General features: G+C 41.8%; 3 protein-coding genes across 12 annotated transcripts; 1 reads left to right on the forward strand and 2 right to left on the reverse strand.

Moving 5' to 3' along the window:
* Positions 1-596: 596 nt before the first annotated feature.
* Positions 597-24,276, reverse strand: SNAP29 (synaptosome associated protein 29). 4 transcript variants are annotated; one of them, XR_013348039.1, is made up of 8 exons: positions 24,111-24,276; positions 22,536-22,920; positions 17,938-18,134; positions 15,867-15,952; positions 11,939-12,043; positions 9,793-9,978; positions 3,406-3,683; positions 597-842 (listed from the first exon to the last, which is right to left on the reverse strand). XR_013348039.1 is itself a non-coding variant. In XM_077834766.1 (7 exons), the coding sequence occupies exons 2-6, from the start codon at positions 22,779-22,781 to the stop codon at positions 9,821-9,823; spliced, it is 792 nt and encodes a 263-aa protein (XP_077690892.1). In that variant the 5' UTR covers positions 22,782-22,920; positions 24,111-24,276; the 3' UTR covers positions 597-842; positions 9,793-9,820. The 4 variants fall into 4 exon arrangements, 3 of the variants coding, with proteins under 3 accessions (XP_077690892.1, XP_077690891.1, XP_077690889.1); XM_077834766.1 differs by lacking the exon at positions 3,406-3,683; XM_077834765.1 differs by lacking the exons at positions 597-842; positions 3,406-3,683 and adding an exon at positions 5,606-8,800 and having other exon boundaries at positions 24,111-24,275.
* A 217-nt stretch (positions 24,277-24,493) lies between these two features.
* On the forward strand, positions 24,494-120,811 carry PI4KA (phosphatidylinositol 4-kinase alpha). 7 transcript variants are annotated; one of them, XM_077835221.1, is made up of 55 exons: positions 24,498-24,701; positions 33,331-33,447; positions 35,502-35,595; positions 37,259-37,347; positions 37,891-37,963; positions 38,357-38,616; positions 39,343-39,409; positions 41,491-41,639; positions 42,554-42,619; positions 44,819-44,915; positions 45,321-45,512; positions 46,730-46,830; positions 47,902-48,031; positions 50,071-50,203; positions 51,836-51,931; positions 52,734-52,917; positions 53,462-53,565; positions 56,364-56,532; positions 61,912-61,962; positions 77,531-77,639; positions 78,332-78,468; positions 79,373-79,506; positions 81,664-81,746; positions 83,492-83,562; positions 83,684-83,808; positions 84,585-84,666; positions 85,517-85,600; positions 85,967-86,056; positions 87,308-87,427; positions 89,472-89,564; positions 90,026-90,182; positions 90,476-90,603; positions 91,678-91,836; positions 92,094-92,245; positions 94,168-94,275; positions 95,008-95,135; positions 95,221-95,340; positions 95,992-96,071; positions 96,232-96,425; positions 97,157-97,247; positions 97,916-98,083; positions 98,659-98,712; positions 99,642-99,762; positions 100,051-100,180; positions 108,665-108,735; positions 109,532-109,604; positions 109,982-110,052; positions 110,692-110,801; positions 111,482-111,586; positions 112,015-112,140; positions 112,440-112,560; positions 113,718-113,877; positions 116,433-116,522; positions 117,895-117,978; positions 120,136-120,811. In XM_077835221.1, exons 1-55 carry the CDS (start codon positions 24,561-24,563, stop codon positions 120,185-120,187), a joined length of 6,294 nt encoding a protein of 2,097 aa, XP_077691347.1. In that variant the 5' UTR covers positions 24,498-24,560; the 3' UTR covers positions 120,188-120,811. The 7 variants fall into 7 exon arrangements, 5 of the variants coding, with proteins under 5 accessions (XP_077691350.1, XP_077691347.1, XP_077691348.1 ...); XM_077835222.1 differs by having other exon boundaries at positions 50,074-50,203; XM_077835225.1 differs by lacking the exon at positions 24,498-24,701 and adding an exon at positions 24,849-24,868.
* On the reverse strand, positions 66,182-73,536 carry SERPIND1 (serpin family D member 1). The gene is made up of 4 exons (XM_077835226.1): positions 72,684-73,536; positions 69,361-69,634; positions 67,301-67,445; positions 66,182-66,453 (listed from the first exon to the last, which is right to left on the reverse strand). The coding sequence occupies exons 1-4, from the start codon at positions 73,534-73,536 to the stop codon at positions 66,262-66,264; spliced, it is 1,464 nt and encodes a 487-aa protein (XP_077691352.1). The 3' UTR covers positions 66,182-66,261.
* Positions 120,812-144,179: the final 23,368 nt, after the last annotated feature.

A 144,179-nucleotide genomic window follows, 5' to 3' on the forward strand; every position in this document is an offset into this window, starting at 1 on the left:
CCTGGGAATTGGGGAGGGGAAGTTTAGTGCGCTTTTAAACCCATTCTACCCTTGGATTAAAACAGGGAGGGCAAAATACAGCTCACAGACTTAAAACAGAGCCTGAATTTATCCTTGTATTACAAATGAGGACAGTCAGTCAAGGCTACAGATCCCAGAATGCTCTGTTCCATCCTGACCAACATCATAATCTGAAAAATGAGGCAGATGCAATATGATCCATTTTGTACAACTTGCTGGGCCCTTGTGAATCTGGCAAATTGCCAATGTGGCCCTCATTGACTAGCGTGGGCTACTTGGTTAGTCTCATGGGAATGTTATCCTTTCACTTACTGTTAGGAAGAAATAAGCTAGTATGTACTAAAGTGCTTGTCTCAGCTGGCACCGGCTGCTCATATCTACTCACGATCACATATTACAAGCAAAATTGTTTTCAGTTATATTTGACCTACATTGAGGCTAACTTTCCTGCTCTGTATTATAAAAATATGAGAGTGCATAGATGCTTTTAATCTCCTTATTTTAGGGAAAAGATATTTTGATCATCACTATGGACACGTTCCTGAAGATCAGACTCCAATTTGTCAGTCTGCTCACACATTTCACAGTCCATCTGTTTTATTTTGATGATAGCTGTGCAAAGCACCAGAGAAATTCACTTCAGAGACATGACGGTAGCTGATATTTATTTGGATACTTCTGGCGAGTTTCAACATTTTCCATCTTTCACTATATCCTAACATTGCCTTTAATTGCTTCTTGTCAGCAAATTTTCAAGTTATCCCTCTTGGCTGTTCTCTCCCAGCTCCTTCATTATTTGACAATACTCCAGTCATGATATACTGCAGAAAGAGATATCAAAATGGGAAAGCAGTTGATGAAATTCAGAATAAAACAAAGTCAGGTAGGGCTATGATAATACATGGCCAATGGCTAACTGAATAGTTTAAAAATCATCACAGAAAGAGGGTAAGAATATATCTCAAGAATGAATCTGTTTTCTCTGCTAAGACATCTCATTTTATATACAGCCCCAACAAAAGTACTCAACAATTTCACAAAGCTTCTCAAGTTTCAGTTCAAATCTTTGAACTGTTCAAATTCTATTATATGAAAGAGAACCACAAAAGGTCAAAAAACAACAAAAATATGTTCTCACAAGAACTGTCTCCACAGTATTGACACCCACCAAGCCTGGGGGAGAAAAAAGTTTCCTTAGAAATTATTGAAGATGCTTCAAGATACCAACACACACAGGTCCTGAGTGACTCAGCAAGTATGTAACCATGTGTCTGACTAAGGATGTGAATAACCCCATTGACTTGTATTGTACTATCCACATGGTGAAAGTTAGGCACATGCCTTGCTGAATTAGGGTGACAGGTTGCCGCCTCCTTCATCTTTGTTAAAAGGGCATAGTCCAGAACAGAGCATTATTCCATCTTAACCAGAGTGGGCTTTGTTATTGCCTGGTAGAAGCCTAAGGTTTCAGCTGAAACCATGTGCTACATATGGGGAGGGGTTATGCTCACCTCCCTCGGACACACGGGAAACCTTCAGGCTCCTGAGAGCTTGCCAACGTAAACCCAGCACTAGAGCACACTAGCTGGAGTGGGAAATGTACAGTCTAGATGCAGATCAGTAAAACAAACATTTTTTTTAAATAGTTTATTTAGCTTATGGAGATTGTTGAAAGGAAATGCCTCTCCAGAAATTCTAACCTAGAAATGCTAGGAAAGCCAGTGTAGCCAGAGTTTCTAAGCATCTGTGAATCATCTTCATCTCCTTTGCTTTCAGCTTGTGATGAAAGCACCACTACAGTATTGGTCTGCCTCAAAAGAACAGCTTGGCAGCGATTGTGGCTGAAGAACTCCCCCCCCCCAAGACACCACAACCCAACCACCAACTGTTCAATGAGCTAAAACAGCACAGGGCTCATTGAGAAGGGATCAATCCAACCAATAACAGATCAGCATCTAGCATGGACAGCTTTCTAGCTAGCTAACTATGGCCCCCATCACAATAGCATCCAAGCACCTCCTGATCATAGGTTAATTGAACCTGACACTACCCCTGTGAAATAGGGGAATATTACAATCCCCATTTTACAGAAAGTGAATTAAACCACAGGATTTGTCCAAGGTTACACAAAGAAACTGACAGAACCAGGATCTGAACCCCATGTCTCCTGAATTCCAGCCCACTACCTGGGCTGAGAAGAATTTGGACTCAAGGGAGGGGCAAAGGGAAGAGAGGTCTACTTATCAACAATCAGCAGAACCCCTTTCTTTTCCACTGGGGTAAGGTGGTTAGGTCCAATGAAGGGAAGGAGATAAATACTGGGATGGAGGAATAGGGAAGAAGCTGGGGGGAAAGTTAAGGGTCCCAGTGCAGAGACAAGGGGAAGGGAAAGTGGGGTATAGGGACAGGGTTAAGTTAGAGGAGAAGAATACAGAATTAAAATGACCATAGGAAGGGATTAAAACCAATGAGTAAATAGATTGGTATTGGTGAAACAAAAACAAAATACATAAACATTAATCCTTCTCTGTTTTACCTAAACACATCTGATAACAAGTCTGGGTACAGCTTTATATAAATAAAGGCAAATGATAAACATTTTTAAATGAGAGTTTCAAAACATCTCATGCAACATCCTCTCTTTCACCCACTGCTGCGTGTATGCATGTTGTTTATTTAGATTATAAACTCTTAAGGGCAATGTCCAGCACACTCTAGGGACAATGGACATTTTGGTTACGTTATTTATAAATTCCAACCCCTCTCCAAATCCCTTCCTTGCCACAATGAAGGAAAAAGAAACCCAAAGTATCTCTGTCAAGGTTCCTTCCCCACTCTGAACTCTAGGGTACAGATGTGGGGACCTGCATGAAAACCTCCTAAGCTTACTTTTACCAGCTTAGGTTAAAACTTCCCCAAGGTACAAACTATTTTACCCTTTGCCCTTGGACTTCCACTGTCACCACCAAACATTTATCTGGGTTTATTTTTATTAGGAAAGCGTCGTTTAGAAACGTCTTTCCCCCCAAAATCCTCCCAACCCTTGCACCCCACTTCCTGGGGAAGGTTTGGTAAAAATCCTCACCAATTTGCATAGGTGACCACAGACCCAAACCCTTGGATCTTAGAACAATGTAAAAAGCATTCAATTCTTGAAAAGAAACATTTTAATAGAAGAAACAGTAAAAAGCATCACCTCTGTAAAATCAGGACGGTAAATACCTTACCGGGTAATTAGATTCAAAACATAGAGAATCCCTCTAGGCAAAACCTTAAGTTACAAAAAAGACACACAGACAGGAATAGTCATTCTATTCAGCACAGCTATTTTCTCAGCCATTTAAAGAAATCATAATCTAACGCATATCTAGCTAGATTACTTACTAAATTCTAAGACTCCATTCCTGTTCTGTCCCCGGCAAAAGCATCACACCGACAGACACAGACCCTTTGTTTTTCTTCCTCCTCCCAGCTTTTGAAAGTATCTTGTCTCCTCATTGGTCATTTTGGTCAGGCGCCAGCAAGGTTACCTTTAGCTTCTTAACCCTTTACAGATGAAAGGATTTTTCCTCTGGCCAGGAGGGATTTTAAGGGTGATTACCCTTCCCTTTATATTTATGACAGTCTCAGTAGCACATATCACATCTCTGTTGCCCCAATTGCTGTGAAAAACAGAAGGATGGTCAGGCGCACTGACAAGACCAACCAAACACTGTTGGAGGCAGAATGTAACCTGCTTATATAGAGTGCTGGGCTCATCTTTGGATAGAACTGATTTTCCATAAACAGAAAAATCATATTTACAAATAAACTAAATTAAAAAAGCTATACAAACCAAGAAAAACAGAATTAGGATGTCAATGAGGTCAGTTCTCCCACAAGGCATCAATGCACAGCAATGGGAATCTGTTTGCTAGGGACGTCCACTCGGTCTATGGTGTAGTCACAGCCTGATTGTTTTCCAGCTAGGCTCTTTATAGCTGGTGCAGAGCTACCAAGTTATTGTATTTAGACAACCCCTGCCCCTAGCGAGACATCTAGACAGCTTCCTAGTAATAGTTTGGGAGCCATCTTATTTTGGGGTCAACTGTACCTTTCTTTCAGCCCCAGGATTCTATAAATCTTTTGTTCCCCTGGGGAAAAGGCACACTGCAGGAAATGAAAAATGGGAGAATTCCCTCCTTCCTGGAGGTTTGTGTGGTGGAAGGGGGGAGAAAGGGGTTGTAGAGGATGATGAGAAAGAAGAAGGAACGGCGGGGAGGAAAAGAGACAGACAGCAGAGGTTAGGGTATCTGTTTCTTCCAAAAGGACAATCATTCCATTTTTTTGCCTACATAACTGCATGAGCATCTCTCCTTTACCTCCCTTTCCCTTTCTCACTTCCAAGAAAGCCAAGGATTCAGTTGTGGTCAAGGAAACCCTTTAAGAGAGCATAAAAGGGAGAAAATACCTGGCTAGCCATAAAGAAAATACCCTTGTATCTTCACATGAAGCCAGATAGATTTCTTCCACAATTGCTAGAATTAAGTTTGCACATAAGTACAGTGAGCTGAGACCCAGAAGAGACTAGAGTACACAGTGTTTCTAACTTCTCTCCAACATCCCTGCTGTACTCCTGAGGATTTGTCTGCCCCATTTACTAAGTGGGAGGAGAGGGGCTCTCACCTCCTACTTGTAGGAGATCCATGCTGAGGGATACAAGTGGCAGCTAGAATTGTAGTAGATACTTCAATTCTAAGCACCATTCTGATTCCTCTAAGAACTAGCTCCTCATTTCTACTGAGAATTTCTTGCAATAAGACCTTCAAAGGCTCTTTCCTGTGGCACTAACTGGCACTGAGGTATTTAAATCCTTATCATACAGAGATTTCCAAACACCACATTACTCTCCCCAAACACAAGTACTATCACCACCATGGTTACAGGCACCTTGGAAAATACTGGTATGACCAGACTGGGGACCATGCCCTAAACTACATTCCTGATGGTTTAAAGCTTGCAGCACACCGCATAATTTGATTGCCTTATTCCCTAAGCGTTGTCCCTCACACAGAATGTAGCCAACCTGTGATATTCACTGCTAGAGTCAAATACTGTGGCAGGATTTTGATGTTTTGAAATAAAGTCTACATTTTATTATCAACAATTAAAGCTATGCTTGTCAATTGAGGGCATGCCAAACCCCAAGATTCAGGGTCTAAAGTGACCAAAACAGGATCAGGCAGAAATTCAACTCTTTCACCCCATTCTCAAAAACATCTGCTACCAGTCACAGCAATCGCAATAGGCCCATGCATTGGAAATCCTAGTTTTCCTATGTAGTATTAAGGGTGGTTGTTCAGCAGCAAATGACTGGTGAAGTTACATGATTTGCTAAAGCATCTCCTTCCAGAGTTGTAGCTCCTAAGAATGACACCACACTATAGCAACTTCTGGGAGTGGACAGGATGTTATTTATAATGGAAATATCCTCAGTTAAAGAATATCCTTTTACTGGAAAAAATCCAATTATTATACTTTGATGGTTTCCAGCATCTGGTAACGATACTTTCACCCTGGAAATAAAATGCAACAAGTCTTCATGTACAATAAGCACCTTTATTGAGCATCTCACCATTCAATATAGATTCCATTTGACATCTTAAATTGCTGAATTATAATCCAGTTTAATCCTTCATTAAGACAAACTTCAGTTTTGCTTGTATAAAAAAAAGTATTAAATCTGTGTGGTGTATGTTACTATTTAAAAAAAGCCAGTTCTGTAGTCAAATCATCACTACCTATAATGCTGATGTCACACAAATTTCAAAGCCAAAACCATTCTCTTTCCTATGGATGTATCCATGTAAAAGGAACGACAAAAGTCAGTTTGTTCTGAAGGCTGAACGGCTGGAAAAAGTATTTTCTATTTCTTAGTTTTACATAAGGTGAACATTCACAAAAGCTATTAAACAGCAAAATATTTTACATTTCAATCATGTAAAAAACTGAAATTTTAGACAAACAAGCTAAATTTTCAGAGTACTGTTTGCATACAATCTAAATACAGGAGCCTCAATACAGTCAAAAGAGTTTCTTCTAGACGTTCTGTATGCACACACAAAGTCGTAGGCCATGATCCTGCATGGAGTACCATGCAGAGCCCTGTGCCCGGGCAGAGCCCCAGTGATTTCAGTCAGACTCAGCCCGTGCAGTTCCCAGTGCAAGAACTGGGCCTTAGAGCCTACATCTTGGCTGCCCTAGGTTATTTAGTGCAGTTTTGGTTCAATGCTCAAGAACAGTTTTATAGGTACAATTTATTACAAACCAATAGCCAGATTTAATTTTTTAAAAGAGGGTTGTTTATTGTCAAATCTGTGCTCAGGAAGAAAAAAATTCTGAATTGTAATACCCCTAATCTCATTTAAAGAAATAAATCTTCCTATGAGGGAGCCTGTCTTACTTTATAAAGATGCCTGCATAGAAGTTTTTGCAACCTTATTTAGATATTTAACACTAACTGCCACTCAAGCCAATAAACGTTGCCTAGTCTACAGTATCACCAGTGATGTTCTGCTGTAAAGAAAGGGAGCTATCCTGCTAACAGGCACACTTAAGCAGAATAGTTGGTTGAGCTGGCACTCAAGGGTAAGCTTGCAGAATCATTTTTAAAAAGCTTAAGCCAACACGAGAGGATAAGTTTCTCAATGGTACCCGACAGAAAGATGAAATGGTATTTTAGACAGGATCTAAAAGACTAGTTACAAAAATTAAGCCTTCAGCAGCATGGGAAGGCAGAAATTTCTAGGAAAGAAAAAAAAGTCAGCTTTTCAGTTATTTCCTCTTTTTGCAAAATAGCTTTGAGTCAGCAAGAGTTTCATCACTGTATTACAAAACACAGCATTGCTCTCTTCCCATTGTGAACATTTTATGTTTTTTAGCAGCAGACAGAGTAAAGCATTTTCTATGAAAGCTAGGAAAGGAGTTCGGCTTGCAGCAGATTTTAGTTTATGCTTAAACACAATGGTCATCCCCACGAAAGAGCCCGAATGTGGAAAGCAATCCTTTAAAACAGGACCACAGAAGTTAGTAGAGCAGGAAGCCCGTAAACAATGAGGAAATAGCAGATGTCACCGACTGGCAAGGGTGAACGGGGTTGAGTAAAGAGATGAGAAATTAGGCCTTTGTAGAACTCCCACGTAATTCTGAGTTCTGATTTGAAATGTGTAATGATCAAAATGTTTTAAAAGCCAAAGTAGATTTCTTATAGCAAAGATCTCCCCTAAGGACACAAGCAGCTTTTAGTAAGGCTGATAAAACTACATTATTAAAAAAAGTCTGGTCTGTTTTGTGAAATAAATTCTTCTATTTCTTCTTAAACTAAATTATGTCAGAAAGGCATCCCTGTTAAACTAACAAATCTATTGCCATCACTGTTCATATCCAAGCCCCATCTTCCTCTCGTTTTTCAATATACATGAACACATAGCTGGATCTTCTAGCTACATTTCTTCTCCATTAGCTACAACTCAATGGAGAAAACTATTCAGCCTGCACACTGATTACCAAGGTCTTACTTTAGGAAAAGTCTAGTTGTGGGGTAAGCATATACACGTGAAGGCAGATTTCAAATAAGTTAATCGTGTTACTAACTGGTAGTGGAATTTTCCACAATTTTTAAACTTGGGATAGGATACAGACACACAGCTTGGACCCAGAAAAGAAAGATACCTCTGTCAATCAGCACTGTGTTCTGGAAGTTCCTATAGCAAGAAAAGAAAGCACTTCCCCCCTCCAACCACTATTTTTTCTGACGAGTACTTAAATAAGCCATCAAAGGTAGGTAGGACAAACGTTTCAATCTTCCTTCCCCTCACATGCTTTCAGCTTTTTACAAGTTCAAGATATGTTACTTTCTAAATAAATGCCTTAACATTAAAATGAGACAGCTAATCACTCATGAATACCCTGGCAATGGGGAAAAAGCGCTAGTAATGGTATGTATACACAAGGGCACAAGATGTGTAGGTAGTAACAGGCTTTTTCAAACTTTCAGGTGGGAGACAACAAGAAAATTAAAAGGTAATGAAGATCTATAGCAGAATACTCTCATAATTGGCACCTGTGTGTTTCCTGCTGGTGGCAGCCACTTTCTTTGCAAAGTGACATTTGTGACACCAGCAGGGCAGCATGCAACATACACTAGTTTTCAAATGGTTTCACATCAGAGAAATGTAATTGCCAGGAGCACTAGAGGAGTTATTTTCCAGTAACATTGCCCCCAACAGCAAGGAAGTTCAGATGGTTTAATGCTTTACTTTCCTACACAGACTGTACAGAACAAGAGGGTTGAAAATTCTTTATGCGCCAGGGGGAGTATGTTCACACCAAGTCAGAAGATGGGATTTTTAAGTGTTTGAACAAGTCTTTTTTTAAAAAAGGGAAAAATGTGTGAATTTAGCGATTATGAAAGGTGCTGAATCAACAGACCTAGACACCAAAGTTTTCCATTTATCAGCACACCACGCAGCATAGGCAGCTGTATGCAATGCAAGCTTCTCCACAGTGCTCATCGATGTGCCAGGACAATCTGGAGGGACCAGCTGCAGTGACCAGGGTTTTAATTTGCTGGCCTCTCTGCTGGAACTGCCAACTAGGTTCTTACTGTCAAACGTGGTGGTAAATTTTGCGATATGGATACTTGTCCAGTAAGATCTGAATCGTTATTAATCGGCTCGTTTTAGAGACGTCACCAATCAGGCAGATAGGTGGTGATCGTTTGGTTGTTACCTTCCCACAGCTGTAGAATTAAAATAAGTTTTGTTTAACAGTGTTATTTACAAAGACATAAGGGGGAAAAAAAACAAAACAAAAAACTAGTAGGTGGATTCCAGTTTGGATTTGGAAAACTGGAAATAATTAAAACATTTGTCATCTGTACAAACTAAAAATTGCAAAGCCAGAAAGCTGGAGAGCATGTAGGTATAGGTGCAAGTTTAATTTCTCAACAGTGGTGTTGTGGGAGGAAGAAATAGTCATCACATAAGACTATGCCATGAACTCCCCCACTCCACCTTTCCTATTTGAAAAAATTAAAATTTTTAAAATTGAAATACTAGTCCAAATCTCCATTTTTAGGAGAGATGCTGCTGTTCAAATAGCCACCTACTCAGTCGGCTGGCAAAAAGCAGCACATAAAAGGACAACCACTACCATCAGTGGAGGATTTTTGAGCGTGCAGCATCTCTTCCCCCCTAGGCAGAAGGGGACCAACACAGTTTTAGTACCAGCATCATTGCATGTCACATTTGACAGCTATTCCAGTTGTTTGGAAACCTCTGAGATTCCCTAGGAGCGAACACAGAAATGCTAGGGGATAGCATTCAGAATTATTTTTACAGCTGGTAATCTGTATGTTTACATATAGCTATTTTTAAATTCTTAAACAATTCCTTGCAAAACAGGTGCAAAATTTAGTTATTTTCTTTGCCACAGTTCTAAGGATAAGGGCATTGAAACATGTAGACTGAAAATTCCTATATGCACATGGCACATAATATAAATGAGCAGGAATCCAGAGTGAAGGATTGCAACCACATGCAGAAAGATGTGCTATCCAATGTACACATATGTATATATTAAGAAGTGTTTTAAGATCCTATGTTGCACTCAAGATTCTGCAATTTTAATGAAGCTAAGCCACTGACAAAGTAAGAAATGGATATTGTCCAAGATTTACAACAAAAAAACAAAGGAAACCCCCAGCAAGATAAACATCCAGGAAGATCTTACACTGAAGGAAAGAATTTCTGAGAAGACTTTACAGTTGTCGGACTTTTCTTTCAGTGCTTGTAATATTGACATCCAGTTTGTCTACTTTTCCGGTTAGCCGGTCAAGAATGTCATCCTGCTCATCAATTTCTGTCTGCAGACCCAGAGCCAGGTTTTTCAGACGGCCAAGCCCAGAAGACATGTCATCTGCCAATGGAGAGAGAGGGAGTATGAAGGTTCAAAACAGCAGGAATTACAAGATATAGGTGCCATTTAAATGGGTGCTGTCAAAATTCCTCCCATTTCCCCCAAAACCTTAAATTAAACCAAGTGTCAGTGAAAGCTGCTTAACGATCCCCCTACAATATTTGCAATACAAATGTTATAACACTGGCAGTGCATTAGTACCAGAAAAGTGACTAATCAGTTTTCGTTGCTCAAAGTGAGTACATTGCAAACAAAGAGACACAATAAATGGTGAAAACTAAATTTGATCTTGATAAACTAAGGTATTTGTCGGGTCTAAAATACATTTAGACATGTTAACTTTCTCCCTTTACTTTAAGGATGGATATATATTTTTTCTTGCCTCTGTACATTTGACACCCTAACATGAGCAGTCTCTCACAGTTTGTTCTTTAAACTGATATTTATTATCAAGAAAGATCAAAATACACAGGTGTAAAAATGGTTAATTCTATAAAGCTCCAATCCTTGCAATACACCCCATTTCTGTACACGGATTTTTAGAGCATTTCCTTCCATAAGGTACAAGTTGGTTTAATGTGGATGAACAGGTTTACTTGTTCCTATATCCTAGAATGTGTTCTTTGAAGTAGTTAGCTGCAGAAAAGAAGTTTACTGCACAATTGGCTGGCATCAATGTTTTGGAAACTAACAAGTTCAGAATGGAGTGGGAGTAGAACAGTTGTTATATCTATCGTAACACTTATGGCTCAGCATCCTGATTCTTCACGTATTTGTTTTCTTCCATATCACTCTTTCCAGGTCAGACAGAGCAGACAAGAGGCATACAGAGGCATTTTATATAGAATAAAACAGATTATGATTGTACTTTCTTCAGAAGTACTAACATATGCAGAAAGAGGAAAAAATCCACACCTTAAGGATTTAATTCCTTCCAATTTTTTCCATTTTCTTCAGAACTTTAAGCTCATTAAAATAAAGTTTTAAGCATTTGTTTACGAAGGCTTCAGAATCCAAACTGATGCACTACTGACATTCACATAAACCAAACATACTATGCAAAATAAATGGTACATTCTACATTACAGGAGACTATGCTATTCATATTTTTGATATTTAAATGCTAAAATGGGTATTTCCTTACTGGTATTATCATCAGTAATACCCAGCTAATGTGCTTTTTCAGCATAGCTGGATGATCCTGCTTGACCCTGTTCCATCCATTTGAAGAGATGTTGCATAGGAATGTCTGCACAGCGACTGGTTAAACATGCAGCAGATATTATTTTGATGTAGTCAAAGGCAAGATATTTAAATTACACAAAGTGGCAATCGGTATCAGGTTAAAAAGTTTTGGGATAACTGTGGTGTGGTTTTCTTTAAAAAATAAATTGTTCAGCAGTTCAGTAACCAAAACATCTTTGAATAATTGTTTTTGTCTCAGTGGAGTCCAATATTGAAACAAAAGCCATAGGAGCACAGAGAAAAGAAAATACTGAGACCCAGCAGGGATACCCCATTGCAGATGTTAGTTTCCATACAGATTTATATTATTGCAATAATCTTAGCCAGTTTCAATCTATAGCTGGTTTTACATTAAAAGCATTTTTAACTCAAATCTATTACTAAACTGTGTCTTCTGTCCTACAACAGTCCGCCATCTGGTTAAAATCCATTTTGGACAAGAAGTGGACTACTAAATTCATAGTATGTGTGAAACATGATGGGACTTAATCATGAAGACTGGCCTAAAGCATGTAGCAGATCTACCAGGCGGAAGCTTTTGAAACAGAAACTGCATACACAGAGGAGCTTTTATAATCAAAGATCTGTGTATGAACTAAACGCAAAGTTTTAAGGACACAGCTAGTTGGGAACAGACTGCTCTGAATTCTCTCAGGCTATAAATAGCAAGATATGGAAATCATGTTAAGTCACATAGCTTCAATTTCTAACTCACCTAAGTTGCTGTCAATTTTCTGGTGGTAAGCTCGGAGATGTTGATTCTTTGGATAAACATCGGGTTGGACAGAAGATTCTGAATTGGTTCCACTGAAATCATAGTCTGTTAACAACGTAAGACATTTTTAGTCCTCATAAACAAACGAATGATTCAGAACTATTAAGAATTGCTCTAGCTGACTGACAGCTGACTTTCTGTCATCTGACTCTTGTCAGTGAGACCGAATACATTCAATCCAACATCATTATCAATAGGTCTGGCTTTACGATATGCAGAAATCCATGTTTGCAAGTGGATTTCCTGGTTGTAAATTAAAGCAGTAACTAAAGTCATGTGTCAGGTTTCAGAGTAGCAGCCACCTTAGTCTGTACCTGCAAAAAGAAAAGGAGTACTTGTGGCACCTTAGAGAATAACAAATATATTTGAGCATAAGCTTTTGTGAGCTACAGCTCCCTTCATCAGATGCATGCAATAGAAAACACAGTGGGGAGATTTTATATACACAGAGAACATGAAACAATGGGTGTTCATACACACTGTAAGAGTGATCAGGTAAAGTGAGCTATTACCAGCGGGGGGAGGGGAGGGCAAAACAAACAAAAAACACCCTTTGTAGTGATAATCAAGGTGGGCCATTTCCAGCAGTTGACAAGAACGTGTGAGGAACAGTGGGGCGGGGGGAAATAAACATGGGGAAATAGTTTTACTTTGTGTAATGACACATCCACTCCCAGTCTTTATTCAAGCCGAAGTTAATTGTGTCCAGTTTGCAAATTAATTCCAATTCAGCAGTCTCTCGTTGGAGACTGTTTTTGAAGTTTTTTTGTTGAAGAATAGCGAGTTTTAGGTCTGTAATTGAGTGACCAAAGAGATTGAAGTGTTCTCCGACTGGTTTTTGAATGTTATAATTCTTGAAGTCTGATTTGTGTCTATTTATTCTTTTACATAGAGACTGTCCAGTTTGACCAATGTACATGGCAGAGGGGCATTGCTGGCACATGGTGGCATATATCACATTGGTAGATGTGCAGGTGAACGAGCCTCTGATAGTGTGGCTGATGTGATTAGGCCCTATGATGGTGTCCTCTGAATAGACATGTGGACACAGTTGGCAACGGGCTTTGTTGCAAGGACAGGTTCCTGGGTTAGTGTTTTTGTTGTGTGGTGTGTGGTTGTTGGTGAGTATTTGCTTCAGGTTGGGGGGCTGTCTGTAAGCAAGGACTGGCCTGTCTCCCAAGATCAGGGAGAGTGATGGGTCGTCCTTCAGGATAGGTTGTAGATCTATGATGATGCGATGGAGAAGTTTTAGTTGGAGGCTGACGGTGACGGCTAGTGGCGTTCTGTTATTTTCTTTGTTGGGCCTGTCCTGTAGTAGGTAACTTCTGGGTACTCTTCTGGCTCTGTCTGTCTGTTTCTTCACTTCAGCAGGTAGGCATTGTAGTTGTAAAAACGCTTGATAGAGATCTTGTAGGTGTTTGTCTCTGTCTGAGGGGTTGGAGCAAATGTATCGTAGAGCTTGGCTGCAGACAATGGATCGTGTGGAGTGGTCTGGATGAAAGCTGAAGGCATGTAGGTAGGAATAGCGGTCAGTAGGTTTCCAGTATAGGGTGGTGTTTATATGACCATCGCTTATTAGCACCGTAGTGTCCAGGAAGTGGATCTCTTGTGTGGACTGGTCCAGGCTGAGGTTGATGGTGGGACGGAAATTGTTGAAATCCTGGTGGAATTCCTCAAGGGCTTCCTTTCCATGGGTCCAGATGATGAAGATGTCATCAATGTAGCGCGAGTAGAGTAGGGGCATTAGGGGACGAGAGCTGAGGAAGCGCTGTTCTAAGTCACCATAAAAATGTTGGCATACTGTGGGGTCATGCGGGTACCCACAGCAGTGCTGCTGATTTGAAGGTATACATTGTCCCCAAATGTGAAATAGTTATGAGTGAGGACAAAGTGACAAAGTTCAGCCGCCAGGTTTACCGTGACATTATCGGAGATACTGTTCCTGACGGCTTGTAGTCCATCTTTGTGTGGAATGTTGGTGTAGAGGGCTTCTACATCCACAGTGGCTAAGATGGTGTTTTCAGGAAGATCACTGGTGGATTGTAGTCCACATATCTATTCAGGGGACACCATCATAGGGTCTAATCACATCAGCCACACTATCAGAGACTCGTTCACCTGCACATCTACCAATGTGATATATGCCATCATGTGCCAGTAATGCCCCTCTGCCATGTACATTGGTCAAACTGGACAGTCTCTACGTAAAAGAATAAATGGACACAAATCAGATGTCAAGAATTATAACATTCAAAAACCAGTCGGAGAACACTTCAATCTCTTTGGTCGCTCGATTACAGACCTAAAAATGGCAATTCTTCAACAAAAGAACTTCAAAAACAGACGCCAATGAGAGACTGCTGAATTGGAATTAATTTGCAAACTGGACACAATTAACTTAGGCTTGAATAAAGACTGGAAGTGGATGTGTCATTACACAAAGTAAAACTATTTCCCCATGTTTATTCCCCTTCCCCCCCGCCCCTCACACGTTCTTGTCAATTGCTGGAAATGGCCCAGCTTGATTATCACTACAAAAGGCCGCTTCCCCCCCGCAGCCGGTAATAGCTCACCTTACCTGGTTTCAGAGTAGCAGCCGTGTTAGTCTGTATTCGCAAAAAGAAAAGGAGTACTTGTGGCACCTTAGAGACTAACAAATTTATCTGAGTATAAGCTTTTGTGAGCTACAGCTCACTTCATCGGATGCCTTACCTGATCACTCTCGTTACAGTGTGTATGGTAACACCCATTGTTTCATGTTCTCTGTGTATTTATAATTTCCCCACTCTTTTCTACTGCATGCATCCGATGAAGTGAACTGTTGCTCACGAAAGCTTATGCTCAAATAAATTTGTTAGTCTCTAAGGTGCCACAAGTCCTCCTTTTTTAAAGTCATGTGTGTTGCTTTCTGTAGTTCTGCTACTTAGCTGGGAAAAAACTGGGCCAAAGCCACAAAAGCCAAACAGTGCCCCTTATGGGCAAGTCATAAGGAAGCTCTTGTGCCTTCTAGTGGTCAGCTTCCATATGTTGCCTGTGGAGATCTATTTAGACCTTTTAACACAAGAAATTTCAAATTTTGTGTTTCTTTTTAATTAATTGAAAAGCTTCTAGCCTTCTTGTTGTAAATTAATGGTTTGCTATCTTCAGAGTGAAGCTCTCTAATCTGTTGGCAGACAAACAATACAGAGCCACAAGTATCATTTTTGCACCCTATGTGACAGGGTAAATGCGAAGTGGTGAAATTAACCATTTAAGTGCCAAACACCAAGCTCACACAATTATACTCAATTGTTACATTTTCAGCATGCATTAGATCAGTAAGGTACAGTGCTGCTTTATTTATAGATCTATTTCAAAGACAACAGTATTTTCTAACCCTCACAAATATAAATGAAGACTCGTTATAAAATGGGCCCTTATTTAAAGCAGGCTATGGCCATTCAGCACCAACCAACATTAGCTGAAGTTTGCTTAATACAAAAGCTAGGGAAAGAACAAAAGCCTACATGCTATTTTGTATGAATAAGACACGTGTCTCCTGGATCAGGGTTAGCTACATCTATATTGATAAGGGAGTCAGCCATGTTTGAAAGCAGTAGAAACACATGGTTCAAATGTGCTCCTTCTGAATCATTTTTAGTCATTTGACATACACAGGATATGGCTATACTTGAAAACATTAGGTAGGTTCTTGTACACTGCTTAGGTTGCATCTGCATGAGGAAGGAAAGGTGCTGAATCTTGCAAGCCTCTTTATTGTTAGTGTCTATATGTGATGATACTCTTTCCAGGAAGGCTAAACAGACACAGCTCTAAGCTATGTAAAGTACACCCAAAGTGACGGGCAACATCAAATAAATTAACAAACCAGAATTACGCAGCTTCCTTAAATTTGGATGACTCTCCTGGTACCTTGATTCCTGTTCTTTACTAAAGACCATGGCTTCTTTTAATCTGGTGAGAGAGAAAAAAAATAGAGGAAATATTCTTCGTGCCCATTGGTTGAATTCTGTAACGACTGAATAGGATTAGGCCCCAAATTCCTTTAAGGATAGCGAATTGCTTCTTACTTAGAACCAGTTCCCCTTCTCTTGACATTCATTTTTAATCTTACAGGGCTCAATCACGCTCCCACTGAAGTCAACAGCAAAATTCTTATAAACTTCTGTGGGAACAGAATCAAGCCCCCAGTCTTTACCAGTAAAGGCACTCGCCAAGACATATAGCCAAATATCGTACAGTAACCTGCCCTCTCCCCTGAAACAATACACATACAATGTTGCTGTGTTATTCACACATTGCTGCACTGAAGGTGAATGTCACATGGTTCTGCTCTAAGAAGTCAGTTTGCTTAACTTTTGTTTGTTTTTATTCAGAGTTGTTAGTAAATTGGAAAGAGAAAGAGTATAAGACCACAGGATAAATAGGAGGGAGTTTTTCAGTATGCTTGATTATGGCAGGGGTCCAGCTCTGGATTTCCTAATTTTTTTTTTTTTTTTTTAAAGCTGGTACACAAATTTACAAGGCTGTACAGCTACAAACCTCTACACAGTTCTCATTAAACTATCTAGATAATATGAAATTATTCTTACCACAAGTACCAAAGAAAAAGAAATTTTAGCAAAAGCATCAGAGAAGAAAATAGTCCCCATCTTGCAAGTTTACAACATACAATTGAAAGAACCTGCTTTCCCATTACAAGTCACTGAAAAATTGGAACATTTCAGAATAAAAGTTATTTAATTTTAGACCAGTCATATTTAATATAGTTTCTTACCATCCTGTGATACTGATTTTCTCTAGAGATCACGAAAAACACTTAGCTCACATTCAGCGCTTTTGTCTTCAAATGCTTTGAATATTCAACGTCCTTATTACCCCATGAAATATAGCTGCACATACCAGTACAAACTCACAGCAATATAATTTCCACGACTAAGGTTTAAAAACATTCTTTCAAATTTTGAAATCAAGTTAGAAAATTAAAGATTTAGCTGCCTTTAACATATAACCAACTAGTTATTTTGCAAATATTTTTTGCAATATTTGACTGATTGACCATTTAAGTATCAAAAGACTTTTCATGTTGAGTGGGCAGAAACGCATGCTGGTTTGATCAAAATTCCAGAGGCTTATATTTATTAGTATAGAGTACTGAAATATGTGCTAGGGGATCACAATACAGATGAAATACTTGGTCCTTGACCTGAGGAGCTTACAAACTAAAGCCTCAACGCTGCAGTCTGGTCTGTGCTGACTCTAGTGGCTATGCAGACTCAAGAGCAGAATTGGGGTTCAATATCAGACACAGCACAACAGAATAGAAGTCAGTAAGATGACCATTACTCAGGCTAGTACACAGCATGGAATAAAGGAGAATGGAGGTTATGTTATTTAAACTAAAACGTGTTGGCTACTTCTAAATTGTGTAAGTAGAAGATTTTAAAAAGGGATCGGAATAGAGAAGGGGATAGTGGCCTTGCAGACCATCTCAAGAAAGCTATTCCAGCCATAGGGGTGGCATGATGGAGTAGTGTTCTTTTTGTCTACATCCTGCAGTGCATGGGATCAGTTTGCAAGACTTTTCTGCTAAGAGGCAGGTCTCCCTGCCAACCATAGATGACTCGTGCCTCCCCATACTGGGGGAGCGGTGGGGGCACAACTGAAAGAGGAGGACACATGACCACCCCACGTCTCCTTTGCCCAGTGCCGCCCCCCCCCCCCCCACCGCATGTTACATATGGGGCTGCCGGGGACAGGGGTAAAGCGTGCTTGGAGGCAGGTGCAGTGGGAGAATAGAGCCCTTCTCTGCAAGCCAATCTAGGGCAATGGCAATTGTGAAAAAGGATTAATAAAACCCGACATGCCCCACCTATGCGTCGCCTCTGCTGCCAACTCCAACTGACCACTACCACTCTTAAAATTCTCTTTCTACTCACCTGCTGTTTCCTTGATACTCAGGGGCTCCATTCTGCTCAGGCTTGGTCTCTGGAGGTTTCGATTTGAAGTAGTTTACAAAACCACCGAAGACACTCTTAATGCTGTTTATGTGTCTTTGACTAATCTTTAAATCCTGGTCCATTTTATCCACCATTCGTTCAGTGCGCTTTAGTGCCTCACCCTGACGTACAAGTTCCTAAAGGGAAATTAACAGAAAAATGGAAGTTAGTCAAGTCAAGGGATAGATTGTGATGTCAATGGTTTTAACATTTAGGAATAAGATTTCAAAAGCTGCATTTCCTCTTTTCAGTCTGTAGTGGGCTGTGTTTTATGGATAATTATATAGAATTGCTATACGACTCCTTAGCATAAGAAAGATCCTCTTTGTTTATCGTACATGCATTTGAAATGTCACAGCTTTAAGATATTGCTCTTACTCAGGAGATCCAGTTAGATGGAAACAGGAAGCCAGAATACTGAATCCTTCCTGAAATTTGAGTTAAGCCCTCCTTGCTTACATATGTCTAGACTACTGGACAAGTTATATTCACCCCTCTCCATGACATGCTACTTCCAATATTTTGTAACCTTATCTTTTTTCCTCTAATTTATATTATATATGTGGAAATTTTATATAAAATTTCAATTTCCTGGCCCATCAATAACTCTTAAACACCGCTTTTTGACTACTACTCTATACCACAGATTTGTGAAGTACATGTAGATTTAACAAGTTTATTTGAGCATAAGCTTTTGTGAGCTACAGAAATAGCAGAGTAGCAGCCACCTTAGTCTGTATCTGCAAAAAGAAAAGGAGCACTTGTGGCACCTTAGAGACTAACAAATCTATTTGAGCATAAGCTTTCGTGAGCTACAGCTCACTTCATCAGATGCATGCAGTAGAAAACACAGTGGGGAGATTTTATATACACAGAGAACATTAAACAATGGTGTTACCATACACACTGTAACAAGAGTGATCAGGTAAGGTGAGCTATTACCAGCAGGAGAGCGGGGGAAGGAAGGGGGACAGATGGACCTTTTTTAGTGATAATCAAGGTGGGCCATTTCCAGCAGTTGACAAGAGCGTGTGAGGAACAGTGGGGTGGAAGGAAATAAACATGGGGAAACAGTTTTACTTTGTGTAATGACACATCCACTCCCAGTCTCTATTCAAGCTTAAGTTAATTGTATCCAGTTTGCAAATTAATTCCAATTCAGCAGTCTCTCCTTGGTGTCTGTTTTTGAAGTTTTTTTGTTGAAGAATTGCCACTTTTAGGTCTGTAATTGAGTGACCAAAGAGACTGAAGTGTTCTCCGACTGGTTTTTGAATGTTATAATTCTTGACGTCTATTTCCCCATGTTTATTCCCCCTGCCACTGTTCCTCACACGCTCTTGTCAACTGCTGGAAATGGCCCACCTTGATCATCACTACAGAAGATCCCCTCTGCCCCCCGCTGGTAATAGCTCACCTTACCTGATCACTCTTGTTACAGTGTGTATGGTAACACCCATTGTTTCATATTCTCTGTGTATATAAAATCTCCCCACTGTGTTTTCCACTACGTGCATCCGATGAAGTGAGCTGTAGCTCATGAAAGCTTATGCTCAAATAAATTTGTTAATCTCTAAGGTGCCACAAGTACTCCTTTTCTTTTTGCAGATACAGACTAACATAGTTGTTACTCTGAAACATGTAGATTTAAGAAGCTATTTTGTTCTCATTCTACCTGCAGAATTTTCATTAATGTCAATGGGAGATTTTCACAAGAATCAAGGATAAATATAGTGTAAGTTTTCTTACATTTTAAACCCATTGTTCTCCAGGCTCTAACTTTCCTTTATGTATTTGTTATTTATTATTTTTTTATGCTAGTGCCTAGAGGCCTCAGCTGACCTTGAGGCCCACTGCACAAGGCACTATTTGAAGTCCCTGAAGAGTTTACAGTCTAAAAGAGACAGACAAAGGGTGGATGGAAAACAGAGGCACAAAAAGAAGTGACTTGGGCAAGGTCACACAGCAGATCACTGGCAGAGCCAAGAACAGAACAGAGCTCTCCTAGGTACCAGCCTAGTGTTATATCCACTAGACCATGCTGCCTCATACCACAGTTAATTATGCATGCAGCAATTTCTAATGTGGAAGATGAAAGTGACAAACAGAAATGGTTCAGATTTGAACCACTGTACCTGCTAATACAAACGTTTGTAAATCTTTACCCTGCAGTTGTAAGCAGTAATCAAACCAGCACCTTGCTAAGCTCTCTGGCCCTCCACCCAAAGGGACTGCTTCTTACTGCTTCATGAAAATGGAGAAGCAGAATTAGTTTCACTTTCCTATTCCTTATTACAAGCTCAGTAGAAAAGTGGAAACAAGATTCCTTATTAATTTAATTTTGTTTTCAGCATTAGATGCATGCAAACAAAAGTGACAAGAACTTGACAATTACATTTCAGGGTGGTGGCAATTGTGAAAAAGGATGATTAAAAGCTTCCAGGAAGAGGAGGAGAACCAATAAAAGAGAAAGCAAAAAATGCAAAGAGGGCAACAGGCATGCTTGAACAAAAAAGCGCCTCTTTCTCCCTGAGGTATTTCTAAGGCGTCTAGCCCTGTGGCACTAAAATCAATAACTGCCAACTCCAGCTCAAGGCAACTGTAGCCTTCATTAGCTCTACAGTTCTTAATAAGAAATGCCAACTTCCTGCCACCTATTGTGAACAAGATCTAGAAACTTGTTAGAGTCACCATTTTTATCAGGTCTTAACACCTTTATCTGCCCTTGCTAAGGTATGTTACATTTTACCATGGAAGTATAGAGATGAAAAGAGATTACCAATACAGAATCTACACAAGTGAGGCAAGTAATGCTGTTAGAATTATTTCAGTTCCACATTTTCACTAATAAAGAGTATCATTCTCACACGAATAGTCTGCACTAGGTCATTCAGAAAGCATCCACTGATAGAAAAATGTTAGTGCTATTTTCTTATAAGAGTCTTTTCTGCATTAACTGATTCCTACAGCCTATAGTTTTAAAATTCTAAAGCACACAGGTATGCAGATTAAGACATTGAAATATCAAAGATACACAGCCAGAATCCATCTGCTTGCAGTTGCATTAATGAAAAATAGAACTGCTGTCCATATTCTTTCCTAGATTTACTGAATTTTAGATAAGCAGTCTTGCAGTCTCTCTTTTTACTTTATGTTTCCCCACTCAAGCAACCAGTTCTGTGCCATTCAGATTCTACCATTAACACTAAATCAGGCCTACACTGCAAATTTCTTTTGGATTTTCAGTAACAGACCAAACTGTTTTGTGATAAGGGCTGGATTTTTCCTTCCACTATTAGAGAACATTTATTACCACTTCTCAAAGTGCGTACATTGAAGAGTTTACTATCTAAATCAAGTTACTCATGAAAGTTATTATAGACAATTATATGACTTGTGTCTATGCATTCCCTCAGAATTATATACGCAAACCAATTACTACCATTTGAGCAAACATCCTCCCTCAACAGATGATGCAGCCCAGAAGACCAAATTAGTGACTCTAGATACATTTGTAATAGGTCTCATCATCACTTATTCTGAAAAATCCCCATCAGACTAAGGGAAATGATTAACAGAGATGAGCCTAAACACATTGGATAGTGTGCTATATTAATTGCAGGCCACAATTTAACAGGAAAAAGAAGGTCTATCAGACTTTACACAGTTAGAACAATCATTTTCATTTGTGGTAACAGAACAACAATTGTGGTAACAGAATACCTACACAGGCTTTGCTAATTTTTAATTGGCATTTTTATCAAAATACAGTTACACATCAGACTAATGTTATCAGAGTCTTAATCAGACCCTATAAAGGAAAGGTTTATTGCGAGAACTCAGATACGCTCTCCTCAAGACTTTAAAGCAGCCAAGGAAGCTGCAACTTGGATTTAAAAACAAACAAAAACAAATTAGCTAACAGCTTCATTGCCAGTATCACCTCCCAGCCCCTGCAACAATGAACAGTTTCTACAGACTACCAAGATAAACTAATAGGAGTGTTTGATAAAAGACCTCTAAAAGTTTTCACTTTAAACCCCCTAAAATACAGTTTATAAAGCAGTTCACCATGACAGCATGCAAAATATCGGCAGGCACTTCTGGTTAAGGCTTTTTAGGGTATTGAACTAGATTTTTTTCCTGGTTTCAGGTGTTTTTGAAGTCTGTGTAGACAACTCAGACATTTAATAAGACCAGTAGGCCAATATGGACCTTTTTTATATGACTAGTTAAAAACTGAAGGCACTCAGCATGAAAATATTATCATTAACAATCAAAATATTAAAAATCAAAACAAAATATTAACAATCAAACTTGTCTCCTGATCATGCACTCATTTAGCCTCATGCTACTCTACTGAGGAAGGTTACACACGGGCTTAAATGTTTACAAGATCTGGGACTTACCGATCTCTTTATGTTTAGTGTTAACATTGCTGAGTCAGTTTAATAATGTGACTAAATAAACCAAAAAGGCACTTATGTAAAGTTTTGATTATATCTTGAAAAAAATCAATATTACTGTCATTAAGAACTTACCTCTGATGTGGCTACTCCAATTTGCTCAGATTCATAAATGAGGGAAAGAGATCTATTAGTGCTGTCCTCTGTGGCCTGAGCCCGCCTCAGAACTTCCTGCTGAAGATACCTCTGTTTATTTGTAGCCTCCCTATGTTGCCTGTCAGTAGGGTCATCAAAGATATCATTTCCATTGTTCCACTTGACTGGCTTCAAACCTTCATCATCATCATCAAAGGGATTATAGTTTTTTGTGTAAGATGACATAATGCCAGTGTGTGTTTTCTCCCTTTGCTATAGCGTGAGTGAAACTAGAGAAAAGTGAGTTTGGAGTCACACTGGCATTCCCAGGGCCTACAGCAATTGTTCAGAGGGATTGAACCTCAACAGAATGAAAAATCTTTACCTGTAAAGGAAACAGTTTTTATTTATCTTTAGAACACTGAGTTAAGAAAAATTGTTCACTAAGGTATAAAAATATAAGCTGTGATATGAACCACAGAAGATACATAAGGGAGAGAGGAGCAAATACATTTTTATATCTGGGTGGGAAATTGCATCTTGGTATTTCCGTTCTTTCCCCCCCTATAACAAACTCTGCATCTGGGACACAATGGATCTCTCCATCGCACGGTAAAACTCATCTGTGCAGGCAACTGCAAATTCTCAAGGGCTAGTTCAAGACTGTGGAACAGACTCCCACAGGATCTACAAGCCATCATAGATCGCACTACCTTCTGTTTCAAGCGTCACAGGTACTTATTTAACGTTGCTTTTGCTAATACTGACTCACAGCACAGCGTACGTATCATTTATCAAACAAAACATCACACTGCACATTTAATTTTCCCCTGGGAAAGAGGATGAGAGAAAGAATGAGCCACACATGACAAATATTAGTCACGTTGCTCAACACATTACTACAGGGTGCTCGGATACTATGGCGAGGAGGCAGTATAGGAACCTGTAGGGAACAGACTCAACAAATCACTGTAGATTTAACTCTCCTTTGCGAGGAGGGGGAGGGCGGGGAAAGGAGTCAGCATTCCCCTTCCACAATCATTCAAGTAACTCCAGACACAAAGCTACTGCAGTTGCACGGGCATCCACCCCTCGTTTTAATGGATACCACGAGAGAGCTAAAGCCCCCCCCCGCCCATATGGAGCCTCCTGCTCTCTAGCCCCTGCCTTCTCCTCCCGGACCTGCCGCACGGCAGATGGGAGAGCCTTCTCCTCGGCAGCTTCCCGGTGGCGGCCCAGATGCCCCGCGCTGCGGCGCCGCGGGCCGCTCTCAGCCATGACGCCGCAGGGGGACACACTCCTCAGGCACGGGCCGCCCCCGGGCGGTGGGTGTATCCTCGCCCCGCGCTGCTCGGCACCGGGCCTGAGCGGGGGGGCCTGAGCCCCGGACAGACGCGGCGGGGTCCCCCCCCCCCCGCCCCCGTCGCCCATCGGGGGAGCCCCACGCCCCTTCCGTCTCCGAGGCGCCCCCACTCCTGCCGCTCCGGGGAGCCGGGACAGCGGCCCTCGGACCTCCTGGCCTCGCTCCCGCGCTGAGGGGCCGGAGCCGCGCCGCGCGCGCCAGCCCCCACTCACCAGCTGCCGCCCGCCAGCGACCCCGACGCCCGCCTGAGCGGTGCCAACACCCGCCGGGCTCCTCCACCCCGTGACTACTGGCTTAAACCATCGCTGCCCCTTGCGCAGGGGAAGCGGCTGGGAGAAACTATCATGACTCGCCGTTGAGGGGGTGTGTGTATGCGTATGTGACGGGGAAGCGGGCGGCTATGGAACCTTCAGGCCGGGGCTAGGATAATCCATTTCCAGCACTCGAGTGGGGGGTATAGTTTGAGAGTTGGGATAATCCATTGCCCGTGAGAGGATGGATATCCAGCCCGGAAGTGAAGTCAACGTAGGCGCCGCCATATGTGTTACCTGATTGGAGCCCGGCGCTCCCGCGGGGAGTGGGGGATGCTCGCGAGAGGAGTGGTGAGGGAGTGGATAACATCGTAGGGTGCGCTCCGCCCTGCCCTGCGGCGCGCCCGCAACATGTCGGCCCCGGCGGTGGCGGCTCCTGCCGCGTCTGCCGGGCGGGGAAGCGGCTCCGGCTCCTCGCGGGGCTTTTACTTCAACACGGTGCTGTCGCTGTCCCGCTCGCTGGCCGTGCAGAGACCCGCTCCCCTGGAGAAGGTAACGGGGTCGCCTTTGCGCCTCCCATCCCTCTCGGGGCGGCAGGTGTCCTGCCGGTGGGGCGCCAGGGCGTGTCCCGTATGTGAGATGTACGTCATGTCTGTGGGGTAGCGTGTGCCCCTTGTGGGGGGCCCGTGTCCTGCGTGGAGCGCGGTGCGCGCCCTGTGGTAGGTGTTTCATGCCTGGGGGTGTCCTACGTGTGGGGGACGTGCGTCGTGTGAGGCAGCGGGTGTGTCATGCCTGGGGGTGGAGCCCGTGTGTCGCGGAGTGTTAAGGTTTATGTGTGTGGACGCTGGATCTATGCGTGATGTTTGTGTGGCTCACCTGTAGGGAAACCAAGCTAAGAGCTTGACTGACGTTGGTTTCAGGTTATGAACGTTGATGAATGTTCAAGAAGATTTTAAAAATATCCCGGTGGTTTTGCTTTTGAAGAACACTTGTCCTAACAACCTGCTGAGAGAAAGTTTTCCCCAGGTACCTAAGGAACCTAGTTTTTTAGGGGGAATTAGTAGAACAATAATTAGGTCTGTTTTTATGGTATGTATAAGAATCAAGTTCTTTTCGCCTGTGTCACGTCAAGTTAAAGCAACACTCTTTGTTTAGGTTTCAGAGTAGCAGCCATGGTAGGAAATGCAGTGGATCTAATTTACCTAGATTTCAGTAAGGCGTTTGATACCGTGCCATATGGGGAATTATTAGTTAAATTGGAAAAGATGGGGATCAATATGGAAATTGAAAGGTGGATAAGGAATTGGTTAAAGGGGAGAGACTACAATGGGTCATACTGAAAGGTGAACTGTCAGGCTGGAGGGAGGTTACCAGTGGAGTTCCTCAAGGATCAGTTTTGGGACTAATTTATTTAATCTTTTTATTACTGACCTCAGCACAAAAAGTGGGAGTGTGCTAATAAAGTTTGCGGATGATACAAAGCTGGGAGTTATTGCCAGTTTAGAGAAGGACCGGGATATCATACAGGAGGATCTGGATGACCTTGTAAACTGGAGTAATAGTAATAGGATGCAATTTAATAGTGAGAAGTGTAAGGTTATGCATTTATGGATTAATAACAAGAATTTTAGTCATAAACTGGGGACGCATCAATTAGAAGTAATGGTGGAGGAGAAGCACCTTGGAGTATTGGTTGATCATAGGATGACTATGAGCTGCTAATGTGATGTGGCCGTGAAAAAAGCTAATGCGGTCTTGGGATGCATCAGGCGAGGTATTTCCAATAGAGATAAGGAGATTTTAGTACCGTTATACAAGGTACTGGTGAGACCTCATCTGGAATACTGTGTGCAGTTCTTGTCTCCCATGTTTAAGAAGGATGAATTCAAACTGGAACAGGTACAGAGAAGGGCTACTAGGATGATCCGAGGAATGGAAAACTTGTCTTGTGAAAGGAGACTCATGGAGCTTGGCTTGTTTAGCCTAACTAAAAGAAGGTTGAGGGGAGAGAAGATTGCTCTCTATAAATATATCTGAGGGGTAAATACCGGAAAGGGAGAGGAATTATTTAAGCTCAGTACCAATGTGGACACAAGAACAAATGGATATAAACTGGTCATTGGGAAGTTTAGACTTGAAATTAGATGAAGTCTTCTAACCATCAGAGGAGTGAAGTTTTGGAATAGCCTTCCAAGGGAAGCAGTGGGGGCAAAAGATCTATCTGGCTTCAAGATTAAACTCAATAAGTTTATGGAAGAGATGGTATGATGGGATAACATGATTTTGGTAATTAATTGATCTTTAAATATTCATGGTAAATAGGCCTAATGGCCTGTGATGGGATGTTAGATGGGGTGGGATCTGAGTTACTACAGAAAATTCTTTCCTGGGTATTTGGCTGGTGAATCTTGCCTATATGCTCAGGGTTTAGCTGATCACCATATTTGGGGTCGGGAAGGAATTTTCCTCCATGGCAGATTGGAAGAGGCCCTGGAGGTTTTTCGCCTTCCTCTGTAGCATGGGGCACGGGTCACTTGCTGGAGGATTCTCTGCTCCTTGAAGTCTTTAAACCACAGTTTGAGGACTTGAGTAGCTCAGACATAGGTGAGAGGTTTTTCGCAGGAGTGGGTGGGTGAGATTCTATGGCCTGTGTTGAGCAGGAGTTCGGACTAGATGATCATAATGGTCCCTTCTGACCTTAGTATCTATGAATCTGTATCCGCAAAAAGAAAAGGAGCACTTGTGGCACCTTAGAGACTAACAAATTTATTTGAGCATAACCTTTTGTGAGCTACAGCTCACTTCATTGGATGCAAATAAATTTGTTAGCCTCTAAGGTGCCACAAGTACTCCTTTTCTTTTTACTCTTTGTTTAATGCATGGTATTGGTATGTAATGGAGGTAGGAATGTGTAAGGCTAGGTTGATGGCAAGTGTGCTGTTACAGCAGGTTTTAGCATAGTTGGACTACGCATAGGACGTCTCCCAAGGGTGCTGAGTAGGACATGGTACCTGCAGATCATCAGTTTGGTCTAGGCCTTTAGGCCTCTGGGTATGTCTGTGTTAGGCTTCTTACCTTGAGTTAATTAGCGGTCAGTTTAAAAATGTCTAGTGAAAGCAAGCCTATGAGAGCAAAGCCTACATATGTGAATGTTAGGCCTGGAATAGGTCCTTAACGCAGGTGTTTAATGCTCACAAAGAACAGTTAGCTCGTCAGAGCTCTTTTTCTTTTGTAGTACATAACAATGATAAAATGAGAAGTTATAATTTGCTAGATTATTACTGCACATAAAGCTAAACTAAAACTAAACTAAACTAAATTAATGGGTAGTTGAATTTTCCAAAATGAAAATTCTGCATTAATATAAACAGTATCTGACTTGTCCCTAGTCAATTCTTGTACATTTTTAGAATTAATTTTGTTTGATGGACCACCAAGACGTCTATCTCTGATGTGGTAATCCACTAAAAAGAAAGTCCTCTCATTACAGATTCACCGGTATTTAAAGTATTTTATGGGAACCTGAGTTACGGTTATTATTTGATTTTTAAGGGATACTGTCAGATTATTTATCGGTGAATACACTTGTTGTGTTGTTAAAAACTATCGAGATTATTAAAAATAAAAGAAAATAACTAAATTTATTTTTTTACTATTTGAACAATTTTATGTGACGCAGAAGATTAACTGTGAGTAAGCTACGAACAATGTAGTTAGGAGAAAAGGCTGTGTTTGTAGGATCACTGGCAGTATTGTGATGGTTAAGGTTCCCAGAATTAGATCAGTTTGTGGATGACAGGGGATGGATCACTGGAGAATTGCCATATTCTGTTCATTCCCTCTGAAGAATGTGGCATTGGCCACGGTCGGAAGACCGGATACTGGGCTAGATGGACAATTAGCCTGACCCAGTATGGCCGTTTGTATGTTACAATGAACAACAGGTGGCAGTCATAAGATACAATGCATAACTTCTTTCAAAAAAAAACAATTTAAAATGCAGGCACTTCGTTAATATAACAAAATTTTACATTTATGCCTGGTTTCAGAGTAGCAGCCATATTAGTCTGTATCCGCAAAAAGAAAAGGAGTTCTTGTGGCACCTTAGAGACTATTTATTTATTTATTTATTAGAGAATTTATTAGAGAATATTAGAGAATTTATTAGAGAACATTTATTAGAGAATAAGCTTTCGTGAGTTACAGGTCACTTCATTGGATGCATGCAGTGGAAAATACAGTGGGGAGATTTTATATACACAGAGAACATGAAACAATGGGTGTTACCATACACACTGCAGGGGGGAGCACGCGCGGAACCTTTTGTAGTGATAATCAAGGTGGGCCATTTCCAGCAGTTGACAAGAACGTGTGAGGAACAGTGGGGCGGGGGGAAATAAACATGGGGAAATAGTTTTACTTTGTGTAATGACACATCCACTCCCAGTCTTTATTCAAGCCGAAGTTAATTGTGTCCAGTTTGCAAATTAATTCCAATTCAGCAGTCTCTCCTTGATGTCTGTTTTTGAAGTTTTTCTGTTGAAGAATTGCCACTTTTAGGTCTGTAGTTGAGTGACCAAAGAGACTGAAGTGTTCTCCGACTGGTTTTTGAATGTTATAATTCTTGACATCTGATTTGTGTCCATTTATTCTTTTACGTAGAGACTGTCCAGTTTGGCCAATGTACATGGCAGAGGGGCATTGCTGGCACATGATGGCATATATCACATTGGTAGATGTGCAGGTGAATGAGCCTCTGATAGTGTGGTTGATGTGATTAGGCCCTATGATGTTGTCCCCTGAATAGATATGTGGACACAGTTGGCAACGGGCTTTGTTGCAAGGACGGGTTCCTGGGTTAATGTTTTTGTTGTGTGATGTGTGGTTGTTGGTGAGTATTTGCTTCAGGTTGGGGGGCTGTCTGTAGGCAAGGACTGGCCTGTCTCCCAAGATCTGTGAGAGTGATGGGTCATCTTTCGGGATAGGTTGTAGATCCTTGATGATGCGTTGGAGAGGTTTTAGTTGGGGGCTGAAGGTGATGGCTAGTGGCGTTCTGTTATTTTCTTTGTTGGGCCTGTCCTGTAGTAGGTAACTTCTGGGTACTCTTCTGGCTCTGTCTGTCTGTTTCTTCACTTCAGCAGGTAGGCATTGTAGTTGTAAAAACGCTTGATAGAGATCTTGTAGGTGTTTGTCTCTGTCTGAGGGGTTGGAGCAAATGTATCGTAGAGCTTGGCTGTAGACAATGGATCGTGTGGAGTGGTCTGGATGAAAGCTGAAGGCATGTAGGTAGGCATAGACGTCAGTAGGTTCCTGGTGTCGGGTGGTGTTTATGTGACCATCACTTATTAGCACCGTAGTGTCCAGGAAGTGGATCTCTTGTGTGGACTGGTCCAGGCTGAGGTTGATGGTGGGATGGAAATTGTTGAAATCCTGGTGGAATTCCTCAAGGGCTTCTTTTCCATGGGTCCAGATGATGAAGATGTCATCAATGTAGCGCGAGTTGAGCAGGGGCATTGGGGGACTAGAGCTGAGGAAGCGTTGTTCTAAGTCAGCCATAAAAATGTTGGCATACTGTGGGGCCATGTGGGTACCCACAGCAGTGCCGCTGATGTGAAGGTATACGTTGTCGCCAAATGTGAAATAGTTTTGGGTGAGGACAAAGTCACAAAGTTCAGCCACCAGGTTTGCCGTGACATTATCGGAGATACTGTTCCTGATGGCTTATAGTCCATTTTTGTGTGGAATGTTGGTGTAGAGGGCTTCTACATCCATCGTGGCCAGGATGGTGTTTTCAGGAAGATCACTGATGGATTGTAGTTTCCTCAGGAAGTCAGTGGTGTCTCAAAGACAGCTGAGAGTGCTGGTAGCGTAGGGCCTGAGGAGGGAGTGTACATAACCAGACCATCCTGTTGTCAGGGTGCCAATCCCTGAGATGATGGGGCATCCAGGATTTCCGGGTTTATGGATCTTGGGTAGCAGACAGAATACCCCAGGTCAGGATTCTAGGGGTGTGTCTGTGCGGATTTGTTCTTGTGCTTTTTCCGGGAGTTTCTTGAGCAGATGTTGTAGTTTCTTTTGGTAACCCTCAGTGGGATCAGAGGGTAATGGCTTGTAGAAAGTGGTGTTGGAGAGCTGCCTGGCAGCCTCTTGTTCATATTTTGACCTATTCATGATGACGACAGCACCTCCTTTGTCAGCCTTTTTGATTATGATGTCAGAGTTGTTTCTGAGGCTGTGGATGGCGTTGTGTTCTGCATGGCTGAGGTTATGGGGCAAGTGATGCTGCTTTTCCACAATTTCAGCCCGTGCACGTTGGCGGAAGCACTGTATGTAGAAGTCCAGTCTGTTGTTTCGACCTTCAGGAGGAGTCCACCCAGAATCCTTTTTGTAGTGTTGGTAGGAAGGTCTCTGTGCATAAGTATGTTGTTCGGAGGTGTGTTGGAAATATTCCTTGAGACAGAGACGTCGAAAATAGGATTCTAGGATTTATGCCTACTTTCTATACAGCCATTCGCCTCTGACATGCGTATTTGGAAACTATGACCCCATCAATGACTGTGAAGTCTTATGATAAATCGGAAGCCCCAGCATGCAATATAGTTCTGTGCAGAGGACCAAACACACTGAAACTACCAGGCACAGAGTTTACTAATGTGAATGCTTACTTCTCATTTACGTAAACTACTCAGAATATGAAGCAATATGCCTGGTATTAACTGTTGGCAGGGACAGACTCTTAGACTGTAAGCCCAGTGGAGTAAATTTTAAGCCCCCCCTCCGTTTTCTTTACAGCACCAAACACACAGATGGTGCTTACCTGACAATGTCACCTTCAATTGTGACCCAAAATAAAAATAAATATTTTCCCAAAGTGCTTGAGACCAGAACTATAACAACTAAAGAACCTGAAAGTGAAATTCAGTGGGGGGAGGGAAAAAGAGTGAAACTGATTTATTTTCTCTTGTCCTTAAATTGTGGGAAATGCAAAAAGTAAACAAAAAGCATAAAAATAACAAACTGGATTTTTTAAATTTCACATAAGAACCTATGGTGTTCTTTTAATGACAGCAGTCAAAACAATGTCATTTGTGTGGATATGATAAAATATTTTAACAGTAAGCAATGCTCAACCTTAACCATAACACCTGAGTGGTGTGGAGAAAGCATTTTTGGCAGTCACTGCACATTGAGCAGATGTTACCAGACAACTATCGACGATGACTCCAAGATCTTTCTGGATTGATAACAGCTAATTTAGACCCCATCATTTTACACGTATAGTTGGGATTATGTTTTCCAGTGTGCATTACTTTGCACTTATCAACACTGAATTTCATTTGCTATTTTGTCACCCAGTCATCCAGTTTTGTGAGATCCCTTTGTAAGTCTTTGCAGTCTGCTTTGGATTTAGCTATCTTGAGTAATTTTAGCTTGTCTGCAAATTTGCCACCTCACTGTTCACCCCCTTTTTCAGATTTTTTTATCAGTATGTTGAACAGCACAAGATCCTTGGGGATGCTGCTTTTATGTTTCTGTATTATAAATTAATGCATATTGTTTGTGAACCTGTTCAGTGTTAGAGAAGTTTGGATGAGAGAACCATGAAATACAGTGCTTTGAAAATCTGAATTGCAAATGAAATGACACTTATCCAGTAAGACATATTGAATACTCTTATATAATAGTTCATAATAAAAATAACTGTTTTTTCCTTTCTGATCTTACAATAGAAAATACTCCTTTTCGGATATTAAAAGACTTGGTCAACGTTTTTTCAACCTGACTGCCTACAGTTAGGCACTTAAATAAGAAGTGACCTGACAGACAAAGGTAGTGAGCACCCCTTTTCAATAGCATCAGTGGGGTCTGTGGATGCTCAACACTTTTGAAAGTCAGGCCATTTTGATGACTTGTCTTTACATGTTTCTCCTTTTAAATAATGTCTCCTTTCAGTACATAAAGCAGACATCTGCGAGATTTTATATATTCTGTGGTTGCATATTCAGTAGATATGGAAGCAGATACTACAGTAGTAGGCAAGGTAATGGTAGAATAATACTTAGGTCTAGCAACTTATTCTGTTACATGGTTACAAGGATTTGAACAATACTTGTAGGCAATACTGCTTGCTTTAGCAATACTGTGTATGAAGAAAACATCTCTGTCGCAATGACAACATCTACTTACACCCATGGTTAAGAAAAGGTTTCTGTATTCAAGGGAGATGAGCAAATATAGTGATATATAGCCCTATTGTGCATTTATTGCACATCCAGAAACCCAGTGAATTCAGTGGAAGGGAGTTTTCCGTGCACAAGGAATGCAGGATTGGGCCCTGTCATATACTATATGATGTTTATGCAAAGTTTCAAGATTTCCAGAAAGACTTCTTGGGGACCTAAAGACTATACAATTGTAGAAGAAAATTGTTAATTTACCCTAAGTATAAAAGTGGACAGTTGACATCCATTCTTTCCTTTCTTACTAAACATCATTCTTCTCTTCCACTGGAACCTGGTTATTTTCATTAAAAAGCTGAATAATAAAGGACATTTGGTGTGGAATTGACTCTTTGAATTGACATGATGCAGTAAACTCAGTGTTCTGCCCTGAAAAACATTAGCAATGGCATGGGGGCTACCCTGAGGAAATTGTGGAAGCCCCATGGCCCGGTATGTTTAAAAGACTAGAGAATGTACTGTATGGAAGAATCCTGCTTTGGCAGGGGAATGGCACAATGACCTTTTAGGTCTCTTCCATCTCTGATTTCTAAGAATGAAAAGCCAGGGCTTTTAATTTGGTTTTCTTAGGCTATGTCTGCATTACAGATGAGAGGTGTCATTCCTGTGCTTGTGTACACATACTCAAAGTAATTCAATGAGAGCTAGCCGACATATAAACAGTGGTGTAGCTTCGGTAGCTCCATGGGCAGTGGCAATGGAGGCAGTTTCAGGTGGGTTTGTACTTTGCACAGCTCAGCCAGGCCTTTGCTGTTGCTGCCCATACTACTGCAGCTATGCTTTCTCATGGAACTAGTGCGAGACTGTGTACGTGAGCTAGTTCATAGTGTAGACATAGCCATAGGGTCGCTTGTGGGTATTGGCAGTCATAGTTTTAATGTGTGCATTATGCGTTCCTGAATGCGGTGTTCTAACATTCCATTTTTTTTTCCTTTCTGCAGGTGCAGAAGCTGCTATGTATGTGCCCTGTGGATTTCCATGGGATTTTCCAGCTAGATGAGCGCCGCAGAGATGCTGTGATTGCTTTGGGAATTTTTCTCATTGAGTCTGACCTTCAGGTACAACTTTCCCTCATTTTAATTTTCTTCAGCTGAAGTACTTTTGAATAAATCTTTAAATGGGGTTGATTGGTGAATGAAATGTTAGGTATGGATGTTTCTTGCTTGAAATAAGACATGGCAAAGTATGAAAGTGAATGTAGCCTCTATCTAGGCCTACGGGACCTGACATTTAGAAGGGGTTGCACAAAAATGTAATGTGCAATTGCTTGCTTAAATTTTCACACACATTATGTTTAAACATATACCTACATCTGACAATCAGGCCCATAATTTCCTTTTTATGCATGGGAGGGATTAGGATGAAAACCTATACACATAATGCTGTTTGTTCTTCACGAACATTCATCTTAAACATCTGGCCTCTCTGGGACAGGCAGCCATGATGTTTCCATGAGCTGATGCGAAGGCTTCAGTATGCCCTAAAGGTGGTATCATCTCTAGAAGGAGGGAGATGTGATGCCTTAAGTACCTGATCCAAAATCCATTGAACTCAATGTGAATCTTTTAATTGGCTTCAGTGGGTTTTGGATCAGGCCATAAGACACTTCTGTTTCAGCCTCCCAGGTGATCTAGATCAGAGGTGGGCAACCTACGGCCCGCGGGACTGTCCTGCCCGGCCCTTAAGCTCCTGGCCCCTCCCCTGCTATGCCCCCTCCCCCGCAGCCTCAGGTTGCTGTGATGCCGGCGCTCTGGGTGGTGGGACTGCGAGCTCCTGCCGGGCAGCGCGGTTGCGAGAGCTGCCGGCCTGCTCCGGCGCTCTTGACTGCGCGCAGCATGGCTGGCTCTGGCTGGGCAGCACGGCTACCAGTCCTGGTACTCTGAGCGGCATGGTAAGGGGGTGGGGAACGGGGGGGTTGGATAAGGGGCAGGAGGTCCTGGGGGGCAGTCAGGGGACACGGGGCGGTTGGATAGGCGTGGGAGTCCCGGGGGGCCTGTCGGGGGTGGGAGTGTGGATAGGGGTCTGGGCAGTCAGGGGACAGGGAGCAGCGGCTGTTGGATAAGGAGTGGGGTTCCAGGGGGGCATTTGCGGGAGAGGACAAGGAGTCCTGGGAGGGGGTGATCAGGGGACAAGGAGTGGGGAGGGGTTTGGGTGGTTAGGGGTTCTGAGGGGGCAGTCAGGGGGTGGGAAGTGGGAGGGGGCAGATAGGGGTAGAGGGCCAGGCTGTTTGGGGAGGCACAGCCTTCCCTACCTGGCCCTCCAGACAGTTTCAGAACCCCAATGTGGCCCTCAGGCCAAAAGGTTTGCCCAGCCCTGATCTAGATGAATGCAATATTATTAACAGCTTTGCTGTTTAATTTTGTGATGTGAACTCATTACCAAGAACTGGGCAAACCACATCACTTGTAATGGAACTTGGCATTTATATGATGCTTTATGTATTCAAAGCATTGAACAAGTGTTAATCCGCCCCTGTGAGGGAAGTTAGCACTGTCCCCAATTTATACATTTGGAAACTGAACGCCTGTGCTGAGAGGTTAAGTGATTTGCTCAAGGCTATGGAGTGCTGGCATTAGAATTTGGGAATTTCCACTCTGTTTTAGGTTTCAGAGTAACAGCCGTGTTAATCTGTATTCGCAAAAAGAAAAGGAGGACTTGTGGCACCTTAGAGACTAATCAGTTTATCTGAGCATAAGCTTTCGTGAGCTACAGCTCACTGCATCCGATGACGTGAGCTGTAGCTCACGAAAGCTTACACTCTGTTTTAGCAATCTAGCAAAATAATTTTCTGCTTCTTGTTAGACTCAAATCAACACACTAGACAAAATATCAAGACATATAATCATCCTCAAATTACATGATAGACCAACAGTGTCCTGTCTCATTTAGCAATTGGTAGGATGGAACAATTTTATTTATAGCATTGAACTAGTTACATGATTTACCTTATCTGTATTAAATCAGTTATGCGATATTTAGGCAGCCTGTAAGTAATCATTAGATGACTTGAGTTCTATATATAGTCCTATACCCGTCCTCTGCATGACTCATGTATATTGAAACTGTTACTCAATTTTTATCTTCCATTTCAAACAAATGTTTTCTCTTTCAGCACAAAGATAGTGTGGTCCCTTATCTTCTCCGGCTTCTGAGGGGTCTTCCCAAAGTACAGTGGATAGAAGAAAGCACTGCACGAAAAGGCAGAGGTGGTTTTAAGTTTTACTCTTCAGAGTGTGTGCTTGGGAAATAGAATTAAGTTCTGGGCTGAGTGCAAAAGGATGTGATCAGCTCCCTTGTGTTTTTAGCTGTTGACATAACTGCCTGTATTGGAAAGATACAGCAGTAAAACTGATTCTTCTTGAGAGGCCAGAAAGGAAGTTGAATAGCTCACACCTTTCCTGATGTCAGCTTAGCTGCTTTCCAAATAATTCAATACCAGTCAGTCACATCTTCAGGGCTAAGTTGTTAGGAGACAGTATAATGACTAGAGTGGAGAGTGACGGTCAAGATTCTTGGGGGCTATTCCCAGCTTTGCCGCTGGTTTGTTGTTCAATCTTGGGTAAAACACTAAACTTCTTGGAGTCTTAATGTACCTATCTTTAAAATGGTAGAGAGAGTACTTCTCTACCGTGTAGGGGTATGTAAGGGTTAGTTTGCTAATGTTTGTAAAAGTATTTTGAAACCCTGAAAAGCTCCAAATTAGAGTGCATGCTGTTGTTCGTTTGTTTGTTTTTATTAAATTATGCTTGACGTATTTAGGGTTTTCCCTTTTCACAGCACGGCTTTAGAGACTGGAAACTCCTGTTTCTCCCTTCTTCAGGAAAGACTAACCCCACCTGTCTGATATGTTTTTCTTAGGGCATTTGGCTCTCCTCTCGAATCTCACTTTCCTACCAGGGAACAACTCTGAACTTCATAGTTTGCAACTTTCTGACGTCAGCTGGTTTTTGTACTTTCCTCTCCTGCTGAGAATGTCCAGCCTTCTCTGTTTAAATCCTCTTAGAATGAGTTATGCAGGTTCTTTTCAGATTCAAGCTTAGTTTCAGCAAGGATTGGTAGGAGTCCTTTATTAAAATCTTTGCCACCTGAAAGGCACATTTACTCAAACACCGCTGGCTTTTTTTGTCCAAGAGATACAAATGATGCTATTGTCTTGTCTGCCCTCCAGTCTATTATTGGCACCAGTGGATAGCCTGTCAGGGTATAATGTGTCAGTTAAGTTGTTACTTGTCAACATATCCTGCCTTGCAGCGTATGTCAGTCTTCTCCTAGGGCCTGATCCTTCAGCCCTATGATTATTAAACAATAGGGTTTCTCCTGCATGTTGGGAAGACACTGGTTTTTCTGAAACAGCTACACAGCTTTATAGGTTGTTGCAACAATGACTATTCCATATTAGCAAATCTGTCTGCTTCTGTTGCGCTTGCTCGTTTTTCTTTATTGCATCTTTCATTAGTTCTCAGACTTGGAATCAATATGCCTTTCTTGCTTTCTTTCTCACTTTTTTTCAACACTTGAATTTGTTCATTGTGTGAATGTTAATGCCAGATGACTACTTTATTTTCAGTCTTTGTCTTCTGCCATGACTTATATATGAAACAAACATTTTTATTCCCTCTAAAGCAACATATTTCTCTTGTTTTTTGCTAATTATTGGCTCAAGGGTATGATTTAAATCTTTGTGTATCTGTCAGTTACTCAACCGCTGACTTGCTTGATTTAGCTGTGCCATGGGGCATTGCTGAAAGTCTGCCTTATGATTTCTTGTGACAATAATAAAATATTACTTCTTATTTTCAAATGGCTGACCCAAGTACTATTGTAATGTTTTCTCTCCTCTCTCCACCCTTTCCCTCCCCACTTCTGTAGGCATGCTTCCGGTTGCAGAAAACTTCAGCTTCTGCTTGGTGACTTTGTTGTCAGATGTTGCCTATAGGGATGCCACTCTTAGAGAACAGGTAGAGTTAACTGAAATATTTTGATGTGCACTCTTAGATCTCTGCTGCTTAAATAACTATTTCAAAAAGGTGAAAAAAGGGTTTAAAATAAAGAATACCATGGCAGCTTTTCTTCACAAAGGATGCGGTCACATAAACACTGCAGTTGAATAACTTTACTTCTGTGAATAGTCCTGTTGTGCTCAAAAGTTACTCACACGTGTCTTTTGAGGTTTGAGCCCAAAAACATTGCCCATAACAAAGCCAAGTGACTTAAAATGAATGTGTTTGATACCGGAGTTGGAGATATTGCTTTCTCAAAATGCTAATACTTATGAGTTATTTAGGATATTACTTTAGCTAAGGAGGCTTCTTTAGTTAAATGAGTTAGAGAGAAACATATCTTTGTTTTATACAGTATCAAAAACCCATTCAATTTAAAATATGTGAAGTTCAAAATTAATATTCGCAAGTTTCATTTGACGTAATGTAATGATCTGGCATGTGCTAGCTTTAAAGTGTTCACTGAAGAATGTTTTTGTATGTCTGTCTTGGTTGTTTTAGGTTTTAGAGGCAATTCTGCAAGTGATGCAGTTCCTGCTAGGAATGTGCCAGTCCCCACAAAACCAGGAAAAAGGTATTAGGACAGTTCTTTAAATTGGTGTTTCATCTTTATTGTAGCTTCATCTGAACTTCACTTACTCTCTAACCTTCACCACAATTCTGTTTAAAAAGTGTATTATATAACTAGCATTCACCATTGGGTCTGTAATTGATGACAGAATGTCCATAATTGGTGAGAGTATTCTGACTTTTGTTTGTATGCTGATTGGTAAATTTTGAGCTAAGCTGGACAAACATATTTACATATATGACATAAATTAGCTATTCTTCCCCTAATAATGCAAGTCTGGCTTTGTGATGTATATTGTGCTGTAATGCTTTTAGTGAGCTTGTAGCAAAGCTGGCAACAGGAAGTCATAAGCTGCTATGCATTAAGAAAGATATATGGCCTAATTTTGTTTTCCAGAATACTTGTGCAAATATGCAGTGCCGTGTCTGATTGGAATTTCACGAGCATTTGGTCGCTACAGCAATTCAGAAGAGTCTCTCCTCTCAAAGCTTTTCCCTAAAGCTCCTCCACATTCCCTGAAAGTCCCAGAAGAACTTGAAGGAATTCGCAGACGTTCTTTTAATGATTTTAGATCAATTCTTCCCAGCTCTCTTCTCACTGTCTGTCAAGAAGGATCCTTAAAGAGAAAGACCAGCAGCGTGTCCAGCATCTCACAGGTTTGTGTGGCCACCTTTACAATGAAGACAGCACTTAAACCCTTTTCTGTTCTTCGGTTGAATTAAGAGATGGTCAAACTTATGTTCACTGACAGTCATTCAATGTTATACTTGAACAGATTCAAAGCTTTCTCCCTGAACCACAGAATAATTGATGACAGTTAAGCTAGTTACCTCCATATTAAGAGTTTTCACTTGGAAGATCTCAAAGAACTTGCAATCATTAAGCCTCACGCTATCCCTGTGTAGCAGGTATAATAAGGCATACCTGTTTAGCAGATGGGAAAGTTAGAGAAGTTAACAGTTTGAGTTTTCAGAGGTGATGAGCACCAACAATGCCCTCTAAGTGTGCACCCCCTTTGGAAAATCAGACTTCAGATGACCTGCGCAGAATCACAGAATGAAGCCTTAGCAGAGTTGGGCGTAGACCCCAGGAATCCTGATGACTCCTGCATTCCCTTAACCAGGACACTCACTCCCTTCTTCATCTGTGCCCCTTTGTTTGAAGTTGTGGCCTGACTCAAGCCTGATTCTGAGAGTTACTGAGCACTCAAAACTCCCATTGACTTCAGTAGGCGTTGGGGACTCATCAACACCTTTCTGGATATATTAATGATGATATGCATTTTTTAAAAGAGAAAATATATTTGAGTCCACATCATCTTAAAGTTCTCAAGGCTTCACTAGCCTTTAATGATAAAGTACAACTATTGCCTTGTGTTTCAGGTCAGTCCTGAACGTGGAATTCCCCCTCCCAGCTCCCCTGGAGGATCTGCCATTCATTACTTTGAAGGTAAAGCTGAAGCTTCCAGTCTTTACTATTTCGCCAAGGAGCAGTGTGTTTTTTGTCACTCTTTACCAATAGGAAGGCTAGGGAACCCAAACCTCCATGCATTCTCTTTGCCTTCAAGGTTACTGGTAGTAATTCTTTGGCATGTACGTGGTAGAGTTCTGATACATTTTTGCATTAACAAGTTGTTGGATAATCTTTATTTCCAGCAACAGTGGTTTCCAACAACAATGTTTTTTTGTCTAGCTTCCAAGAGAGACATTATTTTCTGACTGCTAAGTAGTCTATGCCTAGTCCTAGAGAGCTTAATCGCACTGGGGCAAAACATAGTTTAGAAGATTAGGCAGAATAACTTTATATAACAAATGTTTTATATTGTACAGCTAAAATGGCAGACTGAGGATTGGAATCTTGAATCCTGTTTGATGGCAGGTTGCATAAGCCCAAAGTAACGTACCTTACTTGAAGTAAAATTGGTATGTGTAAGTTATAGGAAGTCTTACTTTGTCATGGAAAAGTCAAAGGCAAAACTCACAAAAGGGAGATCTTAAAAGGCTATACTGACTGTGTATGTACTCATTGCTATGGATTCTAAAATCAAGTGGTAGAATTCCAGCTGCGAATGAGATAAGCCTGTCACCTTTCAGTGGGCCACTTGCTGAGCTGAAAAAATAAATTGGTACCCTTGATGAAGGGGGAGGAGAGTGAGCTCTGTACTTACTAGATCTTTCATTGTCTTTTGGCTTTGTTTACCCCTTTTGGGGGCCTTATTGTTTGGGCTCTTCCCAGCCTTTGACTGAATGGTGTTCTCCCTCTCCTGGGCAACTGTGGCTTAGGTTTGTCTCCTCCCTTTTATTTCTTATCTGTTCTTCCTATTAATAATTTCTGGAGGACCCTCCCTTCAGGATCAATAGTTTGGACAGGGGTTTCAGAGGAAGGCTGGCCTAATTACCTGGTCACGGGGCAGTTCATTTAATTCCTTCCTGTCTTAGGTCAGCCTGTATAACCCGTCATACCCACCTACACCTCTTCAGCTCAGGCATTCTCGTTTGGATTAAAAAAATAATAGGAAAGGGGGAGTTAGAGAATTCTTCTGCCGTTAATGAAAAATGTTGATGAATGGGCCATACTGTGGATTAGGCCATATGTATCTGGAACTTCTTAGGGGCTCTCTTTCTGAACCATAGGAACTATAATACTGGAACAGGCCAATAGTGCCTCTACTTAGGTATTTTGCTTTCAGCACTAGCTTCTATCAAATGCTTCAAAGGCAGATAAACCTTGCATTATTCCCCATAATGCACCTGGACAATTACAGACCTGTATATTATGTTTTTACTGACCCGGGTTTGTGGTAGTCTTACTTTCTGGTGCAAGAGAATTGATGGCCTTTGTTGTTTTTATTCTATCCAAGACACAGGAGTTGGACAAAAAATACTTTTTTTTTTTTTTTTTTTTAAAGTTCATCAGTACATTTTGAGAGTCTGTTAATCACAAGAAAAACAGTGCATTAACTCACAGCTGAGGGGTTACAAAAAGCAAGATTGTGATGCCAGAAAGGGAATGGAGTGCCAAAAGTTGTACCTGGCTTCTTGATGAACAGTGTACTCTAGTAATAAAACTATATATTAATTTCTCTTGTACCTTCAAATTGTAACAGTGTCTTGGTTTCTATTTAAGATGGAAGGTGTAGTATGACTTTAAACTTGTGTAGTTTTTTGTGCACACAGGGTTTTTTGAGGTAAACATATTACAGAAGTTGAGCAAAAGTCCTACCAAATGCTATTTACAAAATGAATGCAAATATTTTTAACATAATTTCTTCTCTAACCTTGTATGTATTAAATGGCTGAATCTGTAGTTCTAGTTTACATTAGATTATAGATTGATTCAGCTTCTGTGGGAACTGGATTAAGCCCTTCAGGGTTTATCAGGTATAGACCGTTACCATATTGAAAGTTAAGATCAAAATATCTTCTCTTTTCATAGTTTGCCCCAGTGTCTTCCTTCATATTTAACAAAGAACACAATAAACATTTTGAATTACCTAATGTTATAGTGTTCTCGTCTGTTCTTGTCTGCAGGGTCCTACCTACCTGATGGGAGTGCATTGGACCCTGATTATTACTTCTCTACAATCAGCTCTAGCTTCTCAGTTTCTCCTCTCTTTAATGGTATTAGTAACAAGGAATTTGATATTCCACTGGAAATGCTCCGCCAGCTGCTGCTCATGGTACAGTATGAGCTGCTTTAAAGATCACATTAAGGTCTGGGTTTTATATGCTCATGTTAGACACAGCAGTTGAGGGTATTTTGTGTAAGGTGCAGGGTGAGCCCCTTTCATTTATTTATGCTCAAATAAATTGGTTAGTCTCTAAGGTGCCACAAGTACTCCTTTTCTTTTTGCGAATACAGAATAACACGGCTGTTACTCTGAAACCTTATATTGCCTAATTACACAAGGCATCTCCTTTTACACATCTGAAAGGGGCTCACCCTGCAGCTTACACAAAATACCCTCAACTGCTGTGTCTAACATGAGCATATAAATATTTATGCTCAAATAAATTGGTTAGTCTCTAAGGTGCCACAAGTACTCCTTTTCTTTTTGCAATATAAGGGGTGTGTATATATATATAATATAGGTTGTGTGCATGCTGTGTTTACCTTAACATATAAATGGAAGGATATTTTTTCTATGCTATTATTAACCTCAGGCCTCAATGGTTAATACTGGTGATTAATATTGCTCATGAAATGTTAGTAATTTAAAGTAATAAAGTTAGTATTGAAACGTTTGCATTGGCAAAGCCATCTGGTTTGCACCTGACAGGCAAGTTAATCGATGTAACTTGAGAACTGTGCCATTTTCTAGTGGGGATGGTTTATTGGGACTGCATCTGATGGCAGAGCCTGGTGCCTCTTCTAGGCACATCCTGTGTTATTGCTCAGGGCCTCTTTGCACCATGGTGATACAAACGATGATAATAGGAATTACTATATAACTTTTCACTGCCTTAATTTAGTCTGATGTTTAATATTCAAATGATTGAGTGCTTTCTTTGGCCAGCCTAAATTGTGATTGTAAAACAAACCGTCTACCAAGATAATGCCAATGATAATACCTGACTTCTATTTTCTGTGTAGGTGAAACAGATTGTTGGGGATTCTGTTCTCAAAAACTTAGATGCAGTTGTAGATGAAGTTGCAGAGGTACGTCTTAATTTAATTTACCATTTGAAATGTTTAAAAACCACCTGGGGTTCTTTTTAAAGTCCTAACTATTGTGAAATTAAAGGTAAGAGATGAATAAAAATAGGGGATGTGATAAGGGACAGTCAACTAATATTTGGTTTATGCTTTTGATTAATAAGAATTTGTTTTTTCAAAGCCTAAGACCAGTAGAAATATTTCATAGATTCATAGATATTAAGGTCAGAAGTGACCATTATGATCATCTAGTCTGTCCTCCTGCACAATGCAGGCCACAGAGTCTCACCCACCCACTCCTGCAAAAACCTCTCACCTATGTCTGAGCTATTGAAGTTCTCAAATCGTGGTTTAAAGACTTCAAGGAGCTGAGAATCCTCCAGCAAGTGACCCGTGCCCCATGCTACAGAGGAAGGTGAAAAACCTCCAGGGCCTCTTCCAATCTGCCCTGGAGGAAAATCCAATCTGCCCTGGAGGACTGTTGTTGTTATAGCAACAGTCACTAATGTCATACACATTGTGAGTCACTGATGTATGATCATTCAGGATTAAACTAATTTCCATTAATTTATGAGAAATCTGTGGAAATACTTGTTTTTAAACACACATTCCCCTCTAGCATTGGCATCCTAAGCACTTGAGCATGGAGAATTTGAAACTAGTTATTAAAATTCTTTGGAAAGAGATTTTATGCTTATGTCCGGTCATTAGAGAGTATTGAGATGCATTTTGTAACCAAATATCACAAATTGTTGGATATATATTACCAAATGATCCCCTGGTAATCCTCCTGGGGCTTCCCAGTGGAAGTGGTCACACAAAAGAAATAAAATTATTAATCTCCCATCTGCTAGTAGCTGCTAGGCTACTCATAGCTTCTCATTGGAAAAAGAAAAGTAGTCCACCTATAGAAGAATGGTTCACAAATATGGGAGATGGCACTAATGGAATAATTAGTTCAACAATTATGTACCCAGCAAAACAGACTGAGGACAAATAGATACTTAGATATTTGGATACTATTTATTCAGTACCCAGACAAAGTATGTTCATCTGCAAAAAAAAAAAAAAACAAAAAAAAAAAACTCCAGCACATCTGTCCATTTTTTTTTTGAATATTAACATTTGGTAGACATTTAAATATGCATAATCAGATATTTCACTCAAGTTTAATAAAATCATTAGAAATTACATGTCATAGTTGTTGTAATCATGCTCATCCTATAATATGGTAAAACCCTGTTAAAGAGAGAGAGCAGATGATTATACTACTTTATAATGTCTCTTAAAAAAAACCAAACCTTCACCATTGTAATTATTGCTTTGTTTACGATATTTACGTGGCAAGGATGTGTAAGCCTGTTAATACTTCCTAAATAGAGTAAACCAAAAGATTTTTTTTTTAACAAGTTATAACTTAGGTAAAGGCCTTTAATTTAATTCTCATGTATTTCATTCTCGCTTCCTGAACAAAACAAAAATGTGTTGCCATTCGTTTGCTCTTCACTGTTTTCCGCATGGAAGTTCTTGATACTGTTGTATTTTCAAGATGTCCTCCTTAAAGTTTAGCTGCTTCTGACCTACTTTCAGTGAACATATTTTGCATGGAATATAAGTCCTTATGGGGCTAAATGATTGCTGACGCTGTTTACAATTGCACAGCATCCTCTATCAACATCACCTCTCGTGGGTCTCAGAAATTTTAGACATAGAGCTGTTCTGAACTAAGTATGTTCAGAACTATAGCCAACTCATATATTTTCATCTGTGGAAAAGAACTAGGCTCTTGTCTACAGCCTTTCTTGCTAGTGTAAAATGTAAGTTTTGATGGAAACAGCTGTAGTCTATGTTTCTGCTTTTCCAATCAAAAATGATTTTGGATTCTCTCATTAGACAGAATTTTGTTACAGTATGTGGTGTTTAAATAAAGGGGATAGCTAAGTACTATTTAATGCATTGAACAGGTATAGTTTGCATCTTGATTAACTGTGAAGACAAAACAACAACAACCCCAAAACCCTTTCCATATGGTGTGCGATTATAATTTAAACAGTACCAGTTATCACAATTACATGTCTAGTATAGAAAATGACAGTTACCTGATCTGAATAAGGGGTTTTATTTGTTCTTCAGTTTACTATTTCATAAGAAAACGTTGTTTTGTTTCCTTTTGAAACGTATAGCTGTTCTTTACTTTTACAGATAAGTCCTAATGCAGATCTCTATTATAAAACATTCAGTGACCCTCTTTACCTTGCCCAGTTTAAAATGTTAAGAGACACGTTATACTACATGAAAGGTACAGTGCTTATATTAATATAACTTTCTACTAAGTAAATGATGGGGGAGAATATAAAGCACTGTGTGCATTGTTTGCTGTGTTCCAAGTGGCTGGGAAGGGTGCAGTGTTTCATGGGTGCTGAATGTATGCTATACAGTTTGTGAAGCACTTTGGTATGAAAGTTGCCCTATAAAATTTAATTATTTAATCTGTTGTTGTCCTCTGCCCAAGGGAGGGACAATCAGCATCCAACTTGTTAATTTCCCAGTGGTCTTTGCTATGAAATTATTCTACTTCTCATTTGGAAAGAAATCTTTTTATGTTTTATATTTAATATAAAAATGGATTGGTCTTATGTATATGCTATCTGGGGCACAGCTACTTTCTTTCTGCTAGAATATATTTTCCCTCTTATTCCTGCAGATCTTCCAAACTCATTTGTTAAGGAAATCCATGATTTTGTGCTGGAACAGTTCAACAGCAGCCAGTCAGAGCTTCAGAAAATCCTGCATGATGTAGATCGGCTACACAATGAACTGAGCCCTCTGAAATTGCGTTGCCAGGCTAATGCAGCTTGTGTGGATCTCATGGTGTGGGCTGTGAAAGATGAGCAAGGTGAAAAATACATACTTCTGTCTCTTCAGAATCTTTTGTCTTGCAGAAGTGTTTTGTACAACTCATTCTCCATTGTCAGTAGTTGATGGAGAGTCATTTCTATTACATGACGCTTGTCATAAAATGCATTTAATTATAAACTTCAGGAATTTTTTTGCTAGAGAAACCCAAAGAAAGTCAACCTTGTCAGAAAAATGCACGGGTCATTTTAAAATGCTTATAACTCATAAGTTGGTTAACTGACTTAAAGTTCTCAGAAAATCCTTTCTGAATTCAGAGAATAAGTTCTGTAAGTTTGGGGAGAATGCACTATGTTGTTGCACCGTGAAGTGCAAATCTGAATTCATCCTTGCCTACAGAGAGGCTTTGACATCTCCGTAATGCAGAATCTGTTAACTGTAGTTGCTATAAGTCATTCTGAATATCTCTTTAATATAGACCTGATTCAGAAAAGTACCCAATCACGTGCTTTAAACTAAGAAAGTGCTTTCCTGAATAGGGATGTTTTCTTGACTTAGGCTCATACTATGTTTGATTCCTCTAGAAGTGATATTTGCATGAAATCTGACACATACTGCATATATTGCCTTTAAATATAACTTTACAGTATCAGAACTATAGGCAGGGACATGCAAGATCTTCTAAAAATCTTGCAAAATTACTGATAGAAATCATGTAGAAAAGGCCCATTAGTTCATCCAGACCATGAATGTCTCAAAAAGATGCTTCCACTTTTTCGTAGATATCATTGTCAGGAAGCTTTTCCTGATATTTAGCAGTGTTTTCCTCCTTTCTTTAAATTTAAACTTCTACCCCCTAATCTATTAAACATTTCTGTAAATATTTAAAATAGTTGTAGATGGCTATCAAATAAAACAAACAAACACACAGCTGTCTTTAACACCTGTAGCTATCTCAGTTCAGAATATTTGAAAGAACTGTTTATTGCAGATATTAATAAGATTCCCAAACTTTTTACCAAAATGTTACGAACAAAGTTCAAATAAACCCTTCAAGCCAAATCAACCAAATCAAAACACCATGGATAACATTCTGTAAAACTTAAACAATTCGGCATCTCTGTACTCTGAAGTAGGTGAATCCAGCAAATTCTCTACCTGTTCGATGGTCTTCAGTAAGCACATTGTACTAGGTAGGCTAATAAATTCACATACATTCTTCAGATCTATTATTGATTTCCTTCTTTTGGAACAAAGGTGCAGAAAACCTGTGCATCAAACTGTCGGAGAAGCTGCAGTCCAAGACCTCCAGCAAAGTCATCATTGCTCACTTGCCGCTGCTGATCTGCTGCTTGCAGGTCTGTCTTTAAAGGATTGAAAAGGAGTATTTTGATTTCAGCAAGTCACTTAGTAAAATTGCTTGCAGGTTCACAGACTAATTTAGCAGTTTTCTCATCTTCTGGTTATATTACTCTTGCCTGTGTCCTCTGCGTCTGCATTTTAGGGGCTTGAAACCACAGTGAGCTGGTGCTTCCCAGAATCTACTTGGCTCAATTTAAAAAAAAGTAGTGGGACTGGTTGGCTCCTGGGATTAGTCCAGATATGAAACCTTTCATCTCTTGTTCACCAATTGAAATCCAACACAGGTTGGTAGTGATCAAAACCTGAGGCCATCTGATGATGTTTCAGTAGCCTGTGTGAAATTAATTAAATAGGATGCAAACCAGCCTAGAAGGTAAGGTGTCCCATTCACAAAGACCCTACCACATTTGGAACTAATTAACCTCTTTGTTGGCAGTCTGTGTAGAGGGCAATGTGGAAAAAGTCTTGGAGACTGACCTTCCTTCTCATTGCTATGGTGATCTCTTTTCAGGTCAGGGTTGATTCATATTGGCAGGTTAATGTGCAGAAACTTGCCCAGGCTGCACATGATCTGTCAATAAATTTTACATGATCCTTTAGGATTATCAATGTGTGTTATCTTGGAGTAGAAAATTCATTTTTAAAAGGGAAAAAGGAGCATGGTGTTATCAGCGTCATTCTAGTTGGACACTTATCCACTTCGCAAAACCAGTCCACAGTTGTCATTCTGTAATCAAGACCGGAATAGTAAAGACATGTTACTCCTCAGGGCTCTTTAAAATGTGCTTATCCCATAACTTCACTTCCGGGGAAGCCTGTTCATTAGGTATACTAAATGCTATCTTCTGCAAAACCCCTGGGAAGAAAAGGGCAAGAAATTGCTTACTTGTCATGCTGTCAGTGTGATCCTTTAGATCAGAGGTTTGAAACATTCTTTCACTGGAGTACAAATCCTTCAGCAATGATGTATTTTTTTTAAAGCCATGAGCGCACAGTTGAAATAAAAATAGGTCTGCTTATGCAGCAGGAAAGTTAGAAGTTGTAATGTGCCAATTATTTCCTTCTAGGGTCTAGGTCGTTTGTGTGAGAGGTTCCCTGTTGTGGTTCATTCTGTGACTCCATCTTTGAGGGACTTCCTCGTTATTCCTTCCCCAGTGCTGGTAAAACTTTACAAGTACCACAGCCAGTATCACACAGGTAAATGAAAGCAATATTAGCTCCATCTATGGTCCAGTCATGTGGTGGACCACAAACAACACTAATTTGCTCTTAAATTTCCTTTTATTATTGCAACTTACTTAAAGGTTTTTTCATTTTCTACCAAGTTATTTATTTGTGGTTTGGGTTTGTTTGTTTTATTTTGGAGGAAGAGAGGGAATGCAAAAAAAGTTCATGCAAATATACACCCTGATGTTTTGGTGCTAGCAATAACCGTACAGAAATAACTAAGTCCATAGCATCCTACTCTCTCAACCCTGCAAAGTCAGTTTTGCCTAATACTGTCTTATTTTATAATTTCAGTAACTTTCATTCTCTTAAATGGTTAGTGTCTCCTCTGGCCCACAATGGTATCAAGGAGTTAAGTTTGTAGGGCGCAGCATGCAAGCGTGTATGTGTGTGTGTGAGAGAGAGAATATATATATCTATGAACAAATATATCAGCAGAAAAGTGACTTTTGAAACTAGCAAGATTGTAATAGAAGGTACAACAAATATGTGTCCATGTTGGTCAAATAACCTAGTTTCTGCAATTTTTTGGTTGGTTTTTCTAAATAGTCTATCTTTTGTGTCATGTCTAAAGATGTTAAGCCTGTTTTTGAAAATTACTTTGACATCTTGGTTATGCTTAGAACTTCATCTATTAGTGCATAGTTTGAAGTGTAACTAAAAAATTGTGTTCATCCATCCATCCTCTGTTTCATACCCAGGAAGATTAGGTGCTTCCCCCCCACCCACCCCCCAGCAAAAGGAGGGTTGAAATCCCACCACTACTTATATGCAATATGTGTGCAGCATGAATTGCCAGCAAGCTATCTTGGGCTGCCTTCAGTCTGTGTTAGGTAGATGAAACAGACCAATAAGGTGGGGATGGGTTGGGAGGATGGAAAGCAGAAGTGTTTGCTCATTGCTGCATGCTTGTATGTTTAAAGGCACACTTAGACCATTTGGCATATAGACGAATGAGCCAGTGTTATGACTCGTAAGTTCCCTGACCACCAAAAATTTAATCATAAACTTGTGGTTTTCTTTTTTTTACATATTGGATATTGCTGTGATTACTTGTCAGTGAGTTGCTTTTCTGAAACATGGAGTTCCATTTTTATTTGTTCTTCAGGATTTCTATATTGAAGTTTTCAATTTCAAATTGAATGTTGATTTTTTTTTTCTTTTTTTTTCCCCTAACTGCTAGTCCTGCAGAATATCCCTGGGTCTGAATGTGAATCTGTGTTCCTTCTGCCTCTTACAGTGACACAACTAGTAAAGAGTTCATAGCTAAAATTTAGGTGACAATTTTGTTAGTGATGCCCAAAGCAGAATAGCTTGCTTTTCCACAGCCTTATTGTCTATATGCAGTGTTCAAAGGAGTGAAAACTTGTTTTGTCAAGAAAAATAAGTAGCTTGGACTTGAAGGTGAACAGGGAGCAGGTATGTCTAGTAGGAGACTTCATTTTTACCCGATAGTTCTTTTATGTTCTAACCATGCTTTAAAACACACTAAGGGAAGTGAATCCCTCCTGTAGCTCTGTTTACTTCAGAGGTGCACCAGGAATGAATCTGGTTCAAGGTATTTCAGAGTGTTAGCGATACTAAGGTAGATGCAAATATTAAAAGTAAGGCAATGTAAAAATCCATTTAATAAATTGTTTACTGATTAGTCGCATCCAGCAGGTTTGATTTGAAAAATCCTAATGTTAAGTTTGAGTATTCTTCTTTGAGACTGCCAATTAAATGATTTTAACTAATACTAAAGCAATATTCAAAACTATGCAAAGTGAGAAGGGTGGAGGCTTCTGAAAACGAATTGAGTAATGAAATAAATTTATAGCCCACATTGGTAGCCATGCTTCACATGGTACCAAAGTTCTTCAGAGCACCTGTCTCTCTCCCTCTCCCTCTCTCCTGCATCCTAGTCTGTTTTGCATTCACTTGCCAGGTATTTCTCTACCTATGTATACACAATTCAAGGAAAGATATAGCAAAAGACACTGTCTCTTACGCTCCATCTCTGTTCTTAGTAGGTGGCAATGACATCAAAATCAGCGTAACAAATGAGCATTCAGAGTCCACTCTAAATGTAATGCCCGGCAAGAAAAGTCAACCATCCATGTATGAACAGCTTCGAGACATTGCCATAGACAACATCTGCAGGTAAGAATTGTACTTAGAAACACTGAAGGACTATCAAAAATGCAGTTTAAGGAGACAGGCGCTGATCTCACTGAAGTGGACAAACATTACGATCCATTAAATGGAGAAGCTGTGTAACGCAGAGTGTGTTAGATGGCCCCTGCTATCTTTTGTACAGCTGGAAAGTATTTGTCTAGCCACTGGGCCACTTGCTTTACGTACCCTTAACTCCACCTGGTGACCTCCAGAGAGCTCAGTAGCCTTCTGTTGCTTCCGGAGGTTTGCACAGTAAGCTCTTCTGGAGCAGATGCACTGGTAAACGCTCGTAACCTCGGGCAATGGAAAGTCACCCCCTTCCCATTTTTCTAAACCATTACACTAGACCATCTGCCCCTGCAGTCTGGAGTAGCTGCTGATTGGATGGATGGAGAGAGGAAGGCTCCAGCAGGAGCAGGACAGCCTAATCCCATTCGCTTCCTAAAAGATACTTCTCCTGAGCCCTGTTGGGTGCTTATAAAAGACCTTGTTTACCTCCCTCCCCATCCACCATCTGGTGCTTGGGAGGACAGTGAGCTGGGCCAACCTGTCAAGGATATTTAAAATGCCATGGAAGGTACACTCCATACAGCCTTTCTCAGTCCTTTTGCCTCCATTTGGAAGAAAGAGGGTTGAGGTAATTCCAGCTCTGTAGATACAAACACTGGAGGGCAGAGAATCAGCTACAAACTACAGGAGTGTCCAAGAAGTGTTCATTGTTGCTTGTATTTTAATTATGATTTAAACTGGCAAGTAGGAAAGCTTGATTTAAATAACGGATTTTAATTTTGTTTTGCATTTGTACTTTTGTTCTTTTCCTTTTACAAAATAATTGATTCTCATTGGTTGGTAACCATTGCAGATCAACGTATTTTAACTAAATATAACATTAACATTTACGCTTACTTTGGCACACAATGTCTGTTCAAATTCCAGTTGGTACCTTAACTTTGAATGAACTAGTCATTGAACTGCACTAGCTGAATAAATGGAAAATATTTTCTTCGTACCTGCCAAAGAGGCTACCGCTGTCAAAAACTTCTTTAGCATTTCAGCCAACTGTGGTTCCAGGTGCTTAGCCACCAGTTCAGTCGTATGTCTTTCTTTAAAACTTTGGCAGCAAACTTACTGGTTAAATATTTTTTTATTTAAATGTTTTTAATAAATTATATTAAATTTAGGCCTTCATATAGCTTGCCATAATTTCAATTTTAATTTTAAATAGGTTTATTTTTAAAAGAAAAATGTATTTAATTTAAATAACAAATCAATATTTAGTTTTTTAAAAAGTCGTTTGTCCACCCTGCTTATATTTCATATGTAAATAAGCATGAACGTCTAAAGAATGCTGAACTCGTGAAATAAATGTGAAATAATTGAACAGCATCTTCTGAATGCCAGGGTCTCATGAATATTTTAGGGGATGCCAAATATGTGCTAATGTGAATATATTTTTTTTTTCATGAGAATCATTTTCTGACTGAACACAATTCCGACTGTATCGATTTTATGTGTAGTGGTTTTGGTATTGGATCCTTTCTCTCCCACAGCGAGATGTGAAAATATAACTCTTGCTGTTTGGCTGTCCTGGCAAGTTTTGTGTTTAATGTTCTGTAGGTGCTTGAAAGCTGGCCTGACTATAGACCCAGTGATTGTTGAGGCTTTCCTAGCCAGTTTGTCTAACCGTCTGTACATCTCACAGGAGAGTGACAAGTAAGTTGTTAGGCGTAATACTAATCCTTTTCTGTCTTCAGTCAATTTAACTTAAGACCCACTCCTGTTAAGACATTCAAGCATGAGGAGCCTTTCTCCTGTGTGAAATGCTGCTGACATCAGTAAGAATACATGTGGGAATATGCATCAGATCATGCAGATTTCTTTGTGGGATTGGGCCTTTATTTCAGTACTGATGGGCCTACATACTTTACTGGATAAAAACACTGCTTTCCTGTCTGCAGTGAGTATTAAAGTCTATTTGAAGTACTAACTGAAATGAGGTGGCCTCTGCTAAGTCTTCAGTGGGCTGTACAAGCTCATCACTTAATGTTTGGCACAATTGATTACTGCTTGTGGAGTCTGAATTGCCTCTCTCCTATTGAGAGGTTGGTTTGCCAAGGCAGAGCTAAGATAGTTGACAAGGCATCTCCAACGGAAACTCCCACTACGTTTACCCCACTGTACTGGGACTGTTTTAAAAAAATAAAAATAAAAATGGACAGTCATTCCAGACAAGCCTTTTATCTTTTTCTACTGATTCTACTATAGTGAATGGTTAACAGATCAGTGTTGGTACTGTAAAAGCAATTGCTTTTAGTTCCTGTACTAAGTATGCTTTTGATTATAATAGAAGGGAAAAACAGCATTAAGGGGTTAAAATGAAATTAAGTGATATTACAGTTTACTGGATGCATCAGTGTAAGTTGTTTCTCAGGCAGATTGTAGTTCAACTTGTAGAGCTAGATGTGTAATTGTTTCTGGATGTTTATATGAATGTGGCTTGTTTATTTTTTGTTAGGGAAGCCCATTTGATTCCTGACCACACAATTCGAGCTCTGGGGCACATTGCAGTGGCTCTTAGGGACACTCCCAAAGTGATGGAACCTATCCTGCAGATCCTGCAGCAGAAGTTCTGCCAGCCACCATCTCCACTTGACGTACTCATCATTGACCAGCTGGGCTGCTTAGTTATCACTGGAAACGTAAGGAGAGAAGAGCTGGCCAAGAGAACAAACCAGACTAGAGAGACCCCTAAATTACAGTTGTCTATTTCCTTCAGTTAAAGTATTGCTGTCAACTTTGTTTAAGCCCGAAAAATGTTTCCTTAAATGCAGCATTTCAGCATTTATCCTGTCTTCATAACATACTCACACTTATACAATCATTTGTTTGCATGTACCTTTTTGTACAATGTCACTAGTAACTAGCAAAGCCACGCCTCTCCAGCAAACCTTAGTTCCCACAGATATATAGTAAAAGAATTAATGTAGAGGAAGAAATGTGAAGGTAACGCTTACAAAAGCTCCTAAGTGACTTAGGACACCTAGGTCCTATTTAGGCCTGAGGAACCTAAATCCTTTTTGAAAATGGGATTTATGTTCCTAAGTCACTTAGGTCCAGATTTTTAAAGATACTTAGGCATTCTATATAAGATTTTTATTTAGTTGGATAGAATTTATTTTTACAGGTTTATTCCTTTAAGAGATATTGTATTCAATGTACTCCACTTAGTTTGTTTTCTTACAGCAATATATTTACCAGGAGGTATGGAATCTATTCCAGCAAATCAGTGTAAAGGCAAGCTCAGTTGTTTACTCTGCCACTAAAGATCACAAGGATCATGGATACAGGTAACATAGATATAAGTGACTCCTTCGAATTCATGACTATTTAAACCAAACATCTTCCTTTAAGCATGGTTATGCACTTGCACTTTTTTCCGACAGACATAACAGCTTTATTTCTTTCAATCTTTCTTTGTTGTATTCCAGAGGTTTGTTAATGTTAATTGTCCATTTCTGAGAGGGTGGGTGTTTTGAATATATGCAGATCTCATATAGTCTCCTATTCCTGTATTGTTTAAAGTAACACTTTTTAATATTTAAAAATGATGGGTGTGTATGTCTCACTTCCATTAGTTGGATTTAAGAATGAATAATGTGCTTGTGATTTTATTTTTCTCTTGATGAGCTGTTGGCAATTATTTCTTCACAGTGATGCAATGATGCCTTAGCCAAAAGGTGCTAGAAGTTGGCACTGAATAATAATGGAGACTCCTAGATCTTTCAGAAACTGTGTTAGCATCAGGCAGTACCAGCTTCTGTCACAAAAGATTTGTAGCCGTATCAGTCCCAGGACATTAGAGAGACAAGGTGAGTAAGGTAATATCTTTGATTGGACCAACTTCTGTTGGTTAGAGAGACAAGCTTTTATGTTTACACAGCGCTCTTCTTCAGATGTGGGAAATTTAATCAGAGTGTCACATTCCAAGATGGAACAAATTGTTTAGCATGAGTAGTTACCACATATATCAAAGGACCATTCTAAGGAAAAAGTCAGGATATACACCTTAACACACTGAAAACTGCCTTCACCAAACAAGGACACTTCACCAGAGAAATGGATCACATCATGGAACAGCCACCGAGATACCCTGAGAAAACCTGCTTCAATACAGAAATAACGCCCCCACCCCCACTGCATATCCCTAGTTGTCACCTGCCATCCCATACTTGATGGGGACCCCATCCTGAAAGAAATCTTTTCTGAATCCCCTCTTCTGGCCTTCAAACAATGCTCCAACCTCTCCATGCTCATCGTCAGAAGTAAGCCCCGCACAGACCAGGACACCAGCTCAAAACAACCCCAGACCCTGCCAGAAAAACAGATGCAAAACCTCCAGATATGTCTCCACTGCTACAATGATCAGCACCCCCGAACAACACACCTTTCAAGATCCATGGGTCCTAAAAATGTGTACCACAACATGTGGTATACCTTTCCTGTGCGCTAAATGCCCCAACTGCAACTATGTGAGTGAAACCAGACAGTCACTATGCTCTCGAATGAACTCACGCGGGAAATTGGTAAGACAAAATATCATATCGTCTGTGGGGGGAGCACTTTTCACAAAGTGATGACTCTATATTTGACCTATCAGTCTCATCCTCAAAGAAAACCTGTTGAACGCTTTCAAAAGATGAGCCTGGGAGCTTAACTTCATAACACTTTTTTAGACAATAAAATTCAAGGACTGAATAGAGACACTGACTTTATCATTTATTACAAGAATCTGTAATCCACTAACAAATCTCCCATAGCGGCTTCCTCCCCACTTCTCCTTCCTTTCTTCCCTGTAACTGAACAGGTGTGAAGGGGCCACTTCACCTCGAATGGTTCCTTGAAATATATGTTAACTGCTTGTGCTAAACAATCTGTACCATCTTGTATTTAGCTGTGACACTCTGAGTAAATATCCCAGACTGAAGAAGAGCTCTCTCTAAGCTTGAAAGCTTGTAAAAGATATTACCCCTCCCCCTTGTCTCTCTAAAAGATTGATTGGTTGGTAAATTCTAGTTGGTGTCAAAAACTTCTAATGCATTAGCTGTAGTTGCAAGCTATTCTCTTAATAGGCCTGATCCACAGCCCAGTGAAGTCAAAAATTTTCATTGGCTTCATTAGGGTTTAGATTGGGCCCAGTACTCTTAAGAAGTATTGAATTCCTTAAGAATAATTTATCGAAGAATGCTTAATAACTAGGCACTCCATCCAATTCCTATTACAACTAATAGAAAATATTCCAGTGACTTCACTGGGAGTTGAATCAGGCCCTATTTGAGTAAGGTATTGAAGTATAAAACTGCATAGCACAGAATTCCTGCTGTATTCATCATGTCATATGATGAGTTAATTATTTCTTTTAAGTATTCAGGAATGTGAAATGGTCGTTTGTATCAGAGTTATGTTGCATTATAATTTTAACCTTTAAAAAATGCTTGAATTCAATTCTAACGAGGATGAAGGGTTAACAATAACTACAAACTAGCTTACTGGTACACCCTCGTTATAAGGCTTTCACTCACTGTCCTGCCCAGTGCACGCCAGTAATTAATTGCAGCTGTTAATTTGAATTTCTCTGCCACCCTACAACTTTTGCAATCCAGAAATGCAATATGTTTCTGCTGGTTTAGGTTTAGGTTTTCCATACCAAAAATGGTCAGTCCTGGTGAATTGATGATGGTGGCAGCACAGACAAAACATTCTCTAGAGAGGAAATTGAGACCACCAATTACATTACATTTCATTCTTTACACACCAATGTTGGCGCACAGGGTGGAAATTAGTTTATTCCATTCCTCTCTGTCCTTTGGTGCTGCTTCCATCTGCTTTCTGTTGTTGAGACCACTAAATGCATTTTAATTATGATTCAAGCAATATTTAATTGGCTTTTTGAATTGGAACGCTAATGCATTAACCCAGCGTGCCATCCATTCTCACTAAATTCTTGATGTCCAAAATGTGCCTGCCACTCTCAGTATTATGCAGATTTGCTGTTGAGCAGTGTTAGTGAGAAACCATTATAAAATAAATACAAACCTTTTCATCAAAGAGTTGGTTGTTTCTAATTTCTCTCTTTCTTTCTTGTCAGACACTGTTCCTTAGCTGTCATTAATGCCTTGGCTAACATAGCTGCTAACATTCAGGGAGAACACCTTGTGGATGAATTACTAATGAATTTGCTGGAACTGTTTGTACAGCTTGGACTGGAAGGAAAGAGAGCCAGTGAGAGAGCAAGTGAAAAGGGCCCCGCACTAAAGGTAAGGAATGGTATAAAATGTGTGGGTTTTAATTCAGTACTTCTTTGCACTGATATGGCTAATGTAAACATATTATTCTGATCTCCTCTGAACCAAGTGTATACACTTAAAAATCGCACATGTAACTACTGAAACAAATGAGAAATGTGTGTTATGGTGCCTATTAATAATATAGAGCCTACATAACTTTTTACATATCAATTAAGCCTCACATAATATCTGTAAGCTTAGGTAATTAGTAGTGGTGTACCCATTTTTCAGATAGGTTAATTGAGACATGGTAGATATTAAGTGAATTGTCCAAGGCACAAAGCAGGTTGGTGACCGAGCTGGAAACAGAAACAGGAAGTCCTGACTTCTAGGCTCCTGCTATTACCACTTCCTAAGAAATAGGGAAGTGTTATAAACTTGCAGTTCTAATCTCAGCTACCCCAGATGTTAATTTATCCTGAATAACTACTATTGTGATTACACGTATGTGGATTTTCCAATATTAGAGTTGATGGAGGCCTACATAACTAAATTTACAATAGACTCCATAAAATGGAACAGTCTGGTTTGAACTACAGATGTAGTGAGATCAGTGCAGATTACCCTGACTGAATAAGCATTAATTGGAATTGGTTGTAAAAGAGGAAACTGACGGACGTTCTCACATGAATGATAGAGAAACCATAATGCTTTTCTGATTAGAAGTGCAATCTCATATGCATTGCAAGTGTAAGAACTGCAAAGCAAAACTGAGCAGTACAAATTCTTACAGCTGGAGATTACATTTAACAAGATATCTGTCCATATCCACAAATGCTTGTGATCATTGTATTCTCGCTAATGTTACGGGAATTTCACTAGTATGTTACCCTACTGTGTGTGGGGCTGCGAGGGGTGGGGGGAGGGAGAGGTAGCAAATCAGTACAGCTGATTTACATTCTGAGAGTGCAAGGTGACACAGGAAAAGAAGTGCTGGACATTGTTGGGAAATCAGAAATGTTAATTGTCTGGTGGTGTCAGTGATCTCTAACAGAAAAGCAGAGTGGGAGTGCTGGTTTTCTTTGGTGTTGGGAAGGAATGTGAAAAAGTTCAGTGACCTGTTTTCCAGGGGCCATTACTTGTATTGCTGATAAATTAAAATGAGAGCTTAATGCTGATGTTATAATCTGGATCTCCAGCTTCCAAGTAAGTGCTCTGTTGTATTTTAAGATCTTGAGGACGCACAAACTATCCATTATCCTCAAACTGGTTAAATTAAATTGGTGCGGACCCCTGTGTGGGCACTCTTTTATTTTGGTTTAAGAGCAGATTGTTTAGGCATAGCTTAAACTTGTTCCTGAGTGATTTAAGCTAAATTACTCCTGGGGGAATTCTGCACCACTGCGCATGCGCAGAATTTATGTCCCCCGCCAATTTCTTTGCTTCCTCACAGAAAAATGACTTTCTGTTGGGGAAGCAAAGGGAAGCCACAAGAGCAGCCATGCGATTCTCCCCCGCAGTATGTTTTGGGTGCCCAGGGCAGCCGGCAGAGAGGTAAATCACTATGCGGCAGGGGACAGGACTGTGGAAAATCTGGCTGATGGCTCCTACCCTGCGCCGGGCTCAGCTGCTAGTCCCAGCTGGGCTGAAGAGGACAGGATTCCTCTTCCCCTGCACAGCATCCGGGGCCGGGTCAAAACCAGCCCAACGTTTCTCCCCCAAATTCAGGAAGCTCTGCAAACTCCTTTTCCCCTCACCCCCCGCTTCCTGCACCCATCGCTCTTCAGCTGCAGGGGGAGGGATCCCTGTATAGGGAGCTGCTCCCCCATCCGCCCAACCCCTGTGCATCCAGACCCCCTCATACCGAGACCCTCCTGCCAAGCCTCACCCCCTGCCCCTCCCACACACACTCAGAACTCCCCCAAAGAGCCCTACTCCCCCTGCACCTTAGCATCCTGACGAGCCACCTGCACCTGGATCCCCACCCCACTGAGCCCCAACCAGCTGCACCTGGGTCCCCACCCCACTGAGCCCCACTCCCTCTGCTTCTGGACCCCCCCACTGCGCCTCCCACACCCAGATCCCCCTGCTGAGCTCTATTCCTCCCGATACCCAGACCCCCCCTGCAGAGCCCTGACCACCTTCACTTGGACCCCTCTGCATAGTCCCATTACTGTTGCACCCAGAACCCCCCAACAAGCCCCTGTGCATCCCGATCCTGCCCCTGTACCCAGATCTTCCACTGAGCATCCTGCACCCAGATAGCCCCACACTCAGCCCCTCCACACTTGGATTCTGCCTTGCTGAGCCTGCCTGCCCATACTTGGTGCACCTGGCACAGAGGGGCACGGCCCTGGGGTGTTTCTGTGACTGGCCTGGTCCTTGTGCTATATCAGGATTGGGTGCAGCCTCACCACTGAATCAGTGTCCCATTGGGGAGCTGCACAGTGATCTCCAACCTCTGTGCAGCCGGTGGTCCGTGGTCCCTAATGCCATGCTGGAGCCTCCACATTTATTTGACAAATAAAACTTGCAAAATTTTAAAATATTGTGCACAGAATTTATATTTTTTGGTGCAGAATTTTAATCTTTTTGGTGCAGAATGCCCTCAGGAGCAGCTAAATCAAAATAAACCTGGATTAAATTGAAACTAGAGTGTGTACACAGACTTTTGCACTGATCTGAACGAATTGGTTTAAGATCACATCTTAAGTAAACCGCTGCAGGCAGACTGCTTCCAGATCTTTATGATCAGCTGTCTGTATAATGTAAACTAATCCTTAAAGAAATACATGCAAAGGGTCTAGAAACTCCCATTCACTTCAGTGTGTTCTGGTGGAATGCAAGACTGGGTCTATAATGTATTAAATCTCTGTTATGACATGAGAGGGTTGTAGACTATAAGTCTGTCCAGCAGCTGACTCTTATTAAATAGCTGCAATATTTTAATTTAGGAGTAGTTCCAAAAAACCTTAAAATATATGTTTGTAAACATACTTATGTAAATTTCAATTTTGTTTGAATACTCTACCATAACAAGATTGTTTTACAATCTCACCTAGTATTTACAGGATAGATTTCCAAAGGTGAGGTGAATACAGTTTACATCACTTATTACCTGTTCCTAAAGTGCTGTGCTCCAGAAAGTCCCACTAAAATCAAACTGACACCACTCAGGATTAGGCACTTAGTGACATATGAATAGTTTTATTGACATGACAGCTAGGTGCTAGTTACAAAGATATCGAGGGAGACCATGTTAACTTATACCTCTAAGTGTGAAAATGAGGAACAATAAATGAGAACAGTGTTTCTCTTCAAATGGGTGGGAGGATATAAAAATATATTACAAGTTGTGAATTTGGTTTGGCTGTGAACTGAATTGCAACACCTTCATTTTGGAGGCGGGGGGAAGGAGGGAGAAATCCTACTTTCGATTATAGACCATCACATTCACTGCTCAAGAATGAAGAGTGAAGTTAATTGAACATTTTGCTTATCGGAGATGAACTAACACTTCACCATTTGTGATTTTATATGGCTATTCCAGACACTCAAACCTCCCAGATGTTGATGTGGAGTGACTTTATAATTATAATAAAAAAAGAAAAAATTATTGTGAAAAGTTGAATTTCTTTCCATACCGTGTATGTCTATATTAGTGCCATGTTTGTGGCTAAAATTATACCTAAAGCTGTGCTAGCAATTCAGTAAGAGTTGTTTTTCTCTTTTTAACATCCCCAACACAACACCCGCCCACCTCCCACACACACACTTCAAATTTTAATAGCGCAAAGTTCCTTTCTTTCCCATTTATGGGATTGGTGAACTCTCTTGGCAAATCTCTTTGAAATGAATAGAATCTCTGTTTGCTTTGAAGATAAACTGCATCTGTAACCAGTAAATGCCTTTTATGTCACTGACCAACTCAGTGAAGCTGCTGGGTTATTTGTTTCATAAGGATAAGAGTTTCTAATCTGGGGTGCCAACTCAGCTCCTGTGAGGGAAACCAGATGAATTCACAGTTTGTTTGTTGTTTCAGCAAACCCAACGAATGCCATCATGAAAAATCCTGCCTGTGTTGTCCAGGTTTTTTAGATTCTGGTCTCACAGATAAGTGACTGTGATAATTATAAATATAGCTCTGTTCTAAAACAACACCTTTATACTGGATTTCATCATCCTCATCTACGTGATAACCCAGCAATTTCTGTGTCTCTCCCATGTTCCACCTCTCAGGAACTAATATCTGAGCTGAATTCACACCCTGGCAAATCCACTTTAAGCTTCATCTGTGCTAGAAAACAATGTTCCTTTATTTTAAAAGTAATAAATGGTTTGGGTTCTAGTACAATCTTGACCCCAGTGTTCAGGGAATCATTTGCTCAATATGATTCTGAAAATTGTTCTTAAGACTGTTTCTTCTTACTCTTGAATGTTTTTAAAAATAATATATACTAAATTAGACCCTGTCCATGCTGGGATCCAAACTGTGTTGCTGAACCATTTCTATATTTAGGTTTTAAAAGCAGAATTCTCACTTTTTTGATAGCATTGACAGGACTTGAATGTTCTATTATTTAAGTCTCCTGTGCTTCTTAACAGGCTTTTTATTATTCCAGATCTGTTTACCTGACTGTTAAACCACTTTGCATTGATTCTTTTTGCTTAATTAGTTGTCAGCAGATTTTGCAGCCAGGCAAAATTTGTTTTTTGTTAGAGAAGGAAATTAACTTGTTAGGATTAAGTTGGATGGACAGTGTTTTCTGTTGGAGTGAGTCCCTTAAATTCCTTATCCTTTACAGATTCATCATCTTGGCTTTAGTTCAAAAGTAAAATCTGATTTCTGCAAATATTTGACAGCTGGCTTTGGGCATGTAGAGTAATAGGAGACTTTTCAATTTCTGGATGTTTTGGAATACAGATGACAACTGATATGTGTTTCTCCCCCGAACTGAAAGTGTGATCTTTGATTTGCAGTTATGACAGAGCTGTGTCTGTGGAAGAAGGCCCCTCAGTTCATCCATTTGATTAAAAATAGTGTTTTTCTTTCCAACAGTAACACCCTGAGGGGGGAAAGTGTGCATATTGTCAAGTTCTAGATCCTGATCCTGCTGCTGGATCCATGTGCGCAGACTTTTTCCCTGTTTGGAACCCCATTAGGGATTCATGTAGACTTGAGCCCTGTGCTTATGCCTAGCCCACTGGTTTCAGTGGTGCTCAGGTTGGGTGACACAGTGGTTTTGTAGGCTCAGGGCTGTGGTCTGCAATGTATCCGTATTTATGCATATGTACGAGTAGCTAAAGAACATGAGCCATTGGAAGTGAGCTTTGTAGTAAATATTACTTCAGATTGCTGTGTGTTTCTTTGACATTTTCACATCTTTTAAAACCTCTCTTCTTTTTCAGGCCTCCAGTAGTGCAGGGAACCTGGGAGTGCTTATTCCTGTTATTGCTGTGGTGAGTGTTGATAGACGGGGCATTTGTGAGCTGAATGATGATTTCCCCAAAAGCTCAAGTATCTGTGCGGGGGCGGGAAGGGGAGGGGCAGCAGATGGGACTGATAAGTAGCCATGAAAGACAAATACATGTTATAACTTCTTACTTGCTAGAAGTTTAAAAACAAATGGGCATTTGTTTGATGATGACATCTCTCTTAAAGCAGCTAATTTTTTGTTATTCAGCGAGAGGGTCTATTGTTAGTCATGAGTTCAAGAGATTCGTGATCCAAATAATACCAGAGGGGATATTATACTGACTAATATTTGGCAGCCAATGTATTAAGAGATATGTAACTGGAAAACAACAGCGCCTGGGGAGAGAACTGAAAAACCAGAGTTATTAAAAAAAAAAAAGTTAAAAATAAATTCCAGAAGGCAGCATAAAAGAGAGTCTGTAAAGCAGATTAATTATAATAAAGGAGACAGGAAAGACTCCATATCTTTCGTGGATATTAATTAGCTTTCGTGATATACGCATTTTGTGTGCTGAGTTTTGAAGACCATTCTAAACAAAAGTAGCGCAAAATAGGAGTGTGTGTGTGTGTCTGTGTATATACAGTTTGCCCTCTTGGACTGAGAGGATTTTCCGAGCCAGAACAACTTCTAAACCTAGTCCAACAAGTAGTCCAGCCAAAGACTGAATTGATTCATGGCGTTTCTAGGTGAACAGCTGCAAACAGCGCAGTTAGGCCATTTTGAAATCTGAGCCTTAACATGCTAATGGCCAGATTCACGGGAGTACCAGAAATGGCTGTGACTGCCTTCCCCTCTCCTGTTGTTGAATTCTCTGGGTTCAGAAAGATTATTTTATACAGCTAGTGAGAAAAAAGGAGATCGTGTCAAATATTTGGAGACCGTCGCTGCTACGACTAGTTGTTGCAGCTCTAACACATTAGGACACATTTTGTTATTGTCCTGGCTTTAGAGTTGCCAACTTTCTAATCACACAAAACCGAAAACCCTTGCCCCACCCCTCGTTCCATGAGGCCCTTCCCCTGCCCTGCCCCTTCTCTGAGGCCCCACCCCCTGCTCTCTCCATCCCCTCTCCCTCCGTCGCTCACTCTCTCCCACCCTCACTCATTTTCACTGGGCTGGGACGGGGTTGGGGTGCAGGGTGGGTGAGGGCTCCGGTTGGGGGTGTGGGCTCTGGGGTTGGGAGGTGGGTGGTTTCAGGCTCCGGGAGGGAGTTTGTGTGCCGGAGGGGACTCTAGGCTGGGGCCGGGGGTTCGGGTGCAGGAGGGGGTTCAGGGTGTGGGATCCTGGTGGCGTTTACCATGGCTCAAAGGAAACAGCCATGAGGTCCCTGCAGCCGCTAAGCACATGGGCAGTCAGAGAGACTCCATGCGCTGCCTTCGTGCCTGCAGGCACTGCCCCCACAGCTCCCACCGTCATGGTTCCTGGCAAATGGGAGCTGCGGAGCCGACACAGTCCCTTTTCGACCGGGCGTCTGGCAACCCTACCTGGCTTTACAAACTTCTTGGCTCAGGTCTCAAAAAAATAAGAACGTAAAATTAGGCTCCTAAATGAAGTGAGCTGTAGCTCACGAAAGCTCATGCTCAAATAAATTGGTTAGTCTCTAAGGTGCCACAAGTACTCCTTTTCTTTTTGCGAATACAGACTGACACGGCTGTTACTCTGAAACCTGCTCCTAAATCTGTCTTTCAGCACCCGCCTGACTTTCAAAAGTGCTGAGCACCCAACATCAGCTCCCACTGAATTCATCCATGATTATAAAGGCTAGATCCAGAGGTTACTGGAACATTTACATAAATATCTTGGGCTATCAAAAGGTAGCTTGCTCAAAAATAGCAACTTTTAAATGGACTAATTGTAGTCCTAATTGAGGCCTGTAGTCCAGTGGTGACTGGTGTGTTGCTTTGCCCCTTCAGGTCCTGCTCCATCTCCTATTGAAATCAATGGGAATTTTGGCATTGACTTCAAAGGGAGTAAGATCAGGCCTTTAAAAATGATCTCTTTCATTTGTGACACACTGCAAGGGGCTGTTTTCTGTTTCACATGTTGGTTGATAAAATGCATTTGATTTGAATACTTGATGTATACTGCATTTTTCTTAACCAATGTGACCTTTACAGGGAGTAAAATAAACAGTGTCAGAAGCTGTAGCAAGAGTTAATGGTTACATTATGGGTGCAGAAGCAAATATTTGATTGTCTTGCACAATGCATAAAGATCATGAGTTCTGAGCTGCAGCTACATTTGCTTTTCTGTTTGTCCTCTTTCCCTGGTTACAGGAATTGGTCTTGGCCTCAAAAATAACTTTTAGAACTTTGTTTCCAGCTAATGTAGGCTTTGATAAACTCATTCTTGATTGCCAAAGGTTTCTTTCAGCTTCTTGATTTGATTATTTTCTTTAATGTGTGTGTGAAGAATAAGATAACCTTCCCATACTTGCATTTATTCTTTAATGTTTTCTGTGGCAAAGCTTTTTAACACTGAAAAAGTATGTGTGTGCAAAAAAGTTTTGAACAAGGACTGTATATGAAGTAGGAATATTGAAAAGGGAAAAGCTATTTATTGAGTTGAATAATTTTTTGATATCAGCTCTTCACCATGCGATTTCCTATACAATAGGTATTTTTCATTTACTTGAATGTTTAAACAGCTTCATTTATGGTTGGGCACAAAATTCAAAATGACACATGCTGTATAAAAGCAAAACAGGATCAACTACAAATTGCATTTTAAAGACTTAATTAAAGACTTGTAAATCCATCAAAGTACTATTGTTTGTTTTTTCTTATGCTACCAGAGAAAATATGCAAAGGAAAGTTTAATATTGAAAACATTTAGATTTTGTCTAATATTAGATATTCCCAATAATACAGTAAACTTGTGAGACTACAATATGAATTCTTGAAAAGGGAAGTTTTGAAATGTGAATACATGTGGTGTTAGTACTTATTTGACAGTTGGTAGAAAAAGTGTAAATTTGTTCCTCCTGTCAAATGGTAGCATTTTAGAATGGAAGTATGTTGCATCTACGTGGATGATGAGAATAATTAGACAGTGTTTCTGTTCCTACTATAAAATAAACTACTGGTAACTTTTTCAGACTTTAATCAAGTTTTTCCCACTAAATTTCATTAGATTGAGCCTAAGGTGAGCTTTAGTGCCCCTATTTTCTGCCTAAATGCTTTGTTTATATAAATCTTTTTCTGTAAAGAAATGGAGAAAATAAAACGTGACAGAAAATGTAGCTTTGGGTATTTGAGGATATGGTGTGGGGGAGAGTATTTACCTGTCTACTTCATTTATATAAAATGCCTTTTTGTATATAAGCTGTGTTATGGATCTTATGCTCCCCACAGATGTGTGTCTGTACCTGATAGCTAAATTTGGTGACAGTTTACAGTGGTATAATTACCCATTTGGACTGACTCTGATTTCACACTACTGGAAATCAGGAGTAACTATTGAAATCATTGGTGTTATGCCAATGTAGAACTAGTATGAAATCAAAACTAAACCTAATGGTATCTTACTTTTCCTAAGTGGTTTTTCCTACAATCCCTCTTTTCTGCCTCATTGGTTTGTAAATTTCATGTTTTATAAACCTGTTGAATGTGAAATCAGTACAAGTTTCTCTACTTCATGATTTATATCTCTATTTAGATTGCTGCTGGATTTGGCTGAGACTTCCCTAGGAGCTATGCATCTATGAATTGTGCCAGTTTCCCCTAGGATGAATTTGGCCTATGAGGTTGATCAGAGGGCAGAATCAGGCTCTGAGGGCAAGATTTTCAAAAATGGGCACCTAAAGTTAAGTCCCTAATTCTATATTTAGGTACCTGGAAAGATAATCTCAGAACTGCAACGTGTTCAGCACTTCCTGAGGCCTGCCTGTTTGTAGGTGTCTAAATACAGATTTAAGAAATTAACTTTAGACATCCACTTTTAAAAATCCTGGTCTAATGTTTTATTTGCTGGTTAAGTTCAATACATTGAATACAACACTGTGTAAGTCATTTAATGAGATTTTTAATACAGATATATCAGTGCCTGGCATTAATCTTTATAAATTGCAGTCAAATCATCTACTGCTGTGAGTCCATTCATATATATTCACTGATATATATCCACATGAATGGTCTCATATATATTGCATTTTCCACTGATAAATGGTGAGTCGTGTAATGACAGTAACCTCTGACTAATGTGATAAGTAAAATCTTCCTTTCAAAAATTGTTATACTAAAATGTAATCCTACAACCTGGATATGAGAGCACTCCTCTGTTTTTAAAACTTGCTGGGGTTGGCGACTCTGCCCAGGAACAGCAGGCAGCTGGTACGATGCTCATAGATGAGAAACAGAAAGGGGCGGTCAACGACAAAGCGAATCTGAGTGGAAAGGGGCATGAACCCTACTGTAGTCACAGCTGCAGCCTCTGTGCCTTCCTCATTCACAGTAATCGTGCCTTGGTGATTGAACTGTAAAAAAAAAAAAAAAAAAAAAAGACAGAAAATGCAGAATCCCTTTAGTTAGACTTTGAAGTCTTAGTATTTTGTCTTAGGTGAATTGCACTAGAATTAATTTGCTGAAAGCATGGGGAACTTTAATTACAACATCACATCTTTTGTATCCTGCTTGTGGCTTTCTTGTGTTTTCACTGGTAGCTCCTATATGGCATCAGTCCTCTGGCTTTGGCGAATCCCTTTCCTGACTGGTCATGACCTGACCCCTCCCAGAAATGTATAGTCTACCACCAGTGGTTCTCAACCAAGGGTACGTTTACACCTGGGGGTACACACAGGTCTTCCAGGGGGTACATCAACTCATCTAGATATTTGTCTAGTTTACTGCAGCCTGCGTAAAAAGCACTATTGAAGTCAGTACAAACTAAAATTTTACACCGACAATGACTTGTTTATACTGCACTATATACTATACACTGAAATGTAAGTACAATATTTATATTCCAATTGATTTTATAATTATATGGTAAAAATGAGAGTGTAAGCATTTTTTCAGTAATAGCGTGCTGTGGTACTTGTATTTTTGTATCTGATTTTAGTAAGCACGTAGTTTAAGTGAGCTGAAACTTGGGGGTACGCAAGATAAATCAGACTCCTGAAAGGGGTACAATAGTTTGGAAAGATTGAGAGCCACTGGTCTACCACTATGTATGGAAAAAAACACGGACTCCCTATGTTCCAGGAGAGGCAGGTATATTGTGTTATTTGCTTAGCTAAGTTGTGAATTATTGTCCTTTGTTGCCACACTTCAGATGACAGGAAATAATAAGTAGAAGAATGAGTGTAGAAGGGGAAAAATTACCATATCAATGATGACTTTCTCATCTGATATTCCAGAATAGTCGCCGTTGTTGTCAAACAGTGTTTCTATTCCCATGGATTTCAGATAATCCGTCAGGTCATAGCTCTTCTCCAGTTTAAATTTAGGCAGAACTACCTCTCTTGTTCTAGTTAGAAACAGAAATATTAAAGGTCTTAGAGAAATATACATCACATCCCTTAACTATGCATGTCAGTTCCATTCTTATCAAGCAGGCATGACACTGACATATACAGGAGTCCTGCTCTATGTTCTCCCAGGCTTAATTTACTAAAAGGTAGGGCATTGTCTGTCTAAGCAGTTTTTCTAAATCTAAGGCCAAAAAAAAAAAAAACAACCAAAAACCAAAACCCTATTAATGTATTACATGCTTCTAATGCTTAAAAGACTTAACATCAGTTGTATTTCTACAGTACATAGTTCATGTTGAGATGACATAGGTATTATAAGCATATGCATCTATCTGTTATGAAACTCCCTGGCACAATAGGTTAGAGTTTTACCAAGTACATACAACAGAGGTAATTTAAAGAGAGAGAGAGAGTTCATTGTTTGTTCATCGATTATAAGGCCAGAAGGAACCGTTATGATCATCTAGTCTGACCTCCCACATAACACAGAACATAGAGTTTTGCCAAGTTATTCCTGCATCAAGTCCATAACTTCTGGCTGAGCTAGATTAGTGGTTCTCAAACTGTGGATCAGGACCCCAAAGTTGGGGGAGTGGCTTAAACTTGCTGGGGCCCAAGCCCCAGCGTCTGAGGCCGAAGCCAAAGCCTGAGGGCTTTGCCCCCCTTGCTTGAAGCGGTGAGGCTCTGACAGGCTCAGGCTTCAGTCCCTCTTCTTGAGGTTGTAGTAATTTTCGTTGTCAGAAGAGGGTCATGGTGCAATGAAGTTTGAGAACCCCTGAGCTTGACTGGATCTTTTAGAAAGACATCCAGTCTTGCTTTAAAGACTTCAAGTGATGTAGAATCCACTGCATCTCTAGGTAGGTTATTCTAATGGTTAATTACCCTCACTGTGGAAGAAAAAATGTGCCCCTCTTCTCTATTCTGAACTTGTCCAGTTTCAGCTCTCCGCCATTGCATCTCATTTATGCCTTTGTCCACTAGATTGAAGAGCCGTCTGCGATCATAAATCTCTCCATGTAGGTAGCTATAGGCTGCAGTGAGATCACTTCTTAACCTTCTCTTTAAGCTAAATAGATTGAGTTTCTTTAGTCTCTGAATGTAGGGCAGGTCATTCTTGTGTCCCTTCTGAACCCTTTCCATTTTGTCAACATCTTTATGAAGTGTCAACATCAAAAATGGACACGCTGTTCCAGTAATGGTCTCCCTAATGCTTTATATAGTTGTAACACACTGTACAAGCTCTACTCTACATGCCCCTGCTTATGCATCGAGGTATCACACTTGCTTTGTGTGTGCTCTATACCACAAAGCATGATGAGTTTATGTTCAGTTGGGTATCTGTCATGACTCCGAAGTCCTTTTCTAGGTCATTGCTTTCTAAAATAGTCTCCCTCCTCCCCCCCCCCCCCCAACTATGACCTACATTGTTGGTTGCTAGATGTATAACCTTGCATTTAACTATATTAAAATGCATATTGTTCAAGTGAACCCAGCTTAGCATGTGATCCAGATTATTCTGTAGAATACTCTTGTCGGTATTATTTATCCCACACCAATTCTTCTGTCGTTTGTAATCTCTACCACCTCCTATTTTTGTTTTCTTCTGGATTATTGATAAAGAGATTGAATAGCTTTGGGTCAAGAACAGGTTCTTATGGGATCCCACTGGGAATTCTCCCACTGGATGATTTTTCTCCCTTACAATTATTCTTTGAGATCTATCATTTAACCAGTTTTTAATCTATTTAATATAAACAACACTGATTTTTGTATAATGCTAAGTTTTTAAAATCACCATGTAGTTCAGTACTAAGTTAAATATCTTCTAGAAGTGTATTATGTCACTGTTTACTTTTATCAATTTAAACTTCAAGAAACTATATCAAGCTTGTTTGACAAGACCTATTTTACCTGTTTGTCATGCTCTTTTGCCATCTCTCCACCACCTGAGGGGTCAGTTGCTTCTCCAGTGCTTTCATGCCCGATAGTTTGTTTGGAAGCACAATCAGCATGCTGATGTTCCCCACATATGGCAGCTGAAGCACACCACAGTCTAGCTCATGGTCTGCAGCAGCCAGGAAGTTTCCTTTGGTCTGCATCATAGGAACCTTTATTGTTTCTCTCTCATTCAGTCGGAAGGTCCGTTTGTTTGTCATTTCCACTGGAAACTTATTTTCCCAAGTTCCTGTTAATATAGCAGAAAACCTCATCCTTATTTCTATATATAATTGTAGTTTGTAAATGAAAGATGTTAAAATATAATTTTAGTGATGAAGGCTTATTTAGAGATATCATTGCAAAATGTAGCCTGGCTGATCATTAAGTTGTGGCTGGAATAAGAGGGAATTTGTTGTGGCAACTTAGAAGTAAAAGCCTACTTTTTAAAAAATGAACATGGAAAAATGTAAGCACATGATTTGCAAGTGTGTGTAGATGCCCAAATTAGATGTTTGTCTGACTTTGCTGTACACATTTAAAGAAGTTTAAATGCACATGCTGGTCTCAAAAAAATCACTCTAAAATATAAAGTGGAAATCATTTCAAAGATATTGGAGAGAAAATGTAATTCTCAGATTATGAGCTTTAAAAGCAGATTGAGCTTTAAAAGATCTGATGTTGATGTTTGCAGATCAGTGTAATTCTGCTCAAAATTAGAATTCATCTTATAATATACTGTCTCATCAACATAACTAAATACAGCTAAATTTTAATTTCCATGTGAAACAAAACATTTACATTTTGCATATCAAAGCTTTGACTTCATTAAACTGAGAACTTTTAAACAAATATGCTACTGCCCGGACCGTCACTGGGGTTAGATTACCCAGTCTGTGAGGTGCTGCTCACTCTTGACTCAGTGAAGCTGAGGAAGTTCAGCACCTGGCAGGATCAGACCCGAAGGACCTGATCCAACTCCCGTTAAAGTCAGAGGAAGTCTTCCTATCGAGTTCTAGGGGATTTGGATCAGGGCTGGTGAAGACACTCTGAGGGTCCCAAGTGTGCATGAATAGTCCAGTGAAAGTATGATATTAAAAGAATATAGTTGATATCTGCCTTTTTAATGTAATGTTGTATTCATAATGATGGCTCTGGAAGGAGTTCGTCTTGTTTCTTTGTAGATGGACAGGTACAGTTAGAATTTTATATATTACATTTATTTTGGCTATTGGTATCTCCTTTTAAAATCAACGGCATTAGAATTAAGTGAGCAAATAAGTATAGAGCACAACAGTAAATGCATGGAGGAGCTAATACTGTAGAACCTTTTTAATAACCTTGTAATTGTGTGCAATGTTAGGAAGTTGGTACCTTAATTTCACTGCTGAAATTCCACCCACTAAACACATTTTCTATAACATGCATCCCATTTGATTAAGGAAGTCTGACTGTCACCTTTGATCTTCACCTAGAAAGGCTTGGCTAAGTCTGCCATTGTGATTGCTTTTGGATGGCTAGTAATGTGGAGAGGATCAGATGCCTCACCTTTCATCCGAAAGTGTGTAATCATGTTGCCAGAGAGAACCTGGGGCTGTATGCGTAATTTTTATCAGCAGAGTAATAATGCATTGTGCAACAGGCGTCATTAGTTAAGTTTTGTGTTCTAATATTTATACTAAAACTTTTCTGTAGCTCCTCCCCATCTATGGGTTTGTACTAGAGTTGTAGAATGTCTAACATTTTGGACTATTTTAAGAAAACAAAAATTGTATGAGAAGCCACATTACAGTTCAGTTTTATTTTTAAAAGCCCTTCAGGTGGATGGGTCTCAAAGGTGAAGAAACGGGAAGTATTGGGCCAGTAGTAGTTAGATTTAAAATTTAAAAAAAACAAACTCACTCCCCTTTTGGGAGGACAACTTTTTTTTTTTAAGATTATTTTTTAAAGGACGGGGATGTCAAAGGGAAGCAGTGTGCTAACGCTAGGACTCATTCTAGGAAAGGCATGATAGCTTGCTGACCTAATACAGGGTGGTGGATTCACTGAAGGGCCGGGGTGTGAATGCACGAACTTCAGGATAGGGCTTAAGAAAGAAGCCCCAGACTTCTGTTGCACCTTTCAAAGGGTTTAAAAACCAGCTGTGTAGCAACTTAGTCAGTTTGCCGCTATAGAGGTGCCCACTGTAAAGAGGGTAGGGTGGGTGTGATGAGTCCTGCCTGTCCCCACTGACTCCTTGCCCCATTCCTGTCTCTCCCCACTGGCCGTTTGCCCCAGTCTCTTCCTCCCTTCCCCCCACCCCTTTCCCACCCATTCCTAGTCTCTCTCCCCAGGTTCTTCATGCTAGTCTCTTCCCCTCCCCTGCACCAGTCCCAGTATTTTTAACATGGCCAAAATCCTCATATTTCCTCTTAATTTTCTTCCTGAGACAGCTGAACCATTTTTGCTGAAATTCCCTTTCCCCAAAGTAGCCTGCATCAGATACCCAACATTGAAAAGTTGCCAAACTTTGTTTGTTTGGGCTGAAAGTTATAAGAAACTGAAAACCATTTCTTGTAATGTGATGTTTCAGGCAGTTTAACTCCAGGCAGCACTACCAGCTCTACCCATAATTAAAAACCATTCAAGAGACCACCTTACAAAACCACCACCCCCCAACCATAATGTATCCCAACCATAATGAATGCTGTTCTGCTCTACCTTTTTATTAGAAGACCACTTTTGTTAAGCTTGTAACTTTTGTCAGGCCCTTGAGTAGACCCTGGGTACAGATCACTTTCTGCATCTGTTAAGCTCAGGGTCTTTGACCCTGGCTGATTCTCTGGATTCTGAACACTTTAAAACTCTTTATAAATGTGTGGGACTGAATTCAACCCGCTTGTATCTCCCTTGAAGTCAGTGGAGTTGCACCTGCTTATAGTAGGACTGAATTTGACCATTATAACACACACTGCAGTGATCCTTCCTGCGAGAATAGTTTTGCATAGACTCCCTTAGCTATGACTGTTTTTCCTGAGGTGATGGATACAAACCATATATTGCCTCCTTGGGGCAGGGACCGTCTTTTTGTTCTGTGTCTGTAGAGTGCCTGACACAGTGAGGTCATGGTCCATTGTAGTAGTGGTAATTAATTAATTCATACAAATTCTTAATACCCAGTAGGACTATGAAATAAAAACCAATTATTGTGGCCTAAGCTGTAGTCTAGGTTTTTGACTCATTCTTGGTTCCTCAGATTGTTGTGCTTCAAAACATAAATTAAATTAACCCGTTGCTGAAAACTGAAATAATTTTTTTACCTTTAAAGTAAATACAGTTGAGAATCATCATCATTGTTGTCGGGTTGATGTTCACCAGAGCTTCTTTTATTAACCCTTTGGTCCGTTTCAGGATGCGCTCATTGGTTTTAGTGATGAAGGCAGGGTCTGAGAAGTCAGATGATTGGGCCTCAGCAAAGTAGTAATTTTTCGTGTTGTTTCTGAAATCGTCCATAATGGAAAATTGCTTCCGAATATAAAGATCATTGACTGACCGCAGTGTGTAACCGAAATTGCGTCTGAAGAGCCGGTGAGTTAGTTTACGGAAGAGGTTGTGAATTGTCATAATCTCATACTTGGAGCTGGCGTTAATGAAATCTCTGAAGCCTAGAACAGACAGTACCTCCTGGTGTGTTTGTCCCTTCAGCCCTAATGAAATCATAGCCATTGCAGTGGAAATACCAACAGGAGCCATCAAAATGTTATCTGAAGAATTGGCTCTGTCCTTCAGACTCCGATAAAGGTTGAAGCCAAAGTTTGCATTGAGGATATTAAGACGCTGGATTCTGGTTTTACCGTGGAATAGTTCAAGAATATTTCCTTGCTGAATTTCAGAAACTGGATATGGATACGGAGAAGCATCAATTATGTCACTATAATCATAATCGCCAAATATCTTTTCCCAATCTAGATAGTCTTCCTCCTCTTCTTCCTCAGCAATCAAGTCATTGGTTATAGTGTTTTCCTTATGGAACTCTGGTGGAAATTTAGACATATCGTGGGTTTCATTTTCACGGGGATTTATAGTTCCAAAGTGCTTATTAAAGTCTTTGATCCCACAAAACGCAGCTGTTATGATGAGAGAGAGAACAAACAAACGAAACAGGAGCTTCATTGTGACAGGTCAGAAGCTGGAAGACAATATATCATAGTGAGAAACTGTATAGTATCTGAGTTTTAAGAGGTTACCCTTTTCTTCAGTAGGTTGTTCAAATTAATGTTGAGTCCTACAGTGGATAGTTGGCTGGCTCCTGCAAAGATTTTTTTGGTGTGTGTAGCAAAGTTGGGACTCACCGCTGTGGTGCCTCCTGCTGGTCATCTTGAGAATTGCTCTCCAGCATACAGAGCACCTCCTCCTGGCCGGTGTCTCACCTGCTGCTGGCCCCGTGTCCCTCCCGGACCTCCGTGCCTGTTATCTCAGGGTTCGGCCCCAGTAGTACCCCTTTGCTCTGGGTCTCCCCTCCCAGAGGGGCCGCCAACCCTCTAAACCCACCTTGCCTCAGTGGCTACTGCCAGTCATCATCTAGCCCCCGCTCTCTGGGGCAGACTGCAATCTGTCATGGCCACTCATCATTGGCAAGGGGGTAGGACCTGCTGCCTTTTCCTATCGCTGGGCTGTATCTCTGCAGCCCCAGTACCTTTGATAGGCCTACAACAAGGCCTGCAGCCTGGGGGTTTACCGGGCTGGAGCTCCCTTTGCCCTTCCCCAGAACTGCTCCACTTCAGGTACCTTGCTCTCAGGTCCTTCCCACTCCATGGCTAGAGTGAGACTCCTTCAGCTCCTGGCCCTTAGCCCTCTTATAAGGGTCAGCTGGGCCTCAATTGAGCTGGCCACAGCTGTGGCTGCTTCCCCAATCAGCCTAGTTTGGCTGCTTTTACCCCTGTTCCCCAGGAGTGGGGCAGCCACTCCGCTACAGTGTGTGATAGCCTTTCCATTTTAGTGGTGCCTAGTATAATTAATTCTTGCTCATGTAATATCTCAAGCCTGGACCTGTCCTGGTCTGAGACCTTCAAGTTCATTAAACAGCAGTTGATTTCTGTCTATGGAGAAAGTGTCATTGCTTTCCAGCTTGTTTTACACACAGTTAGCCCAGGTCTCTACTAAAATGCCCAGGTCTCTTGTATATTATAAAGCTTTAAGCTGTAAGAGTATGTGTACTTAAAAAAATTTAAAAAGCTGAAGTCTGATAGACAATAGCTTCCAAATGTTTGAATTTAGTAGGAAATCATTAGTTTAGAGCACATCAGAGAGATGCAAAGAAAACATGACAAATGTTTTATATTTGTAAAACATACTTTAAACATAAAGCAAATGGGATTTTTATGGGCAGTTTCTTTGAAAGGATGGAATTGAATGAGGATGGAATAAAGGAGATCTATGGACATAGCACAGTCCCTCAAGACATATGCATTTGTTTAACTTTATTTACTGAGATTAATGTCATTGGGACATGCATGTGACTTTGCCAGAGCAGGGCCATATTTAGGTGCACGGTTCCGTAATTGTACGGGTTTTTCTGTTCCAGTCAGCTTCATCATTTACCCTTTTTTTGCCTAGATTTTTGAGGGAATTCTTTGGTTTTAATTTTTGGTTTTCTGGGCATTGTACCTATTATTTATTTAATTTATGTGTAGGATTATACAATGTATGATGCTCCTTTTCCAAAGGTGGGATCGCTATATAATTAAAAGTAGAGCAGCAATAGCTTTTGTAATTATTAGAAATGCCAATGTTTTTCTTAGAAGAAAGGGTTTAGGATCAAATTGAAATGAAAGTAGCCTCGGTTATTTCTTCAGGGAAAGTGCTTTGGTAGAATCTGTTTTTCTTATGGAAGATTGTTCCTCAGTTATATGCACGCAACTCTTGTTGATCCCACTGAGTAGCATGAATGTCTCAGAGGGTAGAATTTGGCCTTATGGCTTTAAAATCAAGAGCTGCGCTTATATACATATTTTGTGAAGAGACTAGAAACCTGGCTTGCCAAGATGCCGGGTACCCACATTTCCCAGAAACAGTCCCTAGATATTTAAGCACATGGTCATATTGATTGTCTTGGTTAGTGACCTAAAATACATGCAAAAGCTGTAATTCACTGCTGTGATATCAACTAAGGATGGAATGCAAGGATTTGATAATATGCTATTCTATGACAGAAAGGGGTGAAAGTAGTTGGAAAGTCAAACTCAGGATTTCTAAACCAGTATCCCATGGCTACACAAATTAATTCAGATTTTGTTAAAATTAATTATTTTTCTTGTTCCAGATAGGATTTATTTAGTTAAAGGTAATGTTTAGAACCTGCAATGTAGGATAGTACCATTGAATGCCACTATTTCAAAGACCCTTATTTAAAACAGACAAAATGTTAAAAAACAAAACAAAGTGTGGGGGGAAAAACCCTTGGAAGAGGTTTCGAAAGAAGAGAATGTAAAGCCGTTCTTAAACAATGAAATAGAGAACTAAGAGGGAGGTGGAAAGAGAAATATTTAAACATTTTTGTAGCATCCAGGTAATATCAGTCTCTCCTTTTTCCCATCTGTTGATGTACATAAAGAATGAAAATGAATTATTGTTGCATTGGGAACCTTAAAACTATTTGAGATGAATATTCTAGATTGAAACCGAACATTGTTTAATCCTTAAGGACTTGTAACAGAACAGTACTAAAACCTGTGCTATATAGTGAGTGAAGTACTGTAGTCTTAATAGCTCACTTTTTTTATTATTATTATTTTTAAAGTGACTGATGGCTACATTTTTTGTTCCATACTGTTAGAGGTTAAGGTACTTCTCTGGAAAACCACTTCTGTGCAATAATCACTAACAAAAGACAATGCTGTCTGTGGTTCCTAGTTTTATATTCTCACCTTTTCCATAGACTAATGTATTGTTCACCCTCATTCTATTGTGGGCAAAGCATTTCCCCCGCTATTGGAATATATTTTTCTTTAAGATTTTAAATCCAGTTCAAACGATAATAATGTTCCTTACCTCCAAGCCACTGTGAAGAGAGGGATACGTTGAATAGCTAGAATAAGGCGAATTGCTGGGTTTAAATCTGAACTTTGATGCTAGTAAATTGTATGGCTCCCAAAGTAAACAGGCTCTAAATCAAACACTGCTAAATTTGCCTTGTCAGCCAAAACCCCTTTACTTGCTTAGTAGTCTCTGCCAAGTGATTTGTTGCTTCTTCCATGGATCTTTTGTTGATCTTATGGTTTTGTGGAATGCTTACTTGCTTTTGCTCTGTCTGTGGGCTTGCAGGATGTGAAAGATTTTCTTCAAAAATTGTGTGTAAGAATGTGTATACTTTTGGATGATGTAGCTAGCTCTCTTTCTGTAGCTGTGCACTGTATATATGCATATGACACATACAAAACAAAGTTAAAATAACATTATTAAGGTTTCGATGTAAGTCACTTGAAAGTGACTGCTGTTTATTACACTGGTCATACTTGTTTCACAGTGACATTCTTCTCTCTCCATCTATTAGTTGTGTCTACCTGTTGTCTTGTCTCTTCTTGGATTGTAAGTTCCTTGAGGCAGGGACCATCTTTTTGGGACTGTGGGAGTGTGTGTGGGTGTGTGTAGTGCTTGATCCGTGATTGGGTTCTCTAGGTACTACTACAAAACAAATAATAAACAATTATAGTAATACTTTGATAGAGGACTAGAAATTGCTGCTTGTTCGAGTTCATCAGCAATAAAGTAAGTTGAACAGCATTGTCCGCACCTTACAGGTTGCAGGAGGTGGTGATCAGAATCTGCATATAATCCTTAGGCCACACGTTCTGCAACTCTAAATTATCTTTTCTGTTATAGTGGGTCTATAGCTCTACAGTATTTTATCTGTAGCAGAAAGTGAGATGCTGTTAAATCAGCTTTGAAAATTAGTATTGCCAAGGCAGTGTAACACAATCAAATGATTATTCTTCCAATATCAGTAATTTTAAGAGTAACTACATTATTATTAATATATTGAAACAGATGGAGAAACTAAATTCTGAAATGCTAGAACAACATCAGAATATGAGGCTATATTGACTGACTCTTAACAAGTGATTAAAATTATTGAAATCCCCTAATTATTTTTTCCTTTTCACGTTAGCTCACCAGACGTTTACCACCCATCAAGGAGGCCAAACCCAGGTTACAGAAGCTCTTCCGTGATTTTTGGCTGTATTCGGTACTTATGGGATTTGCTGTGGAGGGATCAGGTAGTATACTGTCCAGTGGGAAAAGTTGCATTGATGGTAGACCTAGGTTTATATCATGTGTAAGTGCAAATCAGCTGTTTAGCACTGACTATAGAGATCTAGAAGGACTAGGGGTAACTGGGAACGAACCACAAGGCAGGTGTCTTACCCGGCACTCCTCTGATGACAGATTGCATTGTGTCCAAAGTGCCCTACTTTGCCGTGGACCAGACTACAGAAGCGTACAATTTATTATTGTTTACATCCTCAGTTCACAAGTGGCATGGGCTAGTTGGACTGTGCATGAAAATATAAGTGTGTGATGGCTCTGATCTAGCATGGGAGGGTCAGGGATGACACACAGGCAAAGTAGAAACTGCTTATACGTTGAGAGGTTTCACCTGCAGCCATCTGAACAGGTTTATTACATGTTTGGAAAGTGGGCCATTAGTTTGAAGGTATATACCTGAATGTGTGAAAAGATGGTTTAAAGAGGTAGCACAAAACTTGGTGATACTTATTTTCATGGATTAAATCTTAATATCTGTTGGCGATAACCAACTGAGGATCAGTAGAAAAATCACTACACTAATTTTAGGTTTCTGTAGTAGCCTCATCAGTTGACCCAGTATAATGGGAGTATATTAGGATGTTTCTCCTAGACATGGTTTGTCTTTCTCTCCCCTCCCTGCGCCTCCAAATTTCTACTACAGGTCTTTGGCCGGAAGAGTGGTATGAAGGGGTATGTGAGATAGCCACTAAGTCTCCACTGCTCACATTTCCCAGCAAAGAACCGCTTCGATCTGTTCTTCAGTACAACTCTGCCATGAAAAATGACACAGTGACTTCTGTAAGAAACTGTTTCTTCCATTATGCCCCTTCAGACTTAAAATAATATATTAGATAGTAACCAGCAGATGCTGCTTAGGACAGCAATATAATGTTTTCACCTGACTCCCTTCATTAAATAACAGCAGCTTTCCAAATGCACTGCTGCATCCTGTAAGCTGTGCATGACTTAGCAGAACAAAAAGCAAGAGTATTAAGTAGTACAAGTGTGTTTTTTGTTAGCGGCAGCAATCCTCTGTTGGCTAAATCAGGTCTTTGTGGGAAGGGAAACCTAATGATGTTTTTGTGTTTTCTCCTTTTGTGTCTGCAGATGAAATATGCAGAACAGTGATGGGATGAATTTGGTTTTGGAGTAAAATGACATTCTGTAGTTCTCTCTATTAAAGTGGCTCCTAGCTGAGCCTTCATCTTTTGCCATTGCCTATGGCTTGGTACTTGTCCACTTTTTTCTCCCTATGTTTGCATGATAGACTGTAACAGAAATATGTGAGTTATTGTTTACAATGCAAGATAAAAAAGTCAAGGATGAATGACAAGTGTAAAACAGTCACATTCTTTGCTGGTATAACTTCATTCGTTACTCCAGCAGACAGTTTGTCCCTCACTTTTAATGAACTGTGTTGAGCTCTTGAACTTGACTTCTTCTGAGTAAGAGCATTGATGTTTCCTGCTGCCGCACGAATGCATCTTATGCACTATTCCAGTACTTCACTGTGTGCCACCAGTAAGTGCTATGTGCCTTTTTTATATCTTCTTTACCTGGATGCAAATAAGCGTGAAGGCTTTTTGTTTTTAAAGGCATGGTATAATCAGTAGTGTAACCTAGATTAAACCTTTTCAGAATGCAAATGAAGAGAGTGCCACCACGTTTGCTCGCTCCTTATTCTGAAGTTGCTTACCTTTAGGCTGAACTGAATGAGTTACGGAGCACCATCATAAATCTCTTGGATCCTCCTCCAGAAGTGTCTGCTCTGATCAATAAGCTGGACTTCGCTATGTCTACCTATCTACTGTCTGTTTACCGTCTAGAGTATATGAGGTATATTTTTATTACTACAGGTTGGTTTCCTAATCTTTGGTTTCTGGCATTTCATGAACCCTTCTGCCAAACTTGGGGACACAGGGTGAAATTCTGATTCTGTTTGAGTCAATGGGAGTTTTGTCATTGACTTCAGTGGGGCCAGGATTTCACCCCGGGAGTGAAATCTTCATCTCTGCCCAGGCCCGGTAGGGCAGGCAAAAGGGCTGCAGTGACATAAAGCGACCCAAAACCCCTGGTGCAGGAACAATGGAAGGCAGCTATAACGCTGCCTTCTGAGGAACCTCGTGCGAGTTTAAAACATCCTCAGCTCTGTCTCCCCTGGACTGCGAGTCCTGTACCAAACCTCTTGGAGGCATAGCACAGACTGTCATCCATGATGCTTCAAAGTTATCATGGTTACGGAATCAGTAGATCCTATATACAATTGTTGCTCTTGACTGGTGCATTTCGGCATTGCAATTAAAAATACACAGAAATAGACACTGGCAAGTCAGTACATTAAATGGATACAAAATTCCTAATGACTGCTATCAAAGAATGACTGTGGGTGAGAGCTGAAGAGGGCTCTTACTGGAGAAGGTGGGAACAACCGCTAAGTTGTATGTCTGTTTGGCATTAAACAATAAGGACAAATATTTTTATTCACAAAAGCCTTTCAGATATACTGTAAGTGCAGTTTTTTAAATACTGGTAGGCATTGCCATATTGAGCAAATGCAGCATGTAAAGAAGAGTGGGGTCTCTGTTTGTTTGTAGAAATACACTAGAAACAACTCACCAAATTGGTGAACTTTGTGCAAGTTTTCCCACTTCCAACAGCAATGTGAATTGTTTGCTTAGTAGCAAAAAATGTTTCCCCCAAACCCTTGTTAATTGAAAATAGACCCAAAGGCTCAGGTGTTAAATCTTATTGTAATTTAGTTTCTTGATGTGTGGGTATGTACTATAGCAGTGTTTCTCAAACTGGGGTCCCCAAGGGTATTCCAGGGTCTGCAGGCCCCGCTGATCAATTTCTCTCTCTCCCTCCCAGCGCCTCCTGAACGCTAAAAGTCCGGCGGCTCAGCGGGGCTAAGGCAGGCTTCCTACATGCCCTGGCTCCTGGAAGCGGCTGACATATCCCTGTGGCCATGGGTGGGGGCGGGGGTCTCTGTGTGCTGCCCCCACCCTGAGTGCTAACTCTACAGCTCCCATTGACCAGGAACTGCATCCAGTGGGAGCTGTGAGGGTGGTGTCTGCAGGCAGGGGCAGCCCGCGGAGACCCCCTGGCTCCCCTGCCTAGAAGCTGTTGCCAGAGGGATGTGCACCCAAACTCTTTCCCTCCCAGAGTCTGAACCCTGAACCCCCTCCCACACCCCAACCCCCTGCCCCAGCCCAGAGCCTGCACCCAAAATCCTTCCAGAGGCTGCACCCCCTCCCGCACCCAAACTCCCTGCCTGAGCCTGGTGAAAGTGAGTGAGGGTGGGGGAGAGAGAGCAATGAAAGGCGAGGGAATGGACAGAGTGGGGATGGGGCCTCGGAGAAAGGGTGGGGTGGGGACTTGGGGAAGGGGGCAGGGGAGTGGAGAGGCTTGGGGGTCCCTGAAAAATTTTAAATCAAAATGAGGGTCCTTGGGTTGCTAAAGTTTGAGAGGTTTCAGAGTAGCAGCCGTGTTAGTCTGTATTCGCAAAAAGAAAAGGAGTACTTGTGGCATCTTAAAGACTGACAATTTATTTGAGCATAAGCTTTCGTGAGCTGCAGCTCCCTTCTTTGGATGCATTCAGTGGAAAATACAGTGGGGAGATTTATATACATAGAGAACATGAAACAATGGGTGTTACCATACACACTGTAAAGAGAGTGATCACTTAAGGTGAGCTATTACCAGCAGGGGAGGGGAGAAGACCTTTTGTAGTGATAATCAAGTTGTCTGGTATGGTAACACCCATTGTTTCATGTTCTCTATGTATATAAATCTCCCCACTGTATTTTCCACTGAATGCATCCGATGAAGTGAGCTGTAGCTTACGAAAGCTTATGCTCAAATAAATTTGTTAGTCTCTAAGGTGCCACAAGTACTCCTTTTCTTTTTAAAGTTTGACAATCGCTGCACTATAGGGATGAGGCATGGTTTCCATGTTTAGTTTTGTCTGATTGTGTTAAATTATTATCCTCCTAGGGTATTGCGTTCAACAGACCAAGATCGCTTCCAAGTGATGTTTTGCTATTTTGAGGATAAAGCTATTCAAAAAGACAAATCTGGTAAGATTACCTCAGCTGTATGCTACCTGAGAAAGTAAAATTTGTCTGGCTAATATCTTTTAGAACAAAATTAATGGAATTAGGTCAATTTTAAGTGAACCTGCATTACATGGATATGCTTTAAAGTATGAAGTATTTTGAATTGTGCATGTCAGAGATAGTCTTTGACTTTATCAGAAGTGGACCATACATTTTGACATTTTGGCTTGGTGGCCAGAAAGCCATTGCAAATGAACTCTTTAGATCGCAGCTGACCACTAACTGCTTATTTTTCTTACAACATAGCATGTAGGCAATATCTGCTTGTGCTCTCATTTCTTACTAACGCTTACTCTCTTTGGGGGCAAAACGCTCTGTTACATACTTTCTGTTGCGCTAAGCTCCTGTCTCTTAACCTGTAATAAGGCCAGATGTGAAATGGAAAAAAAGTGGTCTAGCTGCTTTGCTCCAGGGTGGGGTTGTTGCACAGTGTGCGCCTGTTTCAGGAGGCGTGTTAGGCTACGTCTACACTACACAGCTTTTAGCGATATGGCTGTGTCACTGCAGCTCTGTCTCTACAGCCGAGCCGCTAAAAGTTGTGCAGCACAGCTGCTGTTCGTCGGGTCTCCTGCCGACAAAAAATGCCCCCCCCAACGAGCCGCATTTGTGTTGTTGGCAGGGTGGTGGTAACACCGACGGAAGACACACATTTTGTCATTCAGTTGCCGGTATAGACATAGCCTTAGAGAATTGCAAGTCACCTTTATGTTCAGAGTAGTCTGGTCATTATTAAAAGTTTTGACTTGAGTCAGTGCAGTGTGTGCGTACCCAATGACATAGTCCTAGTAAAAATAGCCGTATGGAGTAGGTATACTCAGTGTTTCAGTCAAATTTCCTATAAATTGTGTCAGCGTAAACTTTAAGCAAATAAAAAATATCCATCAGCTGATACTAGCTGAAAACGGTGAGGGGAAGAAGACTAAATCAGACAGGACAGTCTTCTCCATTAAAATTTCACTGATGAAACAGCATTATGGTCACTTGTCACTATATGCATGAAGAGGTTTGATTGCAATTTATGGAACTACTTTCTGGTTCTCAACATATTTTGGGTAGTCCATTGAATCAAAACCATTGCCAAAGATTTGTATTCAGAGTGAGGTTTTGTAGCAACTCCTGCCCAAGTGCTTTTTTCTGAAACTCCTGAAGTTGATGATTGGTCCCATCACCACTCTTTGTTGTTGGGTTATTAATAGCTCTAACTTAGTATGTAAACGTGATTGCAATTACACTTCCTCCCCAGCCGCCACTGAGAAATGTACATGTTTATCTCTTGTCATTTCATCTGGATTATATAGAACTGCAGCAAGTGTAAGGTAGTAAATATGTAGGAAGAGTCCCTTGAGTATAAATGCCCCCTATTAAACTACAGTATAACCTGTAGAAACCACTCTTACCAAATAGCTAAACTGTTCATGTTTTAATTTGAGATATTCTATTGATAAACAAAGTGACTATTTTGCAGAGCTGTGGCATATAAGAGGAGGAGGATACTGCTAAATGCTATTTTCAACTGGTGGTGGCTTATTTTCAACTTTAAAAAAAAACCTTGCTCTTGCTGGAATGAACATTATTTAGAATTGTAAAGCAGCTTGATTCAGTGTTGGCTGAGTACAAATAAACATGTTTAACTGTTAATGGTGCAGTATCCAAGGAAAATTTAATTCTTATAACAGGGCACAAAATTTTTCTTGATTCTTCTCCAGGGATGATGCAGTGTGTGATAGCTGTTGCAGATAAGGTGTTTGAAGCTTTCCTTACAATGATGGCTGATAAAGTAAGCTAAGTGGGAATGAGATCTGCAGTGTAAAGTGTGTGTGTGTGTGTGTGTGTTTGTTTTTTTTGTGAAAGCCTTTTTAAAAACACAGAAGTGTCATGCCTCTCTTTGGAATATCTAGGCTAAAACTAAAGAGAATGAAGAGGAGCTGGAGCGACATGCTCACTTTCTCCTAGTGAATTTTAACCACATTCACAAGAGGATCAGGAGGGTTGCAGACAAATACTTATCTGGTCTTGTAGATAAGTGAGTATAGACATCCCTGCTATATTACCTTTTTCACACTGCCTACTTGGTTATCAAGAAGAAGAATGCATTTGTATAGGGCATTCATTTAGACTTCGTGACTGCCAGTTCTGTCAAACAGTCATTTTGTACATAGCAAAGATGAAAATTTCTGATGATTAAAAAAGGCCTAGAGGGCTACTAAAATGTTATCCTGGTTCTGAAATCCATCCTATTTGAAATCCTTGCTTAGTTACTATTGCAATCCTCTTCCTAGTATCCACACAAGATGGTCCACATCGCAGAATGTTAAATAAATGCAAAACTATACTCTGCTTTATCATGCTGTGTGTAATTCAACTAAGCTTTCGGTGCCCTCTGCTGGCCAGTAGTGTGTAGTGCATTTAGTATGTGTGTTTACAGAAAATACTGAAAATCAAGAACAAAACAAAATGTAGGTTAAAATGGTAATCTACTCTTTAGTTCCCTTTCCTTTCCTCCTTGGCACACATGGATGATACGGAGCTGAAGTCATGTAGCCTGACGTTATTGCCTTGATTTTCAATGGGAGTTGTGTACCCGATTGCCTCTGTGCCCTTGGAAATCTCCCTTCTGAGTCTGCCTTCAAAGAGAGCTTTTGATAACTCCAATCTGTTGTGAGCCATGATCAACTTAATCCCTTATGTTTGGTATAGGTTTACACATAGAGACATTGCTCTGTGTGTATCTTCTGCGCCTTTTGGTGAAGGCATAATTTTTTTCACCTGTCTATTCAGTGTGAACTTGTTTTATTTTAGGTTCCCTCATTTACTGTGGAGTGGAACTGTGCTCAAGACCATGTTAGATATCCTCCAGACGCTGTCACTCTCTCTCAGTGCGGTGAGTACTTTATTAACCCTTTTATTGCTGATAGAAAGTGCATGTATATTGACCAAAGTTTTCATAACAGTGGAACAGAGATACCAGATACAACTGAAGGTGCATGTTTGCAAAACATACCTTATGCATCATTCAACAATGAAGTGGCTAAGTGGTGTAGTGTTACCCCCCCCCTTTTTTTTTCTTTGATTTAAATTATTCATTTCACATTGATAATGATTTTGCCTGAAGATCTGCTTATTTGGAGTTTTAAGTTGCTTGATAATATCCAAGAAAAGACACCTTTCATAGTAAAAAGACAAGGAGTACTTGTGGCACCTTAGAGACTAACCAATTTATTTGAGCTTATGCTCAAATAAATTGGTTAGTCTCTAAGTTGCCACAAGTACTCCTTTTCTTTTTGCGAATACAGACTAACACGGCTGTTACTCTGAAACCTTTCATAGTAACTTACATTTCTGAAATCACCTTAAATCCAAAGATCATAAGTTATGTTACAAACATTATTAATCAGTTAAAACTCAGAATCCCTATGCGAGGTAAGAAGTGTGCAGTTTGATTATTTTAATTTAGGATTAATGCATTATTGTATGTAAAGTGTTTTGAAGAAAGAAAAGTGCTATAGAAGTACTATTTTATTTATTTTCTCATGTTTCGTTTTAAACCATAAGATAGTTTATAGTTATGGTCATGTTGAAAACAAAACCAAAATGCAAGAGTCTGCTTTGTGGGATGGATAGTGTCATTAGCAAACTGACTTAACAAAGCAAAAAGTGTAGCCTGTAATGAACAAGTCAATCAGACATGGGTGAATTGCTTCTTTTTGAGACTTTAACATGCTTTATTTTAGGACATTCACAAGGACCAACCATACTATGACATTCCAGACACCCCGTATAGAATCACTGTCCCTGATACATATGAATCAAGAGAGGTAAGTGGTTTCTCTTGATGAGGTGGTCAAAAGCAGTTTAATTGACTTGTCTCAGTCAGCTACTCCGAACAGTCTTGTTTTGAAGGTGCCTTCTAAGGTAAGGCTCATGAGCTGTAATTTAGCTACCAGACATTTTGAAGTTCATTCTGAATTTCCCTGTTTCAGAATTGCACCTTACTAAAGCATAACAGTTTTCTGCCTCCCAGAACACACTTTTTGTAAATAGGCTGCAATATCCTAATGCCATTAAAAGTCTCTTGAGCTGTCTCTGGCTGGTGCCCTTAATGTTGCTTACTATGCCACTAAGCACAATGCTGTTTGTGGATTATTGGCTGGCTGACTGGTGTATCAATGCACTTTTCCTAGAGTATAGTGAAGGACTTTGCTGCCCGGTGTGGGATGATTCTTCAAGAAGCAATGAAATGGGCTCCTTCTGTCACAAAGTCCCACCTTCAGGTAACTAACTTGAATTTGTGAAGAAATAATTTATGATCCTCAGAAATGTACAAAGTTCACCTACCTTGAAATCACCGTATATCATTCGACTAAATGCATTTATACTTATTTTGTAACTTTTTGGCTATTCTGATTCCTTATTTTTCCCTGCCCCCCACAATAATGGAAGCATCACTAAAATCAGTAGCAATTTAATTTTGTTTTTGAAGTAGTCTTCAAACAATATCTTTGCTAAGTTGTTCAAATTAATGTTCAGTACTTCAGCCATTCTGTTCCGCTTTGATTCTATGTTAAGAATGCAGAATGTTGCGGAGGTTTAATTACTCTCTGATTCAGTGTTATGCGAGTGATACATTCTGATTAATGTGCATAAAAATTCATGCATTTTAAAATTCTCAGCAGGTGATCAGAATGCAACATCTTTGCTGCTTTGCTATTAGAGAGAGGTTTTCTCAGACTTTTAATTCTCTTTCAAATACAGTAGAACCTTTGCTAACTTAAAAGACCATGGTAAACTACTGAATTTTGTGACTTAGCAAGTAAGGACTTTATCCTGCTGCTAATACCTTTTGCTGAGTCGTGGTAGCATGGGAGCAGGATAACATCTCTGTTAACCCTGTCCTGGGAGGTGGGGGTTAATCTTTAGTGCAGGTTAGAGCTTCTAGAGTAACCTGCTTTCTGTTACCTCTCTTCCTCCCTCAGCACTGATGTGGCAGTTTCTGGAGAGGCTCAAGAATAGTCTGTAGTACTTCAGATCTACCTGTTACATTTGTATTCCCGCCTGTAAAAGAAGAGTGGACACTAGTTTTTCAATCTTCATTCTAGCAGAGCAAGACAGTTAGTGTTTCCATCTCACTTCATCTTACATGGAGTCTAAAATGCCTCTTTTTGCAGAACATTTGTGCTTGGTTTTCAAAATCACGATCTTTACTTCAAACTTTAGATCCCTATTAGGTTTGCTTCATCCTCTGTACAAAAGAGAGAAAAATCCCTTTTTATTTTAGGCTTCTAGGATGAGAGTTTCAAAAGGGCCTAATGTCTTAGGAACTCTTAGGAACAAAAGTCCTGCTTTCCTAGTGCTGAGGGAGCAATGTTTAGAAAGGAAAACAAGGAGTCAACCTAATTAAATAGATTGTCAGGTGTGTGTATAATAAATCTTTTGGTAGTTTAATGTGTGTAATACTTGAAATGAGCTAGCTGCTCTTGAAAATTACAGTGCTCTTCAAAAGAATCTGATTCCTTGTCTCGTAGGAGTACCTAAATAAACATCAGAATTGGGTGTCAGGCTTGTCTCAGCACACCGGGCTGGCTATGGCTACAGAAAGCATTCTCCACTTTGCAGGCTACAACAGACAAAACACCACCCTGGGGGTGAGTATCGGGCATCAACAAAGTAATCCTATATGCTGTAAGTCATGCATATCATAAATAACATACCAGGTGTCCATTCTGGAGCATCCCTTGTTTTGAAATGAAGAGGAATGTGTCTTTTAAGCATGTTCTTCCTCCTTTGAATGGTTGGGAGGTAAGAGATACTACAAGTTAAACTGTAAATCTTGTGTCTTTAAGCACAAAACTGTATATTCAAGTCTTTGATGTACTTTTAGCAAGGGTTTAGTATTACATATGTCATTTTTAAGTGATAGCGCATTTCTATTTATATAACTATTTGTAGAGTCTGAAAAGGCCCGTGTGCATGTACGTATGTGGACTTTGTTACATTACACTACTTCATGTGTACTGTTAAGCTGCATTAGATGTTTATACTCTGACAATATACTTTCTCAAATCAATAGATGAAAGTCTTCCTTTTAATGATCATCTGAGTGACTAAGGCCCTGCACATCAAAATGAAAATAAAACCCTTTCGTTGTTAATCAGAAAGGCAGACTGTCTTTTTCCTCATCTCTTGTTTTATTACTTTGGACCTCGGTTCGCTGCTGTAAGCAAATCCATGGTTATTGCATAAATATGACATCCGAAGTATGTAGTACAAATAGTTGTGACAAGTTTATCTATCTGCCAGTGAACTGAGCAAGCCCTAGGCAGGACTGCAGAAGACTGTTATTAACTGAATGCTGGAGTTTCAGTGTTCTTGCTGAGCCTTGTGGATTTTCTGTTGAGACTCAATATCAGGGTGGTGATTTTAAAATAGAAATTAGATGATTCTTGCCTGATTGCACCTAGCTAATCCACACTGATTTGTAATCCATAGGAATTTTGGCCCTTTTGAGAAGGGGAATATAGAGAAGTAATTGTATTTTTGCTTATTTGTTTTGAAATTGCAATACAAGTAGTTCTGAAATTTTGGCTGTATCAAGACTTGTCCTGAGTTTGGGGCATAGATGTGCTACCCCAGGAGATCCCAAACAGAGTAGTGACTCGGAGTCATATTTCTCAGGAGCCCTTATGTTATGCAAAGGGGTAGGCGGATGGTGAGTGCATGACCGTCTATTGTCAGAGGCAGAATGCTCCCTCCTTTGCACCTAGACAGCTCTGCAAGCTGGCACATGAGGAGGGCTCAGCCATGGTTCTGCATGCTCCTTGCCCCTTTCCCCCTCTTTGACGCTATTCATTAGAATAGGAGTCACAGCCTCATGGAGGCTGCTGTTCCCTATACCTAGGGCCCTGCCAAATTCACGGTCCATTTTGGTCAATTTCACGGTCATAGGATTTTAAAAATCGTAAAGGTCATGATTTTAGCTATTTAAATCTGAAATTTCACAGTGTTGTAATTGTAGGGGTCCTGACCCCAAAAGGAGTTGGGGGGGGGGTGTCACAAGGTTATGGGGGGGGGCACGGTATTGCTACCCTTATTTCTACACTGCTGCTGGTGGTAGTGCAGCCTTCAGAGCAGGGTAGCTGGAGAGCGGCGGCTGCTGGCCGGGAGCCCAGCCCTGAAGGTCGAGCTGCTGCATGCAGAGCTGGGCCCTCAGTCAGCAGGCACCACTCTCCGGCCACACAGCTCTGAAGGCAGCAGCGCAGAAGTAAGGGTGGCATGGTATGAAATCTGTATAGTACAGGGTAAAAGCACACAAAAGACCAGATTTCATGTGGGGGGAGACCAGATTTCACATTCCATGACGCGTTTTTCATAGCTCTGAATTTGGTAGGGCACTACCTATACCTGAACTCCTGATCCAGCGAAGCCCTGTGTGGCTGCAGGTATTGGGGAAGGAGCTTTGTCACAACCGATTCCTTTATTTCCTCATTAACACCAGCATGACGCAGTATTAGGGAGATCAACCTATATGCTCTTTGATACTGTTCTGGTAGCCATGGTGGTAATCCAGTTGTTAGTGTTCTCAGTTTTTGGTACTGAATGGATGATCTGTTTAAAAGTCCAGACAGTGTATATGGATAACACAATATTTGTATATTAACAGTTGATAACCATTACAACTGTTGTTTATAGGCAACCCAGCTAACTGAAAGACCAGCCTGTGTAAAGAAAGATTACTCCAACTTTATGTCTTCTCTTAACTTGCGCAATCGCTACGCAGGAGAGGTAACTATAGAATTTTTCCTGAACTCATGGAGTTCCCCAATTGGCCATGTTGCTTTTCTCACTTGTACTTGCTTTCAAATGGAGGATTAAGTAGAATGCAGCTATAATAGCAAAGAGGCATCATCCTGTACATCTAAACAAGGGCTGTAATGAACATTATCTTTTCTAGTTTTAGGGCATAATACACACAATTCATTGAGGAGATCATTTCACTTCTGGTCTTGTAAAGATTTTTTTATATTTCAGTTGCAAATAAAACCCTTGTTCTTCTTTGTGTTTACTCAGTAATGTTAGCAAAATGTAGTATCAAGAAAATATCACAAGGCCTGCATTGGATCTCCATGCTGAGTTGTGAATACTCCCAGATTCTAGCATGTGCCAAACAGTTTAAAAAAAAAAAAAAAAGTCAGCCATGTAGAGATTTTTCTCATCACCACTGACCAAAGAAATATGTTTTACAGGTGGCTGGAATGATTCATTTCTCAAATGCTACAGGTCGGGTATCTGACCTGAATAAACTGATGATCAAGCAACTAAATGATGCACTAGAACCAGGCCAGCCTCAAGTCTACACCCAGGCCATGTTTATGTTGACTGCAATGCTAATAAGTAGCAAAGGTAATAAAACAAATGGAACTTTGTTTTGTACTTCTGAGTGCTGATGCTCTTAGCACTAAATTACAATTATAGATGCTTTATACACAAATTCAGTGAGTATAAACTGAAGCAGAATGGTGTTCTATCCAGTAAACTTAATTCAGGGAAAACCTCTTGAAGTCACAGCTAGACGTTATTTGTTTGGAGTTGATTGTCACAAATTGTGCAGACCAATTTCCTGCTGACTTGAAAACTTTTTCCTATTTTCTCTGTTAAAGAAAGCTGTATGAATGTTTGTTTGTTTGTTTTTTCAGACTGTGACCCTCAGCTCCTGCATCACTTGTGCTGGGGCCCCCTGCGAATGTTCACTGAACATGGCATGGAAACAGCAATTGCTTGCTGGGAGTGGCTACTTGCTGCTAAGAATGGAATAGAAGTACCGGTAGGGAGCTTCAGTCAGTGATTCAGGTTTTTCTTCAAGAAAAAAAGAGAGGAGTGAAATCTCATTTAGAATAAATCCATGCAAAATAGGCATGTTAAAAACAACTGTTGATCTCTTGAGTCAAGATTTCTCAGTGTGCTAATGAGTTGGTGTTATCATGTGGATAATCTCACTCTCTGGCTGTACTGCTGGACGTGGATTTTATTTACACATCGCCTGCTGTACTTTCAGCCAGTTCAATTGAGAAGCTTTATCACTTTCAGAATACATGGATGATTAAGCCATAAGTGCTGGAAATTTTCCCTTATATAGCATTAATTATGGGCTCGAGATATATACCTTCAGGCTCACGTCATATCTGCACACACAAGTCGCACCAGTTTAATTTAATTAGGTTTTTAAACCAATGTAATTAAACTGTTGCAAACCCCAGTATGAACACTCTTATTTTGGTTTCAAAGTATCTGATTTCAGTTTAGCTTAAATAAATCTGGTTTAAACTGAAATAAAAGTGTCTGCTAAATCAGTGCAAAACGGTTGTACAAACTGGTACAACTTTTGTACATACCAGGCCTGAATTTTTCTTTTTCCTGCTTTGCCAGGACACCTCTTCTAAGGAATGAAAGGAATTTGGCTAGCAATGCCATTTAGTTTCTGGCATTAATACCCTGAATGACGAGCTATGTGTGTTAGAACTATTATTGTCCTGTAATGGGCTAAACAGCTGTACTTCCTGAAATGTGACTAAATCTAGCAATAATGATGTGGTAACTGCTGCGGTGTAGTGGCTGAAACCACTGCATGTTGAAATGGCTACAGTGACAGAAAACCAGCACTTTCTCTCAGGTAATTTAGGGAGAAGTTCCCAATATGTGCAGGGAGTTATGCTGAAATGGAGAAGTAGGCTTAGTCACGGTGATGATTAGCCCCAGACCTTTCTGATGAGTTTCAAAGTTTCAGATATGGTGGGGTGTTCAGAACTAGTGTGCTCCATGCTAATATAAAGAAGGAGGTTAGGTCCTGCAAACAAGTTAACGCATTTGGAGCAACAAACACTAATCTTTATTTTCACAGTTCATGCGAGAAATGGCAGGAGCCTGGCAAATGACAGTGGAGCAGAAATTTGGCCTGTTTTCTACTGAGCAGAAAGAAGCAGATCCATTAGCTGCTTCAGAAGAGAGTCAGCCAAGGCCTTGCCCTCCAGAGGTCACACCACATTACATCTGGATAGATGCAAGTACCCCCTTTCTGCATTGTTACACTTAAGATAATGATGGGATGGGAGGATGCAGGCAACAGGCGCCAAGACTGAGCTGCTCTGTGCCTTTGGACTTCTGTTTTTGGACCAGTAGCACTGTTCATGGTTGTAGTACTTTTGTGCCTAGTGTAGGGTGATGTTTTCATGTTTGCAGAGGTGCATAAGAATGGGAGAAATGCAAGGTTCTGGTTTTGTTGAGCTACATTTTCCTTTGTTTTTTTTGTTTCCTCAGTTTCTGGTGCAGAGATTTGAAATAGCCAAGTACTGTAGTTCTGATCAGGTCGAGATCTTCTCCAGCCTGCTACAGCGATCCCTGTCTCTGAATATTGGAGGGGCAAAGAGCAGTTTGAACCGACACGTGGCAGCTATTGGACCCCGCTTCAAGTGAGTGATATTTGTTCTCTTAGAAGGAATGTGGGGTAGGAGGACAAAGAGCTAAATGCTGAGTATAGGAATTGTTCTTCATCTCAAAAGATAAAACTTTCAGAAGTGCCAAGAATGACATAGTAATCTAAGTCCCATTTTCAAAAGTGACTCAAGCATGTAGGAGGCTAAATCCATTAAAAGTCAATGTGACTTAGCGTCTTAAGTCATTCTAGGCACTTCTGAAAGTTTTTTTTTACCACAAATACCAGTTTTGCATCAGTCTCTGGTGTAATTCATACATCACCCCAGAGATCATCTAGTAGAACCATTGTATCCATTTTTCTGGATTACTAGCTTGAAGACTTTCATGTCCCATTGTTTTCCAGCCATAGTTTCAGGTTGATGATGAAGGAAATGCAGTTTGCCCAGAGCGTCTGAATGAGAGAGATCTGGCCCCCATCTCTTCAGATAATTCATCCTGCATCAATGCCAGTGAAATACGAAAACCTACCACCACATTCCAATTATGAGAGAATAGAATGATAACGTAATAAAGCACGATCTTTGACTAGTGCTGCCTTCATTCCAGCAAAACAAATTGGCAGTCTTTATGTAATATGTATGTCACATGCCTTGGCAAGGAAGTGCGATACTAGGCAAACATTGCAGAGTGAAAATGTTTCATGATTTTGTTTTCTGCTTTTTTAAAAATAAGGATTTTTTCCCCTCTTTTAGTTCAAATTTGCATTGCTCTGAAGTACTCTACAGATAAATATGTAATGTCTGAATTTGGCGCTAACTATCCCTAGACCTGGTAGAAGCAACTCAACTCTGAAGAGAATTGAGTTGCACGCACATACACCAGATTTCTGTTCAGCCCATGATATGTAGTTTTATTTTACTTTGTGTCCTGACATAGTCCATCTTTTGCTTAAAAAAATCTGTTCGTGTTTGGCTTGGGCAGAGCCATGGTTATTAGTATGGTCCGACATCCACTCCATGTACAGCGGCAGTTAAAAAAGCGAACAGAATGTTGGGAATCATTAAGAAAGGGGTAAATAATAAGACTGAAAATATCATATTGCCTCTATATAAATCCATGAGACGCCCACATCTTGAATACAACACGCAGATGTGGTTGCCTAGGGTGACCAGACGTCCCGTTTTTAAAGGGACAGTCCCGTTTTTTGGGACTTTTTCTTATATAGGCGCTTATATTACCCTCTACCCCCTGTCCTGTTTTTTCACAGTTGCTATCTGGTCACCCTATGGTTGCCCCATCTCAAAAAAGATATATTGGAATTGAAAAAGGTTCAGAAAAGGGCAACAAAAATAATAGGGGTATGGAATGGCTGCCATATGAGGAGAGATTAATAAGACTGGGACTTTTCAGCTTGGCAAGGAGATGATTAAGGGGGGATATGAGAGAGGTCTATAAAATCATGATTGGTGTGGAGAAAGTAAATAAGGAACTGTTTTTTACTCCTCCTCATAACACAAGAACTAGGGGTCACCAAATGAAATTAATAGGCAGCATATTTAAAATAAACAAAAGGAAGTATTTTTTCACACAACGCACAGTCACCCTGTGGAACTCCTTGCCAGAGGATGTTGTGAACGCCAAGACTACAAGAGAGTTAAAAAAGAGCTAGATAAGTTCATGGAGAATAGGTCCATCAATGGCTATTAGCCAGGATTGCCAGGGATGGTGTCCCTAGCCTCTGTTTGCCAGAAGCTGGGAATGGGCAATAAGGAATGGATCACTTTGTGCTTGCCTGTTCTGTTCATTCCCTCTGGGGCACCTGGCATTGGCCACTGTTGGAAGACAGGATACTGGGCTAGATGGACCTTTGGTCTGACCCAGTATGGCCGTTCTTATGTTCTTAGCAATTTAGAGTGCAAGGGTTCTCTTCACATGCTCTGTATATATTGAACTTTAGGTTGCTGACACTCGGGTTGTTTCTGCTGCATGCTGATGTCGTTCCAAATGCAACCATTCGCAATGTCTTGAGAGAGAAGATTTATTCTACTGCCTTTGATTACTTCAGGTACTGTTTATTTTCTTTTCACCAATTCCCCAAGAAAAGTGTGGGGGGTTTTTTGGATCTTTTTTTTTTTAAACCTCAAAGAATACTTCACAATAGGAGCTGTTTTTATTCTGATATTTGACTTAATTCTTTTCTCTGTTTATCTATTAATATAAAAAAGCCACTTCCCATTTCACCTGTGCTTCTATGCTGTTCATTATATATACTCCAAGAAGTCAAAAAGGAATTAATGGTTTGATGTGCTTTGTACCTTGTTACTAGGGAAAATCAAAATTTCTTTTAATCTGTTTGGTTATGAAGATTACAGACCCTACTGGGATAAATTTTTTAAGTGTTTCAAAGGATTTTAGACATGAAATTCCTGTGAAAGCCATTGAGAGTGTGTGGCTGAAAATGTACCCCTACACAATATGTGGGCATATGTTCCCTTTTAGTATCTGGCCTGGGTGCAATCTAAAGTAATATAAGTGATAGCAGCATATGACAGTGTTAGGATGTCGAGAAGTATATCAAAGTTTTTAATTCTACATTATTCATAGACACCAAGAGGCTGCTTTTTCACTCTTCAGAAGTTGATAGGAAGGCTGCACATCCCAGTGCAATAGATTCAAGGTGTAAGGATAAAACACAATGAGACTTAAACTGTGCTCACTCATTACCCCGGTCTAAAATAAAAACATAAAGCTTCTTTTAGTATCTTGCGTTATAATTATTTACATATATATTTTTAAGTTATCCCCCAAAATTCCCCACACAAGGGGAGAAGAGGCTACGTGAGGATATCAGCATATTGATCAAGTTTTGGACTGCCATGTTCTCCGATAAGAAGTACTTAACAGCCAGCCAGCTGGTGCCTCCTGGTGAGTTCCTTATGTGCAGTCTCAAAAACCCTTTTTGTTTCTTTGATTATTTGGTTCTGCCTCTAAACATTTTGTTTTATTTTAGATAATCAAGACACCCGGAGTAACCTGGATATCACCATTGGATCTCGGCAGCAGGCCACACAGGGATGGATAAATACTTACCCGTTGTCCAGTGGCATGTCAACCATCTCCAAAAAATCAGGTCTCTTTCTTTAATTGTCCAGACTAGCTACTTGTCTGACGATAAAATACACTTCCATTCAAAGTCATTTAAGGCCAATATTTGCCGTTAACATTTTGGCTCAGGTTTTACTGATGTTACACTTGACTGTTATTGCAAAAGGCTGAGGAAAGACGTGCCTCACTCAGAGAAAAGAGCAAGGTTTTGAAACTAGCAAATTTTTTTTCTTCCAGACCATTTAGTTGTATAATGCAGATAATGTAAGACCAGGGGCTATGGTAGCTTAAATTCCTGAGAGGAAATTGCTTATTCTTCATCCATGTGCCAGAGCTCTTGGACAGCAAAGTGGACATGAGCTTGTGAGGTGCCTGATGTACGTTTGTACAGTTGCAGGCTGCAGGTTATTATTTTTATAAGTTATTAAAGTAAGTGTAATGCTGGTGAAGGTGCCAGATTGATAGTCCTGTAGACTTAAGTACTTGGCATATTCATAGAATAAGAACTGCTTCCTCCCATCACCCTGCCAGTGTACTCAGTCTCGTCTTAGGAGCATTCCATGCCATTTCAGTCCTCCTCCTGTCTGCTGAGATTGACAGTAAGGGGACAATTTGAAAGCTGCATTTAATGTATTTGTAGAAAAGCAACTGATTGCATTTTCTCCCTCTTCTCAAGGGATGTCTAAGAAGACTAACAGAGGTACCCAGCTACACAAGTACTACATGAAACGGAGGACACTGCTGCTCTCGTTGCTGGTAGGTCATCCTTTGTTTCACAAGAGCATGGATGTGAAGTGGATTTATAACATTTTGTAGTTGTTGCAGTACAAATAGACTAGACTAGACTAGCATTTGAGAAAAACCTGGAATGTTTTATCTACGTCCAGAAAGCAATTTGTTTTCGTGTTGTCCTCAGGCTACTGAGATTGAGCGTTTGATCACCTGGTACAACCCGCTCTCCTCCCCTGAACTGGAGTTGGATCAAACTGCAGAGAACACCGTGGCAAATTGGAGATCTAAGTACATCACTCTAACTGAGAAACAGTGGAAGGATAATGTGAATTTGGCTTGGAACATTTCCCCTCATCTTGCTGTGCAACTGCCTACCAGGTGAGATGCAACTCAAAACAAAGAACCAATATAATTCCGTCTGCTGCATAGTAAATACTCAAGGCAAGCATTCACATTTACCATCTCCTTAACCCTCTTGCATCCCTGCACTGCTGGCTGAGACCATTAAACAATAAGAATTAATCTACTGAAAATTGTAACCCATTTCAGTAGTAATTTGGAGGCTTTAATGGAGCCTGAGTTCAATTCTTTTACCATAAAGCCCAGATGTAATGTTTGAAGACCATTCCAACTAAACCAACTTCACACTGTTTCACTGGCCAGTGGGCATAGAGTTAAGTGTATTAGAAAGCTCTTTGAAAAGAGTGTTCTAGCCTTAAATTGGTTTGAGCCTTAAAACAAGTAAGACAACAGAAGTAGCTAGCTTAGCCCCTGAAGGAAAAGGAAGTACTTTGCCTCTTGCAATACAAGCAAAGCTGTGGAGACAGGCTTCCATAGTTCCACAGAGAATTCTTCATCCAGGAAGTTTGTAACTGGCTGAGCCAACTAGTGGTATGAAGAGAAACACTAGCAGAATGAGGTTAGATGTTTCCGACCAACTTGTAAGTTTTGCCAGCATGTTTGTCTCTTATTGTACATGGATTTTATTTGGGGTATTTCTGTTAAAGCATGTGTGTTCCTGTTTCTAACTGTTCTCTTCACACAAATAGAAGTGAGAATTGAAGCTCACCTTGATCTACTAACACATACACGTTCCTGGTTACGCTTAGATTTAAAAACACTGAAGCTATTGGAACAGAAGTGACTCGCCTGGTTCGGCTGGACCCAGGAGCTGTTAGTGATGTACCTGAAGCAATAAAGGTAATTAATTTTAAGAGTAATTTATATTACAACAGTGCCCAAATTCTGCTAAGATCTGCACAGACATACAGAAACACACAGTCCTTACTCTGAAAAACTCACATTGTAATTGTGAATATGATTCAGCAAATGAGAGCTGCAGCCATAGGTAGGGAAATAGGATGTGCAGATGAGGGTTACGGAAACAAGGTTATGTGGTTGCTGAGTTGTGCTCAGATCTTGTTACAAAGTATGTTCCCCAATGTGTATGAAACTCCCCACAATACACTAAAATTCATTCATAAGTGATATAGCCAGTGGACCAGCTACAGTGCGGCGGTGGAGATTTGATTAGACAGCTGTATCAGTGCTTTTGTTGACCTGAACTCCAGTTCAATATGTGTAAATTACTGCACCTGGTGATTTTCAACCTGAGACCAGTTAGTGGTTAAATGGTACCATGTTTGTGCCTGAAAATTAAATGTCTTATACTGTTTAATACAGCATCTAAAGATGTAGAACATTTAATTTGCACAAATAGATTCATGCATCACTTTTTTTCTCTATTGTAGCAGGCTAGGTTATGGGTTTATAATTATACATTGCGAGCCAAATTTATCCCTAGTGTGTGTTGCACCAGAAATTATTTTGGGCCTGTAAATTCATACTGCTCCTTGTTCTGCTTACAGTACTTGGTTACATGGCACACAATTGATGCAGATGCACCTGAGCTCAGCCATGTTCTGTGCTGGGCACCAACAGATCCACCTACTGGCCTTTCCTATTTTTCAAGCATGTACCCACCTCATCCTCTAACAGCTCAGTATGGAGTTAAAGTCCTGCGGTCCTTCCCTCCGGTAAGAGACTATGTTCCAGGAGAGATCTGGAGAGAACACACTCATGCTCAATTAGGACCTTGGGTTTTTATGCCCACATGTCTTAATTTCATTAGTGTGAAGAAATAAAAGAAATTTGTTAAATTAACTCATTATATTGGGAAGATAAAGTAGATGAAGCTGCATTTGGAAATGAGCATTGATTGTCCTATATAATCTTGGTTCAGTTGTTTTGCAATGTGTTTGCTGTCAGTCATTGTTCTGTGCTGGAGTACTTGGTCTGCTTCTTTAAAGACTCTGTGTGTCTCAAACTGCTCCTATGAGTAAAACTGCTTTCTTTCAGTGAAAGGTGTTTCTGGAACTGTGTAAAGCTGGGGTTTTTGAATACTTGTCAGAGTAGTTACAAGCGTCTGTAAAATACTAAGTGTTCATCAGCCCTGTTAATAGCATTTCTGCCGGAGCTGTGTGGGCAGATGGAAATGGGCACGCACTTTCAGTTGAATGAAGAATGAAATTCCTGATGCCAATGCATTTTTAAAAAAACATTTTTTTCCTTGACACTGGCAAAAAACTAACTGATTTCTCCTTTTTTCTAGGATGCCATTTTATTTTACATTCCACAGATTGTGCAAGCCCTTCGCTACGATAAGGTGAGAGCATATAAATACTGCATGATCCAGACATTTTGTTCAGAATGTTTTCAAAAGACGTTTTATTAGCTCTGAATTAAGAGACAGGTGTGTTTGTTTCAGAGGCACCTGTTTAATCTGCTTAGCTCATGTATATGAAACTTATAAGTAGCCCTCAATAGATGTGAGGCTCTTTTGTATCGCTAACCCATCATAGAATCTGTGGAGTCTGCATGAGCAAGCTTTCTGTACCCCTGCATGTAGCTGTCAATAGCTATTACGAACAACAGAGAGGAGCTAGAGGTTTAAAAAAATGCAGTCTTCTGTTCCATTGCAAAGTGATATGTACACAGATGCACTACATAGATACTAGGTCATATCCTGTTCATGTCGGAGCTCCATGGTAGACCCAGGAAGGCAAGCATTCCCATCCACCCACAAACTATTCATAGTTTGGTCCATGCAATGTCCTTAAACCAGTAGTTTCGGTGACCATGTGTAGTTGTTCTCCAAGTTTAGTGCCAGTGGGTCCAGATGCCCTATTGTCATTGATTGTGCTGTGCTTTGCATTAATGCATCGTATCAGGAAGTCTTGCCCACTGAAGTCGTAAGACTCAAGCCACAGAAAGCACTTTAGAAGGGACTGAGTTAACCCCTCTCCTGAACGGAGGAAGGGAAACAGGCACAGAGATTGAAATGACTCTTCCAAAAAAACAGGTCAGTGACAGAGCCAAGAGTAGAATCTAGGCTTCCTGACTCCTAGTGCAGTGCCCCGTCCTTCAGATCATGGTGCCACCTTTCATGTTCCTAGAAAAGCACTCAAAGACATCGCCATTGTCTTCTCTTTCCAGACTTTAAATATATTCAGATGTGAAGGTTAGCCACTGGTGCTGATGGGATTAAGTTGTGGCACTAGTCTTCTGGGTGATGGTGAATTTGTACTGTTACAGATGGGCTATGTCAGGGAATACATCCTGTGGGCGGCTGCCAAATCCCAGCTTTTGGCTCACCAGTTTATCTGGAACATGAAAACCAATATCTTCCTGGATGAAGAGGGACATCAGAAAGATCGTGAGTACTGCATGCTTGGGCCCATTAGCCTAATCTCTCCTATTCCTTATTTCACAGATTGAATCCCCTCATCTTTTTTTTCCTCTGAAGTTATGAACCTTCTATTTGTGCAGATAAGACCCATTTTGTTGAGGGGTTTTTCCTTGTGGAATTCCATGAAGTAGGTCCATGCATGCTTGTGTCTGTGATTCAAAGGAAAATCTCCCTTTTTCCCTCTTATTAGTTCTGTCTTTCTGGGTAGGTGCCCAAGATTTTATTCAGGCTTGCTTCTTTTGGTTACATATGCAGCTGACATCGGGGAACTGCTGGAGCAGCTAGTAGAAGAGATGACCAGTTCATTATCTGGGCCAGCCAAGGAGTTCTACCAACGGGAATTTGATTTCTTTAATAAAATCACCAATGTTTCAGCCATCATCAAGTAAGTGTGGGAGTTCGGGAGAATGAGCCGTTGTATAGCTCCCTATTCTGCAAATAACTGTTGTCCTGAATAGGAAGTTTTGCTTTGCATGGGATCTGAGACCATGAATTCCCAGAAAGATTTAAAAAAAAAAATACTGGTGTATCAAAAGCTAAATACATTTTCCCAGCAGATTATGGATCTGTGCTAGTGAGATACAAAAGCTTGTTTTGCTTTATATTTCTATAGATCAGTATCTAGTCAGACCTGGGTAAACTGTAAGTGAGCAGTGACTGTTTTACTGATCCCACCATCTGAAATATGCATTGCAGTTTGGGCCATAAAGAAATGGTGATAGATTGAACTTTGGTTTTAAATTAATCTGATTTATCTTTGTTTTGCAAGCAAGCACTGGGAGTTCAGTGTTGGTAGAATGACGTTGCATAGGAAAGTGCAGCTAGGCAGGAATGAAAATGGTAAAACAACTGATGCTTTTGCGCCAGTAGAACCAGTCCCACAGGCCTAGTTAGTGTCACCTGCCTCATTAAAATGGGCATTTGGATAGGTTAGAGGCATTCTTCTGGAAAGTTAGCAGGAAAGTCACTTCACGCAGGAAAAGCAGCACTGGAGTATGTAGGTATGTCAGGGTTTTCCATTATTTTCTGCAAATTACAACTTGCTGGAAACATTTTGTTTTGGATTTAAAGAACCACAGATGTGCTCCAGCAAATGATACACGTTATATTTTACTAAAATCTCCGTGAAAATGTCTCTCTTCACAAAGGCATTTCTATGTGCACTGTAAATAGAAGCTTTATCCTGAATACGTAGCCTTGACGTGTTCTGTCTTACTCATAAAGTGCTGTTATAATTCGTTGTTTCTGGAGCAGCAGACCATCTTTAATGGAGATAGATTGTGATGTCTCACACTGGATTTTGTTATCACTTAATGAACGTGAAGCTTCTGTTCACAGAGGTTCTGGAAACCAATAGTAACAATAGGAAGGAAGTGCAGCAAAAGTACCTAATGTAACTTTTTTTTAAAGTTTGCCAGAGGATGGCAGTGGCTCAGCACGCAAGCTCGTAACCTAAGCGTGTGCTTTTGTTAAACATTTTAAAACATTCTCTGACATAGAAAATAGCAAAAGTAATGCAGAGTATCTTCCCTGTAAATGAATTGGTTTTACTTTTTAAAATGTTGCTAATTGTTAACCAACATTAACATTTGTTAATACAGGAAGTTCAGGCCAAGTGGTACAGCTGTCGCAGGAGTCACCAGACATTAGGAGACTTTTTTGTGTGTGTTGAAAGGTTGGATACGTTGGGATGGCTTAAAGGGGCCATTTCTGTCTTAGCTCCTGAAAGCTTTGGTGCCTGAGTGAATGTCCCACTCATTTTTATTGTTTTAAAGTTATGAGTAAATAGCTTAATAGCACTGGCTTTAACCAGGTAGGTGTTTTGCAGGCACTTCCATCTTCTACTCCATTCCAGGCACCTCTTAAGCAAAGAGTTCAGATAATGTTATGGATCGCGTGGGGGGAGAGGGGTTGTAAAGGGCACAGATGTGAATGAAGATATGACCTCAAATGATTTGAATGTCCTAAGTGCTATACTCTGGTCTCCAGAAATGAAAATCTGGTGCAGTAACCCACTGTACCACCTAGCTGAATACCATAAAGAACGCCTTTCAGGTGCTTGACTTCTACATCATTTTAAGTGTGCAATTTCATGCCTAATGTCCACAGACATTTGCTATGACTGCATGTGCAAAAATTGGGAAATTTCCATGCTAATTTATAATTGTTTTCAGTTATCCAGTTTTCACCTCCAGTTGTGGTAACTGTGTGAACAAATTAGGAATGTAATTACACAGACATTTTGCCTGTGTGTCACTTTGAAAGTGGTCTAAACTAAACCAGAAAAAGGTGCTCTTATTCTGGAACAAATGCCCATAAGAGGAGTTATAGTGGTTGAACTATAAGGGGTATAATTATACTGGTAAATTTCCCTGAGTAGACAAGCCTGAACTTGTTTAATTCAGGCCTTTGATGCTATTTTGCTATTTACATAGCTTAGGACCTGTCAACACACAGGTTTTGTATCACTTTAACTATCTTGGTTTAGACAGCAATATAGATAAAGCACTACAATCCCGTAGTGCAGATGCAGTTATTCTGGTAAGAAGGTCCTTATGCTGGATATATCTTATTCTAGTACATTTATAGAGTAAGCGATGCCAATAAAAGACCTTTTTTCTCCTTCAAGTGCTTGTGCACATATGCCTTCCACTGCGGGTGTATCTACGCCCAGTGCACCTGAGTCAGAGACTTTTGCCAGCAGGTGGTGCATAAGCCCCTGCTTTCCTCATCCTCTCAGAGGAGGACATAAAAGGGGTATATTCACTTCCTCCCTCTCAGTTCCTTCTCACCATCTGTTGTGAGAGTTGGGGCTCCCTATAACATTTGCTTCAGTTAGCAAGTGTTTCAAAATTCCTATAGTGTACATATTTCAGAGTAGCAGCTGTGTTAGTCTGTATCCGCAAAAAGAAAAGGAATACTTGTGGCACCTTAGAGACTAACAAATTTATTTGAGCATAAGCTTTCGTGAGCTACAGCTCACTTCATCAGATGCATTCAGTAGTTCAGTTATAGTGTTGGGTATAGGTACCCTAATGGACTTTATTACAAAAATATCCCCAGGTTTCAAGCAGCATGCAATGTGCAGGGCTGTTTTCCCTGTTATGGATAGGCACAAGAGTGGCCTGATTTGCCTTGGTGAGGGCCTTGTGAGAGATGAATGCCCCATTTGTACCTCCTTCCCCACCAGCACAAAAAAAAAAGAAAAAGAGGGCTTTCTACCTCAAAGTTCACTTTATGAAGGAGGTGATGCACCCAGCGTCAGAACCAAGCCCCGACTGCCAAGTAGCAGATTCAGAGTCCATGGGGAGCGTCCCTCCAGCTGCCCATGATTCGACGTGCAAGTCTGGTTAGAAACGTCACCCTTTGCCCTCACCATTAGCCTCTTATAAGCCCTCAAAATCTAGGTCTTCTCCTGAAAAGACTTCCAGTAAGTCCTCTGGTACTGGTTCAAGCCACCACAAATCTAGACAACCACCGGCTCTGTCTGAGGTGGCACCATTGACTCTTGCCCCTCTGGGGCTGTTAAGACTGGTGTCTTCACCCTTACTGTGTTCCTTTTCAAAATTCCAACGTATCCTGTCTATCTCAGCACTGCCGGACAAACACTTACTTGTTTCGGTATCCCCTGGTCCGCTGGCCACCTTGTTGGCAAGGGATGTTCTCTGTCTCCCCCTACTGGACCCTCGTTTACTACAATCTGCTCCGCTTAAGGTATCTTAGGCACTGGTGGTCCACTTGGTTTCATCAGTATAACACGGCTGCTACTCTGAAACCTATCAGTACTGCTGACACCCTCAGCACTGCCGGTGCACTTAGCATCATCAGTACAGTGGTTCATTCAGAACGCCTGACTCCTCCGAAGACAGCACAGTCTCTTCGGCCGATTATGCCAGCCCCGATCATTTTGTTGGCATTCCAGCCACCTCAACCCTAAGTTTTGTTGGATCCCCAGGTGCCACCCATACCCAGACCACCTCGAACCCCAGTGGGGACCGCTCCTCCCTATTCTGAAGAAATCTACACTTATTCTTTGGACTCCGCACTGGGGGAGGAGGAGACTTCCCCCGTGCAGGAAACCTCTCCCCAGAATATTGCTACCATCCCTCTACCCACTGTACTAGACCCTATAGAGGAAGGAGAAATAATAGAAGAACCTCTGGATGTTCTCCCTCCATATTTCATCATCCTCTCCAGATGAAGAAGCTATTTCAGAGTCAGCGTCTCCCTGCCAGAGGACTGTAAGATCTTCCAGGACTCGGGAGGAGGGTAGTTACTTCCGTAGTAGTGCAGGTGGTACTTGTGTAAGGAAAACCCACGCACACTCTGTGGTATTTTACAGACTCCTGCCCCGGGAAGGGTTGCCTTGGCCATCAATGAAGCCTTGCTGGAGCCAATGAAAACCCTTGTGACAGACCCTAACCTCTACACCAGCCGTTCTCAACAGGGGGTCCACAAAGCAGGGCCAGCATTAGACTGGCTGGGGCCCAGGGCAGAAAGCTCAGAGCCCCGGCATCCCGGAGGGGGAGAGAAGCCCTGGTGCCCCACTGAAGCCCTGAGCACCCCCTCCCCCTGTGCTGGGCCCTGGAGTTTTTATGTCATATTGGGGAGGGGGGGCCTCAGAAAGAAAAATGTTGAGAAGCCCTGCTGTATACCATCTGTGGCCAAGGGAATGGACAGATGATATCAAATCCCTCAACAAGATTTTGATTATTTTTTTAACCGACCCAGTTCCCAGTTCCTTGTGGTCATGGCTGCTAATGAGTAGTCTCGTGAGTCCCATCCTAAAGCCACTCCCGAAGACCAGGAATTCAAGGGACTGGATTTATAGGGTCGAAAGGCTTATTCCATCATTGCTCTTCCAAAAACGGGTGGTTAACTATCGGGCTTTTATCTAAATACATTTTTTTTCTGCAATTTCTAAGTTTGCTGACAAGTTGCCAGAGGAATATAAGGGACAGTTTGAAGCTTAATTTGAGGTCACTTCACAGCCTGAACATTCCTTCAAGCAGCTGTTGACGTTGCTGATATGAATTCATGGTCAGTGGCCACTGTGATTTCCATTAGGCGCTCTTCCTGGCTGCAGTCTTCTGGCATTCCAAAGGAGTTGCAAAATGCAACAGAAGATTTACTCCTCAAAGGATCTTAAACCATCTCCCAACAAAATGGACCATGCTGTGCGCACCCTGAGAGACTCTTGTGCAACAGTGGTGGTAGCGGCTTACCAGTGCCGTTTAACCATTCGGAAATTTCCTTACCTGGATGATTGGCTAGTTTGTGGAACGTTTAGTGACCAGGTCCAAAACAGCATCCCTGTCATCAGACAGGTGTTCTTTCGTCTGGGCCTGAAAAGAAAAAAAAGGACAAATTACAATCAACACAGTGTATAACTTTCATGGGTGCAGACCTTGATGCCATGAACCCTCTGGCTAACCTTCTTAGGGGAAAGGTTTCGCTCTGTAGCCTTTCTTGAAAGCCACAACATCATCCGCGTGTGCCTGCCTACAGCTCCTGGGCCACATGACCTCATGCACTGAGGAAACTTCACATGTCAGACTTCACCTTCGCTGTCTGCAGTCCTGGCTCCAGTCAGTGTATCGTCCTTCTAGTCACCCTCTGAACACGCGGATTTGTGTACCTGCTCAAGTGCTTCAGACTCTGAATTGGTGGTTAGATCCACAGAATGTATGCAAAGGAGTTTCGTCTCTGTCCCCAGAACCAATTATGACTCTGGTAATGAATGGATCTACCAAAGACTGGGAGACCCATCTCAGTCAGCTTCAGGCACAAGCTCTTTGGTCACCCCAGGAAGTTTCTTTCCATTTAAATGTACTGGAACTCAGAGGTGTTCATCAAGCCTTTGAGATGTTTGTCCACCATCAAGACCCAGGTGATGGAAGTTTTTTGTGGACAACTCCGCCATGTTTTATCTGAACAAGCAGAAAGGTGCAAGATCATCTCAGCTATGCCAGGATGCCATCCTCCTATGGAACCTGTGTGTAAGAAACTGTGTCTCCCTGAAGCTGTTCTCCTTCTAGGAGTGAGAGAAACAACTGGGGATTCCCTCATCAGGGATTTCGTAGCCCAACACAAGTGGTCAGTCAGAAAGGACATTCTCCTCTAGATTTTCTCCCCGTGAGTACCCAGTAATAGACTTGTTCGCCACCAACCTGAACAACAGATGGAGGAGATTTTGCCCCACGGCGGGCCACGGCCTGGGCTCCATCACAGATGCTTTCCTTCTCCCTCGGTCCAGTCAATTTCAATATGCTTTCCTCCTGGTTCCTCTCTTTCCAGGGATACTCAGGAAGCTGAAAAGAGACAAATCAACATTAATCCTCCTGCCACTGGCATGGCCCTGGATCTGCATCACCTCTCCATCTGGTCACTGATAACTTTTCCTCTAGTCAAGGATCTCCTCTCTCAGAACCAGGGCAGGTCTCTTCATCCCAACCTCCAGTCTCTCCACTTCACAACATGGATGATCTCTGGTTAAATTCTAATGAGAAATCATGCTTCCAAGACATTCAGACCATCTTGGTGAACAGCAGAAAATATTCCACTACAGCCAGCAAAGAGGAAGAGATTTTTAATTTGGGCACAATCTCAACACTTACTGCTCCATCACCCAGAGGTTAGACATGCTGGACTATCTGTTGCACCTGATATCATCAGGCCTTTTGATTAGTTCTGTGAGAGTTCTCCTGGCTTCCATATCTACATTACATCCACCAGGGTTTTCCATTTTCTCTCATCCTCTGGTTTCCTGATACTTGAAAGGTTTACTCAACACTTACCCTCCTGTGTCTGATCCTGGACCTATATGGGATCTCAGACTAGTCCTCTCCAAACAGATAGGATCCTCCTTTGGACTTATGGTGACAGCCTCATTACCTTTACTGTCTATGAGGACCGTGTTTCTAGGTGGCAATCACTTCTGCATTCGATTTACTCTTGTGCATCGCGTGCACATATACCTTCAGAGGAATATACATCTGCATAACACATCTCTAAGAACAACATTTACTTTACAGGTAAGAAACTTTTTTTTATATCCGTATACAGTAATCACATCCACGCTAGGGGATGCTTCACCTATTTCTATCAGTATAAAATCATTCCAGCCCCCCACCACCTGCACAACCAAAATACTGAAATTGCTACAAAAACTGTGTATAGACCAGGCCTTCATTAGTTCCTTGAGCAAGGAAAGAAACATCAGAATTTCTGCTATTTATCCTAATCCTCTATGTAACATCCAAACCAAGAAAAAAAATCTTTCATTAATCAAAGTTTTCAGTCTCCTGCTGTTCAGATTGATATTTCACACATTAAGCAAAAAATAATTACAGTGAACAATGGAATATTCCAAAACCTTGGCTTCAGTTCTGTTGGTACCAATCTTTTCTATGTTTTTGGCATTTTGCTGTTAAAACGGGAGACAGTTTTAAGATGATATCACCTTTTGTACTATATGTTGTAACTCAAACTGTTTAGCCATTTGCTATGTGGAATTCCTATGAATAATCATAGTAATTTATCTATTTACAGGAGTTGTTTCTATAAAGAATCATTCTCCTTATCTTGCTCTGAAAAAAAAATTGAACTTTGACCATGTTTTTTAAAAAAATGCCAGAATTTAATCTTTACCATTATATAATACCTATAACCTCTATAATCTATAATACCTCTAACCCAAAACTTTCCCTCCCCCTCTTTCCCCATACAACCACAATTCCTGCACGGTAGGACATATGTAATATTTTCACATCCTTCACCTTTCCCCAGTTGCAATACTTGAAAGTTTACCCTATGGCTTATGTGGATGGATTGTGGAAACTCCTGGGATGTTCAGAAATGTTTTGTCATCTTAGATGTGCAACACTGTCTGAGCCAAGGTTCTGCAGCAGGGGAAGAAATGTTTTTCTTGGGGAGGGTGAAATCAGCAGTCTTATCAGAGATTGTGCATCCCCTCCAGTTTTCCCCATGTTAAGCCTTATTACTCTTCTTGCCTCAAATCACAGCTGTGATCATCCGTGGCTGAACAGAACTCTGGAACTTATAAATTCATTGTTTGATCAACCAGAGTCACTGTTAAGTGTTGCAAAGTACTTGCTTCCCCTTGTGCTGAATGGGAGCCTGGATTGAGAATTCAAGAATCTTGGTTTAGAGTGTATGTATTATTTGGCATACAGGCAGATTTCCTGTTTTGTCTGGGCAGCTTCACATTAATCATGTTAAGTTGTTCTGTAGAGCTTTTCTATGACTGCCAGGGAAAGGCCATTTATAATTGCGCACAGTTTGGTACGGTATAAACTACGAGCACTGAGAAGGGGTGCAGGCCTTTGAGAGGGCTTTGAATCCAAGGATTTCCTGGGCAGTTCTGAAAAGGACTTGGAGCCTGCGCATATAAGAAGCTGTTCCTCCTGTGATCATGTATTGTGGGCATGTAGCTCAGCCATTTAAGGATCTGTTTTATATCTTATGCTTGGCAAACATGCAGTGCATTTGCCATCAGATTGCTAGGGTGCTAGCTTCACCTCCCCACACAAACATAGAAAATAAAATTATAGTCCAGGCGGCCTTTCAACTGGGGAGAGAAGGGAAATAGGCTACTAAGGCTTGTTGCCAGCTACTATACAGTATGTGACTACCTTTCCTATCCAGTGTTCTGCACAGAGGTAAGAAAAGAGTTTTTAGAAAGGAAAAGGCTTTAAAAAGGAAAAGGTTCAGACTCGATACTGAATTAGTGTGTATAAAGCTGCAGCAGTATAGTAAGAGATTGTTTGTTTCACATTTAAACAAACAAAAAGTTTCTTCCTAGAATAATGGCAGACTTCAGTAAGTAAAATAAATTCTTTCTTCCCAGGCCATTCCCTAAAGGAGATGAAAGAAAGAAAGCTTGTTTGAGTGCTCTGTCTGAGGTGAAAGTACAGCCTGGTAAGAAGTGGTCTAATCATATTGTACGTTCCTTTTGCATTTAGCATGAATACTGTACTTTGTAGGAGTGATTCATGGGAATTTCATAACAATTGGGCTCTTCTCTGCCTCTTCTTTAATATTTTTGCTGCCTGGGGCTAAGAAGTGACTTGTTCTGTTGTTGTTCCTTGTCAAGCTAAGCATGAACATGGTAGCACAAATATTTGTATAGTACCAACAGTGTGCATGGCATGTCACAATCCAGATATGAAGATCCCTGCCCCAAAGAGCATGAAGGGAGCAGTACAATTGAAGAGCAAGGTTAAGAAAAGCTTTTGCTTTGTGTCACATGTTTTTGGTAGATGATGGGCGGGCAGGCTATGCATGTGAAGAAATAAGTTTTCAGGGATGAGACACAACCATCTAACTGCCCTTCCCTCTCGTGTCCTCTGTCCCTATCCCATACTTAGACAGTCTCTACTGCTCCAAGACCCTTTTTTTTCCCCCTCTGAATCTGACCTTTAAAACTTATTCGGGATTTTTGAGGGATAAGTTTTATCTGTGTCTTTCTGTAATCTGTTTTCTGTGGCAATTAATGACCAATCTAAAAGGTATCCTGTGTCCTTTACAGGCTACAGGCTACAGCCTATAGACTGTCTTATGGTGGTAGACCGTAATGTATCCATTTCTAACTTCAATATAGATTTTAAAATTACATGAATCAATGTATTATCAAACTTCTAGAACTTCACTCTGTCATGCTAGCTGGTGAATTCACTTCATGTCTATCAAGTTCTCTTCTCCCCTTTTGTTGTAGGCTGTTACTTGCCCAGCAATCCTGAAGCGATTGTTTTGGATATTGACTACAAGTCTGGAACTCCTATGCAGAGGTAATTTGCAGTGTTGTTGTAGCCTTGTTGGTCCCAAGATATGAAAGAGACGAGGCACGTGAGGTAATATCTTTTATTGGACCAACTTTTTTGCTAGTGGAAGGTACAAGCTTTCATGCTACACGGAGCTCTTCCGCTGGTCTGGGAAAGGAAGCAGTGTGTCATAGGTGTAGCTCGTGCTTGTACCTACCACCAACTGAAGTTGGTCCAATAAAAGATATTGCCTCGTCTATCTTGCCTCTTTCCTGTGCAGAGGCAACATCATATTGTTTTATACCACAGATAATCTTAGTTACAATATTTAGGTCTTTTCTAGGACGTTTTGTTGGTTGGAAACATCAAACTCAACTTCCTTATGTGTGTGTTTGTACTTTCAGTGCTGCAAAAGCACCATACTTGGCCAAGTTCAAGGTTAAATGGTGTGGAGTCAGTGAACTTGAAAAAGAAGGTCAGTAATATAGTTCTTAATCATTTATACTACTAATTAACAGTCAATGACTCATTGCAGTTTCATGCTTTTGGTGGATGGTATCATTCCAGTAAAACTGGGTTCAAATTTTAACGTAAGGCATGTTAATTCAACCCAGAAATTGAATTCTGTAAATTGTGGGGGGGGGGAAATAAGCTTGTTGTTTGAGTTTTAAGAGGCAAATCAGATCTTGTAAAAACAGAGCAGATATTTGTGTACTAAAGAGATTTTGCCAATGACTTTAAATCCAGCATGTAAATTAGGTATATTTGGGTAGTTTAGAAAACAAGGAAACTCAGGTTAACGCGGCTGTGCAATGCTTTTTTAAATCATAAATTTCAGAAGGATTTTTAGCTCCTGGGCTTGATTTGTACATGTACTTTTCCGGCAGACCATGAGGGCTATTTTGGAATCTAATTTGTATGTATAAATGCCACCTGTACTGCAGGAAACATAACGTCTTCAGGAATTCAGTGTTACTCAGTGCAATTCACCCTGCAATGCAGAAAATCTCTTGTAGACAAGTGAAGGGTTAAGTTTCCAGTACTGTCATTTATTGTGATTCAAGGCTGCTAATTAAGCTCCATGTTCAAGTTTTGCTTTTTGCTCTGTTTGCAGGTCTGCGTTGTCGCTCTGACTCCATAGACGAAAGTGGAGAAGAAGGGGTTGACCGTAAGAAAATCTGTTGGCAAGCAGCTATCTTTAAAGTGGGCGATGACTGCAGACAGGTAAAAAGCTTCTATAGTAATTGAAAATTGATTGACAGAGGTTGTATTTTAAAGGGGAGTAAAAATCACACTGGAGTGCCCTTCTCTCTGGAGCTCTTGGGGACAATGTTTAGCTTATTACAGAGACATAGTGAAAGGGGAGAACTACATTACCCACTCCTGGAAAAGTGGTGGAAAGAAAATCTCATACGTTCAAGACACAGCTTTACCCAGTGCCAAAAATGCCTGTTGAAGCCTCACACTCCAAACAGCAAACTTTATTTTAAAAAAAAGTGTAGTTAATGGTAGTTCAGCAGTGGCTTCCAAAGTGAAGTGTGTTATGGATTCAAAGCGGTTTCTTTTTAACTGAGAAGGGGAATGTTGGCTACGATGTTGGAGTTACTCCTACTCCTCTCCTCAAGGAATGCCAAGGATTTTCATATCCGTCAGAGGCAAGCAGATAAGTCTTCAGTGTTAACACCTTATCTGAATGACATCTGTGTACATTGACTTCCTGCCCACCCAAACTACATTTTCCATCTGTTTTTCCTCTATAGATATAGTGAGTGCAACACTAAGTACACATCTGCTAACTTTCTGTGGGGTGTTTGTTTGCTCTGTTCTTCAGACCACTTTCATAACCAGTTGGATCTTGTTGCATGACCTCTCTAATACTTATGCCCCCTTTTGTTGTTAAACAGGACATGTTAGCTTTACAAATCATTGATCTCTTCAAGAATATATTTCAGCTGGTAGGCCTGGACCTGTTTGTGTTCCCCTATAGAGTGGTGGCCACAGCCCCAGGGGTAAGTGGATGATAAACTATTCAGACTGTGAACAGAATTAAGCACTGTTGAAAGGGGCATCTCTCTGTCAGCCCATATTCCTCTAGAGCAGGGAATTTTTATCCCCAGATCACCTTCTTCTAAGCTTCTGACTGGGCACTTGCCACCTGTGACACTCCTACCCCCTCTCCCTTGAGAATATGTTGTGTGAGCAGCAGAAAGTGCCAGAGAGAAGTACCTCTGGGAAGCCGTCATGATTCTCCTCTTCAGTTAGTTATAGGAAAGGTGGAAAGTTTGGGACATTCTTTTTAATGAATAAATGGGAAATGTATATTCAGTGTTCTAGACATTTTTACCCATATGTCCCATGGGATCTGTATAGCTGCCATCAGCCATGAAAAATGTATGTTGGGAACGTGCTTTGCAGTCTTGTTTGTCTTCCCCTTCAGTGTGGTGTTATTGAATGCATTCCTGACTGCACCTCCCGTGACCAGCTGGGCAGGCAGACAGACTTCGGAATGTATGATTACTTTACAAGGCAATATGGAGACGAGTCAACCCTTGCTTTCCAAAAGGTAACATACCAACTGGCCAAACATAGCAAAATATTGACTTGAGAAGCATTCTGGCTATAAGAAATACCGTGACACTATATTGTATAATTATTACCATAATACGGTACCTGGTGTCAGATGCAGATAATCCTGTGAGCAGGCTATGCACAGAAGCTGTTGCAGGACTGGAGAATGTCATTCATTTAAAATAGTGTAAACATGAATGGAAGAAATTCTTTATCAGATTATATCTGCTCTTGGGATGGTGTAGCACACTAGCCCTCCTCTTCTGAATTTGCTCTAATTTCTCATTTATGCAGGCTCGATATAATTTCATCCGCAGTATGGCTGCCTATAGCCTCCTGCTGTTTCTGCTCCAGATTAAAGACAGACACAATGGCAACATCATGCTGGACAAAAAGGGGCACATCATTCATATTGGTCAGTTGTGTCCCCTTGGCCTTCTGTATGTCTCTGCCGTTTCATTCTGCTGCAAGATATTGTTTAAAAAAATTAAAAAGCCAGTTCTCCTCCTCTGAAGTCATTCTCTGTTCAGTGATTTCAAGATTTCCAAAAGGATGGGAAGATTTCCTGATGTGTGAAAGAAGTGTGCATTTCCGTACACTATGTGTGATTGTGTGCTGCTTTGTAATCCAGACTTGCAAATTTCTACCTGCCTTAAGCAAGTACTTGTTTGTTTTTTTAATTTTAGATATGCTAGTGAAGTATCATTTGATTTCTTTCATCACTGTATGGGTGCATTTTAGATTTTGTGCTTTAGCTGGTAAGTTTACGTAACCAAGGCTATGTAACCTCTGCACAGAATTTGCGTTTATGGAAATCCACTAATGCGTCAGTGAGAAGCTTACTTATGTAGTGAGTTGTGAAACACCTCACATTAAGTTTCATCTTTACTTTTGTATTCGTGCACTCCAAGTTCATCTGCAAACACACTTCAGAGGAGGGCAATAGGAGTGCATACAATATGTAGTCATAATGTGGGGTCTTGGGCCCACCTCTGTTATCCCTTTCAGCTGTTACCCTCACTGGTAGGGGAGCCAGATTGGAACAGCTCTATGACTGGTATCCTCATGGGCAGAGAAACCATGGATTTTTGTGCCATACTTTGGGGACAGTACCAGGAAGGACAAAGAGTATTTCCGGGAGAGGTGGGATACTGAGGGGAATTTTGCACTAATTAGAGATTCTGGGGAGTCTTGAAGGTAGCCCTTAGAGGTGTGCATTACATAGTCTAGCCTGGAGGGATGGAAGTGGTCTGAGGTCTGCATGGGAGAGGAATGGTCACAGTCTCTGGTCAAATATGGGTAATGAAAGGGACACGATCTGTCACCACTAGCTAGGCTATTGTCACATAAGGCTTGAAACCACAGAGAAACTTCAGGCTGAACAGAAGACAGCCGGCCCTTCTTTAGGGGGTGAGCCACGATAGACTGACTCCATTTACTCTCAAGTCTCCACATGGATTCCTGGTCTCTCTTTGGATGTAATTGAGCATTTAGTTTCTACAGCAATCAGTGCCCTATTAACCAGTACAGTACATTCACTGGTTTATTATATGTTTGTGTGTGTGTGTGCAGATTTTGGTTTCATGTTTGAAAGCTCACCTGGTGGAAATCTGGGCTGGGAACCAGACATCAAGCTGACCGATGAGATGGTGATGATAATGGGAGGAAAAATGGAGGCCACCCCTTTCAAGTGGTTCATGGAGATGTGTGTCAGGGGGTACCTAGCAGTCAGGTGAGAAGGCTTTGCATCTCTCCTCGTTTGTTCACAGCCAGGGGTGCTTCCACATCTAATAACTGATATTTAGTGGATAATCAGCAATCAGCTTTCTTTACTACTTAGTGCATTTGAATCTCATGCTTATCTGAAGGCCGTGTCCTGTGCAAATGGAATCATTGCTCCCCAAAATAGTGAGAACTTCCCTTAGATAATAAACATGACTCTAGAATCTGAGACCTTGCTTTGAACTATGAAGAACTGTGAAAACTCTGCCCTTACCAAAAGGCATCAGCCTGTATTCAGCAGACAATGGATATGATCTAAAATCTGGGAAGGGAAGAGTACTCTATCATGGGCCTGAGCCTATCCCAACATGCATTCCTCTTCTCTAACAATGCCAGAGTGTGAGGCAAGGTGGTTTCTTACAAAGTTTGCATTGACTTCATATTCTGATTGAGCTTCCTGGTTTCTTGTTCATTTCATACTTGTACGTCACATGGGGGAATTTCTTTCATGTTGATCTTTAAGTTTAGCCCTTTCCTTGCTTCGCTGTACTTCGTGTGTATGGTGTAAATAATCTGGGGTATGGAGAAAACTTTTGAATTCCTCTAGAACCTCTGCCATCAGCACTAATAGGACAACCACATTGAGCTCCAGCTGATATGATGCTTATCAGGTGGGGCCAGAACTTCCACTGTAAACCACGTAAGCAGTTTGAGCCCAGCAATCCAACTTGCAGCCAGCCAGTCACAAAGAAGATTTCTTAAATCTTTACTTTGGTGCTAGCACGAGTCCAGCACCATTTAACTTGGGCTAGGGAGGCAGTCTTGCTTACTGAATAGGGCATTAGGCACTGGCGGTTAAGAGAACTATATTCTGTTCCCCCTTCTGCCACTGTCTCAGGGCTTGTCTATATTTATAGCTAAATCGGCACTGTTGCGATCGATGCAGCGGTGTCGATTTAGTGGGTCTGGTGAAGACAAGCTAAATCAATGACAGATGTCTGTACTCGATGTCTGTACTCGCCTTCCGGGGAGGTGAAGTCGGCGGGAGAGCGTCTCCTAAGTTACGTCGACTTGAGTTATGGAACGTAGGTAACTGAAGTGGCATAACTTAGGTTGACTTACAGCTTTAGTATAGACCAGCCCTCACTGTGTATCTTTTGGGTAAATCATTAAAGGTATATTTTCAGACAGGTTGAGGCCACTCTGATGAAGATTTACCCTTTAATCTCTCTCTGTCAGATTTTTTCTGTCTAAAACGTGGCTGATATTTCCCACCTTTAGTAGAACGTGTTTGAGATGCTTCAGTGGGAAGCCCTCTGTGGATGTGTCTTCAATGCAGAGTTTACTCAGGTGATTGGCACCTGGGTAGCCTACCCCAAGCCTGAGCTGCTGCACTCACTCATGGGTGTCGCTAGGACTTCTGATGGCGTATGCTGTTGTTTTCTGTGCTGCACTAAGTGGAGCCAATTCTTATTCATTTAATTGTGGGACACTTGCCTGCCTTCTAGGCACATTGGGGGAATTGAGGGAAGGCACTGGAAGGTCATCAGCACTTGAGTGATTTAACCTGCGTCCTAATTGCAAAGTGGGAAGGTTACCAGCCAAAGTGAAAGCCAACCCGAGGATTAGTCTGTCGTCCCAGGTTAGCCAGGTAGCCTGGTTTGAAAGCACCACCCCACTTAGGTGAGAGTGTTTCATGTGTGGACAGGAGGCGGGTTAGGGGCAACACCCAAGTAAAATAGCCTAAGTTAACTATGCAGTGAAGATGTACTCTATAAAAGCGAAGTATTATTGATGCTAACTTAAAAAAATCAAAGCTTCCTCAGTTAGTAGCCAAACCTGTGTCCATCTGGGAGCACTCGTCATGTCAGCAGAGTTCAGTGTGTTAATTTTGGCAGGCCTGGGAAGGCACTGAAACAGAGGCAAAAATATCATCTGAATGTTGGGAGTATTCACATAGCGGATGGTGGGTAGGGTTGCCAACCCCCCCGGATTGTCCTGGACTCTCCAGGAATTAAAGCTTCATCTTTAATTAAAGATTATGTCATATGATGAAACCTCCAGGAATATCTCCAACCAAAATTGGCAAACCTAATGGTGGGGGGTGAGTAATGGTATAGTCATAGAGGGCTACATGGAGGCGTTAGGAAATAGTGCTGCGCTAATGGATTTCCCATGCTGTTTGCTTAAGAGCAGTGTGCTGTTGGATTCAGCTGATTACATTTTTACTATTGCCAAAAGAATGTTACTTTGCACAAATACTGTTTAGTACCATTCTCCCCAAGGTTGTTATCCATCTCACACCATTCTGCTTATCTGGCTGCCAAACACAGGGGAGCGAAATTGCCTTTGTCGCAGTAATTTAATTAGGGCGACAGACTGTGAACAGCAGTACAGCTCCATCAGCAAACATAAGAGGATTAAACTGTGTAGATTAAATTACAATAAAAGGTGTGATCCAGTCCCCAGCTGAATTCCTCAGTTTATGCTCTGTACCCAGCAAAGGCAGGAAAAGTTTGAGAACTCTAATTGCCTTTTGCCATCTCTCTTTCTCTCTCTCTCTAGACCCTACATGGATGCTGTAGTCTCTCTGGTTACCTTGATGTTGGATACAGGGCTCCCCTGTTTCCGAGGGCAGACAATCAAGTTGTTGAAGTAAGTCATGCAGATATCTGTTAACCCTTTCCTTATTTTTTCACCATAGGAGCATTGCCTCTACTGTTTGTCTTAACGTAGCAGCAGGTGTAGTTTGACCCTAGCCAAATATGGCCTAATAAATGTTTTGAAGGAGAATTTGATTGTTTTATAGCGTCTCTCATGCAATAGGGATTTCAAAGCACTGTGCGCAAACTGAGTTAAATTCAACTAGTGCTGTGACTGTGCAGGTAAATAGAGTAGTTTTTAACTGCTCAGCATAGGTGCCGACTCTGTGGGTGCTCCGGGCTGGAGCACCCACGGGGAAAAAAAATAGTGTGAGCTCAGCACCCATCGGTGGCCCTGCCAATCAGCTCCTCCCCCGTCCTCACCGCAGTGCTTCCTGCCCACTGGCGGGCCCCAGCGATCAGCTACTCCCCTCTCCCCAGCACCTCCCGCCCACTGGTGATCAGCTGTGTGCAGGAGGCCAGGGGGGTTGGGGAAGGAGCAGGGGCAGGAATAGGTGGAGCAAGAATGGATGTGCTCGGGGGAGGGGGCAGGAAGAGGCGGGGGTGGGTCCCTGGGGGGAAGGTGTGGAGTGGTGGCGGGGCCTGGGGTGGAGCCGGGGTTGAGCACTCCTGGGGAAATTAGAAAGTCAACGCCTCAGCATTGGCAAACGCATAACCATAGAGGAGAGAACCTGTTTGAAGAAGAGGGATGTTGTCCAGGGTCTAAGATGATCCTCTGCACTCTTCTCAAATGCCATTGAGATCTTTAACGTTCACCAGGACAGGCACTGAATGATTTAACCTGCATCCTAATTGCAAAGTGGGAAGATTACCAGCCAAAGTGAAAGCCAACCCGAGGATTAGTACCAAGGATCATTCCTTGGTCGTTCTTACAGTACAGTACTCCCCTAATACTGCATTGCAACATCAGTAGTTTGGTGTACATCCAGCTCCTGGTGTGGCACTTAAATCAAACCCACAACCTTCTGACTCTTGCGTTAGCTCTGTAGTCACCATTTCCTACAGTCATTCATTCATTCCATGTGGTGGGGAGGAGACCGTCTGAGCCCCAACTTACACTATCTCCAAAGTATAGATATTTGAAGGGCAGGAGCTGCAAGAGAAAGGGTGTTTGATTAGGTCTCTCCTCTTCCTAGAGTTCTTGCTGGAAATCCAGCCACCGTTTTACAGTATTGATCTCTTCTCTTGTGAGTACCAATACTCAGGTGATTCTTCAAGTGTCACTGTCTGTGGAATACACTGGGTGCTAATAATTACTACAGGAGAAAAGCTGTACAGAACTAATATGCAACTCTTCGTTTTTTTCTACTGTAAGAACCAGAGGAGCACAGCTAATGTGTGCTTTTTCCCTCCCCCCAATACAGGCATAGGTTCAGCCCCAACATGACGGAGCGAGAGGCAGCAAACTTCATCATTAAGATCATTCAGAGCTGCTTCCTCAGTAACAGGTCTGGCATCTTCTGTCTGTCTTCTCCCGTTCTCTTCCCTAGACTGGACACTAGTTGGTTAGCCTTTTACGGGGGTTAAAGATCTTGTGCCATAGGTGGCATAAAGCTCTGTAGTTGTTGACCTCACAGTAATGCAAGAGAGCGGCCCTAGCTTGTGACCATACTATACCTTACCATATATTCCCTTTTATGGGAGTAGAGTATTACTAAGCTGAGGCAGCGGTTTCTGTTGCCTGGTCTAAAGAACATGGGATTTTCCGTGCCATATAGACAACAGCCTAATCAAGTTCAGCATTTTGCTTCCAGCAGTGACTGATGCCTGATGGCTTCCCAAAGCAGCCCAGCACCCCTCCTCTAATATTGCACCTAGCTAATTGTGTTATGCTGTTTGAGGGCTGGGAATCCTTTCTGATTTATGCAGGGATAACGTTGCCAAAGAATGGTATTGGCTGGGAACAGGGATCTCTTGCCTACTTTTCTGAATGAAGAGAGATTGTGACCTTCGTGCTCGTTGCCTTTTAGAAAGCTGGGAGTATATATGCAGAGGAAGCTGCATGTACAGCCTACTGGACTGAGCATGAGGCTTAGGGACAAGAATGCGGGGATTTAAAATAATTTTTGCAACCGATTTGCTGTGTTGCCTTGCCCAGTCACTTAATCTCTGCAGAAGAGGGAGAGTAGAACCTGCTGTCGGCACAGCAGTTTGAAGATGTAAAGCACTAAATAAGTGCTAAATTATTATTTGTGGAGAAAAGTATAACCTACCCTTCTCTGTGATGACCGTTCCTCTCTTTCCAATCAAACTTCTCTTCATACCTGTGTATCACATCGATGCATTAGTCATCCGACTACTTGACATGACATTGCATAATGCACAATGGTTCAGAAAGAGAACAGCACCTTGCGGAGCAAAGACAGCAGTTTGGCAGCTTGGCTCGCCCAAGCCAATCTGGGTGGGCTTCATTCTCTTGGGATGTGGTATTTAGTGTACTGAATAGAATAAAGCACCGCATTGGCTTCACAATAAGCCCAAAAAAACCTTGTTAGCTAATTACCCAGTGGTAACTGTGTTCATGCCTCCTGATACATAAATAGTTTTACAGTGTCCTATGAAAGATTTGAACAGAAAATGAAATTAAATGCAAAACATATATTTTAAATATTAGGTTTAGCTCCTATTGTAAAAGCTGACATTGTCATTTACTCACCCTTGGCCGCCTCAGCTCATTCTGTGATGGCATAAGATACAAGATCATGTCAGTTTCATGTGTATCACAGACATAAAAGTAATATTTAGGTTTGCTTGTTAATATTTCAACTACTGCCACTCTGGTTACTTCTATTTCCATTGTTGTTCCTGTTCTATTTTAGGTTACTTGGATTTTTATGTGACCCTGCCCTTGTGCAGTACTCTGAATACTACTCAAGTGAATTATGTATTTCTTTCCCTTAAACAGAAGAGTTGATTCGATCTAATCTGCCTAAGGTGCCTCTTGCAAGTCTAAGCACTGAAAGTTTGTTTCCTGCTATTGCATAAAATAGTAAAACCACTGCAGACTTTGCCCCCTTTTTCTTGCCTTAGTAAAGTGCAAAGAAGTTATTCTCTTTAGCCTAGCAATAGTGGAAGATTAGTCAGAGCCATGCTTAGCCAGTCCAGTTAGTGAGGATGTAACTCTTACTAAGTTATAAGTCAGTCTCTCTTTTGATGTTGCTGCACCAGTCCTAGTGTCAGTGACAAAGCGTCTCTCAGGTTAGCCTGATAGTCACTAACGTGCCCAACTGTAATATAGTACTGTAGCATAGTTTCCACTTAATGGAATTCAGCTCAGGATTAAGAACTGGAGAGGGAAGTAGTATGAATTTATTTTTTAACAAAGGACCTGCTGATTTAATCATGAAATTATTGAATGATTTCTCTATGTACTCTCAGCTGACTGGCGTCAGGGCCAAATGAGCCCTGCTAGTTTAAACTGGAGCAGACTGATGCGTTACTCATCATGACACTGCTCTCACAGTGCCTTCAAAGTGGAGGTTTAAGTTTGATTACAGGTTATCATCCGTGCATCTTCATTTCGTTGAGATTTCATTTTTGCAGTTGATCTGCTGATGCATTTCTATAGCCCCTCATTCACCCATGATTCTTCTATTGTTTTGTAGGAGTAGGACATATGACATGATCCAGTACTACCAGAATGATATCCCATACTGAGAGACAAGGAAGATTAGTCTGGGGAAAATGATACTCGTCACATCCCAATGCCTTTTCTCCAGACTAGTAATAGGAACTGTTCAATCACGCTTCACTGTCTCCAGTCTCTCATGTGCATGTACGCATTTTACTGGACCCTGCAACAATCAACAAATCCAATTAGTTCCTCTCTCCACTGGGATGTATATTTTTTTTCCTGTGGTTTTCTTGGAGTTGGCTGCAATCATAAATGAACATCCTCCTCTGGTTATGAATGTGTAAATTCTCAGAGGTAAAGCTGGGACGTACAGGAGTTTTTGTGCAATGCAAGGATTTTATAGTGAGTTTAAAAACCCTTAACACACCATCCAGTAGAATCCCCTGAAAGTGAGGGGTTTGAAGTTGGAGCGATGAAGTGTTGATTTGCTCTAATTATACTGTAGAAAAGTAATGATAATCGTCCAAGGTGGTGATGTCTCTGCATCTGTGTTAAGACTTTGCACTGTCTATGGTCCCTGCTACATGGCCAGTATTTCATATGTACATGAAGAATGTATTTTTTTCCCTTTTGTGTGTTTAAAAAAAACCAAAACTCTACTGAAGATATATTTAATCTATAAAATGTAATAAAGATCTTCGACTTTATTGTGCCTGTGTTACAAATCCTTTGAAATATACTCTTCTTTCACCCAAGGGTTGTAAGCTGCTTGGGTTTGGTCCAGCACATCATTTTGCAAGTTCACGCAGTGACTAGTGTTCATGTTCACTGTGGGTTTTTCCCCCACCTATCTATAAGAGGAGTCTCAACCCTTCTTCAGCCTTGGGCATATTCACTTTTAAATGGTAGATTATTATTTCTGCAAAATTATTTTCTGTGCAGGTTTCTCGCACCTGGATTCAACTCTGTAGATTGACAGAAGTAGAGCTCCTGACATGCTTAAGGATTTTTGGTCCCCGAGGGCAGCAGTAGTATGTGTCATGAACCAGGACACAAAAATGGCCATACTGGGTCAGACCAAAGGTCCAGCTAGCCCAGTATCCTGTCTTCCGACAGTGGCCAATGCCAGGTGCTTCAGAGGGAATGAACAGAACAGGTAATCATCAAATGATCCATCTAGGATGTGGGTGGTCAGGCTTAATAGTCAGAGAAGAGGCAGTCAGGCCAGGAACAATGCTGAAGGTCAGAGCCAGAGTCCGGTACCAAAAGTCAGAGCCAAAGGTCACAACCGGAGTCAGGAGTGGAGCGGGAGAGACAGGACGGTAGCATGGCTGTGAACAAGGCCGGATCAGGCCTGAAGCAAGATTAGGAACAGGTGGGCACTGGCGAGATTGTAGCTGCGGGAAAGAGCATAGAGCTGCCAGAGATCAGTTGTTGCTGTTGAACCTAAGAACAGGTTTGCTGACTTCCTCAACCAGTCAAGTGGAGTGGTCAATCAAGTGGCTCTCATGAACTGCCCGGAGACTGGGCAGCTGCAGCAGCAAGTCCGCATTCTGACAGTATCTACGTTCGCCAATCACCACTTTTTCCCCCTATGGCCACCACGGAACTTAACTGTGACCTTGGAAACTTCCAGTAGGTCCTTTCTTTACCTCCCGTTTGAGTTCAGCAAAACAGCTCCCATCTCAGCTTGCGCAGGGTCAGTCCTGCCTTGAGTAGCTGATCAACCTGCGTCCCTTCCTGCTTCCAAGTCAGGTCTGAGTGGTAGTTAAGGCCTACCCTCAGAAACTAGCAGTGCTTGTGATCCTCCGTTCCCTAGGTGAATGATTTGGCTGATCAAGGACACTGCTCTGCAGGGTGTCAGAAGATCAATCGGCCTTCTTACCAGGGTGTTGGCATTACCAGGGTTTGTGGTAATATACCCAGTGTCCCAACAGACAACTAGGGTACACAGGAGCCCAGCTACATGTAACTCAATTAAAACCTCGAGGTAGGGTGCAGGTCATCGCTAGTCTGGCAGAAAGAGTATGCAAGGGCCAACAGGTGAAAGCTGAAACCGTGCTACATTGATTGTGTCTCGTGGCTGCAGCCGTGCTTTTACCCACGGTGTTTTGTGGACCTCTTATCTTTCCCTTGTTTAAAAACAAAAGAGCATGTTCACATTTTGGCATGGGTCTTGTTCTTTCCGCTAGCTGCGGTTTTATTTTCCTTTTTTGTCTGAGATTCCTTGAACGACTAGCTTTACAGCAGTGAGAAACCTGCACAGATGGTACTTATCGAGAAGAGATAATTATTTACCTGTCATCCTCCTTCACTGAAGATACTGAGCCGGATCCTCTAGTCCTGCCAAGCACATCTCATCCAGAAGGCCACAATTGGCTTTCAGCCACCTGTATGCTCTCCTGATCCAGACCCTGGTTCAAACTGAATGCTGCTCTCATCCATGTGTTACTACCCACAGCCTCATTCCGGCAGCCAGAGGTTGCTGTGAGATAGAGGCAACCTGCTGCTCACTTCACTGTGAATGGTATAGATGATGCCACAGTAACCCATGAGTCTTCAGGGGACCAGATTTGCTTTTTTTTATGGCCACTTTGCACCACTGGAGTATGGCTCAGAATTTGGCCATCATATTTTAGGATTTGCACTCACTTCCCCATACATCTCTCCTCAGAGTTTGCAGGGGAACTTTATTCAAGTGCTGTTCATCTTTATACTTTTTCTAATCTATCTTTTTGAGGCATTGTCTCTTTCAAGCATTTTGGCTTACTTTCCTTTGGGGAGTCTTCACTTTCTGCTGTGTCAGGAAGGATCCAAGGGAAGTGGTTACACTCTATGGTGACATACAATCACCAGTGGGTCTCACACGAAGGAGATGTATTAGGGCAGGGGTGGGCAAACTTTTTGGCCCGAGGGCCGCATCAGGTACAGAAATTGTATGGAGGGCCAGGTAGGAAAGGCTGGGGGAGGCTATGCCTCCCAAAACAGCGAGGCGTGGCATGGCCCTGCCTCCATTCCAGCCCCACGGAACTCCCACCCCCATCCAACCCTCCCTGCTCCCCACTCCTGACTGCCCCCCGGGGTGCCTGCATCCTATCCAAATACCCCTGCTCTCTGCCCCCTGGCCATCCCGCCGGGATCCCCATCCCCTATCCAATCTCCCCTGCTCCTCACCCCCTGACTACCCCCTCTAGGGCCCCCCCAACCCCCTATCCAACCCTCCCTGCTCTCCCCGCCCCACATTACCTGTGGGGTCAGAGGAAGGGGGGCTCAGTCCTTTCCCTGTGCATTTCCCCTGCTTGTTTGGCTGCTGTCCCTGGCAGTCGGACAGGACTCGCTCCCTGTCTGGGCTTGGCTGCTGGGGACAGGGGCCAAACATACTGGAGGTGGAGGGGGGCCCTGGCTTGCTCTGTCTCTGTCTCTGTCCCCGGCAGCAGGGCCCAGGCCCCTTGACCACCAGCCCCACAACCTTCCCCTGCTACTAGGGGTCCTAAGATCTCCTTCAGTCAGATGTTGGACTTGGGTGTGGCATGGGCAGTACTAATTTAGCTGGTGTTGAGTAAAGCTCTGTTGACATGCCAGATGTCCCATCACCATTGCTCTGATCCGCCTGGGGTGGTTGGTTGGCTTTCCTGGTGCCTGGCCGGAATCAAAGCTTGGATGGGAGCCAAGGCAGACGCTACGGTCATTCCAGCTAGGCAGAAAGGAGGAGGTATCTGATCCTTTGGGGGCATTCAGACTCACTCGCTTTGGGGATCCTGGTTCTTCAGGATACCCCAGATAGCAATTGTTGTCCAGACTTTTTTTTTCATTTGCCTCCATCTCCACTTGGCTAGGACGCTTGCTGCTGCTGCTGGAAATGAAGACTTTGACCCAGTGTCCTGTGCCTTTGCTACCTAGTGGGAATTACTGCAACACGCTCCCTGTGGAGCTGCTGTTGAAGACCATGTGGAAGCTGTAGTTCATGCAAAATGAGGCTACTTTGTGGTGTCTGTTGTGGGGAGAACACTAAGCCTGTGCTATATACACTGCAATTTAAGGTACTGGCTTGAATCTGCAAAGGGCTTCGTGGGATGGATATTTTAAAACACACACTTCTACCTGGCTTAGCTCAACAGTAAATTCAGTTGGGCTGTGACAGGCCTTAGATTAGTATACCCTGGCGCTGAGGCAGGGCATTCCCACTGACATTCCTAGCCTCTACAGTTTGTCTCCCATGGTTGAGTAGGAGTTGATTGACCTTTGCAGCAAAATCTGTTTGTTCAGGCTTTGTCTGAGGAGCTGGATTGACAAGGGAAAGACTAGGATTTCCTTTTCTTTAGGGGATCAGGGAGTTCTGCGAGAGTTAATTTTGGTTTTATTTTTATTGCTTGTGTGTGTGCATTTTCCTCTCCTGCACCTTGGATGATTAAGAAATGCACTGTATAAACTGAAAGCCTAAATAAAAATGCCTCAAGCAAGGATACAAAGAGGGAGAAGCAACTGTTTTAAAAGAATGCAAGAAAAGTTTAGGCTAATGAAGAAGAAAAAGCCCTGACTGAAGACAATTAGACAATAGAAGAAGCTATCCTAAACTAGTGGAATTATTATTAGAGAGATTTAAAGCTAGACACAACAAACAACTGCTGGGAATTCAGTCAGGAATAATGAATACAGTCCTGCCATGTAGAAGGTGGATTAGCTTAAAAGGTCACTTCCAATCACGTAGTTGAACCCAAAGATGTGAGAATGCAAGTAGAGCATTCAGTGGTGCTGCTCAGAAGGAAAATGAGCAATTAATTTTACCAGTTTTGGTAACACTAGCAAGTAAATGATTGATCAGTCTGCCGTGAAATCTGGCAGGCTCCTTTTGTGTTGTTTTTTGGTCAAATGCAGACAGAAAAATAAAATCTGTTGGAACACAATGCCCAACATCTCAAGGATATCTGTTGTCTTCATTCAGTTCACTCATATTTGCACTATATTTAAAACAAAAAAGGACCTGTGTTTAGGGTCACTCCGATGTAGTTTTATTTGCTGGCATGAAATCTGGTGAACACAATGAACTCCTCTTCTTTAATAGGAAGTTGCAGGAGTGTTTTTTCTTTTCTCCCCACCCCCATTTTCCAAGCCCCAGTGCATTCCAGCTGCAGATCTCATTTTCATAAGTCAAGTGTGCATCCCTCTGAAAGGGTAACTGCCCATAGCAGTGTCTTTGGTCATTTCTCTGGCTTAAACTGAGCAGCAATGAGATGTGAAATGGAGAGAATTGCTCCAAACTGAATCCCCTCCAAGAAGTGGAGAGGATTAACTAGTTTGCATTTGATCATGCAAATCAGCACACTAGTGCCAAATCTTTCTAACTCTGTCACATTCTGTACCTTCACTTTCAGACTCTGCTAGGTTGAGGAGAGAAGGAGAGGAAAATGGGGAGATGCCTAAGAATATTCCAGACACTTTCGAGGCATTGAATCAATAGTCAGGCGGGATAGTTTGAGTGCATCTACCTGCCCCAGCAGGATGTAGCAGCCTAAGGGACTATGTGGGTAAAATTCTGAAAAGTGCTTAAATCCTGTTTTCAAAAGGGACTAGGGTGGTGAAGCCCCAGTGACTTCGTCTCCTAAGCGCCTAAATCAGTTTCGAAAAAGAGACTTCATTGAATTTGTGGGTAAAATTTTGAAAAGTGCCTATGTTCTAGTGCTTCAGTTGTGTTGGGATAGAGGTATTAAAACTCTGTATCTATTCCATCCAGGCAAAGATGCCCCTCCCCCACCCTCAGGAATTCTAGGTCCCAGTGAGACCTGAGTTTCAGGGTCAGAGTCAGCTGCAGTTCAGTCTGTGTTTGCAGGGCAGGAGAAAGGAACAAAATTTATAGCCACTCATTTGCATCTGCTGGACCCAGGGTTTCATGCTGCTGGTAACTTGATGGGCACTCTTCAAATGCGTGTGTGTGAGAGAGAGAGAGAGACTGAAACAGAGCAATCTGGCTGTGTAATGTTGTGGCTGGTATGCGGTGTCGGAGTACCCCCTGCGGATAATCAGCACATGCTGCAGCTTGTCCAGAAAATGCCTGGAGCCAGCTGAGGTTGATCTGCTAGGAGAATAAGGATCCATGGGTCATCGAAGAAGCTGAGAAGCTGGATTCCACTTCGTAAAGTGTTCAGAGGAAATTCTGGCTGTGTTGCTGGCAGCGTGGTTTGGATTATATCCCTAGTAAATTGGTGCTGCTGTGTGTGTGGGGAAGGTGTTTCACCACAGATTTACACCTGCATTTTTACTCCCCCCTCCCCAACACACCCACACACACACCCTTATAAAATCACCATTGTCAAAGTGGGTCAAAACAAGTGTAATAAAAGGATGCTCCTAACTGCAGGCTGAGCTTGGAATCATTTATAATGATGAGGTTTGACCTGTAAAGGAAAAGATGCAGCCCCAGATTCTGATCTCAGGCTGCACTATCTCCATGTACACTGGTATGCTGGAGCTCAGAATCTGCCCCACACTGCATTTCATTCCAAGCTAGCCTCAAACTGAGCGCGCATAACACCACTGCTAGAGTAGAGGGGCAACGGACCAGTACAAAAGAGTGTGGAGGGGAAGCTCATGGCCAAAGGCCCTGGGGCAAACTCCTGTTGTTCAAAGGGCCCTAAGATCTTTAATGTCTGTGTATAGCAGACAACCTGTGTTTCCAAGGTGTCAAAGAGCCCCACCCCAGCACTATTTGCTTGCTGTACTGGTACTCCGTTCTAGTGGCTCCAGTCACTTTCCCCTGAATGCTGCATTTTCATGGTGAGGTGAAGAGCTTTGCATCGCTATAACTTGTAGTCCTGTGGTGACTGTTGTGAACAATGCCCTATAGCAGCTACTGCACTTTGGTCAGGGGCCTATCACCTTGTCATTCCAATACTGTCAGAGCCATCCCAATGTGCTTTTTATCTGAATCCTCATGCCTGTGGTGCAGTAAACCTCTTTCATGCTGCCAGACAGGCTAGGTCCATCCAGGAAACACGCTCCTTGAAGGATATCCAAAAAGCATCCTACATTCTGTTCATTTGAATCTCTCCCCCATTGTAGAGCTGCCGTTCCAGTACTGCCAACTTCAAGCTTTCAAAAATTGTGAGTCAGGCGCCAAAATCGTGAGATGGCTTTAAAATGTATGAGATTTTTTAAAAATAAAGAATACATTTGGGTTCTTTTTATTCACTTTTTCTGCATTCTGAGCCTTTAGGTCATACTTACTCCACATTTTGGTGGGTTAGAAACGTGGAGTTTTTTTAGTTGTTTTTTTTTTAAATGAAAGCAGAGGTTCTCATACAGTCCCCAGATTCCAGAAGTTGAGGCTTTAAGAAAAACAACCGACTTGTTATAAAATTGCAAGAGTTGGCAACGCGGCAGGCAGCTCCCAACACAAATGCATGGCAAGGCAGCAGGGAAGGAGCAATGGGCTGAGAAGACTCCAAAGCAAAATCTCATGCCTTCGACTTGACAGACAAGCAAGGACAGGTATGAAATGGGAGCTCCAGCGCTTTGCTACGGAGTAGCCCGCTTTCTCTAGCCAGGGCTCAGTTGGATGGTATTTCATTAACAACTTTCAAATCAGGCATCTTCAGAGCCTCTGTGTTTCCAGGTGATAAGTCATGAATAGGAATTAGGCGGTGGTACTATTCTGAACAAAAATCCAACTGCTCCACAATGCCCAAGTGAAAGTGAATCACACACACATTGTAGAGCTGTTTCCAGCCCATGGCTGCGCTGTGCATGCGTGGCAGCCAGGTGTAAATTAACCAGTAATCTAAGTACATGATGGTATTTATGGGTGTTCTCTTAGAAGTATTTTTATTATTTTAATTAAGTAACAAATTTACAAGAACAGCTTGTGCTCTGAGCAGAGGCTTCAGGAGCTCTGAACTCCTGAGTTCTGATCCTAGTTTTAATTAACACTGGCTGTCTGTGCCAGTCTCTCGGGCAAGTCACTTAACCATTTGGCCTCGTTTTGCCTATGTGTTAAATGAGGATAATGCTTGCCTGTCTGATGGGTTGACAGGTTGTAAGACTGTGGAAGGTTCCTGTGTTTTCTGATATACCACCACACAGGTGGAAACTGTGTCCAGCTGTCTAAGTATTCTGCAAGGGCTTCCTGACTCTCTGCCCAGTGTGCAGGGACAGGATGAATGTCCACTCCCCTCTGAGGAATAGGGGTTACTGTTCATGGCTCCTCCACAGCACAAAGTCAGGAGAGGGAAGAAAACAAACCCCACATGAGAGGGAGTGCAGCGGCCTCAGGGAAATAGCAACTGGATGCCCATCTCCTACCAGGCCAAAAAGGGGCACGAGGAAACGAACATGCTGAGGAGTTGCCGGGGGAGTGGAGGCGACGGTCAGATCAAATTGCTCGTTTGATCTGCTGCTTGAAGAAGGCTCCCACTGTACCACCTGTGACTCAGCCTGGCAGGATTCCCAGCCTGGCTGCAAATAAGGGTAAACCTGGCTCCTGCAGCCATTATGGAAGTGCCTTTGTGCAGGGATGACCCTTCCGTCTAGAATTCCAACAGGAGAAGTGAGAGGAACTGGGAGAGGCTTAGTAGGCCATACATCAGGCTACTGTTCCTCCAGGGATTTGAAGAGAGGAGACGGAGACCAATCATCCCGCAACAGGTGACTAAGCTCCCCAGAGCTACAAGGGTTTGGAGAATTGAATTTGGGTCTCCTACCTAGCAGCACAGACTACTAGCACAGGGCCGACCTATAAAAGCATTGGTTGTCCGTTAACTGCTGCCTGGCTTTATATGGATCTAGCAAATTTCCTCAGCCTTGTTGATTGTAACCTCATAGCAGCGACACAAAGCTGCCAGTAGAGGACACTCCACAACAAGCTATAATGGATGTGAAGGAAGGCTGTTAAAGGGGGAACAGAATCTCTGGCTTTACTGGGACCAGTGGGGGAGCCTGCGACCTTCAGCGTGACACACCTGCCAGACAGGGCATCAAGCTGGTGGTGCTTAGACCCCTAAGCTGTCCCCCAGGTTTGGCATCACTGGACACTCTCACATCACAGAGGGCCTATCCTGGCATGGTCAGATGGGCTTGTTGACCTTCCAAGCTAAATCCATGCAGCTGACTCTTGTGTTTTCTCAGAGGAGACCTTTAAAAACATGGGTCCTGTCTGCCCTGGGTGAATAATAAAGAGTCTAAAGCACATTTACAAAGAGCAGGGGTTGAATTTAAGAATATAAGAGTGGCCATACTGGGTCAGACCAAAGGTCCATCTAGCCCAGTATCCTGTCTTCCGACAGTGGCCAATGTCTTGGATATTGTGGCCAAAATCTTCCCCTCACTTGTGCTGGGTGCTGGTTGTCTATCTAGCAATTGCCCTCCACCACAAAGGTGGCTGGATTTCAATGGTACTATACATATGTATTTTGTAAGTGCCTTGGGATGAAATGTGCTCTATAAATGTAAGGTGGCATTTGTTTTCTTTAATCCTGCTCCCTGTAATACTGCTACCATTATCAGCTGAGAGGGCATCTTTTCAATGCTATACCCTGTGTGGTGACCCTGCTGTGGAAGGGATGAGATCGGCTTATGAAATACAGAACACCCTGTCGTAAATAGAGCAAAGGCTATAGGATGGGGGAGAAAACAACTCTATGGGTCACAGAAGAGATGGAAACCCTTTGAATGAACCCAGCTCTGAAGAGCTCTCAGACTCAATGCAGGGAGATTTCCCCATGTTATAAAGAGTATATTAAAGGCACAGAACTACTTCAAATCCAGGCATGAAGGGGTTAAGTCTCTCCTCCAATTTTATATAATATGGTTGAGATCAGATGTTTGGAATTGCCTGACACGAACATGACACCTGATCAGTGCTATTATCATGCTTAATACCTTCATCTAGGGATGGGCCCCAACAACGTTGGGGTTAGGCAGACCCTATTCCCACTCCTGCATGCCCACCCCCAAAACCTTTGGGCAAGTTTGGATCTAAATCAGAATTTTGTGCCTTCAGCCTGTCTCTGTTTTCATCATCAAGCCCTACACCCTACACTGTGACAATGATTGATAAAGGGGAGGCAAGTACTATCGTAACCTGCCAGTTGTGTCTAGGTAGACAGCTAAGAGCTACAGGGAGAGAGGTTCATTGCAGAAAGTGTGTGGGAGCATGCAAAGGGTAGTCTGCCCCTTGGCAGGCAGATATGACTGTGAAGAGATTAGAAGGGAAGGTTAAGCCCCAGATAGGAAGACTGAATCAGAAAAGTTTCAGAGGGTTAGCTGTGTTAGTCTGTATCAGCAAAAACAACGAGGAGTCCTTGTGGCACCTTGGAGACTAACAAATTTATTTGGGCATAAGCTTTCGTGAGCTATAACCCACTTCATCAGATGCATGGAGTGAAAAATTCAGTAGGCAGGTATAAATATACAGCCCACGAAAGGATGGGAGTTGCCTTGCCAAGTGGAGGGTCAGTGCTAACGAGGCCAATTCAATTAGGGTGCATGTGGCCCATTCCCAACAGTTGACAAGAAGAGGTGAATATCAACAGAGGGAAAATTACTTTTTGTAGTGACCCAGCCACCCCCAGTCTTTATTCAGGCCTAATTAAATGGGGTCAAGTTCGCAAATTAATTCCAGTTCTGCAGTTTCTCATTGAAGTCTGTTTTTGAAGGTGTTTTGTTGAAGAATGGGCACCTTTAAGTCTGTTATTGTCCAGAGAGATTGAAGTGCTCTCTTACCCACTTGATAAGGCAACTCCCATCTTTTCATGGGCTGTATATTTATACCTGCCTACTGAATTTTTCACTCCATGCATCTGATGAAGTGGGTTATAGCACGAAAGCTTATGCCCAAATAAATTTGTTAGAATCAGAAAAGAAACACCTAAGAGAGCTCCATGATGACACCTTAAAGGGACACCAGGACCCTGAAATCCTAGTCAGATTCAAATACCAAGCTGACCTTGCAGGTTCTCCCCCTGGTTCCCAGCCCCTCTGGCAATGTGGTGGTTTTCCAATCACGTTTTTCTGTCTTTCACTGCATTTTTCTTTCCCCTGTTGCTGTGTGGGAGACCCATACCAACCACAGGGGAAAGTGACTAAGGCCAATGTTTTCAGAAATGCCCAACCTGGGGCACCTTGATTTTCAGAAGAGCTGAAGTAAATTCAACAAATTTGAAGTAAATTGGAACTGTGACTTTCAGTGCTTATGAAAATCAGGTCCAAAGTCCTCCAAAAATCAGCAACTACTTTTGAAAATTGGCGTATCTGTTTGACTGCACCGCGGAAGTCATCGAAGTACAGAGAGATCCATTTTTCCTCTAATATCTCTGTTATAGGGTTTTTAGGTGTCACTTGTAACAATAGAAGTAAATACAAACGTTCAGACAAGTTGTGACTTTAAAGCTGATGTTGACCCTTTAAAACGGATTTCAGATTGAGTTCGATGCCGGCTGCTTTCCTTCAAAGCTACTGTAGTTAGCTCTTTCTCCAGGAGTCCGTGTATGCTAATTTCATGAAAATGACAGGGAAAGCAGAGTCTGCCCTGACTTTATTAGTGAGCACTGAATGATTTTCACGGGGACTGGAAAGCTGTGCCATCTCTCGAATAATTCATGCACCGCTGGAGAGATTTATTGACTAAAAGTGCAATTACAGCCCAGTCACGATTTATGCAGGGTGTGTAGGGGGCAGCATACATGTGGCATGTGTGCTTACACAAGCCAGTGCGGTCTGTCACCACTAGGTGACACCGTGGGCCTATTAACTAGATCCATATTAAAGCTTTGTAAAGCACCCTAAAACCAACAAGGTTTTGCCTAGTTTGGGGTTTTGTTACAAACCCAGAACACCGGCTGGATTTACAAACCTTTCAGTGAACCTAGGTCAAGTTTCCCATGAACGCAGGCTGAGGTTTGGCCATGTTTGGGCTAAATTCCAGGTGACAGGGTGGGATTTATGATTTGGGGTGGAAGCCATGTGAACATTGGACTTGAAACAAGGCTGATTGTGGCTGTGGTTTGCTTGCAGGGCCTGCATGCGGTTGAAACAAAATCTCATGCTGAGATTCAGGGAATATGAAGCCAGGAGCAAAAAACCAGGAAAGGGTTTGTACAACCCTACTGTGAAATGCAGCAATGAGGTGCATGTGACTCTCCTATTAACAAAAGGTGGCCCTAGTCTTGAACCCAACCCCCTGATCCACATGTGCAGTTTTGGGCCCCACTTTACTGTTAATCAATTTTCTAACACTCCTTCTATGAATATCTTCTCTTTGCCACAGCTCCTCAGATTAAGGGGGAGTTTTGTTCCCTTTGGAAAGAAAAAGTAACAGACTTAGGGCCTATTCTGCCCCTCTACTCATGCTGAGTAGTAGTTTCTTCTGTGAATAGTTCCATTAATTTCAATTAGACTACTGGGCAGCAAAGCACACAAATATAGGTCACAGAACGGGGCCCTTACCAATTAGAAGAAGAGGCCAGCAGAGTGTCAAACATATTCTGCAGAATCTGTAAGAAGATAAAGAGGTATCCACCCTATATGAATGGGTTGTCTAATTGAGTATGGATGTAGATCATCAAATTGCCTTACAGGGATACTTTAGAGGGAAGTGAAACTGGACAGACCCTCCCCTCATTGACCAGAGATCAAATTCACTACCTCCAGTCCTCAGGAAAACACTGGGAGCAACCTCAGACAGGCAGTGAGCAGGTCTGACTCCACCGATGATGCACCCATTCTAAAGTTGGCTCTTTGCAGCCTTCTAGAGTAAAAGCTGCAGTCTCAGAAAACTCACATGTATCTCGAGCACCCAAATGGCTCTGTAAGATTGAGGGACGTCCTATCCATGGAGAGATCTAGCTTCCTGCTGGCAGATAGCCATGCTCCCGTTCCTGAGAAAGATGCTCCTGCCATGAGAGCAAAGCCACCTCGTTCTCGAGGATCCTTGCCAGCAACCCAAGCTCATACATTAGAAGGCTTTAGAGTCAGTGCAGAGAGGCTTGTAGCTGGATGATGTGCCATATATTGAGGCTGGTTTAGAATTTATACTGACAAGATTATCTGCTGAACCTAGCAGCCTTCTCTGGTCTTTACAGTAAACATGGAATAGCAAGTAGCAAGGGATAGGAAGGAAGGACATTGCATCCATGCAGCTTTGCCAAGTGCATTATGAGAGGTCATCTTCCTGTGAAGCATCCAGTCTTTGTTACTGCCGCCACACTTGATGAACTAGTTCTGTGATCCGCTAAGAAATCAGCCAGCCCCTCTTTGTCAACCAACCATAGCTGAGAGCACCACTTCTAACTAACCACACCACTGTGGCACAAAGGTGGTTCATACAATGCAGGAGCAGCACCTTCCCCAGGAGCACTGTGCTTTGTAACTATCTGGTTCCTACCAGCTCTCCCCACTGTAGGAATTTTTCCCCCTAGCATGCCTTTCTGGGTTCTGGCCCTTTAAATTTGGCAAAGGCAAGCAGTTGCAACCCAAAAATGCCCATTTGGTAGCTGGCTGCTGCTTGTTGCTCTGTCTTCCTCTTTTCTAGCTGGCTAAATGTTTTTAGCTGTTGTACTGTTTGCCCTTTCTCATTCCTGGAGCGTGGCCTGTTCTCACAGCCGCTCTGTACATTAAGCTCACGTCTCTGTTATTTCACTTCCCCTTCCAGCATAACTTCTAGGATTCTCTTGATAGAAACATGTGACATGCTAAGAGGACTGTTAGGAAAGTGAGCCATGACCATCCTTAGTGTTTGCAGGGCGGATTCCAGCTTCAAAGAGATTTGCAAACACTAGCTGCTGGCTTGGCTTCCTGGCAGGGCTGTATTGATAAGGATTCCCCAAGATAGTCTTGCGCTCCCTTTTCTCCCACTGTGTCCCCAACAACAGCCCTCCTGCCCAAACCAACATAATAAGGAGCCAGCTTCATGTATGCTGTTTGATGTAGGCATTTCCAAAATGACTGCATTCTGAGCCTCCCCCACATCTTGCTACCCATGCACGAGGCAGAGGGCTAACAGCAGCAGACGACAGAACCAGTTCGTTTCAGCAACCCCCTATAGCCGACGAGCCAGCCTGCTGATGAGTGGAAAAGTGCTCTGTGCTTTCAGTGTAATCTCTTGCTCTCAGCCTTGATTCAGTGCCCACTAAAGTCAATAGGAGTTTCAGGGGGCATTGAATCAGAGCCCACAAGAACAGGAAGGGTTGTTCCTTCCCCAAGACCCCACACAGCTCTTTAGTTGCTATCTGTTCTGTACTTGTCTGTGACTTTTGAATGTAAGCTCTTGGGAGCAGAGATGTGGGTGAGGTTTTGTTTTTGTTGCATAGGGTGTCCCACCTGTTGTAAAGTCCTGTGGACGGTTACAGTGCTGTGCAAAAAATAAATAATGCACGATTTACCACCTGTGTGTGCCATATCGTTCACAGCAGGAAAAAGGGGCGCAAGTTCAGAAAGTGGCCCAAAATGTGCTCCCTGTTTATCTAAAATCTGAATCTAACCTGTCACAAAGCCATCTAGTTTTCATGACTCTTGTGAATTGTGTGCCCATTTTCACAATGTGCAGGATGCCCAATGAGGGTGACCTGGTGGCAGAATCTTAGGTAGATCTGTGGCCCTTAAACCAGCTACATTAATATACTCAACTGTGATGGTGATGCTCGGATACTGCGGTCATAAATTTTGGCTTGGAAAGATAGCCAATCAACAGGGTGCTCTTGTGAGTTAGACACCAGAGGGGGAGTCAGGAGACAAAGGGTCCTCTTCTTGACTTATGTAACTGTGTGAACTTGGGCAAATCACATTGCTGCTCCGTACCTCAGTTTCCCCATCTGTAATATTGGGGATAGTGATAGTTACCCCCTTTTGTAAAGAGCATGGATGGAAGGTGACATGTAAGGGCTTAAGTTTATTACTATGGTCAGTGTTTGAACTTCTAACGGTTATGAATATTTCCAAAGTTCTTGTTCAATGAGCGTGTGGATAAAGATTTCTTTATAGCAAGTACTCTCTGCACCCCTTCTTGCTGGATGACATTGGAGCCCCTGCCCTTTTACATGCTCGTGCTAACTGAGGCACACTGGGAGATGCAACAATTAACATGAGGCCAATTCAGTCTCATCCTCATTAACCCCGCGCAGCAAAACAACCACTGAAAACTAGGAACGGGCGAGGAGCTGACAAAGCGGAGGGAAGTTGCGGTGTGACAGCCCTGCCATGCCCCAGTTTGTCGACCTGACACTTGTAAGAGATGAAGGCATCTCCCAGCTGTGGGGCCTGCGCTGGGCTCAGAATAACAGCAGCAGAGAGCGAGTGCTCTGATGCTCAGCTGACACTTCAGCTGAGCACTTGGCTTGCCTCTGCCCCGATTCCATGGTGACAGAGGAGCAATCCCTCCACAAGGCTGTGCCTGGAAGGGGTTTGTGCATTTAATTAAGCCCTGTGTAGCAAACCCTTCCCCCCACCCACCCCCTCTCTGCTCCTTCTTGCTGGCACAGTCTCAGGTGGGATTCACAAGCCTGCCTTTGCCACTTCTCAATTCAACAAGGCTGGTAAATAATTCAGCAGGCGCACAGCCAACGAACAGGCATGCAGGAATGCTGGCCGGAAAGGGGAATGGAAGATAGATAGGGAAGGAGAAAGATCAAGTGAAGAGGAATAGCCTATGCAGGGGCTTCTCCTCATACGTGATTCCAGTGTTTTTCCAACTAAGAATCCACTCTAGCCTAGTGCATCCCCTCCAGCAATACCCCATTCCACCTGTGTCCCAGGGACCAGCGCAGGTAACCCGCCTTAGTTGATCACTAGTTGAGGACTCTTTTCAAAGAGGCCCTCAGCCTTCTGCTGAGACTTCAGTGAAGTGCAGACGTCCCCTGCTGCTTCAGAGCCCCTGCTGGAATAGGCACGATATACTGGTGGCTGTGGGCTAGAGGCTGCAGCAGGGCACTCGGATTCAGGAGAAGTGGGTTCTGACCCGGCTCAGCCATGGATTTGCTAAGGTACTGTGGGCAAGTCTCTTTGTTTCCCTGTCTGTAAAAGGAGGGTGATAATCTGTCCCCACCAGCGTCTTACAGGGCATTGTGGGTGTTACTGTATGTCCAGTTCTCCCATATAAAATAACAGTAATTAACACTTAGCACTGACATGGTGTTTTTGTCCCTAATAAAGTGCTTTGTGAACAAGGGTAGGCTAGTAACTTTATCCCCATTTTACAGCTGGGAAACTGGACACAGAGGGTTTCAGAAACTGGCCCTAGGTCACACAGCAAGTCAGTGCCAGAGCTGGCAACGGAATCCATCTCTCTTGTCTTCCAGCCTGGTCTCTGTTCCCTGGACGAAAGGCAGTACACTATTGCAAAGGGGTGGTGTTTTATTCTCAAACAGCCTTTCTGGAGTACTTGCCACCAGCAGGGAACCCTCCTCTTGAAGATGGAAGCTCTATGATACTACATTCACAGAAATGAAAGAGGCACATAGATGGTTAGGAGGATACTATGCCAAATCCTGATTTAACTGAAGGAAACAGTACCCTCTTTGTTTCAATGGCAGATTTACTACTGTTGTGGATCCTTGAGTGCCAGGTTCCTATTCCACATGCGGCTCAAGTTATGGTTAGGTACAGATGGCTTGGAGGGATGTTGTAGAGTAGCCATAAGATTACAGTGATAATCAGACCACAACTACCTTAGGGCAGCTTTCCAGAGTCTGTATCTTTCTCGTGTCTGCTAGAGGCTTGCTTGGTGCACACAGGTACCATATACTGGTATGCGTTGTCATGACACTGGCAGAATAAAAGGATGGCAGTGAACAGGGTAATGGCTCATTGTTTGGATCTCTAGCAGCCCAAATGGGTTTGCCTAGTTTAGTTTCCTACCACAACTGTCGGGGACTTAGAACTACCTAAGGCAGAGAGTGAAGTGGTTGAAGGCACTAGGGTGCTGATGTCAGTTCTCATGCATGGTTCCATCCCCAACCAAGCAGAAAGTAGTCAGATTCATGACATGACATGACAACTGGTGGAACAGCTCCAACTGGGTTTGCTGAAATGACATTTCACCCTACTAGGCAGCACTGTTGGGGCTACCTCCAGGACTCTCTAGGTAAGGGACAGTCTGTCCAAAGAAGCCCTAGAAATACTAAACCAGGCCTCTTATTAAAAGTCAGTCGCCATGTGACTGAAATCCATGTTTGCAACGGCTGCTGGCTTTGCAACAACGTTGTTTGTCTATCAGGGATTGCCAATAAGTTTGTGGTAGCTGTGAGTCTGTGCTTAAAGCAAGACAGCATCATTGAAGTGTACAATCCACAATGCCGGTGGAGGGGCCTGTCTGCTTCCAGACACTGGGTAAAGCTGGCTTAGCCGTCTGTGAACCTGAGAGATGTCTTTCCCTTTCTCCCTCCTGCTCTGTGTTGTGTGTGAGTCAGGGAAGGGCAAGAGAGGATGAGCAGGAGGAGCTACACCTAACATTCACAGAGACCTCCATGGCCCATTAATTCTGGAGCAAACAAAGCTGAGCAGAGCCCTTGAGGGTGCTTGTGGCTTCTTTATTTGGCTCCCTTCCCCTCCGTTCCAGAGGTATTGCCGGGGCAGTGCCTTGGGTTTGGCCCTCATCTTGTTGCACCCCCACCCTCTCTGCTCAAGGATTTCATAACTGTACCAATTATAGGTTGTAGCTCGAAGGGAGAGAGAGAGAGAGAGAGCAGGGATTCTCAGTGAGAGAGCACATAACACAGGAAGTGGCTTCTGAGATAATAGGAAACTTTGCACAGGCTTTGTATGATAAACATCTCTGGTGCTGGTTTGGGAAGAGTCCAGATGGCTCAGTCTTTCAACAGGGGATGCGTAATGCACTATTATTGCAGTCACTGCCTTACTGCTAGGAGCTGTATGGCCTGAAACTGATAGAGACCAAGAACGAGAATGATAGGAACATGGAAAAAAAAATTCACATGTAGAGGGACTGAAATGATTGGGACCATTTACCTTAAAGTGGAGACTAATAAGAAAAGGGACCGTCATAAAAGGATACAAAATAATGAATGGTCTAGAAAACATAGATCAGGAACTACTATTCCCCCATCTCATAATTAAAGAAAAATGGGCCACTGAAAGGTGGCAAATTCTAAACAGATAAATTCTTTTCATACAATGCACAATTCACCTGTGGAACTCATTCTCACAGGATATGATTGAGGCCAAGAGCTGAGCAGGATTCAAAAGAAGGATTAGATACTGTTATAGATAACGAGACTATCCAGCTACAACAGGAAATATTTTTGAAAAACCAAGAGTTTTGGAAGGGATATAAAGCCTCAAGCTACATGGCGTAAGACAATCTCTATCGAAAGGGGGTTAGGTTAGGAATTATTGCATAACTGCCTCCTGCATGGTTTCTGACCCTTCTTCTGAAGTACCTGGTTCTGACCATGGCCTGAGACAAGACATTGATGGATCTTGGGTCTGATCCACTATTGCAATTCCTATCGTCCTATGACCATGACACTTATTTCACATGTCACCTGATTTGGGGCAAGGTTCGCACAGGTAAAAAATCTACTAACATTACTTCTTGGTATTTCCTTCCACACTGGTCCAATTGCCCCCCTGAATTCTCTAGGGCTGGCAAATTGCAAAAATGAAGACCACAAGCAATCATGAAAATCTTTACAAAAGACATATCACCTAAAAAATTTCCCAAATCCAGAAAAAACTTCATCCCACCTCCCAGTAACTCATTCCTGTAGCAAAATCCCAGAATAACAGGCAAGTCTTACAACATGCCCTAAAGGTCAGTCACTGAATTCAGACTGGCAAACCAAAGGGAAAGAACACCCTGGAACCTCCCCTCCCTATTTAAATCAAGAGATTGTTAGTTCAAGTCACTCGAATAATCACAACTATCATGGTATCATGCAGGGAGAAAGATATCAATTGTATCCAGTGCAGATCATGGGGCTTGGGTGTAATGCACTTTCTGGGCAAAAATACTTAATGAGAGGGCATCAGCATTGCTGCACTACCTACACTTTCCAAGTGGTTTGGAGGCATAGCCCCATACAGACCTTCAGTGAAATAATCCAACCCCTGATTAGGGCAGGAAGGCTGCTGGTTGGGGCTTTTTTTTTTCTTTTTGGGGAGGGTGGGGGGGGGAGTGTGTGTGTGTGTGTGTATGTGTGTGGTAAATATAGCTTTTCAGTTTCCAAATAAACTCTAGCCTTATTTTAAACACTTAAGTCAAGTCCCATGAAAATATATTCCACTCAAGATGTCAAAACTCAGTGATGATCCAAGGTAAATACTCCACTGTTTAGTTTTAAAACACTTAAATACTAAAACAAAATATTGGCATCCAGGACTTTTGCACTGTTAAACTTACAAGAGTGATGAACCTCATCAGTGTTTTTTTGTAAAAGCTCCTACACAAGTGTTGTGGAAATAAATTAGCATAGGATAACTGTATTAATGTGACTGGTTTATTGTTTCAGCAAGTCTGCTGGTCACCTGGCATTCCTGACTCCGGGAAAGCACTAGACTGTGGAGTTAATAAATCTGATAGCCTTGACGCAGCAGATGTATTTACAAAATACAAATCCAATGAGAAATAACACAGGATCTACATGAAGCCATCAGTGAAGGCTGCTCCTCTGTTATGCCTGGGAATGGGTTGGAGGCTCAGGAGGGGAATGAATCTTCCATCCTTAAAAGCAGCACTACGTAGGTACCCAGGGCTTTATCCTGCAAGCTGCTGAATTGGGCTGGGGGTCAATGGAAGATGAGTTGACAGCTCTCAACTCCTCAGACCTGTGTCCACAATGAGGTGTTCTATAAATGGAAGTGGAACTTGGCAGCTCTAATTCTACAAGCAAGCCAGATGGTTACTAAAAATCTGAATCTGAGTGTGAAAGATTCCAGGCTGCTAAACTGTGCCCTGACGAGATAATCAGATGCTTTTCTATGTCTGCTGGAGCAAGAGAGGACCATCACGGAAATATGCCCTCCAGAAATATTCAGTTTTCCCAGACTCCTTGATTCAACAGAAGATACACCTGAACTGAAATATCTCTGGAAGCAACCACCCATATTTAACCAAAGGTCACAGCTTTTGTGGGGTTAAGGCATGTCCATTGCAATGGGATCCTGGATGGATGAATGCAGACAGCTTCATCTCCTCCCTTCTCTGGCTTTAGGTGTATATGAGTCACATGCCCTTTTTCCTCTCAGTATAGAACTTGTAGCCATGATAAGGATAGGGAGGGAGAGACGGAGTTGAGAATTGAGAGCCTGATCTAACTCCCATTTAAGTTAATGGGAGTCACTTATTCCACTGACTTCAATGGAAGTTGGTTTGAGTTCCTTTATAAAAATTCTGACAGTGTGTTACGGACTGTGCAAGCATTTGGAAGGCATTCCCTGTCCCAAGAAGCTTACAAAGACAATAGAATTAAACCAGTGGTTCTCAACCCACAGTGTGCTTGCAGCCCAATCAACACACAGCTGTGGCCCAAGTGACAGCCTCAGGGCCATACAGGTATTATATATATTGTGGTTGCCCATATAACACATAGAGAGCTGCATATACAGCCCACAATGGTAAATAAATTGAGAACCACTGAGTTGGACACTTAACTGTAAGGTGTCAGGTCCTGGAACAAGTTCAAATGGGTGTAGGAATTTAAAAGCGTCTTTACAGATCCACAGGAATTAGAACTATGCAAAACTGAACATGAGTGCATATATGTCTGCAGTTTTTGCAACTAATTGAAATTCTTTCCCCTCAGTCAAAATTCTGCTTTGACAATTAAGCATGTTGCAAAATTTAATGCATTTTGTAAAAATAGTACAAAATTTCTGCATGACCTTCTGTTTCTCGTCCTGACTCATGGCTGGTTTGTGAACTTCGCATGTGTGTAACAAATCCTGGAGGTAAGCTTGATGTTTTCTCCCTAGAAATCTTTACTTCTGGTGAACACTGATGAACTTGCCCCAGTGAGTTGGGATATTTACTCTTGCCTTTATCTTGCAAAGCTGCATAGAAATCTATATTTCTGTGTCTCTGAGGTCATGCTCATCTCACCCTTCTGATCACATAATGGTTTGTCATTTGCCGCTTCCATAGAGAATAATAATATACTTATTGCTCTAATGAGTTGACCCTAACACTCTGAGATGTGGATGAGTAAGCATTATTATATCCATTTTGCAGATGGGCAAAACTGATGCTGAGTGATTACGTTTTCATCCAAGGTCAGACAGCAAGTTAGTGGTAGATGTCATATTCAAGCTAACAGCCTCTTGATTCTCAGCCTGGTGCTTAGTCTTTCAGACCACACTGCTGTTTGTAAGCTCCAGAGACACCCTAGCACAGCAGTAAAGTGAATCTGAAGAGACCCTATGAAAGGCCTCTATTGGTATAATTGACAGGAAACACTTCCTCTCTTCATTATCACCTGTGACTACATCCTCTGTGCACTGGAGGAGCCTTCCCAGGCTTTGTTATTCCCTCCTACAGCATTCAGCCTCCATGGGATGGTTCAGGAAATCTTGTTCCCTGCTTACCAGGGCAAAGGGGAGGGATTGAGAGGGGCATGGGCCTAAGGAGCCTAATTTGCTGAGAGTTTGTAGTACAGGGAGTGTCCTTGTTGCCCTGTGTTTATTTTTATTTTGCTTCCCAGACAGGGGGAGGGAGGAAGCTAGGGAGACCAGATAGCAAGTGTAAAAAATCGGGACAGAGAGTGGGGGGTAATAGGCATCTATGTAAGAAAAGGTCCCAAATATCTGGACTGTCCCTATAAAATCGGGACATCTGGTCACTCTAGATGAAGGAGAACTTAATTTCTCATTCCATTTCCTGCACCTTAGTTTGCCTTTTATCTCCTCTCCCTTCTTGGCAGGAGGTATACTGACAGCGCTGCAGAGATCCCTGCATTCTCCAACCAAAAGCCACATTAACCTGCATTAAGCAGTTCCAGCAGGGAGTTCCTTGATGACTGCAGTGGGGGTAGGGCATGTAAGTGTGCATGGCACACACGCTATGCTCTCTTTAACACTCACTCCTCTGCTTATTTTCTAAGTGCTAGGTGCTGTGCAAGGATCAAGGCAGCCCCTGTGCTGCGGAGTTTGTAGTCTAGTAGGCAGACAAGGAGCACAGGGGGACCCAGAGTAAGGAGTCACATTGGATGTCTCCCCATATACAGTCTACATACACACCCCTATATAACATAGTCCTATTGCTTAGAGATGTGCACAGGAAATTGAGGTTATTCTGCCATTCTATAGCAGCTGGAGAAGCCAAGGATTGCAAAGCACTTTACAAACTCTAAGGGCTAGATTTTCAAAAGAACCCCAGGCACTCAGTGCCGGTCTCCAATGTAAGGGCTGAGCACATGAAAATCTGACCCTAGTTATTTAAATCTCTCTGCATCTCTGTGAGGCCAGGAACGATCATGATCACAGCCCATAGCTGGGGAAGCAGACACTGAGGTTTACGTGTCACGCAGCAGAGCCAGGCTCAGATCTCCTGGCTCAGTCCCATGCGTTAGCTGCAAGACCTTCCTTTCCTCCCCTGACACCTATTTGAAATGAGAGGTGGGGGAATCAGCTTGGGAAACTGCCCACCCTGGGATATAACATTGGTCTATGATCCCCAGAAAGAGCCTCTTCCTCTGTGACCGCCACCATAGGGTTGCCCTCTTATAGAACCTTCATTTTTTCCCAGCATGCCTTTCTGCGGCTGGTTCTTTAAATATGGCAGAGCCAAGCAGCTGCACTCCTGAGGTGGCCATCTTGTAGCTCTTGCTGCGCCCCCCCTTCCCTCCCAGCCGGCGAGTCTCCTTTACCTCCTCCCACGTCTCCCTCTTTCCTGAGGAGCGGGCACGTTCTTCCCCTCCCCCCAAGCCCATTTCTGGAAATGCCTGAAGATTCCACATTGCTGAGGGAGGGTTGTTTTCCCTCCCTTTCCCCAGGTCTGGGGTCCCATCGGGAGTGAAAGGGGAAGTGCGGGACCCCCTCCCCCCCGTGCTGCTACAGCCCCATCTCCTCTCCCTCATTACCTGATGGCCAGTAGGGTGCTGCACCAGCTGCGAGCCCGTTCCTTGCGGGGGGTCTCTGTCTATTGCAGTAGCCAGCCCAGGCTGACAGATGGGGCTCTGCCGCCCATGCAACAATGATTCATACGCATCCAGTCCCTGACATTAGAGCTGATCTCATCTTCCTCTCATGGTTGTTGTTCGTTTCCAGTAGTGGCCACAAGGCACTGGGTATGTTGCTACCCTCAGGAGCAAGCAGACTAAAGACAGAGAGACGGTGAGTAGGGGGAAACGGTACAACACAGACCCAGAGAGGTTGAGGAGGCAATCGGGTTAGGTCACCACAACAGTGTTACCAACACCACATATTCAAATATCATGAGATTGGATTAAAACGCAGCTTTTTAAAAAAATCAATAACAAATTTTGGGTTCTTGTTAGTGGCTGTTTTGGTTTGTGCTCAGGCCACATTTACAAGCTTTTCTCCCCAAACATGGGGAATAGAAACTTCATTTCTTGATTTTTTTAAAATTTTTTTTTTAAAGAAAACTGAAATTTTCACTTAATCCCATGCCTCCAGAAGATGGGGCTCTATGAAAACCCCTAAATATTGCAAGGCTCATGATAAAAATCACAGGAGCTGGTAGTGCGGTCACAATGGTTTTGTGGTGTTTCAACAGTGTGTGTCTAATCACAATTGCCCCTTGCACTTGCTATTGTCGGCCACCTGGTTTCCCATAGATATTGCACAGCAGTTGGTCTTTGGGGAGGTGGGACTTGAATGCGGAGAGAGCAGCAGCCTTGCAGATGAGCATGGGAAGGGCATGCGGGCACTGTGGCAAGAGAGCTACACGTGAGAAGAGCTGACAGACGGCTGAGACTGAGGTCAGTGGCAGAGGAGAAGGAGGCAAGACTGGATGAGCAGAGTGCAGTTATGTAGAAGATAGTGACAGGAACTTGGTGCAGTGAGGGAGGAGGTGCCAGTATGGAGCCATTCAAAGTGTGTGTTTGTGTTGTGTTATCTTGGCAGCAGAGTTTTGTATAGACCACAAAAGGGAGATGTGGGTGTTGGGAGGCTGAAGAG

The sequence above is a fragment of the Eretmochelys imbricata genome, chromosome 15 (genome assembly GCF_965152235.1).
Source record: "Eretmochelys imbricata isolate rEreImb1 chromosome 15, rEreImb1.hap1, whole genome shotgun sequence".
Classification (NCBI taxonomy): Eukaryota; Metazoa; Chordata; order Testudines; family Cheloniidae; genus Eretmochelys; species Eretmochelys imbricata.

Coding starts and splice junctions, on each gene's coding strand:
- SNAP29 (XM_077834766.1), bottom strand. CDS start 22,781: ATGTCATCTTACACAAAAAACTATAATCCCTTTGATGATGATGATGAA. Junction 15,953..17,937: donor GAGTATCAAGGAAACAGCAG/GTGAGTAGAAAG, acceptor CTCTCTCACCAG/ATTAAAAGAAGCCATGGTCT. Junction 9,979..11,938: donor GAAAATTGACAGCAACTTAG/GTGAGTTAGAAA, acceptor CTCCATTGGCAG/ATGACATGTCTTCTGGGCTT.
- PI4KA (XM_077835221.1), top strand. CDS start 24,561: ATGTCGGCCCCGGCGGTGGCGGCTCCTGCCGCGTCTGCCGGGCGGGGA. Junction 56,533..61,911: donor AAAAGGGCCCCGCACTAAAG/GTAAGGAATGGT, acceptor CTTCTTTTTCAG/GCCTCCAGTAGTGCAGGGAA. Junction 94,276..95,007: donor ACTGCCTTTGATTACTTCAG/GTACTGTTTATT, acceptor TATATTTTTAAG/TTATCCCCCAAAATTCCCCA.
- SERPIND1 (XM_077835226.1), bottom strand. CDS start 73,536: ATGAAGCTCCTGTTTCGTTTGTTTGTTCTCTCTCTCATCATAACAGCT. Junction 67,446..69,360: donor CAAAAGAGCATGACAAACAG/GTAAAATAGGTC, acceptor GTTTCTAACTAG/AACAAGAGAGGTAGTTCTGC. Junction 66,454..67,300: donor AGAAAGTCATCATTGATATG/GTAATTTTTCCC, acceptor TTTTTTTTACAG/TTCAATCACCAAGGCACGAT.